At 49.8% G+C, this 138,523-nt stretch overlaps 3 protein-coding genes across 4 annotated transcripts; all 3 read right to left on the reverse strand.

The window, feature by feature from the left end:
- Window positions 1–7,467: 7,467 nt before the first annotated feature.
- Pxylp1 (2-phosphoxylose phosphatase 1) lies at window positions 7,468–32,698 on the reverse strand. Of its 2 annotated transcripts, none has more exons than XM_042665731.1 (6): window positions 32,646–32,698; window positions 19,950–20,082; window positions 14,222–14,380; window positions 13,004–13,130; window positions 9,513–9,652; window positions 7,468–8,568 (listed from the first exon to the last, which is right to left on the reverse strand). In XM_042665731.1, the coding sequence occupies exons 2-6, from the start codon at window positions 20,026–20,028 to the stop codon at window positions 7,631–7,633; spliced, it is 1,443 nt and encodes a 480-aa protein (XP_042521665.1). In that variant the 5' UTR covers window positions 20,029–20,082; window positions 32,646–32,698; the 3' UTR covers window positions 7,468–7,630. The 2 variants fall into 2 exon arrangements, with proteins under 2 accessions (XP_042521665.1, XP_042521666.1); XM_042665732.1 differs by lacking the exon at window positions 32,646–32,698 and adding an exon at window positions 28,706–28,832.
- An 11,666-nt stretch (window positions 32,699–44,364) lies between these two features.
- On the reverse strand, window positions 44,365–72,463 carry Spsb4 (splA/ryanodine receptor domain and SOCS box containing 4). The gene is made up of 2 exons (XM_042665768.1): window positions 71,731–72,463; window positions 44,365–44,505 (listed from the first exon to the last, which is right to left on the reverse strand). The coding sequence occupies exons 1-2, from the start codon at window positions 72,461–72,463 to the stop codon at window positions 44,378–44,380; spliced, it is 861 nt and encodes a 286-aa protein (XP_042521702.1). The 3' UTR covers window positions 44,365–44,377.
- A 19,957-nt stretch (window positions 72,464–92,420) lies between these two features.
- Window positions 92,421–113,810, reverse strand: Slc25a36 (solute carrier family 25 member 36). The gene is made up of 7 exons (XM_042665698.1): window positions 113,561–113,810; window positions 109,883–110,047; window positions 107,748–107,825; window positions 105,913–106,013; window positions 98,082–98,148; window positions 95,659–95,948; window positions 92,421–94,673 (listed from the first exon to the last, which is right to left on the reverse strand). Exons 1-7 carry the CDS (start codon window positions 113,599–113,601, stop codon window positions 94,480–94,482), a joined length of 936 nt encoding a protein of 311 aa, XP_042521632.1. The 5' UTR covers window positions 113,602–113,810; the 3' UTR covers window positions 92,421–94,479.
- Window positions 113,811–138,523: the final 24,713 nt, after the last annotated feature.

Raw genomic sequence — 138,523 nt, forward strand, 5'->3', positions numbered from 1 at the left:
CCCCTGCTCTCTGTTTTGGCAATATCGTCTGCCTCACTCACCTGGGGCAGTCTACAGGGCTCCATTCAATTGCCTAAGGTAGCCCCAGCAGAACTGGGCCCACCGTCTAGGTTGTGGTAGTTTGTCTAGTGGATCTAGAACAGAGTCCGTGGGCAGGGGTGAGGAGAGCTATAAGTGAGAAGGGTTAGACATCCTGAGCCAGGGCCAGGGGATACCGTGCAGAGATGCCATAACCTACAGGAAACACGTTGCTGATAGCTGACACTGCCAGAGAGCACGCACCTCGGATTCTGGCTTTGTGTGTGGTAAGGGTAAGGGGCCTCTTTGTAGATAAAATCAGACAAAACAGAGGCACACAGCATGGACGACTGCTTGTGAAGGGTGACTGTCCCCAAAGAGTCTGGAGGAGCCAAGGAGGAATACTGATTACAACTTCTGTTACTCAGCTTCCTGTTAGCCTGGGCTGGGGGGGGGGGGGGGGCCTGAGACAAGTAATTCAAAAGAGAATAAGTTGACTGATTGATTTGGGTTTTAAGTTCCAGTCCACATCTCTAGCAAGGCAGAGCCAAAGCCAGGCCCTCCATAAGGCACATTCCCAATGTGTTTTTACCACCAGACTCCAACCTTCAAAGGCTCAACCCCCTTCTAGCAGAAAGAGCAGCTGGGGCCCAGCCCCCGCCCCATGAGTCCTGGGGAGCCATTCAAGACCCACACCATAACACTGCCTCCAGCACTGGAAGGCTGGGGTAACTGACAGGTCTTCTGATCCATCTGGAAGGAATATCCCATATAAAAGTCACTAGAAGGAATCAATCATTTGTTCTCCTGGGACCTTTTCTTTTTTTAAAGCACCTACTGTGGCCTAGATACTATTTGAGACAAATTGGGGGTTCGGATGCCCGTTTCCTGGGGACCTCAGAGCAGAGTAAATCCAATATTCCATAAGAAACGGAGGGAAAGCGCTGAGTTCTACAGAACAGGTCTTGCTAGGTGTCAGTGGCTCACACACACCTGTAAGCTTAGCAACTAGGAGGCTGAGGTCCAGAGGATCACAGTCTGAAGCCAGCCCAGCCCAGGTAGAAAAATCCATCAGCGTTCATCTCCAATTAACCAGCAAAAAAATAAAAAAAAGCACTAGTGGAGGCATGGATCAAGTAATAGAGCACCAGCTCAGCAAGCAAGCTGAGCTGAGGCCCTGAGTTCAAGCCCTAGTATCAACAAATAAAACAAAAAACCAAAATGCCTTCCCAAGGTGGAATTGTCCTGGTTTCCACATGGCTCTTGAAAATTGTCTACAGCTACCATGAGTATTTGTCTTCCTGTTTTTGCTTTGTTCTGTTGGTTCTAGGGCTTGAACTCAGGGCCTGGGTCCTGTCCCTGAGCTTCTTTTTGCTCAAAGCTAATGTTCTACCACTTTTGAGCCACGGCTCCACTTCTAGACCTTTAGTAGCTGATTGGAGATAGAGTCTCATGGGCTTTCCTGCTCGAACTGGCTTTGAACTGTGATCCTCAGATCTCAGCCTCTAGAGTAGCCCCCCCAACTCCAGCACTTGTCTTGTCTTCTTGTTAACCAGTGAATTCATTACCTAGAAGCAGTATGAAAATGTCTAAATCTACAAAGCCCAGGACTAAATACCTGAGCAGTGTTACAAGATCTGGTAACTACTGGGCCACCTGACACTCCCACCTTCAAATCAATTTACTGAACCCTGCATCTTTCAGGATGGTGTAAGAGCAAATGGTGTCCCATCTCCTGAACAAAAAGTGAAAATGAGCAGGGGCACAGTTAAATGTTATACTGGATTAGGACCTGCCCTCACAGCCTCATTTCAGAACTTCAACATACAAGTTCTGGGGAGACTCAATTCATGGTCTGTAACATGCCCGCTCTGCAGACTCTTGCTCTCTGGCTGCGCTGTGATTCGCTGTGTGGGAAACTACGATGAACCGCAGGGAAAGCCAGCAAGCCCGGGGCCCTCTGCTTCCTGTGAAGGAATGCCCATTTGAAACCAAGAAGGAAAGAGGGGAGAGGCTCTGGCCCTGACCCCACTGTCCTCTCAGGAGTGGGGGAAGCTTCCTGGGCTTTAACAGAGGGAAAAAAAAAAGAAGTTCATTTCAACAGCAGCTGAACTGTCTACTCTGTATCTTAGGATCACAAGGAAAAGCGGGAAACCCTTGAGACCAGCAGGGGCTTCAGACTAAGGAGGCGCCAAAGAAGCAAAGGATAGTGTCCTAAGGGAGCTGAGATGAGAGGGAGGAGGAGGAGAACTTTGCCAGGCACAGTTAGCACTGGGAAAACTCAGTGCTTCCTGTTTGCTAACCAACTTCACTCAGGCCCAGGGGTCTTGCTCAATCTCACAGGTCCCTGTTGGGCCTTGGGCTGGGGCCTAGGTCACTACACTGCAAGCCAGTTGTTTGCATGTACCTTTGTAGTCTCAGTGGTGTGTGTGTTGGGGGGTGGCAACCTTTCCCTACCCCTCCCTCTCTCTAGCAAGCTTCTTTAGTCACTTCTAATGGACCTCATTTGTTATCATCTCCCCCTTCACACCAAGTCCCTCCAAGTTCTCCCTCACCCCTCCTCTTACTCCCTCTAACTATAGCTCAAGTGGTAGAGCACTAGCCTTGAGCTGAAGAGCTGAGGGACAGCGCTCAGGCCCAGAGTTCAAGTCCCATGACTCACAAAAAAAAAAAAACAAAAAACTTAGGGACAGTGCTCAGGCACTGAGTTCAAGCCCCAGGACCAGCACAACAAAACAAAACAAAATTCACTTATTGCGTGCCACTGCCGTGATTCACTCATTCGTGCCAAACCATCAACAGTATCAGTTTTTGGTTGTTTTTTTTTTTTTTTTTTTTTTTTGGTGTGTCCTGGGGCCTGAACTCTGGGCTTGGCACTGTCCCTCAGCTCTTCAGCTCAAGGCGAGCACTCTACCACTTGAGCCACAGTACCAGTTCTGGCTTTTTCTGCTTATGTTGTGCTGAGGAATCGAACCCAGGGCCTTATGCACTCTACCACTGGGCCATCTTCTCAGCCCCAACAATAACAATTTTACACCATTTTAAATGCAAATGTCAACACAGCTCTAAAAAAAAAAAGAAAAAAGAAAAGCAAATAGTATTTGCTGTGCAAAGTTCTGACCTTGTAGATTTCCTAAAAGAGTTTGCAGGGACTTCTACAGGTCCAGCTGGGGAGAAAGAAAAGGACAGGGAGAAACTCTGCAAAGTTTGTATTGTGCGCTTTTATCTGCCTGGTAGAAGTTACTGAAGGCTGTAGCTCTTTAAAGGAGGTGGGAGAGTGTAGTTAAATGTTTAGAACACCTGAGGAACGTGGTTCGAAGCTAGCCTGGGCAAAAAAGGCTATGAGACTCTTACCTCTAATTAACTACCAAAAAAAAAAAAAAGGAGTAGAGTTGAGCCTCAAGTGGCAGAGCACTAGCTCAGGGACCAGAGCGCAAGCCCTGAGTTCAAACACCAGGACTCACACCCAGATACAGGAGGTGTTTAGAAAACAACTACTTTACTACAGAGTGTGTGCGCGTGCAGAAACTCAATTCTGCCTGCTTGGGACCTTACGTATTTCTTTGTTCTGGGACCGCAGCAGTGACCTGAGGCCTCAGGCCCTCGCTCCTTCACCCCTGCACCCCACCCCTGGCAGGACCCAGGGGGCTCCCCGGCCCTCACAGGTCCTAAGCAACCTCTTTAGTTTACTTCGTCCTTTCCATTTCTTTTCTCTCCCTCTTCCTCCCAAAGCTCCAGAGCCCCCACCGCACCCAGCTGCTCCTGGTTGAGGGGTGGGGTGTGTGTGTGGGGTGTGTGGGGGGGGGGGGTGAGGGGGGACAGGGGGGGGCCTACTAGCTTTTTCTTCAAGGAAAAGGTGAAAATGGGGCCCGGGCCCCACAGAGGCCACTGTCAGGGGTGACGGGGAGTGGAGGCGGTTAGGAAGGGGATTGGTGACCCCCAGAATCCAGGCTTTGGGGGGAAGGGGGTGCTCAGCCGGACGGTCACCCCTGTGGGCTCCAGCCCCTACCTGTCCCCACGGCCCGCGCCTCGCCCCCTGCAGCCCCAGCTGTGCCCTCAGGCGCCACGCTGCGGTCAGTCCTCCTTCCAAACGCTGGGTTTTCTTTGACTCATGAACGACCCCTGGAGGCAGAAACTTCGAGAAGGAAGAAGAAGAAGAAAAAGTACCGTCTCCCGCGACCTTTCGCTTTCGAAAACCCAAGTAGTTCCACCCCCCGCGAGTGAGGCTTTCTGGGAAATGGAGTCCTAGCCAAGAGGCTCTTGGGAGTTGTAGTTCGCGCTTCCTCTCCACACCCTCCCCCCCCACACACACACATGCGCACTTCTATTCTGTGAGCCTGTGGCCTTGTGCAGGCCTGGAGGCCTTGCTGGGTTGAGAGATCTGCCATTAAGGCAGGCTGGGAGGTCCTTCAGGGAGTGGGGTGTGTCTCCCAGGCTATCCATCTTGGGGTGTTAGGATGAGGACAGACTGCAGGCCGGGGAGCGCTGAGATTCCAGATGAGCAAGGTCACATGAGGAGATGCACAGTGCACTCCAGCCAAAGGACCCCGGCCACCAACTTCACTGTCTCATTGTCACTGTCCTACCACCTGGACAGGAGTGTGCTACATCACTGGACACAGGTGGGGAGAAGAGCTGACCCCCTCCGGGGCCAGCAGAGGGGCCTTCAGTGTGCTGGAAAAGAACAGGGATCCGGTGGCGGTGGCTCTAGGGAATAATGTGGTACCCCCCTTCACATCCTCCTCCTGCCCGGTGGCCAAGGCCTCCACTTCAGGCGTGAGGGAGCCCCAGGTATGGCCAAGGTCCCCTGGAAGGGCTTCTTGTTCCAGAAAGAGCCTGCCCAAGACAGGTGTGGCTCCGCCTAGGGTGAGGCCTTAGTTGTGTTCTAGCTCTTTAGTGCTGAAGCTGGGCCCTCTCTCTGTGGGAGGAGCGTGCCATGTCCTAGGGCTGCTTTTCCAGGGGCAAGGCAGGACCAGATCAGCAGCTTAAAGCCTCTGGTAGAACCCTGTGGCCAGCAGCTTTTCAGAATGGACAATCCTAACTGTCACACAAAGACGTTACACAGCCCAGTAAGGGAAGATGGGTAAAAGGATGAGGGTCCTTGGGTAATACTTGGAATGTTTATAGTTGAATGCAAACAGCAGAACTCAGCCAGTTCGATCTTCACAACCCCCAAGGGAAAAATGTGCACCCACGGAGTTATATCTCCTAGTCACATCTAGAGTAGGACGAGTGCCCGCAGGTGGGTTCCAGTGGCCTGTTGTAATGACAAGAACAGTCACACAGGAGCAGTAATGGCTCTGTAGCACATGGAGACGCCCATGTGCTACAGTGGATACAGTCATGGCAGCCACTGTCCCAGTGTTCAGATGAGGATCCCATGGAAATTCTAGGTGTTCTGCAGAAGGTCTCCCGCCTGGGAAAGTGGTGGAGACCTGGATCTGAACCTAGTCTGGGTGATTCTCAGGCTGTCTCCTTTTGTGGGAATATCACACACTCCAAGACCACTGGTAGGGAAGAGCAGATGGAGAGTGAGGGTCGAGACGCTGATAGAGATCCTGAAAATCTGGCCGCCTATACGGGGACACTGACAGTATCTTCCTCTCTCCTGAGCATGCAGGAGACTACAGTCTACCTACAACTCCTCCATCTTTGTACTTATTGCAAGTACCATTGGTCACCTTAGGGTGATTGCTGCTTCCTTCCCCCTCTTCCCCCTGTGGTACTGGGGACTGAACTCAGGCCTCTTACCTTCTGGCAAGCACTCTACCAGTTGAGCTACCCCTTCCTCCCCCACTACTTTTGCTCTTTCCAATTTGCTTTTTAGATAGGGTCTCACACTTTTGCCTCAGCTGGCCACAGACCTCGATCCTCCTACCTCTGCCTCTAGGATGGTCTTCATGGTTGTAACCTGGAAAGGCTCGAGTGAGAGAATTCAATCTTCAATTTTAATCGATCTTGAAGATCAATTAAAAAAAAAATGTTTTCACTTGAGAAGAACTTGCATGTCTCACAGGTGCACACCATGAGCTGTACAGGGTAAGTATTTCTTCAAAACTTTATTTATAGAAACACGTGTTCAAATGTCACACTTGGACAACAATGAAGAGGTTGGAATGCCAACGTTTTGGAAAATCGCACTCAAACATTACATTTCTTCTGATGGAACTAGCACCATTATTTAGACCACAGATTCGATTACAACTGTTCTAGTATATAAAATACCTTAGAAAGATTATTTAACTCTCTAGTAACAAAGTTCTTCTAAAAACATGTCTAAAAATCAATCGGAATTTGCCATTTACAACTGGTGAAAATGGTTTAAAAATTGATTCAATTCTAGGGCTTGTCAAAAGGAATAAGCCATTATTATTATTGATTTTGGGGGGAAAAAGTGCTTGAATTCAGCTTCTGGCCTCCTTTTACCCACCGAACAGTAAATTAAATATTACCATAGGTATAAGAACACATCTAAAACTGGCCCCTGAAAATATTTTCCTAGACTATAAAAATACTACATGGAATACAAAAATCTCAGCCTATACAGCAGATAGACTACAGCAGACAAATACCTGAAACGTACGTGAAACGATCCTGTACCATGATCACGATGGACGTCAAGTATTTCATTAGTCATCATCTAGGGTTCACGCTGATTCCGTGTGTGATCAAACTCTTTCTAGCAGATGGACCATTAACCCATTCTTGGTAGTCGACTGGTTTACAAAGTGCTGCTCGTGCAACTGGTAGTAGATACTGGTTTCAAAACCAGGTCAGCAAATCTCAGCCTTTCAGGGCCAACACTGGCCTTACTAGTCTTTTGGTTCAACCTGTGAACACAAACACGTTAAAGCTTTTACTCTCATCCTGGGCTGCTAGGTTACTGCCGCAGAGCTGGGTGGTTAACGACAGAGATTGTCTGTGATCTTTTTGGTCTGCAGGTTAAAATCTTTGCTACCTGATCCTTTAAGGAAAAAAGTGTGCCAATCCTTGTTTTAGACAAAATTTTCATTGAAAGGTAAAAGCATCCGAGATTAAGAAAATTGTGGCTGAGGTTTGCTGGTTCTCCGGTTTGGCAGGCTAAAAGAATACAAACTTGGATTGGCAACTTTGGGTACTAGAGATTATTCTGGCATTCTGAGAAATGTGTGGCTGGGATCGAGTACCTTCTCTTCTGCTCTGTGAACTAGCCATTTCATACCAAATAGCTCACGTACCAAATAGCTCACGTACCAAATTACAGCCTTTTAAAACCAAGACTCAGAGCCAGTGGCTCACATCTGTCATCCTAGCTACTCAGGAGGCTGAGATCTGAGGATCATGGTTCAAAGCTAGTCAAGGCAGGAAATCCATGAGACTCTTTATCGCCAATTAACCACTCAAAAAAAAAAGAAAGAAAAAAGAAAGCTGGAAGTGGAGTTTTGGTTCAAGTGGTAGAACACTGGTCTTGAGCAAAAAGAAGGAGAGTTCAAGCCCCACAACTGGCACATGTGTACAGAAAAGAAAAAAAAAAAAATCAAGACTTTGAAACCTTTCAAAACCAAACTACAAGCAGACCCTTTTCCTGCCTGGCATGTGAGCACCGGCCCCCAGTGCTGTTGCTGAGTACTCTTCACGCTCCTTCCCTGTGGCACGCCTCAAAATAATTCGTACTGCTGCTATCCAGGGCCACAAACATGTCCCTTTTGACAAAGCGGACCAAATTCTCTAGAGGACACAGGGGCTTGGGGGAGCGCCTGTGGTGGTCCCTACAGAAGGAGGTGTGGAATGTGACGTCGACGCCGTTGTAGAGGACGCGGACCGAGTGTTCGCTGGGCTTCTCTCTGTCCTGCCAGAGCTCGAAGATCAGCCTGGCTGCAAACCTCGGGAACCTGGCTTCCGACAGGCCCAGGGCACTGAGGAGTGGGGACAGGGTGACGTCGTGGGCGGAGTAGAGGGTGAAGAGCTCCTCTTTCCCGCCCTCAGTGGCTCGCTGCATCCGGTCGACGGTTTGGTTGAGGATGGGGTGGGCGCCGAGGAGCGAGTACCCCAGGTACAGCTTCTTCTCCCGCCTCTCCCTCTCGTCTTCGATCTGGTGAGTCTTGATCACCTTGAAGTGCTCCATGTCGATGCAGCCGCTCCGGGTGCAGGGGAAGCTGACGTTGTGGCAGAAGTGGCAGAGCATGGAGTCTATGGGGTTGGCGGCGCGCAGCTGCTTGGTGGGGACATCCACGATCCTGGCCATCTCGCCGTAGGTCCGCTCCAGCAGGCCGTTCTTCAGCCGTAGGAGGTACTGACGGCGCTGCTCCTTCTCCAGGTACTGGTTTCTCACCGGGCAGTAGCAGCTTCCGGAGCAGAACAGGGTGCTGGGCTGGTGCCTGAAGTAAATCTTCTTCCAGTCAAAGTCCGGGAGGAAGCCGTAGAGCAGGGCCAGCGCGCTCTGCAGGGTGCGGCTCTTGCCGGTGGTCTCTAAGTAAAGGTGAGCGGTAGACCAGTTGTTGGGCAGGAGGTGGTGTTTCTTCAGGTAGACGTCCCGCAGCAGCTGGCCGTTCTGCAAGTGCTGCACGACTCCTAGAAGACAGGGCAACAGGGGCTGGCTGGAGGGCAAGCCCAAGGCACACGGTGTCCGGACGCCTCCATCCGCGGACATGAGTTACAGAGAGGGACATTCACCACATAACTCATGTGACAAGTGGATGACAAAAGATTGCATGAGCTACTACTGTGTGTGTGTGTGCGCGCGTGTGTGTCCACGTGCACAAGTAAACATGCACATAGGTAGAAAAACTACTAGTCGGGGTCTGATTCTTGGATGGGATGGCAGGTGCTTTCTTTTACTTTATTGTCTTTTGGAATTTATCTTCAGGAATGTTTCTTGTTTTTTTAAAAAAATCCTTTTTTAAAAAATGATTGTCTTTTGGTGGAACTGGAGGTTGAACTTAGAGCCACACCTGCTAAGCAGGTGCTCCTATCTGAGCCACACTTTAAGTATTTATCTGTCTATCTATCCAACGATCTTTGCTTCAGTTAACTTTCCAGATAGGGTTTTATTTTTGCCTCATTTTAGACCTCAGTTCCCTTATCTCTCATGCTTCCGTAGCTAGGATTACAGGTATGCACCACTGCACTCAAACCTGAAAGTATTTTTTTCCTCCAGTCACAGGGCTTGAACTCAGGGCCTAGGCAGTGTCCCTGAACTCTTCTGACCAAGGCTAGTACTCTACCATTTTGAGCCACACAGCCACTTCTGGTTTTCTGGTGGTTGTTTGGAGATAAGAGTCTTAGAGACTTTCCTATCCAAGCTGGCTTTGAACTACGATCCTCAGATCTCAACCTCCTAAGTAGCAAGGAGTGTACAGGCGTGAGCCACCAGCACCTGGCTCTGAAAGGTTGTTTTTAACCTGCAGAAAGCAGATGTTCAATTAGACACCTTGGGGTCTCTGGGCTCCATCCCCGGGGAACTGGCTCCGAGCGGACATGAACAGAAGGTTGGGGGGGGAAGTGGTCACACATACCTGTCTGCGTGAGTTCCCCCATCTCACACAGAGGATGGTTAGGGTAGAGAGGCAGCGAATTTAAGGGGCTTTCAAAAGAGGCTCCAGATCCCTTCGACATATGACTAACGAAGGCTTCCAGTTTGGGGTGATAGGGTTTCCTGAGGAGACACCGGAGGACTAGTCATCACAGGGTTTCAGAACATTCCTGGCCTCACCAAGCAAACCCCATATGCGTCATGGCCTTTCTTGCCCACCAGAACAGGTTTTATTTTAGCTCCATCAATTTGCTTTTTAAAATTTTTATTGTAAAGGCGATGTGCAGACGGGGCAGTGACAGGCACCAGGGCTGGGAGTTACCCTGTGCCCGCTTCGCCTGCCCCCACCCACTCAGCCTGCAAATCCTTCCACCTCCTGCTTCTCACATCACTTCCTGGGCCAGGGCCTTCAACTGGTCTTCCTGCCCCTCCCGTCTGTCTCCTCCAGAGCCACAAGGCCAGCGCTTCAAAGGCAATTCCAAAAGCATGTCTACCGTTGTACCTGGCTGCATTCAGAGGGCCTGCGCACCTGTCACTGTGGTCTGGCCCTGCCTCTTCCCTCCCCTACCTCAGTCACTCTGATCTCCATTTCTTCCCCCACACCTCCTTCTTTCTTGTCCCTCCCTCCCTCCCTCCCTTCCTTTCTTCCTTCTTTCCTTCCTTTTTTCCCAGTCCTGAGGCTTGAACTCAGGGCCTGGGCACTGGCCTGAGCTTCTTTTGCTCAAGGCTAGTGCTCTACCACTTGAGCCACAGCACCATGTCTGGCTTTTTCTGTGTATGTGGTACCAAGGAATCAAACCCAGGGCCTCATGCATGCTAGGCAAGCACTCTACCACTGAGCCACCTTCCCAGCCCTGTCCAACCCCTTTCTACATATTATTTTTTCCGCCTGCATGAAGCAGTCAGCTGCCCTGAAAATCTGGCAGGTCTCGGCCAGCACCTTCGGGGATGAGTCTTCCTTGAGGAAAACCGTTAATTGAATAAGATACTCAAGGTCTGTCTTCTAGCTACTCTGCACTTGGCACATACAATATCTCATTTCATGGGGGGTGGGGTAAGGAACAGCTAAAAGAACGTTTATGGAGTCAGATTATGATGTTTCTACTGTGAGGCACTATGACAAGTCAAGATATAATTGACCTCTCTAGTCACGCATACACCATTTCCCCCGATAATGAAGGTGACCTACGAGTACACACACATTTCCTCAAAGTAACGCAACGGCCCGTGAATATGTCTGTATTATCCAGCAGAACTTAAGTTCACATCCAAATTGCATGTGACACCGCATGAGAAAGAAGCAAAAAGGCAAATTGTTCTAATGGCCGATCCTGATGTCTGAAAACCTAATCAATTTCAGTAATCCTTTAAAAACAGCAGCTAAGCTGGGCACCGGTGGCTCCTGAGGATTTCAGGAGATCTCAAGAGGCTGAGATCTGAGGATCAAGGGCAGGAAAGTTTGTGAAACCTTTTTTTTGGGGGGGGTCTGGTCGTGGGGCCTGAACTCTGGGCCTGGGTGCTGTCCCTCAGCTCTTCAGCTCAAGGCTAGCACTCTACCACTTGAGCCACAGCGCCACTTCCGACTTTTTTCTTTTTGCTTATGTGGTGCTGAGGAATCGAACCCAGGGCCTCATGCATGCAAGGCAAGCGCTCTACCACTGAGCCACCTTCCCAGCCCTCGTGAAACCTTTATTTCCAATGAACCACCAAAAAACCAGCTGTGGAGCTGTGGCTCAAGCGGTAGAGTGCTAGCCTTGAGCAAAAAAAGCTCAGAGACAGCACCCAAGTCCTGAGTTCAAGCCCCAGGACTGGCATGCACACACGCGCGCGCGCGCGCACACACACACACACACTGCCCAAGATGAGTTTATTATCTTTCAAAAACATAAAGCTGAAAAAAAAAATCCATCTTAAAAAAAAATTGCATCAGAGGATGCTAATCCTGGCAGGCAGCAGAGATTAATAACTCACCCTGAATGGCCTCGGGGAATTGTCTCTCTCCATAAAAACAGAATTATTTTATTTTGCCCGAGGCTGAAGCACATAAATGTTTATAAACTCAGAAATAAAATGTCCAGACCGACAGTGAGGCTTGCCAATACAAATTCCCATCAGCCAGGGCTAGCCATCCACGCCGCTCACATACTCTGTTCCAGACCCTTATTTCAGGTTGGCGACTGGTGAGGATCTGAGGAAATTATGCGGCCGGCTTTAGAAATGGAGCTCACCCCTGAACGTGCTTGGCGGGGCCTGCAGGTTCTCAGGGCAGCTGACTGCTTAATGATGCCGCGACATCTAAAGCGTGCTCATTACAGCTTTTATGGGCGAGATGAAGATTTGTGGAAGAAAAAAAATACAGAATAGATAACAAATAGCTGTGTCTTTGTGTGTGTGTGGGGGGGGGGGGGGTAACTAGGGTTTGAACTCAGGATCTTATGCTTGCTAGATAGCCATGCTACCACTAAGTCACCCCGCCCCCTTTTAAATTATTTTTGAGACAGGCTATCTCCTCCTGCCCAGGTGCACACATGGGCGTCGATCCACCTGCTTTTGGCTTCCTATCATAGCTAGGCTGATGGACATACATCACTGTGCCCAGCTATGGATTGAGCGGGGGGGGGGGGGTGCAAAGAGGGGGAGTCTTATGAATTTTTCTGACCCAGCTGGTCTCAAACCACGATCCTCCCATTCCCAGCCTTCCAAGTAAGCTAGGATTACAGATGCAAGCCACCAGCACATGGTGGTGCTCTCGCTCTCTTATTTAAATGAGAGAGGAAGACTGAGAGTTCGCCTGAGTCCTGGAATGAATGGTCAGGGCCCTGCCTGCCTCTTCCCCAGCTCCTGCCTGGCTGGCACCATGCAGGCGGCTGGCCCCTGGCAGCATTCCATCAGAGTAACATCTTCCCCACTGGGCTCTTTCTCCATCTCCTGCCCTTGTCTACTGACATCAGGTAGGGACACCTGGCCCTTTATCGCTGACAGAGCTTCTCACCACAGGGCCGGGCCTTTTCCATACTCTGCTACATCCGGGAGACCAGGCTGTCTCTACTCCCCAACAGATTAATGGCGAGCCTTTAGCTCGGCTTTGGATCTGTGCACACCCCCTTCTCTGAAGTCTCTTTCTCCTCACCCCACCTCTGTGTAACCACCCCCATTTCACAAATGGAGGGGCTCCCTGAGATCCAGGGACATGCCTGCTATTCCCTGAACTTGGATTAAAGCCATGCTGCCCCCCCCCCCCCCCCCGCAACTTGGATGGGGGAGAAGCACTCCGGATAGGCCCGGGCTGGAGGTGAGCCTGCCTGGTGTCCTCATCTCTGAGCCTCGGGTCTTGCAGGTGGACGGGGCGTTCCACACAGGCTGCGGGTGACCCCCAGGAGGCCTCCAGCAGCCGGAGGCAGCCTCGAAGGCCCCTTCCCCACCTGGGCCTGGCAGAGGGCTGAGGACGGAGGTTTCAGGACGCGTGCGATTTACCTGTCAGCCACCAGGGTGCAGTCGATCTCGGGCCGCTTGGTTTTGGGAATGGAGTAGAGAGGATAGCGGTCCCCATGGCGGATGAACGCGTGCACGGAGACCAGCTTAAAGTGATGGGGAGCGTGGCCTGGGGACGAAGCAGAGGGGCCGCCAGTGGCGCAGCAGGCTAGGGACTCGTGCAGGGAGTGGGAGCAGGCTGAGAAGGGGGAGGGGGGAGACGGGAAGGGGAAGAGCAGGAGGGGGGTAAGGGGGGGAGGAAGGGAAGAAAGGGGGGGTGGAGAAGAAGAGGGAGGAGGAGGAGGGGGAAGAGGCTTATAGCTTGGAGGAAGAGGAAGAGGGGAAGGAGGGAAGGGGAAGAAGGAAGGGGAGGAGGAGGGTGGGGTGGAGAGGAGGAGGGGGGAGAGGGGGAAGAGGTTCCTCGCTTGGAGGAGGAGGAGGAAGAGGTCACAGTGTCCCTGTCCAGGGGTCTGAGCTGTGGGCAGAGCCGCTAGGCTGGCTGGGATGGGATGACTGAAGAACCCCTGAACCAGGCGCCGGTGGCTCCCGCCTGTCATCCCAGCTACTCAGGAGGCTGAGGTCTGAGGATCGCGGTTCAAAGCCAGCCCGGGCAGGAAAGTCCGTGAGACCCTTATCTCCAAGAAACTACTCAGAAAAGGCCAGAAGTGGTGCTGTGGCTCAAGTGGTAGAGCACTAGCTTTGTGCAGAAGAAGCTCAGGGACAGAGCCCAGGCCCTGAGTTCAAGCCACAGGACCAAAAAATAAAATAAAATAAAATGCAAAGATGCCCCCTGGTTTAAACCCTTCCAGAAACACAGCTGGGCACAAACAATGGACGTGATCACACCAAGGAAAGCACAACCAGAGAAATGGCATTTCCCCACACCCCCAAGGCCATGGGCAGACCCTACAACGACCCCGGAATGTGGAGTGGCTGGGGTGAGCCCCAGGAACCTGGCTAGGACCCCCCCTCCCCACCTTGTTGCCCAAGTCTCAGGGGCGGGCTCTTCAGAGCAGTTCCTTAATCCCTCACGCCCCACATCCTCACTCACAGGGAGCTGGAGAGCCAGCCGCTACAACCCCAGAACCCCATGTGAAGGCGCGGCCTTAGTGGCCGCTGCAGCATCTTAGCCCAAGCCGTTCAGCTTTTCACCCCAGCGCCCAAAGGGCGTCCTGGGCGCAGGCAGCAGCCACGCGGGGGGCTTGGGGCCACCGTCCCTACCTTCCATGCTGCGCTCGGCCACGCTGGGGATGTTGCAGTAGAGGAGAGCTTCGTACACGGGGTCCGCCCCGGGGGGCTCGGTCAAGGGGTCTGCCATGATCCTCTTGCGACTCTTGCCATTGATTCCATTCTTAGCCGAGGACACAGGGGTCAAGTGGACTGCAAGGAAAGCAGGCGGGTGATGACCACACACACACACACACACACACACACACACACACACACACACACACACACGTGTGCACGCATACCCTGGCCAAGTGCTCTCCAATGTCAGCCATCTTTTCTGACTTTCCCTTCGATAAATTCCCATTGACCCGGGATAGCACTTCCTCATGGGCTAAACCATCTCCCAGGCCCGGCCACCTCGTCTCTCTTCTTCCCTCCTCCCAGTCATCTGATCAGAGGGCCCTGGAGAAATGGATGGGCCCAGAACTGAGCATGTGAAGTGAGGTAAGCCAAGCCCGAGAGACCATCGGCGCTGGATTGAACGTATACAGATCCAGGACTCTAGGCATTCACACACAGTGAGACCAAAGGAGGACACTCTTAGGGGAGGAACACAAAGGCTCAACGCCTACGAGCATCTGATCACACAGCATAATCTGTATCAAAATGAACTCCAGGAAATGGAAACAATGAGATTTTTTTGTTTTTGTTGGTGTTTTTTTCTTTTTGTCTTGTTTATCTGTTTTTGGGAGAAGGGGGTCACAGAAACAGAGGGACAAATGTCAAACAAATGAAGCAGTGGTCCTCACTAGAGATTATGTGGAAAATGAACTATACCACTTGTGGGTGGGGATGGGAGGAGAAACCGGAAGAACACGAGGGAAGGGGTGACACTGTCCCAAAAGAAATGCACTCGTTACCTGACGCATGTAACTGTAACCCCGCTGTACAGCCCCGTAACTTTATATAATAAACTGATAAACATAGACAGCATTTGTATATATTATATAAGATACGGGCTGGGAAGGTGGCTCAGTGGTAGAGCGCTTGCCTTGCATGCATGAGGCCCTGGGTTCGATTCCTCAGCACCACATAAGCAGAAAAAGCTGGAAATGGCGCTATAGCTCAAGTAGTAGAGTGCTACCTTGAGCTGAAGAGCTGAGGGACAGCACCCAGGCCCAGAGTTTAGGCCCCACAACTGGCAAAAAAAAAAAAAAAAAAAGATAGTATGTGTTATTTTTTCATAGTAACAATACTTTTTTTAACGGCTCTGGAATTCTTTCTCCTTCATTGGTGTGCTAAGGAATCATGGTTTGCTCTGGCGTTGGTGGAGGGGGGGGCACTCTAGAACTTGCAGAACCCCAAACTCCCACTTTGCCTCAGGATGGCCTCGACTGGTGGGAAGTTCTGCTGCGTGCGTGATAAAATGTTTCCACGACCACCTTGAGACGCGGAAGCCCAGTGTGGCTCTCACTGACCCCCCGGCCCTCTGGTCAGCGGGGTGCTGCCCAACAGGGAAACCCCCAGGTACGGGTGCCGTGCGCGCTGTATAGGTGAACGCTCATCACCGTCAGTGAGCTCCTGTGAGAAACAAGGGAACGGATGCTGCCTATCTCAAAAGCTTCTGCTGCCAACGCTGACGGCCTCCTGGACTCTGTCCAGTTTGCAGGTCTTGAAAGGCTTCTGTGAGGAGCTGCGCGCCGGAGGCTCACGCCTGTCATCCTAGCTTCTCAGGAGGCTCAAATCTGAGGATCGTGGTTCAAAGCCAACCCAGGCAAGAAAGTCCATGAGATTCTTATCTCCATTAAGTACCAAAAAGCCAGAAGTGGAGCTATGGCTCACGTGGTTGCATGCTAGCCTTGAGTTAAAAAAAAAAAAAAAGCTCAGGGACAGTGCTCAGGCCCCAAGTTCAAGCCTAGTACCGGCAAATAAAAAATGAGTAAAATTAAAATTAAAAAAATAAATTTATGTGAGCTATGCGTCCATATGGATCAAGAGGTTTCCTGAAACTTTCCGCCCTTACACCAATGTTGCACAACACCACCAACCGACCCTTTTACAGAAGAAGAGACAGAGGCTTCCATGAGCCAAGAGTTTGCCCAGAAGCCTCTTTCTGTATAGTGGAACAACAATCATTTTATGGAAGAAAAGTTTCCCTGAGCCCAGGGCTTCCCTAAAGGTCTCGAACCACGGTGACCATCAAGTCTGTGTCAGGAAGCAGCAGCAAACCCCCAGGCTCTTGGGTGGGGAGGGCCACCTTCTCACAGCCTACATGCCCAATGCCCCCATGTGGGCCATGCCAGCAGAACATAGAGAGACCAGCACAGAACAAGCATTGAAGAAATGCCAGGGGCCGGGCGCCGGCGGCTCACGCCTGTCATCCCAGCTACTCAGGGAGCTGAGATCTGAGGATCGCAGTTCAAAGCCAGCCCGGGCAGGAAAGTCCGTGAGACTCTGATCTCCAATAAACCACTCAGAAAACTGGAAGTGGCGCTGTGATGGCTCAAGTGGTAGAGTGCCAGTCTTGAGCTGAAGAGCTGCGGGATAGCACCCAGGCCCAGAGTTCAAGACCCAAGACCAACAAAAAAAGAAAAAAAAGAAAAAGAAATGCCGGCAGGGGGCCAGCAGGGAAGTCGTGATTGCAAAAGAGCCCAAAAAGCAGAAACCTCAAATAACGATACAGCATCCATCTGTCTTTCCCCACCGCCCTGGCTCTCTCCTCTGGCCTGGGCAGCCGCCTTTCACTTGTACATTCTTCAACGACAACAACACGCAGGGCTTGGATGCACGAAACAGACGATCGTTCATTAGATGCAATTAGCCCACGGTAAGCCACGGTAAGCACAGATAACGGCACTTAATAAAGCTGCGTGGGTTCACCGCACGCATTTCTCTGCCCAGAAGAAGAAATGTGCTAATTTCAAAGACTTGATTACTGAATCATAACCCTGGTCATAGCCTTTGTGTATTCAAATAGCAACAGAAAAAAAGAAATAAAAAAAAACAAAAACAACTACCAATCAGATGAAATAAAATCCACATTCATCCCAGAAAAACAAAACCATACTGTTGACTGAGCACATGAGAAAAGCAAGTTGTATTCGATACTGCTCAGATACTCCTTACTATCAGTGCCAGTTGGCATTGAACACTGTCAAGAGAAATGAAGAAGTCCATATCTTTCAGCACAAAGAAGAAAAAAGATGTTACATTATGAATGAGTGGTTTTAAAAAATCATAATAAGCGTAATGAATAGAGCAATGAAAGGAAGCAACTGAACTCGAAATTTCTACAGGAATGGGAAGAAAAAAAGAGGAAGTTACACTTTACCTAGAAGCAGGAGAGCAGATAGAACATGCATTTCTTGGTCTCTCGCCGTCCTAACCTATCGGGACAAGAATGACCAGCTCAGCTCCCGCCAGCCTCACCTAACCCTGCAAATTCTTTCCTAAAAAAAAAAGCTCTCCTCAGACAGAGGTACTTTCAGAGGCGTTATATAAGCAAAGACACACAAGGCCATTCAGTGGCACGGCGCGAGCTTCTACAACAGCAACGCTGCGGACACATCCACTTATGTCCCTCGGAGCGGCCGGGGTCTCAGGGGAAAACTTAGGTGCCGGTGACTCCCTTAACCACCCGAAGCATGGAAAATGTCCAGTGAAAAGCTACACACAATTAAACTACTGAACGTCAAACCACATTTTTTCAGGGGAGGGGGGAAGGGTGTGGGATAAAAGATTCCTGTTGAACAGTTCATTAACCACCTGAAATATTTTTAAACCTCATATGTCTGCTTCTCTTGACCTCTTTTTCCAAATTCTGGAAGGATGAGATGAGGATTTTTTTTTTTGTGGAGCGGGGCGGGGGGGGGGGGGGATGTCACTTGTGGGACTTGAACTCAGGACCTGGGTGCTGAGCTCTTTTTTTTTTTTTTCTTAAGGCTAGCAATCTACCACTTTGAGCCCACAACTCCACTTCCGGTTTTCTTTTCTGGTGGTTCATTGGAAATAAGAGTCTCACCAGCTTTGCTGCCTGGGCTGGCTTTGAACTGTGATCCTCAGCACTCAGCCTCCTGAGTAGCTAGGATTATAGGCGTGAGCCACAGGCGCCCCACCTGAGATGAGGATTTTTAGTTCTCATCACCATTAGAACAGCCGGGCACGTGACTCTGGGTTGTGCCTGGAGTCAGGAAGCTTGGCTGTGAGCCGTCTGCATTTCACACCACCTCCTCCACTGCCCAGTGCCCATCCTCACACCTGAGCCTCACCGTCACTGACTCACAGGTCACCTGCATCTCTGTCTCTGTCACCCGACCTGACACAGAAAGGCTACCTCCCCACAGAGCTGTCCCGGGCAGTGATGGGTGCCAAGCCCTTGTCTCCTACCCATCTGGGTGAGACGGTGAAACAGGAGGCAGGTGACAGCAGAGACAAGAAGATTCCTAGCATCGCAGACACTTTCTCAGCCTCAAGTGCACAGCAACAGAGGAAGGGGAAGTAGGCTCAGCCTGCATTGAAGAACAGGTTGAGATGCATTCATTGAACCAACATCCAGGAGATGGCCGCCATGAGCTAGAGCAGCAAGGACTTCTTGGAAATAGAGGGAACCAGGACATGCTCAACAGCAGAATCGGGGGGTAGACTCTGTGGGGCTAGTGGAAGGGGGGCAGGGAGGCCCTGACGTACAGCACTGACGCACGGAACCTTTGGGAGCCATGATGTTCCTGGAGGAGAAGAGGCAAGGGCTGCAGGCATGGCCGGGAGGAAGGGGCAGCGCTCCAGGCGGGGGGGGGGGGGGGGGGGGGGGGCCCACAGGTCACAGGGTACCGTGGCCAGCCACGGGACCAGGAGGGATGTATGCATGGGGACAGCACAGATTTGAGAGGCAGCCCGAGCTCGGAGGTCTGGGTGAAGGAGGCTGGATGGGGAGAGGTCCACGGGGCTCCCTTCACCAGTGAACTTTGGCCTAAGGGAAGGTCAGTACTGGTGACCCATCTTCCTGACCCGGCGACTCAGTGACTGTAGCCCTGAAAGATTGAACATAAAACACATACCCGCAACCCTCAAGAAGCAGCCAGCCGGAGGCCCACCGTCTATGGGCTGTGGGTGGCTCAAGGTCCCTCTCTGCCTTAGAAGCTGGGTGTGGGTGGGTCAGTCTGTAATCTTAGCTACTCGGGAGGCTGAGAGAAGGAGGATTGCAAATCCAGGCCAGCTTGGGCAGGAAAAGTCTGTGAGACTCTTGTCACGGTGGAGGGAAGCTGAATGTGGGGCCTGTCCACTTGTCATCCCAGCTCTAACTGAAAGCCGGTCACCAGCTCAAGCATGTACCCAGGCAGGAAGGGAGACTGAGGTCTCAAAAAAAAAAAAAAAAAAAAAGCAAAAAAAGCACAGCTGGAGGGAAGCACGGCTCAGCAGCAAAGCACCAGCCTAGCAAGTGTGAGGCCTTGAGTTCAAAAATCTCAGTACTAAAACAAGAAAACAGAAAGAGCCTGGCAATCACCAGGCCGTTTTCGGAATCTGTGCAGAGGTAGAATGCGTGGGGGGAGGCCTGGGCTTTATCCTCACAACCAGGAGGGCAGAGCGGACCAGAACTTCTTCGCTCTGTAGTTTAAGACTCCTGCTTGCAACCATCCTCCGTGAGCACCGATAACACAAAGACACCTCCCCCACCACCCGCCTTGGTGTTCAGATGTCTGTTCTTTCCAGAAGCGAAGGCTTGGGGGCCTCTGTTTCCCACGCCAGCGCCCGCGCCAGCGCCCGCGCCCCCCGCTGGACTCACAGAACTGCAGGCTGAGGCTCAGGAACGCGAGCAGGGCAGCCAGGGCCAGCAGCAGCAAGAAGCGACTGCGGAAAAGCATTATTGTTCTGTTCTACTTTCTCCTCATGGTTTCACCTCAAAGCGCGCGCCCGTCCTGCCAAAAGAGCAGAAGTGAAGAACAACAATGACAAAAGTATTCAGGGGGGAGAGAAAGCAATCCACCTTGTCAGCTCAACACCGTCCAGTTAGCCTATCTTCCTCCCGCCCCTGACAAGAGGCAGGGATCCCCAACCCTGAGGACAGTTAACGTGTTTTCTACCTTTGCCCTCTGCTGAGTCCAAGTGTCATGGCTCCCACAGGAAGAGAACAGTTCTCGAGTGCTGTGTTCACCTGTGATCATCACCAACGACTCATAGACATGCCATTTCCACAGAAAAGTCGGAGGCGTGTTTATTGAGCATTTACAATGTGCCTGACAATGAAGTCTTCGCAGGGATTGGCTCACAAGGACAGGGCGTCTTGCCGCCTTTACACCTTCAGTCCCCTGACCCTAACTATGATCCTTCAGATCCACAGGTTCCAGACCTCCCCTCTCCGCTTAGGCGGTGATGATCGCCACTGACATTTTTACGTAGCCGGTGCCACTGCGTCCACCTTGCTGATCCCTTTACAGTGAGCCAGCTGATGGGGAGAAGATTCTGCAACAGTAAGACTTACACGCATGCTTGTCTTCTTGTTTGTTTGTTTGTTTTTCTGTTGGTTAGCCATGGGGCTTGAACTCTGGGCCTGGGCGCTGTCCCTCAGCTTTTCAGCTCAAGGCAAGCGCTCTGCCACTTTGATCCACCCACCACTTCCAGTTCTTGGGTGGTTCACTAGAGATAAGAGTTTCAGGGACTTTCCTGTCCTGGCTGGCTTTGAACCTCCATCCTCAGACCTCAGCCTCCTGAGTACCTAGGATGACAGCTGTGAGCCATCAGCGCCCAGCTGTGGGGCTCATTTTGTGTTGCTACTCCTAGACCACTGAGGCTGCATGAGAGGGGGGGCGGGCTGGTGTGCTGGAACCCAGCAAGCAGCCCCAGAGGGGGCTCTTCAAACAACCAGCTGGCTGGACAGCCAGCCAGGCGAATGAAGCTGCCCAGAGCATGCAGCTCCAGCCCAGCGCCCAGCAGATGGCTCCTAGTGAAGTCTTCTTCCCCTACCATGAGGAACCGGCCAGCACTCCACAGGCCCATGGCAAGCAAGGACACCAGCTGCTGTGTCTCAGCCAGCTTCAGTGCTGGGAGCTTCGTGGGAGAAGCACAAGGTGAACTGACTGAAACCCGGGAGCTGCTGGCCCTCCTCGCTGGGAAGTTCTATGGGATCGAGTCTCTCCCGTCAGCGGGCGGCATGTGCCGGTCTCTGCTCAGTGTCCACGGTTCTTCAATCCGCCTCATACTTTTTTGGGGGAAAGTGTCTATATTTAGGTCTAGATGTAAAAAACAAGGAGGGTGGAGCCGGGGAGCCAGATGGCTGGGCTGGTGTTAATGCTGCTTAAACCACTGCCGATATTTGGACTCCTGTCATTTCTGCCTGACTGTAATTTTTCATTTGATGAATTACAGACATTCGATGCCCTCTCTCCCTCTCCTGGGTTTCTGGGTGGTCCTCTTTTAGACTCTTTCTGTATGTCGGTCCTGGGACTTGAACTCAGGACCTGGGCATCATCCCTCAGCTCTTTTGCTCAAGGCGAGCGCTCTACCACTTTGAGCCACAGCGCCACTTTTCCAGTTTTCTGGTGGTTCACTGGACATAAGAGTCTCATGGACTTTCCTACCCGGGTTGGTTTGAACTGCGATCCTCAGAACTCAGCCTCCTGAGTAGCTGGGATGACAGGCGTGAGCCGCCGGCGCCATCCTCCGCAGGCCCTTCACCCCCAGACATCTGTTTGCCCCAAACACTCGTGGGAACACCACTTTCCCAACTCCAGGCTGGACCTGGAGGGGTTCTCTGTCCTCAGATGCCAGCCAGGCATGGTGCTACTGGTCCCTTGTGCCAAACCCACACAGTTAAGACCTCAAACTCGTGACTCTGACAAGCGCTTTGAGTTCCTGCTGACACACAGACCAACAGAAAACCCAGCTAACTCCAGTGAGCCCCACGGTAAAGCTGAGCAGCTCAAGGAAACATTTTAGAGCCCAATCTTGAAAAGAGTCCAAGTGAATGCACAGTTCCCACTACACTGTGGTAGACACTGCTTCTGAATGGAAAAGGAACATGCCAATGCCATGGGTTTTTTTGTTTTGTTTTTAATGCAAGTGACTAGAAGTTTCCAAAGTCTGAGCCGTTGGTGTGTGTGTGTGTGTTGGTTCTGGGGCTTGAACTTGGACTTGGGCACTCTCCCTAAGCTTTTGAGCTCAGGGCTGGTGTTCTACCACTTGAATCACAGCGCCACTTCTGGTGGTTAATTGGAAATGAGGGTCTCACGGACTTTCCTGCCTGGGGCAGTAGCTAGGATTACAGGCATGAGCACCAGAGCCCAGCTCCCATCCTGACCGCTCTTCCCCTATCCTCTGAAGCACTGAGCTGATGATGAGGGTCAGGAACGCTGGATGACACCCATTTCCTGTCGGCCCACTGGCTCCGATTGCTTTGGAAGACAACCAACTCTGCAACCTTCCTGAAGCGTCATTCTTTTGCTTCTGTTAAGGCAGCCAGACCAGCTCGGCCACTGGACACGATCATTCTCATAGAGCGCGCGCTCATGGGGTGGTTACAGGCACACTCTGAGCTGCCCAGGCAGCCCTGGCGGGGCCTTGACTTACCAGACTGGACGTCACACTTAGATAAGACAAGAACGAGAACTCCATCACAGGAGCCTTTGTGAACTCCAGTGTTTGCTCTTATATATTATTCACATGTCTGGGAAGATGATGGGGCAGGAGGTGACAGAAAAACCCCGGTTAACCCAGAGACCCCTGACATTCTCCTGAACAAGCCACGCAGCTTAGAAGCACGCCTCCAAGTGGGGTCATTCAGGGACTCAAAGACTTCGCTGGAGGCTGGGCGCTGGTGACTCAAGACTGTAATCCCAGCTACTGGGAAGGCTGAGATCTAAGGATCAAAGTTCTAAGCCAACCTGGGCAGAAAAGTCCATGAGACTCTTAATCTCCAATTAACTCCTAAACACACACACACACACAGACACACACACCACTGGGAAGCCAAGATTCTTCCATTGCCTGCACTCTCCACAACCTGTCCTACCCCAGGTTGCTTGTCTCAGGGCCCCCCGATGGCGGCCCCCCCCCCCCCCGTCCTTGCCACACGTGGTGGGAGGTGGAGGTGGAAGGGCCAATCCCCTTCTCCCACGGGCTCTCCGGCCCGGGTACCCAGGCCCAAGTCAATCACAGACCAGGCCTGGAGCAGCAGCAGCACCACCACCGAGTGAACCCTATCAAGACTGCTTTTACCTCCTGGCAGAGGCCCAGGTGGGAAGGATGAACGAAGAAGGCCTGAATAGAACTGAGGTTCTGTTAGGAGCTGCACAGAGGGCCTGCCTGTGTCCACCGAACCATTATCCTAGAGCCTTGTCCTCCAGCTCCGGTGTGGAGATGCAGCGATCAAAGCGCGTCGAGTCACAATGACAGGGTTAAGACTCAGCAGTGGGTGGCTCGCTCAGAAGCTAACCAGCCTTCGATTCCACATCTGACATGGTTTGCAAACTACGCAGCATGGACGGCTTCCCTATCGCTTCCTTCCAAAAAGAATTTCAGGCTAATAACCTGCAGAGTTGTGATTTTTGTTTTTGGCAATACAGGGCAGGGGATGAGGGGGGTGTGGGGGAGGGGGTTGGACTCAGGGTCTTGGTACTTGCTAGACAGCAGATGCTCTACCTCTTGAGCCAGGCCCTTAAACTTATTTATTTTGTGCCACCCCTGGGGCTTGAACTCAGGGCCTAGGTGTTGTCCCGGAGCTTTATTTGCTCAAGGTTAGCGCTCCACCACTTGAGCCACAATTCCACTTCTGGCTTTTTTCTGAGTAGTTTATTAGAGATAAGAGTCTCGTTGACTTTCCTGGCTTCGAACTCAGCCTCACTTTTTTTTTTTTTTTTTGCCGGTCATGAGGCTTGAACTCTGGGCTTGGGCGCTATCCCTGTGCTCTTCAGCTCAAGGCAAGCGCTCTACTGCTTGAGCCACAGCACCACTCCGGTTTTCTAATGGTTTTATTGGAGATAAAAGAGTGTCTCTTTCTTCCCGGGCTGGCTTTGAACCGTGATCCTCAGATCTCAGCCTCCTGAGTACCTAGGATGACAGGCGTGAGCCACCAGCGCCCGGCTTCAGCCTCACTTCTGAGTAACTAGGATTACAGAAGTGAGCCACTGATGCCTGGCTTAACTTAGTTTTATTTTTTTCTTTAGGTTTTGTTTTGTTTTTAGTAATTGTGTTACTTGTTTTTAAGATAAAGTTGAAGGCCAACCTCAGAATGAGATCCTCCTTCCTCTGACTCCTATGTACAGTACTGCAGGCATATACTACCATACAAGCTTATTGAGATGGGGTTGTTTTGCTTTTTCCTTAAGCTAGCCTTGAACTTCAACCCCTTCAATCTCAATCTGCAGCACAGCTGGGTGTGAGTTAACACCCAGCCTAGCTTCTGTAATTTTTAAACCCATGAAATAGCTTTACATTTTTTATTTGTCAAGTACAAGTTCCAACCACCGTCCTCCTTTGAGGGTTTCTCTCTCTCTCTCTCTCTCTCTCTCTCTCTCTCAATTCCAGGCTAAACTTGTGAAGGCAGCTGATGATTTCTTGGGGCCAAGAGAGTCGGCAACAACGAAGCCATGGAGCCAAGATCTTCACTTTTGCGGGCTCTTCGGTTACTTTCTCTGGCATTATGCAAGAAGTGTGTGTTCCATCTGACTTTCTGAAGTTTTAGCAGCAGCCACATCTGAAACCGGTGTCCTGATTTTAGAATAGCTAGAGCAGCAGTAAGAATGCCCACAGAGCGGGGAACACACACTTGGCATAGATTTCCTCCCACAAGACTACTTAAAAAAAAAAAACCCACAAAAACCCTTACTATTTTCTTTTCAGATTTTTATTGTGCAAGCAAACTATATCAAACTAACAGTTTCTTAAACGTCAAGGAGAGCGGATGAGATTTAAATTGGCAGCTGTAGAACTAGAAAGGCAAATGGCATAGAAAAAGGGTCTGAGGCCGGGCGCTGGTGGCTCACGCCTGTAATCCTAGCTACTCAGGAGGCTGAGATCTGAGGATCGCGGTTCAAAGCCAGCCCGGGCAGGAGAGACCGTGAGACTCCTATCTCCAATAAACCACCAGAAAACCGGAAGTGGCGCTGTGGCTCAAGTGGTAGAGCACTCGCCTTGAGCTGAAGAGCTGAGGGACAGCGCCCAGGCCGAGTTCAAGCCCCACGACCGACCAAAAAAAAGAAAAAGGGTCTGAAAAAAACAGGCACTAGTGGCTCATGCCTGACTGAGATCTGAGGATCGTGGTTCAAAGCCAGCCCAGGGAAGGAAAGTCTGTGAGACTCTTCTCTCCAATGAACCATTGGAAAACCAGAAGTGGCGCTGTGGGTCAAGTGTAGAGTACTAGCCCTGAGCACATAAGCTTAGGGGCAGCAAGCAACCAGGTCCTGAGTTCAAGCCCTAGCACTCACGCATATACACATGTGTACACGCACGCCAGTACATTTCCTGTACTGGGCACAGAAGCAGGGTTTTGCACGGATGGGAGCTGTAGCTACACATGTGGCATTCTGTCTAAAGAAGCCCTCTACAGGGGGGCCCTGGGTACCCTGTGCTCCCTGTCGGGCCTCCAGGACCAGGAGCCAGACACTCGAGGGACCTCTACCGCTGCCCATGGGCAGGAACACCATGCCTTCGAAACACGGTTCAGTTAACAGCTCTCACTCCTGAAGGGGGGCGGGGGCGGGGAGGCCGGTGTCAGGATGGAACAAGCCATCCTGCCACGGAGCTGCCCAGATGTGGGCACCCAACAGTTTTCTGATTCAGATCCCAGAATACACTCTCAAAACAATTTTGTATGTATGTACTTTGGCTAGATTCAAAGATTCATACCTATCATTCTAGCTACTTGGGAGGCATAGTTAGGAAGAACATCCCCCCCACACACACACTAAAAAAAAAACATAAACATTAACAAGACCTCATCCCAACAAGTGATGCTGGATGTTGTAGCATACACCTGTAATCCCAGCTACGAATCAGGCAAAGGTAGGAGAGTATTAATCCAAGGCTACCCCTGGAAAAAAGTGTCAGACTTTCCCTACTCCCTGCTCTGCCCCCCGCAAAGAAAACCCCTAAATCAGAAGGCTAGGGGCATAGATCAACTGCACACAAAGCGATGGAAAGGAAGAAGAGCACAGGGCGCACTGCTCTAGATATTAACTTGGGGAAGAACCTGAATTGTGACGCAGTCCCAGGCCCCGGCTAAGGAAGCAGGGCCAAACTCCACATCTTATTTCCACAAAGCGGGGTTCAGAGCTACACCCCAGGGCTCTAGGCCCGGGTTCCATCAGAAGTCTCGCTGCCAAATCTTTGAACAGGGATGACAGCTCCAGCTCTCCACGCCAACCACACGCCGCTCTGCCAAAGTGCCAGACTCTATTCTTACAGCCTGAGTAATTCCTGGGCAAAGGACCAGACAACAACGGTGGGGGGGTGGGGGGGGATCTCAAAGGGCGTGAGAGGTGAGGGCCCTCGCCACAGCCCTGTCCTGCTAGACCAGCCGCGGCAGAGCTCCACACTGCAGCCAAGCCTCCGTGAGACCCTGCCCAAACCATCCCGCGGGCTCTGCGGGGCCCAGCTCCTGGGGTGACCTGCGTGGGAGCTGAGAACAGCTCCGGCTCTCGGGACACCAGCACCTCTGCTGCTAACTCAGCATCTGTGCACACACAACCCCCTTTCCTGGCTTGGGGCTCAACTCTCCTGCCCGACCTTCAACTCAGCTCAGCTGCCACCTGCCTCAGGGGGCGATATCCTCCAAAATCGGCACCAGGACACACATCCCCAGCGACACCACAGACCCAATGTGTCTCTTGGACCACTTCCCCAGCCTTGGGGCATGGGGGCAGACACAAGAAAGGAAGGAGGCGGGCACCAGTATGGACGCACACATGGAGAAGCACGTGCCCCAGCACCTGCCCAAGGCATCTCCACGCCTCTTTTCTTTTCTTTCCTGGGTCTGGGCGCTGCCCCTCAGCTCTTCAGCTCAAGACTAGTGCTCTAGTGCTTGAGTCACAGCACTACTTGCGGCTTTTTCTGCTTATGGGGTGCTGAGGAATTGAACCCAGGGCCTCATGCATGCAAGGCAGGCACTCTACACCTGAGCCACCTTCCCAGCCCTCCATGCCTCTTTTCTTGCTAAGGTAAACCTGCTTTGGGAGGGGAATGCACCTGTCTTCTTCCTAGACATGCCACTGGACTACATTTCCCAGCTTGCCTCTGGCAGAGATGTGATCACGTGCCTGAGCCCTGGCCAATGGAATGGCCAGAGCAGCAATCCAACACCTCTGAGCCTGGGCCTGTAAAATCCCCCCCTGCCAGCCCCACTCCAACAACCTACTCCTGGTCCCTTCCTTTCAGCCTGGCAGCCCAAGTTCCCTACTCACTTCTTAGAGGACGGCCACCCCACCAGTGATGCCGTCAGGAACAGGCCCTTTTGGCCTTGTGGAAGCAAAACGTAAATGCCTACCGTATTTCAGCCAAGAAACGTTCTTTGGTTTGTTTGATCAGCAGTGAGCAGCCCTGCTAAATAAAGCTCCCCGGGGCTCCTGGAACTGGGGGAGGAATCCTTAGGCTAAAAACTGAACCTTCCGGAATGAGCTGGGTGTTCTCTGGGGGGCCTGCCAGACAAGCTAGGGGGACACCGGGCCCCTGGGTGAGCAGTGACAATGCTGCAGGAATGGGAGCTGTGTGTGCTGTGGTGAGGGGCGGGGGGGGGGGGGGGGGGGAACAAACCCTGTGGGCATCAGGTAGGAGGTCCGGCATCCAGCTGAGAAGCCCAACGCCCCTTCTTAAATTGGCAACCCCAGTAAAAAAGCCAGTGAAAAGAACAGCGCTCTGCAATTACTCACTGTAAGCAGAATCGTTAAAAAACAGCACCCGCAAGGCAGCTGCTAGCTCGCTGGCTAGACCATCGGCAGACACCAGGGGAAGAGGCACAAAAGAAATCCGAAAATCATACGCTGTGAACTTAGGAGGCGCCAGAGACTCGGGAATGAGGATGAGTCGGCCTTGCTTAGATCTGCCTGCCTGCTGACGTCAGCCACCGCCTAAAATACACTTTCTTTCTCAAGAAGACAGCACTTTTTTTTTAACCTTGGAAATGGAGCCAAAAAGAATAAGGAAACAAGAAAACGACCAAGTCCATGCCAAGGCCTTCTACCACAAATGCCCCAAGCTTTGATTTTTTGGGTATGTGTTTCCAGTAGAAACCGGGATGGAGCTAGATTGTAACAAAAAGAGTCCCCTCCACACTCCACACACCCCACAATAGCTTACATCTATAATCCCTGCTACTCAGGAGGTAGAGATTGGTAATTCAAGGCCAACCTGGACAAAAAGTTAGGGAGACCTCATCTCACCTGATTAGCTGGGTGTGGTGGGGTGCCTGTGGCCCCAGCCGTGTAGGAAGCATAGGTAGAGGAAGATCACGATCAGATGCAGGCCTTGGGCAAAAAAAATGACAGTTCCCATCTGAACAGTAACTAAAGCCCCAAAGGGGTGGATATGTGGCTCCAGGGGAAAAACACCTACCCAGCAAGAGCTCCAGGGCTTGAGTCTCAGTTCCACTTGTGGGTTTTTGGTGATCATTTGGAGATAAGCATCTCCCCGACTTTCTTGCCAGGCTTCAAAGGACAGTCCTCAGATTTCAGCCTCCAGAGGAGCTAGAATTACTGGCCTGACAGCTCCGGGCCACAGTGTTGTTTTAAATCATTAACTTCTTCCTGGTCCCAGTGACCCCTCCCATCTTCGCTGGCGAATCTTTTGGCCAAAAGGAAAATAAATGGCTTTCTCCCAACAACTGCCTTGTCCTGAGCAGGTGCTGAGGCTGAAATCTCCCCACTACGATTGGCAGGATCTGAAATAAACTCCCATCTTTTCCCCTGCAACCTGCACCACCCAGTGGCATCCTTCCTCCCCCCACTCCACCTCCCCCCCCAAAAAAAAACCTAGTAGGCATTAATTAACCTCTTCTAGAAAACACTCTCTGGGTAAGAGCCGTCCAGAGGACAGTCTGTGCAGGAAAGATAAAACTCTGGGAGCCCAGGAGCAAGACAGGTCCCCCTCACCCACAGGGAATTACAGCCCTCCCTGGATTCTGCGCAAACGGGGAGGGGGGAGGGGGGAGAGGGGAAGCGCCCTAGCCTCACCCTCCCTCAGGCTGCCATTCTTGGGACAGCCTTTTAGAGAGCAGAAGCATGTCCCCAAACACAGCTCCCCTCCCCAAACGACAAAGCCAGAAATATGAGAGACAGAAAGGGGAACTCCCAGCCTGCCAGCAGAGGCCACGGGGGGGGGGGGGGGGGGCGCACGGTGACACCCACTGCTGTGGGGAAAAGTGGCACCGGAAGTGGCCAAAGGGGTTCTGTGACCCTGTCTCTCCTCCTCACCCACCTCTCCGCAAAGCAGCCTTAGCAGCTCCCCAGGGGTTCAGTCCCTCCTCTGACCCATAAGCCAGGTCCTTCATGGAAATCCTGGGGTCCCCCACAACAGGCAGACCTCTGGTTGTCAGAGCCCCGCAGTGGACTGACCTCTTTCTCCCCCTCCCACCCTGCCCATTCTGTTCCTGCTACCAATATGCACATGTATATTTAACTCTGAAAATGTTTATTTAAACTGAAAAGATAAGCGTTTGCAAGCTAAGGAAGCAGACTGGAAAAATATGGCTACAGGACAGACACGGATCTACTCTACTCAACCAACACTGAGTCACTCAGCAGGTGGGTAGTACCAGGCTGGGCTGAAGATCCCAGAGATGGCTTCATCCCCATCTGTGATTCAGGAGGGTGGACTCCTAGCAGTCAGACACTTCGCACAGAAAGGAACAAGGCCTTGCCACGGAATCTGTGGATATTAGGAGAGATCCCGGCACATCTAGTCGGCAATAAAGGAATATTCAACTCATCCTGGGGGGGGGGGGGGACCGTCCATGTGAGAAAGTCTCTGGGACTATCTCCAATGAAACACACACACACACACACACACACATACACACGCCAGAAGTTGGAACTCTGGCTAGAAGTAGTGGAGTGCCAGCCTGGAGCAGAAAAAGCTAAGGGACAGCAGCACCCAGACCCTGAGTTCAAGCCCCAGGAGCGGCAAGTGTGCATGCACAAGCAGCGCACAGGTGCGGACGCAGTTCCGCAGTTCCACAGTCCGGAGTTCCAACCTTGTGCCCAGATAGCCACCTCCACCCTCCTCCTGAGGACCAGGGAGGGAGGGAGGGAGGGAGCAGGACTGGAAAGAGCAAGGCCACCGTGGACGGTCCCTGCAAACAGCCTCCGACTGGACCCCAGGCCTAGTCCATTTCTGGAAAGGAGGGGGTGATTGTCTGCACTGGCTCTGGGTGGTCTCGGTGCGTCCTCACCCCTCCCTGGGGATGAAGAGAGGGGTGCCGGCAGCCCCCCAGCAACCCCCCCAGATGTCTGCCCTGGGCACCCACAGCTCTTGAGCAGAAGCCAGGGGCATTCAACGTGACGGACAGACAAGACAGACAGACTGCCACTGCCAGCGCGAGGGCGACCTGCTCCGCAGAAATGCACTTCTTTCTTCCCAGCAGAAGGAGAAAGCCCCGGGGTCTACACGGCCGCGCGGGGAGCCCCCTGCCCGAGGCCGGGGCGCCGCCCTCCCGGGAGCCGCCAGCTCCGGATCACCGCGGGCGGAGAGGGGGGGGGGGTCCGGAGCCTCGGTTCCCGCCGCGGCGGGCGGAGAGGAGGGGCGGAGGGGCGGGGACCAGGCGGGGTGAGAGGGAGGTCCCGGCGAGGGCGGTTTGCAAACAGGGGCGGCAGAGGCAGGGACACCAGCGCGCGTGGGGGCGCAGGGGGAGGAGGGGGCGCAGGGGGAGGAGGGGGAGGAGGGGGCGCAGGGGGAGGAGGGGGCGCAGGGGGAGGAGGAGCAGGGGGAGGAGGGGGCGCAGAGGGAAGGAGGGGGCGCAGGGGGAGGAGGAGCAGGGGGAGGGAGGGGGCGCAGGGGGAGGAGGGGGCGCAGGGGGAGGAGGAGCAGGGGGAGGAGGGGGCGCAGAGGGAAGGAGGGGGCGCAGGGGGAGGAGGGGACGCAGGGGGAGGAGGGGGCGCAGAGGGAAGGAGGGGGCGCAGGGGGAGGAGGAGCAGGGGGAGGGAGGGGGCGCAGGGGGAGGAGGGGGCGCAGGGGGAGGAGGGGGCGCAGGGGGAGGAGGAGCAGGGGGAGGGAGGGGGAGCAGGGGGAGGAGGGGGCGCAGGGGGAGGAGGGGACGCAGGGGGAGGAGGGGGAGGAGGGGGCGCAGGGGGAGGAGGGGCGCAGGGGGAGGAGGAGCAGGGGGAGGAGGGGGCGCAGGGGGAGGAGGGCGCGCAGGGGGAGGGGCGCAGGGGGAGGAGGGGGCGCAGGGGGAGGAGGGCGCGCAGGGGGAGGAGGGGGCGCAGGGGGAGGGGGAGCAGGGGGAGGAGGGCGCGCAGGGGGAGGAGGGGGCGCAGGGGGAGGGGGAGCAGGGGGAGGAGGGGGCGCAGGGGGAGGAGGGCGCGCAGGGGGAGGAGGGCGCGCAGGGGGAGGAGGGCGCGCAGGGGGAGGGGGAGCAGGGGGAGGAGGGGGCGCAGGGGGAGGAGGGCGCGCAGGGGGAGGAGGGGGCGCAGGGGGAGGGGGAGGAGGGGGCGCAGGGGGAGGGGGAGGAGGGGGCGCAGGGGGAGGGGGAGCAGGGGGAGGAGGGCGCGCAGGGGGAGGAGGGGGCGCAGGGGGAGGGGGAGCAGGGGGAGGAGGGGGCGCAGGGGGAGGAGGGCGCGCAGGGGGAGGAGGGGGCGCAGGGGGAGGAGGGCGCGCAGGGGGAGGAGGGCGCGCAGGGGGAGGGGGAGCAGGGGGAGGAGGGCGCGCAGGGGGAGGAGGGCGCGCAGGGGGAGGAGGGCGCGCAGGGGGAGGAGGGCGCGCAGGGGGAGGGGGAGGAGGGGGCGCAGGGGGAGGAGGGCGCGCAGGGGGAGGGGGAGGAGGGGGCGCAGGGGGAGGGGGAAGAGGAGAGCGCCTAGTGGTTGGGTTCAGTCAGACCCGACTCAAGGGAGCAGGCTCCGTCCCGGCCCCGACCCCGACCCCGGCCCCGGCCCCGACCCCGGCCCCGGCCCCCTGCCCCTGGTCCCCCGCCCCGGTCCCGGCCCGCCCCCGCGGTCCCGCCTCTCACTGGGGGCCTCGCGCCAGTCCCCCCCTCACCCCCGCGCACCTCCACCCCGGACGCCCGCCTGGTGCCGCCACGCAGCGCCAACCGCAACCGACCCCGCCAGGCCGCCGCGCGCGCTCACCGCCCTGGGCCCCGCCGCCCCGCCTCCCCGCGCTCACCGCCCAGGGCCCCGGCCCCGCCGCCCCGCTTCCCCGCCGCCCCGCCGCTCACCGCCCAGGGCCCCGGCCCCGCCGCGCGCTCACCGCCCGGGGCCTCCCCGGCCCCCGGAGCCCGCGCTCACCGCCCGAGGCCTCCCCGGCCCCGGCGCCCCGCGCTCATCCCGCTCCGCCCCGCACTCACCCTGGAGGACTCCCCGGCCGGCCCGGGCTCCGCCTCCACCGCAAGCCGGGCTGGGGCTCGGCCCCGCGCGCTCGGGCCTCGCGCCGCACCGGGTGCGCAGCGCCCCCTGCCGTGCGCCCCCGGCCCCGCCCCCAGCGCGCGGGGCTCCCGGAGCTCCTCCCCCGAGGCGCGGCTGGACCCAGCAGAGCCGCCCGGCCCAGGCCGCTGAGTGCGCGGCGGGATCTCCAGAGACCCCCGAGTGAGGGGCGTGGCGTACACGAGGGGGCGTTTGGTGGGCGTGGTATCCGCGAGGGGCGGGGCCTACGGGAGGCATGGGGTGCACGAGGGGGCATGTGGATGTGGAGGACGTGGCGTCCTCGAGGGGGCGGGGCCTCGAGGGGGCGGGGCAGCCGATAGGGCAGGGCCTGCCGGTGGGCGTGGTATCCGCGAGGGCGGGGCCTTGGGTAGGCGGAGCCTTAATGGGACCGGGCTCGCCAAAGGGCCAGTCCACTAGGGACCCGGGATGCATGGAGCGTGCGGATAGATGCCAAAGCCGATCCGCGGGCTCCGGGCTCAGTATCAGGCCTAGAGCACTGCCAAGGTGGGGGGGGGGGGCGTGGACTCCACCATCCCCTGTCTCCCCTATTCCCAGCCTTCCTGGGACCCCATTGGCCTGAGTCAGGCCCCAGCCTCCCTGCAGCTGGGTCCCAATGACCTGGGGGCGCCCAGCAAAGCGGCCCTCCCTCCCCACCACCCCGGATCGAGGGGATCCCCTTCCCACGTGCTCATCTCTGTGGATCTCAGTGGGCATCTGTGGGATATTTCTTGGAAATCCAGCCAGGATTCCTTCTACAAAGACAGCTCAGCCCGCTCCGGGCTAGTCGGGAAGCTGAGAGCTTAAGTTCTTGGTTCCAAGCTCGCTTGGGTCAGAAAGTCCATGAGACGGGGCTGGGAAGATGGCTCAGTGGTAGAGTGCTTGCCTTGCATGCATGAGGCCCTGGGTTCGATTCCTCAGCACCATATAAGCAAAAAGCAAAAAAAGCCAGAAGTGGTGCTGTGGCTCAAGTGGTAGAGCGCTAGCCTTGAGCTGAAGAGCTGAGGGACAGCGCCCAGGCCCAGAGTTCAGGCCCCACAACCGGACCAAAAAAAAAAAAAAAAAAAAGTCATGAGACTGTCACCTCTGAAGACCCACCCAAAAGACCCAGGAGTGGAGCCGTGGCTCAAGTGGCAGGGCTCTAGCCTTGAGTACAAAAGCTTAGGGACAGTGTGCAGGCCAAAGCTGAGGCTATGAACAACAACAAAAAACTCAAGGGTTCCAAAACTTCTACCTAGCTGTCTAGAGCCTAGAATCCAGACATCCCACCCAACACTCTCTCTTCGTCCCTCTACACTCCTGATTTCTCCGCATCCGGCCTAGGACAAATATCAGGCCCCCCAATCTGAAGTTCAGTTCAACATCTCCCTCTTCTACATCATCCAAATACCCTCTCTCATGAAAAAAGGCCCAGGCTTATTCATCCAAGCCTGCTACTCAGAAAATATTTTGGTGTGGGTAGTAGGGCTTAAATTAAGGGCCTAGGCACAGTCCCTGAGCATTTTTTTGCCCAAGGCTGGTGCTCTACTACTTTTTGAACCACAGCTCCACTTCCAGCTTTTTTGGAGTCTCACAAGCTTTCCTGCCTGGACTGGCTTTGAACCACACTCCTCAGATCTCAGCCTTCTGAGTCGCTGGGATAACAGGTGTGAAGTACCGGCGCCTGTTGCATTTGCCATTTTACACTGACAATCAGTCAGGAGCAGGTGGCTACCTTCCACCCAGGGAACTGGGCACATATTTGCACAGCTTCCTTTGCCCTGCCCAGCTACCTTAGAGAGTCAACTTTGCCATGGGGAGGAGGGGAAGGAGGAAGAGAAGGAAGAGGAGGAAGAGGAGGGCAGGGCACAGACAGAAGGAATCGGTGGCAATACTGGGTTGTCCTCTGGAAGTGGGGCTGGAACCATTTTCTAAGTTCTAAAGGCCTAGACCACTATATATACCCACACATGACATATTTCTATGGTGTCCTCTCCCCAAAATGTCCAGATTATAAACACATTATAAATTATAAAATTCCACTTACCATGGCCTTCTGTTAAGGAGCGCCCATTCATTGTAGATACTTAGAAAAAGACAAAGAACACAAAAAAATAAAGATTAAAAACAATCACCTATGACAGATTTGTGTCAAGTCCTATAGCAAAGGACACACCCAGAAGATGGAACAGTGCGGGGGGGGGGGGGGGGGATAGAGGAAGGGGGACGGTGGAGACAGTGGCTCACATCTGTCATCCTAACTACTCAGGAGGTTGAGATCTGAGGATCATGGTTCAAAGCCAGCCTGGGGCAGGAAAGTGTATGAGACTCATCTCTCCAATGAACCACCAAAAAGCTGGAAATGGTGCTGTGACTCAAAGTGGTAGAGCACTAGCCTTGAACACAAAAGCTAGGGACAGCACCTGGGCCCTGAGTTTGAGCTCCCCAAGGCTGGCACAAAGAGAGAGAGAGAGTGAGAGAGAGAGAGAGAGCAGGAGGGAGGATGGTTGTGTTTCCAATCCTCTTCTGGCAGCCACAGCTCACAAAGAACCAAAAGACTAAAGGTCATTTCTCAGGGTTTACTTTTCGGAGATGCTGTACTCTTCTGAACACAGGCATATTTTAAAGACTCCACAGTCTCCCCCTCCCAGTTCCAGGGTGGTCTACTGTCTATTATTTATGTGTACACGATTCATTATAGCGGCCACCAGCTGTGGTCCCCTGACCCCCCCCCCCAGCAGGCTGATTGTGTGGCCCCCACTCCCCAGAACACGCAGGAGGCCTGCTCTCCTCCCGTCTAGCTGGGTGAAATTTAATTAGAAAGGCAAATCTGGAAGAAAAGAACACAAAATAACCACATTAAATAAAAATAAGAGATGGCTCTGAACTCGACCTTGAGCCAAAAAGAAAAGACAAAAAAAAAAATCTGCAGTCATTCGATGAATCATAGAGTTAAATAATTATTGGTGTCCTCTAAACTCTTAACTCAGCTAAAAGATGTTTCTTGGGGCAGTGGAGAGGGGAGGAAGAAAGAAACAAGAATTAGATGAACACACACATCACTTTTAGAAAGCATAAAAGGGAGGTTTGGGGCAAGTGGCTCACACCTGTCATCCTAGCTGCTCAGGAGGCTGAGATCTGAGGATTGTGGTTCAAAGCCAGCCAGAAGCAAGGTAGTTTGTGAGACTCTTATCTCTAAATTCACACACCACACACACACACACACACACACACACACACACACACACACACACACACACACAGAGAAAGAAGCCAGGGGCTGGGAAGGTGGCTCAGTGGTAGAGTGCTTGCCTTGCATGCATGAGGCCCTGGGTTCTATTCCTCAGCACCACAGAAGCAGAAAAAGCCAGAAGAGGCGCTGTGACTCAAGTGATAGAGCAGTAGTCTTGAGCAAGAAAGCTCAGGGACAGTGCCCAGGCCTTGGGTTCAAACTTGGGACTGGTATAAAAGAAAAGAAAGAACTCCTAAGAGGACAGCAAAGGCTGACAGCTGTTTATCTAAAACAATACCTGGAGCAGACAGCCTAAGTGCTCTACAAAACTTGGATGAATAGAAAGATAAATTCCAGATACTACCACACATTTCTACTTTGGACCCAAGGAAGAAGAGATGGGTGCTAGAAGACAGCCTTGAATTCAGGCCTGTCCTCTTAGCTACTCAAAATGCTAAGATCGGGAAGATCACAGTTCCTAGCCACCTTGGGTATAGATTGGGTGAGATCCCCTCCCATTCCCGCCCCCCCCTCCCTCTCCCCCCCCGCCCTCCCCCGGCCCAAACTCAACAGAAAACACTGGGCATGGTAATACAGGCCTGTTATCCCAGGAGAAGAGCCAAGGCTAGAACCCAGGCCTCCTGGAAATTCCAGGACCCTTTTCGCTGAGCAAGAGGATTTTTTGGCTGCAGAGAAACAACACCCAAGAGAGGAACAAACCATTTTACCTTTTGGTTACTTTGCAGTTTTCAAAACTTGTGTTCCCAAAGCCATGTGGAGTGGCCATTTGTCTCACCTGGAGTCGTGAACATTGGATGAGTTGGGTTCTGGTTTCGTTTGTGTCCAGCCTCAGTTTCCCTGTGGAGCCACAGACCAAAACCTGCAACTCTCCACATCCCCCACCTCCTCCCCAGCCTCTTACAGCTCCTGCATGGTGTGCAGAGCTAAATAATTGCTTTATTTATTTTTGTTTATGTGGTAGAAGGAATCGAACCCAGGGCCTAAGAGAACTAGACAAGCACTCGATTCACTAAGTCACATTCCCATCCCTTTCCCCTTCTTTTTTACCTGCTAACATAATGAAGTAGTTATTATTATTATTTTTCTCTGTGTGTGTGTGTGTGTGTGTGTGTGTGTGTGGTTTGCGTGCTAGTTCCTGGGGCTTGAACTCAGGGCCTGGGAGCTGTCCTTGAGCTTTTTCACTCAAGGCTTGTAGTGCTTGAACCATAGTCCCACTTCCAGCTTTTTGGTGGTTCATTGGAGATCAGAGTCTCACCGGGACTTTTCTGTGCGGGCTGGCTTTGAACCACAATCCTCAGATCTTAGCCTCCTGAGTAGCTGGGATGACAGGCATGAGCCACTGGAACCTAGCTTTTTGAGACTCTTAATCTCAGATGCTGAGTGACAGCATCTGGATGGTTGACTTTGCATAACATTTAGGCCCTTGGGTGGATTTGCTCAGCTCTGCCCTAGGCCTCCGGTCAGATGGAAGCTATGCTTCTTTACTGGGGGCCTTGGTAACGGGGTCACCTGTGCAGGCAGGTCAACCCCCTCATGTCTCCCGCTGCTGGGACAACGAATGCCACCCCCCCCCCCCCGGACCTCAGAATGCCGCGCACATACCTGACAATCAATAAACGTCTGCCGACGGAGTTCCTGTTAATGAATGGCGACGACTCATCAGCGAGTATTGATGGAGCAGGGCTCCTGCTTAGTCTGGACAGGAAGCCGGGGCTTTTGCCAAAGGGAAACAAGAGGAAGAATTCCCAATCTGCTGCATGCATTCTAATCCTCTGTGTAGACAGATTGGTCATTGATCCCACCCAGGAGACTGGTCTCTCTCTCTCTCTCTCTCTCTCTTTCTGTTGTCATGGTGATGCTTCAAGAAAGAAAGAAAGAAAAAAAAAGATTGTTCTTTAACAGCATCTCAGACATCAGGACTCTGAAGTAATAGCCCTTTAAAAATGGAATCATTTTAAGAGCTATCTGAATGCACAGGGTTATTTTTTTATTCTCTTCAGATGCATTATTAATGTGGTGATAAGACCTCATAAATGCTAAGTCCCCGTTCAATGGCCCCCCATCCCCGCCTCTCAGAAGGAGCAAGGAGGGAGGCTCTCCAAGCTCAGCACATCCTGGTACATGGGGGGAAAACTCCATGGGGACTTTTAGCTTAGAGCTTTTTAGTATTTTTGGAGATGAGGTCTTGCTATGGATAGCCCAGGATGGCCTGGCTGTCCCCCCTGCCATGAGTTGTAGATTCTTTTTCTCTTTTTTCTTTCTTTCTTTCTTTTGTGCCAGTCCTGGTGCTTGAACTCAGGGTCTTGGTGCCACCCCCCACTGAGCTTTTGTGCTTAAGGCTAGCGCTCTACCACTTGAGCCACAGCTCCACTTTAGGCTTTTGGTGGTTAATTGGAGATAAGGATCTCATGGACTTTGCTGCCTGAGTTGTCTTTGGACCTCGATTCTCAACTTTTATTTTTATTCATCATAAAAAAAATCTCTTCGATAAGTGTAGTGCTCGTTTTAATATTAAAAAAACAAACAAACAAACAGCCCACTGACATTAAGGGAAAAAGTGACCAAGCCTTTTTCCAGTCTTTTTCCTAGTGGTTTTTGCTCCCCTGCAGAAATGCTGACAGACACCAGATGGCAGTGTTGAGTCGGCTCTGAGCCCAGGCTTCCCTGCATGGAAGGCGGGCAGGATGCTCAGCCTGGGGTACCCACGTTCACCACCAGGGGGAAGGAGGGGGACGCACCATGGGGCCAGAGGCTCACTGATGAGTTAATTCCTACAATGTATTGAAATGTTCCTTCTGCGTGTTGAAGCTCCAAATCCAACACAGAACTTCAAGTGTTCCTGCTAATGAATGATTGGCAGAAGGAGAAGAGTCCAATCTCTGAAACTTCCTAGCTTAGGGAACCGAGAGCCACCATTCGTTCATCACCTCCCTATTGTCAGGCCTTCCACACGGTTTCATCTACTCCTCGGGTCTATGCGTGGTTCAGACAGCTGAGTTTCTCCCCAAGTTTACACGGCCGAGCCAGGGTTTTGATTCTGGTCTGTTCAGCTTCAAACTGGGTTAGCCCGGCTTGGCTCCATAGCCCGCCACGGGGAGGGGATCTAGAACACCTGTTCTAGAAGTGGGAATGCCGGTTCTGGGATCTGTCACGCAGTGGGACGGCCCCTCAACCCATTCTCCCTGCTCGGCCACACTGGGGTCTCCATCTTCATGACAGGTGTTTTCACGTCTGATTTACACCGGGGGAGAACTGAGGCCTGGAGATCTGACTGAGCTCTGGGAGCTGCCTGGTGCCTGCTGGTTCTCTTTTTGATGCGTATGGTCAACAAACACTTTTGAATGCTGACTGTGTAGCAGATCTGCGCCGGGCACTGGAATGCAGATCTGGTCTCGACCTCCAGGTACTTGCAGGTTAGGGAAAGTGATTGTCCCCATCAGGATGGTGCCTCATTCCCCTTGCCTTCTGATGTCACCTCTGCTCCATCTAACTAATCATTTGTCCATCCAGCCAGCCAGCCATCTAGCCAGTCGCCTCTTTGTCCCTTCAACTATCCATCATCTAGCCCCCTCTGTCCATAGCCACTCTTCCACTCACCTACCTCGCCAGCATGAGATCCTGAGTTCAAACTCCAGTATGGTCAGCGATTTTTTTTTTTAAGTTAAAGGCAGGACAGACTGGGTGAGGGTGGCTCACGTCTGTCATCCTAGCTACTCAGGAGGCTGAGATCTAAGGATTGTGGTTCAAAGCCAGCCTGAGCAGAAAACTGTGTGAGACTCTAATCTCCAATCAACCCATAGAAAACCGGACGTGGTGCTATGGTGAGTATTAGAGTATTAGTTAGCCTTGAGTAAAAGTGCTCAGGGACTGTGCCCAGGCTCTGAATTCAAGCCCTACGGCCAACAAGGAAAACAAAACAAAATAAACCTTTGGCATTATCTTAGTTCTAGGAGCTAGCTGCACTCAAATTTCCCAACACCCCTGGTTTTGCAGTACTGGGGGTTGAACTCAGGACTGTGCTTGCCGGACAGTTGCTCTACTGCTGAGCTAGGCCTCCAGCCCTTTTTCTTGCACTGGTCACTTCTGATATAGGGTCAGTCTTGCTTCCGGCCTAGGTGAGCACAAATGAACTGCAAGCCTCTCCCTCCCCCCGCCCTCTTGTTCTTTGTCAGTCGTGGGGCTTGAACTCTGGGCCTGGGCGCTGTCCCTCAACTCTTCAGCTCAAGGCTAGCGCTCTACCACTTGAGCCACAGCACCACTTCCGGTTTTCTGGTGGTTCATTGGAGATAAGAGTTTCACCGGCTTTCCTGCCCAGGCTGGCTTTGAACCACGATCCTCAGATCTCAGCCTCCTGCGTAGCTAGGCTTCTCATCTTTCTCTCGTCACCTTTCTGACCTCTTAAGTAGCTAGGATTACAAGTGTGAGCCATTAGCACAACAGAAACTTTTTTTTTTTTTTTTGGTATTGGATGGTACTGGAGTTTGAACTCAGGTTCTCTCCGGCTAAGCAGATGCTCTACCGCTTGAGCCACACTTCAGCCCTTGACTTTAGTTTTTCTTTTCTTTTTTTTTTGTTCACATAAGGTTTCACCTAACTTCCTGGGCCAGCCCTCAGTCTGCAATCCCCCTGCTTTCTTAGTAGTAGTAGAGATTACCGTCACCACCACCACCGTCCTGGTCCCCGGAACCTGATAGTTTAAGTGGTTTTGATGCATAGCCAGGCTTGGGAACAGTCAAATTTTTAACAGCCATTTAAAGAAAAAGAAAAAAGTCCAACAGGAATTTATTGAGATCCTACTGTGCCTCAGTGGTACTTCTCTGTGACAATGGCCTCTTTGTGGGGCGGAGGCAGCGACCTCTGGCCGCATGCTGGGCTTTCTGTAAAATCCCAATGCTCTGAGAAAAAAAAAAAAAAAACCAACAAAACCCACAAATGCTGCTAGCAGCACATTTCCCGGCCCTTCCCCCACCCTTTCAAGTGCACCATAAATGGCATTTAAAACTTTATTGATGAAGAAGCTATTCGCCAGCTAGTTAGTTCGCTTAAAAACAGCGAGTAAATGAACCTAGGCCTCTATGGTGGCAGCCACACTGATGTCTTATTTAAAAACCTCAGCGAGAACACACCAGGGTGACCGGAACTCCCACAGCAGCTAGAATTCAAATGGCTTATGATCAAGACAAACACTGATGATATTAAGGTAGGCGACATTAGCGGTTCACGTTTCAAACCCGGTTCCTTGTAGCATGAACGTTCAGCTGGGGGCCAACACCCCACAGAATGACGGAAAGCCAGGCCTCCCTGGGGTGTTAAGAAGTTCAGTAAAATCATGGATGAGTGTATACAAGGTGAAGGCAGCCTTGGCACTGCAGTGTGCGCATGTGCACCAGCTTTTTGGCCCTCAGAAAAAGACCAAGCCAAAGACTCAGACCTCCAAACAGATGGTGTCTTCGAGAGGGGCCTGGTGTGTGTGTGTGTGTGTGTGTGTGTGTGTGTGTGTGTGTGTGTGTGTGTGTGTGTGTGTGTGTGTGTGTGTGTGTGTGTGTGTGTGTGTGTGTGTGTGTGTGTGTGTTTCCTAGTGCATGGTTTTTCAGTCATGAAATATGTGGGCATCCTAAAGCTCAGGAGTCCCCTTCTAGCTGCCCACAGCCTCTGTCATGGGTCAGTAGGCATTGCTGGACAGTGTCCACTCACACTAAGGTTGGACCAGGCAACCTTCATCTTGAAGATCAAGACGAAGCAAGTAAGGCTGGAGACAGTAGATCCAAGCCTGTAATCTCAGGAGCATCTCAGGAGGCTGAGATCTGAGGATTGCAGCTGGAAGCCAGCCTGAGCAAGAAAGTCTCGGGGACTCTTATTTCCAATGAACCAGCGAAGTGGCAGAGGTAGAGAGGTATGGCTCATGCAGTAAAGTGCACGCTTCATGCGGAAAAAGCTAAAGGACAGTGCTCAGGCTCCAAGTTCAAGTGCCAGCACCACAAAAGTTTAAACAAAGAAAGAAAGCAGCAAGTTAGTGACCCAGACACAGCACGCAACTTGGGCTCAAAGCCAGCCCGGGCAAGGAAGTTCATGGTTCATGAGATTCTTATCTCCAGTTAGCCACGAAAAGTAGATCTGTGGCTCAAGTGGTAAAGCACTAGCCTTGGGCAAAAGAGGTCAGGGATAGCACTCAGACTTTGAGTTCAAGCCCCAGTTCAGTACAGGCACAAAACACGCATACACACACACACAGACACACACACACACACATACACACCCCTACCACAAAACACCAGAACTAATATTCAGGTGCACCATTGTTAACTGGAAACAAAGCTGAGATATGAAAAAAATAGTTTAATGCTGTAGAGTAAGTAAACACTGATTCAAAATGAAAACTATGTAAAAAGTTCATAATAGCATCCACCAAGTAAACCCTTATTGCTGAATCTCACTGTCTGTGAAAGATTTGCCCACAAAAACTATCAGACACTTCTGAGAGAAATTACAGAGGAGTTAAGTAAACAGAGGCACATGGCTTTTACACAAATTAAAAGACTCACTATTGTTATGAAGTTGGTTCTTTTTAGCCTATCGATTTTGTGAAATCCCTACTGAAATCAAAGTGACTTTTCTCTTCAGGAGAAATTGACTATCTGCTTAGTCAGGTTAAAGGGAAAGCCAGCTGGGCAGAATTCTTTTAAGCCTTTGTTCTAAAAAGCAAAGATGAAGAAGCAATACCATGCGATGGGAAGCTACAGGGGCCAGGATGTTACATTAGTGAACACAGGAAAATCAAATAGATCAGTGGAACAAAATAAAGAACGGAACAGCAGAGCAGTCACAGAGAGTCTTACGTTTTGAGCCTGAGCAGTCCTCAGACCTCGATCCTCCTACCTCTGCCTCCCAGGAAGTTGTAATGACAGGTATGAGCAAGGCACCCTGCTTAAACTTGGTTTTCCTTCACCATGGCCAGCATCGCAGGACACAGGCACACCTCTCCTCTGGGCCCAGCCTCTGCAGACTCACTGGGGGCAGGGGTGAAGGATCCAGGCTTCAGGCTGGGACCCCCAGACAGAAGCACAAAGATGGAAGTGGAAATCTGGGCCCCTTTTTCTTCCCAAGAACACCTCGTAAACAGCAGAGAGGTTGGATGACACACTTTATTAGAAACGCACCTCGCTCTTGAGTCAAATTCACAGTGAAGTGGGCAGAGGCAGCCATGGGGGGAGGGGGAAGGACACGGAGGGGGGCCCTCTGGCACCCCAATGCTGCGATCATTTCCAGTTGAAAGGGAGGGGGGCGGGGCCTCGGAACCACACAGCGCTGTTAGGATGGTGGTGGGAGGGTAGCAGCAGCAGCACTGACCTGTGAGAGGCCCACGTCCCCACCCCTCCAGTGGCCAGCTGCCTCCCAGCTGATAAATAAAACACGTCACACGTAACAATAAAAATTATAGTTGGCTCACAGAAAGCTTTGTGACACCCTAAGATTATGCCCTGACTGGATGCGGTCAGAGGCTACCCCGTTCTCCAGCACCCCTGGGCTTGCGGTCACAAGGCCTCCCCTGGACTCTGGACTCAGGACTGTCCTCACTACACTTTTTTTTTTTTTTTTTGGTTGGTCATGGGTCTTGAACTCAGGGCCTGGGCGCTGTCCCTCAGCTCTTCAGCTCAAGGCGAGTGCTCTACCACTTGAGCCACAGCGTCACTTCCGGTTTTCTGATGGTTCAATGGAGATAAGAGTCTCAGGGACTTTCCTGCCCCAGGCTGGCTTTGAACCGTGATCCTCAGATCTCAGCCTCCTGAGTAGTTTGGATGACAGGCGTGAGCCACTGGCACCTGGCTCCTTTTTTTAATTTTTAAAAATATTTTTGAAGATTCCAATGCTACTTAAAATGATCAGAAGCAAGGGCTACACTGTGCCCTCCGTGAGTCAGACCCCCCTTTCCTGGATGGAGGAGAATGGGGGTGATCACAGGGTTCTGCCGATGGCCGGGAAGGGTAGGGATGGGGGGTAAAGAAGACACCGTTCAAAGAGGTTCACATGTTCAGAGTCAAAGGCGGCCCCAAAGCCCTTCTGTCCACTGTCTGGGGGTGGTCTTGAAGTGGCCCCAGCTCCTCCTGGTCAGGGCGGTCTGCTGTCCTGGTCACTTTTCCTGAGGGGTTTCTCTTAGGTCCAGGAGGCTGAGCCGGTCCAGGAGGATCCCCACACACACACCCCCACCCCCCGCAGCAGGAAAAGTCCAGGCCCTTCGGGAAGTGTGGGCCTGCTAGGCTGTTTTCTGGGCAGTCCGTACTTGGCAGAGGGGGCGGGGCGGCTATCAGACAGTTCCTGCCCAGGCCTGCAGGTATCCTGGGGGCATCGAACGTCCCGGGCCCTGGGGTCCACGCGGTGGGGGATGTGAGGCACCCAGCCCCGCAGGCTGCCCACCGCCCTGAGCACCGGTCACTGGTACTGCAGGTAGTTCTTGAGGGCCTCGGGCAGGGGCAGGGCGCCGATGTCCTGCAGGCGATGGCGGCCCAGGGCCGAGCGGATGGCTCTCCGGCACAGGTCCATGAGAGGGAGGGGTTCGGCTGTAGAGAGAGGGGAAGTGAGTGTTAGGGGCTCCTGGGCCTGGTGGGCTGTGGTAACCAGGGCAAAGAAAGCCCTCCTGAAAGCTGTCTGCCGCACAGGCGTTCCTGTGTGTCTGCCATGTAAATAGAACCCCTCTCCACTTCTCTCTGCAAGTCAGCCTCAAAAAATGTTCCCACATGGGCGCTATGGTGGCTCACGCCTGTCATCCTAGCTACTCAGGAGGAAGCTGAGGTCTGAGAATCACAGGTCGAAGCTAGCCCCGGACAGGAAAGTCCATGAGACTCTTTTGTCTCCGGTTAACCACCAAAAAGCCAGAAGTGGAGCTGTGGATCAAAGTGGAAGAGCGCTAGCCTTGAGTGGAGAAAGCTCAGGGACAGCGCCCAGGCCCTGAGCCCAAGCCCCATGACCGACCAAAAAAAAAAAAGGTTCTGATTTGCTTACTGTGCTTCTAAAAAGATCTCTCAGCACACCATCCTAATTGACAACAATGTCAGCTGGATGAAGAATTGGTGGAGCCAAAGCTTCACGTCTAGATCGATGCTAAAAACAGCACAAGGGAACCCTGCGGGCAGCCCTCCACTTCATCCTCCTCCTTCTCCATCTCTAAGCTCCTGCATGGACTGGCAGAGCCCCGGGGCTTCCAGGGTCTCAGTTGCCATCCTTAACATAGGGGGACTTAGCCAGGTTCTCACACCTGTCACCCTAGCTACTCAGCAGGCTGAGATCTGAGGATCTAAGTTCAAAGTCAGCCCAGGGAGGAGAGTCTGAGGGACTCTTATCTCCAATGAACCACTCAAAAACCAGAAGTAGAGCTGTGGTTCAAGTGGTAGAGGGCTGGCCTAGAGCACAAAAGCTTAGGGACAGCGTATAGGCTTTGCATTCAAGCCCCAGGACTGACACAGAAATAAACAAATGAATATAAAGTGGGGAAGGGGAGTGGAGAGATTTAGCTCACCATGGTCCTGTCTGAGAAAGAAGAGGGTGGGGTCTTGGCACGGCGATCTGTGGCTCCAGCTGTTCCCCTGGGCCTCTGGTCTCATCCCACCCAGCAGAAAGGACTGGCCAAGACATGGCGCACCACCCTCTCCTCATTCCTCAGCTCACCGTTTGAAAAAAAAGATCAACCATTCAAAGCCACAAGGTAAAAATTCCTCTGTGGTAATTTCAGACCCGTGTGTCTGATGACAGCGTGGAATTCTGAACTTGGTAGATCTGCCCTGCGCGCTGTTTGTTTTCAGGAAAAGAAAGGAGGATGGCATGTGACGGGTGTGATTGCATGTGTCCATGATCCCAGCTACTCAGGAAGAGGAGGCAGGAAGATCCTGCACTGGAGGCTGTGGTCTAGGGAGTGAAAACACTCAACCAACGGAAGAACTGGAGGTGTGACCCAAGCGGCAAAGCCTGTACTTAGCAAGCGTGAGGCCTTGGGTTCAGTCCTGGGTACTGTCAGGACTGAAATCTGGCGTCACCTCTCTGACCTATGTCTCCTCCCGCTCTGCCGGTCAGCTGCGGGTCCACGTCATCGTTTACGCCAAATGGACAGGTGTATGCGATGCCAGCAGCCACGCTGCGTCTGACAATACAGAACTAGATGTGGACAGGATCTCAGCCCGCCAAGAGGCCCGGGCTCATATCTAGAAAGCACCTGGAATGTGCCCGGGCTTTAGTGCTTTCCCCAGCCAAAGGCTGTGACAAGGATAGGGTCACATGACCTGGTCAGCGAGCGTCCCCAGAGCCCCTGTGGGGCCCCCATTTTTTCCCCAGGAGTGAGAGAGCTCCAGTTACTTCACTTACACAGGGGGTATCACCAAGGACAGGGGCTGGGTAGGGGGGGTTGGGAAGAGGAGCGGGGGAGAAGCCGCCGGAAGGGAAGGATGCAAATGCCATCGCCATCGATGCAGGAGGACTGAGGAGTCCGCTTGGCATCTCTCTCAAGATGCAGATGAAGATGTGCAAAGAACTCCAGGGGAGCCTTGAGCACCATGGAACCATGCTCGGGATAGTCCTTAAAACACTGCCATCCTAGCCGGGAGCCCGTGGCTCACTCCTGTCATCCTAGCTACTCAGGAGGCTGAGACCTGAGGATTGAGGTTCAAAGCCCGGGGAAGGAATGTCTGTGAGACTCATATCTCAGATTAACCAACTAAAAAGCCAGAAATGGAGGTGTGGCTCAAGTGGTAAGAATGCCAATCTCGGGCTGGGAAGATGGCTCAGTGGTAGAGCGCTTGCCTTGCATGCCTGAGGCCCTGGGTTCGATTCCTTAGCACCACATAAGCAAAATAAAAAAAGCCGGAAGTGGTGCTGTGGCTCAAGTGGTAGAGCGTTAGCCTTGAGCTGAAGAGCTGAAGGACAGTGCCCAGGCCGAGTTTAGGCCCCACAACCGAACCCCCCCCCCCCCTCAAAAAAAAGAATGCCAATCTCCAGTGAAAAACCCAAGTGAGGATGTAGGGCCCTGGGTTCAAGTCCCAGTCCCAGCATCAAAACCAAAGAAAAAAGGAGCCAGGAGCAGGCGGCTCACACCTGTCATCCTAGCTACTCAGGACACTGAGCTCTGAGGATCATGGTTCAAAGCCAGCCCAGGGAAGGAAAGTCTGTGTGAGACTCTTGATCTCCAAGGAACCACCAAAAAAAAAAAAAAAACTGGAAGTGGTGCTGTGGCTCAAAGTGGTAGAGTGCTAGCCTTGATCCAAAGAGATCAGGGACAGAACCCAGGCCTTGAACTCAAGCCCCACAACAGGAAGGAAGGAAGGAAGGAACGGGGAGAGGGAGAGAAGGGGAGAGGGGGAGAGGGAGAGAGAGAGGGAGAGAGAAAGAAAGAGAGAAAGAAAGAAAGAAAGAAAGAAAGAAAGAAAGAAAGAAAGAAAGAAAGAAAGAAAGAAAGAAAGAAAGAAAGAGAACCCAGAAAAGTAAATAGAGGAGCTAGACGCATAGCTCAGTTGATTAAGCACTAGCCAATAAGCAAAAAGCATCAAGTACTGAGTTTGAGTCCCAGTCTTGGACCAAAACGGAAAAAGAAAAAAAAGAAAAGTAAACAGTCAGCTGGGGCAAGCACCTGGCAGCCACGCAGACAACTGGCACCGCTGTCCTGTTCCTCAGCTGGATGCCAAGGACCAACACACACCATCCTGCTGGGAAGACCCTGGGAGTTAGCCCTGGGGCTCACTCCTGCCAGTGCACTGATTGTGTGTTTTAGACCTTTCCAAGTATGAGCTCAGAAGTGGGTCCAGAGGAGATGGTAGAGAGCTTGTTTTCCTTCAGTTCAGCGAAACTACTGAGTATGCTTAATCCTTGCATGGTTTTATTCCCTAGCTCCCTCCTTCCTTCACTCAAAAGATTCAGTAAACCGGGTGCTGGTGGCTCACACCTGTCATCCGAGCTGCTCAGGAGGCTGAGATTTGTGGATCACGGTTCAAAGTCAGCCTGGGCAGGAAAGTCCGTGAGACTCTTTTTTTTTTTTTTTTTTTTTTTGGGTCCGGTTGTGGGGCCTGAACTCTGGGCCTGGGCGCTGTCCCTCAGCTCTTCAGCTCAAGGCTAGCACTCTACCACTTGAGCCACAGCGCCACTTCCAGCTTTTTTCTTTTTGCTTATGTGGTGCTGAGGAATCGAACCCAGGGCTTCGAGCATGCAAGGCAAGTACTCTACCACTGAGCCACCTTCCCAGCCCTCCGTGAGAAATGAACCGCCAGAAAACTGGAAGTGGAGCTGTGGCTCAAGTGGTAGAGCGCTCGCCTTGAGCTGAAGAGCTGAGGGACAGTGCCCAGCCGTCTGAAGCCGGGTGGCATCTCTGCCAAAGGAGTTGATCCTACTTAGTGTCTTCATTTCATGGCTACCTGATTATGGCTCAGTGCTCGGCAAAGCTGACCCATGGCTGGTGAATCATCAGAGATGGGATTGCCCAACCAGAAGTCTGATCTGAGAAGGCCAGCCAACAGCTGAGAGTTCAAATCCCTGCCCGGTCCCTTCGGATCCATGGGTCTGAGCGAGTTCATGTTTCTTCTGAGACTCTGCTTCTGTAGACAGCCTGGGCTCCCATGGCCTAGCCTCGGGCCTCCAGCCAGCTGCTCACCTGGATTTAGGTGTGGCCACCAGACTTGGCACACCAGAGAGGGGACTGCCACCCTGCCAGCTGGCCAGCTGGGAACTTGAAGATCAGCGTGGCTTTCTTTTCTTTCCACAGCTGGCCATTAGGGCCAGCTCTTCCTAGCCTGGACCTGAAATGAGGACCCGATGAGCACCTCATACAGGCCAAACCAAACATTTTGTTGTTTGAAGCCAGTGAGCTGTGGCTTTGTGCGTTACTGCAGCAAGACCTGGCCGGTCCTGACGGCTGCAACTCGTCTCGGTGGCAGAACAGGCATGACAGAGACCCGCATCGCAGAGACAACGCCCGTCTGTGGGTGTCTGCGCCCGCCATCACTCTGGCCTTTCTTCCTCTGTCAGATATGGGGTGATGGCTAACTCACTGCTTGATTATCGTTTCTTTATTTACTGTCTGTTTGCTCTTTTTTTTTTTTTTTTTGGTTGGTTGTGGGGTTCGAACTCTGGGCCTGGGCGCTGTCCCTCAGCTCTTTAGCTCAAGGCTAGTTCTCTACCACTTGAGCCACAGCACCACTTCTGGTTTCCTGGTGGTTTATTAGAGATAAGAGTCTCACAGACGTTCCTGCCTGGGCTGGCTTTGAACCATGATCCTCAGATCTCAGCCTCCTGAGCAGCTAGGATGACAGGCATGAGCCACCAGCACCCGGCTGTTTGTTCATTTGTTGAGACAAGGTCTCGATTGATTGTGCAGCCCAGGCAGGCCTGAAACACGTTAGGTAGCCCAGACTGACCTTGAACCCAAGATCCTCCTAGATCCTCCTGCCTTGGCCTCCTGACTCACCGAGATGTCAGGCATGGACCACTGCACACAGCTAACCCTGCTGTGTTAGTGAGGGAGGCTGTGTTTACCCCTGAGATACTGAAGAAATGTGTGTTTACACAGGTGTTGCTCATAGTCTGGCTTTGGTGGCAGGGCAGGGGAGAAGGTGGTGAAGGGTGGAGGGCAGACCCCAGTTCTAGGCAGAATAACTGCAGGACCCATATTCCCAAAGGCCGGTCTGCCAAGGCCTGCAGGTGAAGGTCTGGAGGCGGGGTGAAGGACCAGGCAGCCTGCAGGGCGGCTGTCCAGCACACAGGAGGCCCTGCCCCCCCCAGGGGGAGGGGGGGAGGTAAGAGGGAGGAGGGAAGCCCAGGAAGATGCTCATCCGTAAGGAAAATGTGCGCCTGCTCAGGACTTGCATTAAGACTCATTTAGCAACAGCGATTAGGGAGCTATAAATAGCCCCAGCACTCTCTCAGGGGCCATAAAACACACTTTCCCCACGCCGCCCTCCCCCCTTCCTCTCCCCTACCCAATCTGCCAGCTGGTCTTGCTTAATTGGGGCTCCAAATAAAATACCTGGAAGGCTACGCTTTGATGGAAGACCCCGGTTCCCATAGTGACCATTCACTAGGACCCGGATGCTGGGGCCCAGGAAAGGAGGGGTTAGAGGAGGAAGAAGAAGGAGGAAGATGGGGAGGGGAGGGACCTGTGGTACAGAGTGGATGGAAGAGGCAGAGACTTGAGTTCAGATCCTGGCTTGGTTCCTGAATAGCGGGGTGACCCCCCTGGTCTGCTTCCCAACTTCTCTGGGGCCTCCTGACCCCTAGGCAAGAAGGCAGAAGCCCGCCACTAACTCCTTCACCTCGCTCGAGGCCAGCCTGCATTTCTGATTCCAGGAGAGCACACCCAGAACCCGGCCAGGCCCACTACCCCATCTCCGCGTCTCTGAGCTCAGTGTGTGTCTATTCCAGAAGATTCCCCTGGGCTCCTCCCCGTGTCTCTGCTCTCCCCACCGTGGTCCCCTTCGGCCTCATTTGAATGCTACAGGAGTTGATTTTTTAGCACGAGTGGAGTGCAGCGAGGAAGGGGTGTCCCGTCGGGAAACCGCCAGGCACGCTGCGGCCGCTGCGCTCTCCCAGCGTGGCTAATGGGCTTAGCGGATTCTGCGCACTGTGTGGGGCAAGGCAGCCTGTCTCCTCCGGTCTCTGCCCTGCCACTGGCAAGCCTGGGAAGGGGCTGTCAAGGAGAGGGTCTTTGAGGGATTTTCTCTTTTCAGTACTGGGTTTCCAACTCAGGGTCTTCTCGCTCTTGTTAGGCCGGCGCTCTACCACTTGAGCACTCTTTTTTGCTTTATTTTCTTAGGATGTTGGTCTTAGGACGTGAACTCAGGGCCTGGGCGCTGTCCTGGAGCTCTTCAACTCAAGGCTGGTGCTCTACCATGTGAGCCACAGCTCCACTTTCAGCTTTTTGTTGGTTGACTGCATATGAGAAAAAGTCTCGGGGTTGGGAAGGTGGCTCAGTGGTAGAGCGCCTGCCTTGCATGCATGAGGCCCTGGGTTCCATTCCTCAGCGCCCAGGCCCAGAGTTCAGACCCCCCAACTGGACCCAAAAAAAAAGAAAAAGAAAAGAAAAAGTCTCATGGCCGCTGAGTGCTGGTGCCTCATGCCTGGAATCCTAGCTACTCAGGAGGCTGAAATCTGAGGATCGCAGTTCAAAGCCAGCCCGGGCAAGAAAGTCCGTGAAACTCTTATCTCCAATAAATCACCAGAAAAACGGAAGTGGCGCTGTAGCTCAAGTGGTAGAGCACTAGCCTTCGGCTGAAGAGCTGAGAGATAGTGCTCAGGCCCAGAGTTCAAGTCCCATGACCTACAAAAAAAAGAGAGAGAGAGAGAGAAAGTCTCATGGCCTTTTCTACCCAGGCTGGCTTTGAACCACAATCCTCAGATCTCAGCCTCCTGAGTAGCTCTTATTACAGGCATGAGCCACCAGTGCCTAGCCCGCTACAGCTGGTTTTTAATTAAGAGTTCCATGTCTTTTTTTTTTCTTTTTCCTTTTGCAACTTGGGTTGGCCTCAGACCATGATCCTCCTATCTTTGCCTTCTGCATTCCTGGGAATACAGACATAGAGCTACACCATGCTAAGCCTATTCTATGAAATAGGCTTTCGCTTGTTTTTTTGTTGGTCGTGGGGCCTGAACTCTGGGCCTGGGCGCTGTCCCTCAGCTCTTCAGCTCAAGGCTAGCACTCTACCACTTGAGCCACAGCACCACTTCTGGCTTTTTCTGTTTAGGTGGTGCTGAGGAATCGAACCCAGGGCCTCATGCATGCAAGGCAAGTGCTCTACCACTGAGCCACCTTCCCAGCCCTGGCTTTCGCTTTTTAGTGTTCATTTATTTCTGCCTAGGTTGGCCTTGAATCTCAATCCTCTTAAGAACTGCATGCTGAGTAGCTGGGATTGCATGCATCTGCCATCGTGTCCTGTCGAGGCTCTGCTGTTTTAGCTGGCTCTGTGACCTAGGCTCTGCTGTTTTAGCTGGCTCTGTGACCTAACTAAGAAAGACTTTGCCCCTTGCTAGCTGCCATGGAGGACCAAGCCTTTGCCTGGTGTGTTACATCCCTGTTACGCCAACGCTATGCCACCAGGTGGTGACAGAGAGTCACCACAGGCAGCATTGAATTCACTCTTAGGAAAATGGGTGATTCATGGCAAACGATCATTAGCGTATAAAACCAGGATCGTCCATTTGATGATCACTTCAAAGGCAAACCACTGAATGTAACATAGTGGCTAGAGGGTTACATGCCAATTACCAATCTTTTGCCAATTCCATGACTTCCAACCCCACCCATGAGTCCAGACCGTCAGCCAGATAGGCCTGGCTAAAAAACGCCCAACACTGCCAGTTATTAACTGCATGTAGTCCCTTCTCCTTCCGGAGCCCAAATGGCCCCTCTGTGACAGCGGACTGAGAACCACTCTGTGTGGAGGAGAAATCACTGGAAAGGAGAAACCACTGCTTTATCTTCAGCTCTAGTAAGTGTTCAATAAACACCGGCCATAAATAACAATAGATGCCCTGTAACCCTCCCTGCTCAGTGGAATGACTGTGTGTGGGTCACTGGGGGGAAATGCTTGGCATAATGTTCTGTAACTATCTAGCCGTGATACTACAGGCAGAAAGGAAGCAGATCCGGCTACAGACCCTGGGGAGTGAGAGGGGAAAAAGAGGGGGGCTGGGGAACTCCCAGAAAAATGCCATGTGTATGGCTGCCCACTAAATTCGCTGCTGGATTAGCATGCCATTTCCTTCCAACTTCAGTGGCTGCCCTGCGTCTGGGCTGTGAAACCCTTTGGGAACCCTCTCAGCCTTGAGGCCATTCTTTCTGGAAAGCTGCCATCTACCCCTTTCTCCAGGGCCTTTGGGGAATACAGCTTGTTCCGCCACGCGGTGCTGGAGTCTCCAGGATCTCTGTCTCTGTGTGTGTGACACGATCCATCCCACGGGCAGGCTGGCCGGGCTCAGGCCTCCGTCTCTGGATCTCCACACCTGCCACTGGTTTATAGTGTCCCTGTCTCTTTCTAGAACTGAGATGCACTGCCCTCCCCTCCCCTCCCCTACTTTGGCAGACAGGCCTGTTAGGGGGTTGGGGAGAGGAGGGAGTATAAAGAATTCTCTTTAAAAAAAAAAAAAAAGTTGTGTGGTTTCCGTTCAAACCTCCTCAAAACTCCACCAGCCCAAACCCTGTGACACTTCATTCCCCCAGCTTGAATGGGCCAAGCTGCACCTCATAAAGCGACAGGGGAAATATTTTGGCTGTGTTTTCCGTAACGCCAGGGCCCACAAAGACTCACTTGTGATAGGCCGGCCATGCAGCCACACCTTGCAGACTCCCAGGATGCACAAGTCTGGGAAGTAAAGTCCGCAGACACGGCTGCCTGCGTCACGCCGGCCACCTGTGTGTGGGCCACAGGGCCGGGGGGGGGGGGGCGGGGGGCAGCCTCTCAACCCTGCCTTGCCAGGGGATCTGTTCACAGACTGCTAGAACCAAACTGCCAAAAACAACACTCACCATGGGCCAGGCGGAGGGGGCGCTGAGAGTGCGCACAACAGACTCAAAGAAGTTTCTGTGGACTGACCAATGGCAGCCACCCAGAGGGCTGTCCCACGTGTTGGGGTCACAGTCTGGCCTCATAGCGCTCCCCCTTTCAAGGAATCCATCCACAAACTCCCCTCCTGCCAAATTCTGTGTGTTCGCTCCCCTCCCCCAAGAGGGAAGGGATGTCCAGCCCCAGTGCCTTTGCTCTGGCTGTGGCCCCCCTGGGGGGGCCTGGTGGTACGGTGGGGTACCCCTTTCCTCCATCTAATCCTGCCACAGAGCCATCCCTGCTCACTCCTGCGTGCCAGCTCCCTGGCATGAGCTGAGGACAAGCAGATGATCACAGTCTTCTTGGGGAGTTTTGTTATTTAACGCTCGGATGATCAGTCTCATGGCCACTTCATTTATTTGAGATGATTGGAGAAAGAGCCTTTTCAACATTTAGTGATTTGATGAACTCAGGGCCTAGGTATTGTCCCTGAGATTTTTATGCTAAAGGCTAGCGCTGTTCTACCACTTGAGCCACAGCCCCACTCCTGACTTTTTGGTCTTTAATCGGCAAAAAGTGCCTTACCAACTTTCCTCTCAGGTTGGCTTTGAACTGTGAACCTCTGATCACAGCTTCCTAAGTAGCTAGGCATGAGCCATGGGTACCTGGCTGATTTTAGTTCATTTTTCTTTCTTTTTTCTTTTGGTCCCACATGAGGCTTGAACTCTGGGCTTGGGTGCTGTCCCTGTGCTCTTCAGCCCAAGGCAAGCGCTCTACTGCTTGAGCCACAGTGCCACTTCTGGTTTTCTAGTGGTTTATTGGAGATAAGAGTCTCACGGACTTTCCTGCCTAGGCTGGCTTTGAACCATGATCCTCAGATTTCAGCCTGAGTAGCTGGAATTATAGGCGTGAGCCATCTGCACTGGGCTTAGTTCATTTTTTAGATAGGGAGGGACTCACTTTTGTCCAGGCCAGTCTCTAATCAAGATTCTTCCACCTCTACCTCCTGAGAAGCTGAGATTGCAGGAACACTTTCCGACTTCTCTTGGCAAACAGGAAATGCCTTGTTTTGAACAGCATCCCTCCTCTTGCATTTTGGGGCCATTAGCCAGTAACAGAAAAGCTACTTGAACCCAGGTACTGGGATACCATGACAGTTGATCAGATGAGCAAGACAGCTCCCAAGGAAACACTGAACGAAGTGACAACTCCATTCCAAATTTCCTCACACTGCTCAGCACAGCGCACGATTTAAACTGAAATCACTTAACCCTTCAATTTTGCATTTCGTAGTTTAATATTTTGGGGCCGTGGTTGCTGACACATAACTGGAATAGGTAAAACCCCGCAATAGGAACGCTACTGGATTGGTTATAGTGTTTCTTTCACCTCTGCCATTACCTTAATTACTGGATCTCTACATTAGGGGCTCGCTGACCTGCTCTGTGGTACCAGCTCACCATCCCGTGCTCCCTCCCAAATACAATGACCTGTGGATCCCAGAGCCCAGCCGTCCTCCCATCACAGGAGGCTGGGAGCTGAGCCCTGGGAACTCCTTCCATTCCCAGGCTGTGGGAACACAAGATGGTGGGAGCAGAGGCGCCTGCCGGGCAGGAGCCAGGGCCACTGACAGTGATGGCGAGTGAGCACAGAGGAACAGTGTGCCTGCCACACGGGGTCCAGACGAAGCGAGGAGAAAATCCTGCCGTAGCAGGGGGGTAGCGAGCCCCACTTGTGACCTTAGTCATGCCAGCCTGTAGTTCCGGCTGGCCCCGCCAAGGGAAAGGTCTGAGAGGCTCTGGTTGGGGTCCCGGTGCTTCTGTTTTGGAAGTTAGTCAGTCTGCCACCGCTGCCTCATCTCCCTCATGTTGTAAGATTAACTCTGCCAATACCGCGCCAGCCCACGCCCACGCCACTAGCTCCGCCCACGGTGCCAGCTCTGCCCAATGTTAGTCTTGCCCAGACAGCCACGCCCACACCACTAGCTCCGCCCACGGTGCCAGCTCTGCCCAATGTTAGTCTTGCCCAGACAGCCACGCCCACGCCACTAGCTCCGCCCACGGTGCCAGCTCTGCCCAATGTTAGTCTTGCCCAGACAGCCACGCCCACACCACTAGCTCCGCCCATGGTGCCAGCTCTGCTCAACGTTAGTCTTGCCCAGAGATAGCCATACCCACCACACCAGCCACGCCCACACCACTAGCTCCGCCCAGAGACAGCTCTGCCCTCAGCCAAGCCCCGCCCGCCAGTGCCAGGGCTGTCCGGCGGCCCCGCCCACACTCAGCCCCGCCCTGGCTCTGCCCAGCGTCCAGGCAGGGAGTCCTGGGTGCAATGCCCAGAAAGGCCCAGGGCACGGAGCACAGGGGCGCGGTGTCCCAGGTCCTGGCCGCTTCCGGGAGGTCGCCAGCCCTGGCATCCAAAGGTCCCTGGCAGAGACGCTGGCCGGGCCCTACCCCCGCCCGCCCAGGCCCTGGGCGGCGAAGCCAGCGGGTCTGCTTGAGCTGTGAGGACAGGTAGCCGTGCCGGCCTCCGGGAGCGCCCCCCCCCCCCCCCCGCGCTCGGCGGGACAGGAAGCCCCTCCAGCCCGAGATGCACTGGCATTCACTGTCACCACGGGGCTGCGGGCAGCCGCCCAAACAGCACGGAAGACACAGCTGCAGGGAAGCTTCTGCCTCACTCTCCCGCCTCCCGCAGCCGGGAAGTCCCTTCCAGAACACGCCCTGGGCACAGCCGCGCGGGCGGGGCTCCCTCCCGGGACACCGGGCAATGCAGACACCGCCAGGGGCTCCACCCGGGCCGTGCCTCCAAAGGCCGGGGTATGCACACCCCACCCCGCGGACTGATGGACTGGGGGCGGGGCTGTTCCTAGGGTACCATGGAAAGACGAAGAAGCATCAGGCCAAGAAGTGTGTGCAGGAGCTGTGAGATGGGCACTGGAACTGTCTAAGAGTGAGCGGTCCCAACAGCAGTGTGTCAGCCTGGAAGGAGGGGGGGAAGGGAGGGAAGGGAGGGAGGGAGGGAAGGAAGGAAGGAAGGAAGGAAGGAAGGAAGGAAGGAAGGAAGGAAGGAAGGAAGGAAGGAGGAGGGAGGGAAGGAAGGAAGGAAGGAAGGAAGGAAGGAAGGAAGGAAGGAGGAAAGGAGGGAAGGGAGGAAGGAGGGAGGGAAGGAAGGAAGGAGGGAAGGAAGGAGGGAGGGAAGGAAGAAAGGAAGGAGGAAAGGAGGGAAGGGAGGAAGGAAGGGAGGAAGGAGGGAAGGAAGGAAGGAAGGAAGGAGGGAGGAAGGGAGGGAGGGAAGGAGGGAAGGAGGGAGGGAGGGAGGGATTCTCTCACCATGGCTACAATGATCTGATCTGCAGCTGTCTATGGGAGCCCCTGCCAGCTTGGGCCCTGTCCAGAAAGCATACACCCCAAGGCCTCCAGAGATGTTTATGGGCTGTCTCCATCCAAGGGGCTCACAGACCCAGACCAGAGAGGTCTCAGCCCCGAGGCTGCTAGTCCCACCCCCTCCTTGCCCGAGGAGTGATTGACAGGGCAGCTGCCTGCGGGAGTCAGTGGGGGAAGGGCCAAGCACAGTTGGCAGCTGATTTGCTGGGAGCTGGCGGTTGCAGGGCAGCCATCTGGTTTGGGTCAAAGGTCTCCAGGGAACAGTTTGATTTATGGACCAGTGCAGCCACCCAGGCTGCCAGGAGGGCACAATAAGGTGGGATGTGGGGTTGGGATTTGGGGGAGGGGAGAGAGGCCCAGTGTGTGTGTGTTGGTGGTGGGGTAGGGGGGGAGTAATGAATGGAAGGAGGAGAGCTCAGGGCTGAGCCAGCCGCTTCCAGCCTTCTGGAGCCTCAGGTTGCCTGTAACAGAGGAAAAAAGGGCAACAGAAAACAGAAAAGGACAATATTGAGGACTGGGGCGGAGGGGGGGAGGGGGAGGAATTCTGTCTCAAATAGTAGAGTACCTGCCTAGAAATGCATGAGTCCTGGGTTCAAACTCAGCACTAAAGAAAAGACAGTACTGAAAAAGTCAACAAGGGTTTGTTGTGCTTGCTGCTGCCTGGGTCGATCCTGGACACTGCTGTTCTGCTTGACCAAAAAGCTTCTTCTGGCTCGCCAGGAGGCCTGCAGAGGTTGTGGTATTGAGGGAGGACAAGGAGCCGGTGGCACTGGGCCCCTCCCGGTGTCCCGGGCTGGGACAGGGAGGAGCACCACGCAGGAGTCCTGGGGTGGAAGGGTGTGAGCTCTGTGGAGATGACGGAGGACATCTCCTCTCAGACACAGCAGTGCACGGTGCCCACAGGAGGAAGCCACGCACCCAGCACCTGGCATGCCATCTTTCTCTCCTTGGCTATGAAACAAGCCAACCAGGTGCCCCAGAGACCTCAGGGAGTCCATGAAGGCTCTGGTCACTCAGGTTGGCCAAATCTCGTCTGAAAACCAAATCTAAAGAAGACCAGGCAAAGAAAACAGAGGTCCTGTGGGGAGCATTGCTCATGTGTCAGAGACGGCTGCTGCTCACAAACACAAGAGGGCCCTGGAGCTGGGTGCTAGTGACTCAATCAAGCCTGTCATCCTAGCTAACTCAGGAGGCTGAGATCTGAGGATCTCGGTTCGAAACCAGCCCAAGCAGGAAAGTCCTCCAATAAACTACTCAGAAAAAGCCAGAAGTGACTATGTAGCGCAAGTGGTAGAGTGCCAGCCTTGAGCACAAAGAGGATCGGGGATAGTGCATAGAGCCCAAGTTCAAGTACCAGGACCAAAATAAAGAAAAGAAGAAGGCACTGGGGAAAGCAAAGGGCTGTCAGCACATCCTGAAAGGGAGATTCAGAACCTGATGGTCCGACCAGCTGGAGTCTGAGATGGGCTAGCCTGTCACAGCCTGCACTTCCTCCTCACGGAAAGAGGGTGTGAGGACCCTACGTGTGGAGCTTCTAACGTGTGAGACACTCGGCAGGGCGGATGAACGCTTTATCCACGGATGGCCTTCATCCCCTGGCAGCCTGAAGCTTCTCCTGGCCAGTTCTGTTGGGCAGCAGGGGTTCCCTGGCAGAAAAAGCTTCTATGGGAAGACTCGAGCCCCCTCTCAGTGCTCTGCTCAGTTATGGTGGAGACTCTATCCAAAATCAGAATCCTGACCTGAGCCATGAACCCATCTGGGGCTGGAGTGCAGCAGGGGATTCATCAACCAAACCTGCCAAAAACATTGCCTGCATTCTGTGAGGAGTACAAATGAAAAAGCCTATCAGGGACCAAGAGCGGGGGAGGGCGGGGGCTGTGCTAAACCTGACAGCAGGCCACTTCCTGCCAGGTCACCCCAAGGGACATCCAGCTAAAGCCCAGCTCTGGCCTTTGACCTCTGCCCTGGGTTTGTTTATACATGGGGAGGGGGAGGGGAGGCTGTAGCCGGGGCTGAGTTGGAGCTGACAGCCAGACAGATCCATGTGTGAGGAACAAGGAAAGCCTTCCAGGGGTCTCAGAGTGTATGTCCTGCTGAGGAGCAGCCACCAGGCAGGGGAGAAAAGGGAGGGTGCCACCGGCTCTGAGGCAGGGGCGGCTTGGAGTTCCAGGGCTAGACAGACAGACAGGACAGAAGTCACAGGTGAGAGACTGAGTGGGTGAAGTTATCCCTAAACCGCCCAAGCCTTGTGTTTGCCAAGGGCTTTCCTTGGTTTTATCTCCATAATCTCTCTCCTTCTATGGGAGGCTAGGGGGGCTGAGGGGGGGGGGAGGGTTGGCTCTGGCTCAAGACCATTAGGCCCTGCTGCTCATTCAACCTGCAGTTCTGGGCTGTCACAGCCATCTCAAAGGTGCCCCCACACACACACACAGGGGCCCCAGGCTCTTCCCCCTCTGGATTCCTGGCATACCTCCTATCAGCCCTCCTCCCCACCTAGGCCCTCTGCCATTCTCTGAGGTCTCCAGGTCCTGACCGCACCTCCCTGGACTGCCCCCCCCCACCCATGTGGACTGGCGCCCCTGTTCTCTCCATCCATCCATCTCCCCAAAGCAGCTCCAAAGCAGCGCTGCCCAGATCTCTCATGCCCTGGAAGGTTCCTTACACGGCCGCACCATCTAACACGGCAGCGGCCAGTGTGCCTAGAAAAGGAATTTTTTTGTCTACAGCCAGTGCCACTGAAGCAAGGATGTTTTCAGCTTAATCAACGCGATTTCATCTTAATTAAGCAGCTACCACATGGCTGGTGGCTATCCTATTGGATGCTAAGAGTGTCTGTCATCCAACAAACCAGAGACCACAGAAGTACGGAGAGCCGTGAGGCCACTGTCTGAGGGGGAAACCAAGGCACAGACAGAGGAGGTAGCATGCCTTGGAGTTGCACGGCCTGTGGCTGACCAGTTTCCTGGCCCCCTGTCTGGTGTCCTGCTAGGACCTGCTTTCTTTCCTCCCTTCTTGACACCCAACACTAGACTGGGGAAGTCAAGTTCGTTCAAGAGTGTTTTCCTGCAGGTGGCTCCCTAGTGTCACCCTGGCTATTCAGGAGGCTGAGATCTGAGGACTGTAATTCAAAGCCAGCCCAAGCAGGAAAGTCAGGGAGATTCTGATCTCCAATGAACCCCCAGAAAACCTAAGTAGCACTGTGGCTCCTGTAAAGTCCGCTCCTGGATGGCGAGCAGACTCCACCCTCCTCGTAGCAAAGTCTCTACCCAGTACCTGCGTTACCTAGGCCACTGGCACACCTAGAAGAGGTCACATCTGCATCCGCTGAAGTCACATCTGAATTTGATGTGGCCACACCTTTCTCCACCCATACCCTAGATAAGGCCTAGCCCAGGCTCAGACACTCTTTCTCAGCTCTTCCCTTCTCAGCTCTTTTCTCTCTTTTTCCCAGCTCTCTCTCTTTCCCAGCCCTCTTTCCCATCTCTCTCTTCTCTTTCCCAGCTCTCGCTTCTCATTCCCAGCTCTCTCTTCTCTTTCCCAGCTCTTTCCCAGGCCTTTCCAGCCGCGTGGAGGGCCAACCTGGCCTGATCCCAGCAGGTCTACTGAATAAACCTAACCTCTTACCTGAATACCATGTGGGTGGTGCTGTTCTTACTGGGCTACCTCTTTTTAAAAACCTAACAGCTCCAAGTGATAGAGTGCTAGCTTTGAGCAAAAAGAGCTCAGAGCCGGGCGCCGGTGGCTCACGCCTGTCATCCTAGCTACTCAGGAAGTGAGATCTGAGGATCGCGGTTCAAAGCCAGCCAGGGCAGGAAACTCCATGGAAACTTTTTTTTTTTTTTTGGGGGGGGAGTTCTGGTCGTGGGCCTGAACTCTGGGCCTGGGCACTGTCCCTCAGCTCTTCAGCTCAAGGCTAGCACTCTACCACTTGAGCCACAGTGCCACTTCTGGCTTTTTTTTTTCTGCTTATGTGGTGCTGAGGAATCGAACCCAGGGCCTCATATATGCAAGGCAAGCGCTCTACCACTGAGCCACCTTCCCAGTTCTCCGTGAAACTCTTATCTCCAATAAACCACTAGAAAACCGGAAGTGGTGCTGTGGCTCAAGTGGTAGAGCACTAGCCTTGAGCTGAAGAGCTGAGGGACAGCGCCTAGGCCCAGAGTTCAAGCTACATGACCAAAACCAAAAACAAACAAACAAAAAAAAGAGCTCAGAGATGGTGCCCAGGCTCTGAGTTCAAGCTCCTCGACTGGGGGAAAAAAAAGTGTCCTCCAGTTTCACACAGCTGAACAATCCATTCGGAAAAAGAACCTTCCGTAGCCAACAGAGGTGGCCGTGTCAGATCCAGAAGAAATGAAAGCCCCGAAGCACCACTCCCAACCCTCGCACCTCCCAGGTCTGCAGGTGCACACTGGTGGACCGGCCTGCCAGCCCTGCCATCCCAGGAGACTCCTCTGAGCCGAACCAGGTTTTGGTGCCACCTTCCAGGAAGCAGCCACAGAGGTGGAAAAGACGCAGCAAGGGGGGAAGGGGGGCCCATGCCTGGGCTATAGGAAGGACTCCAAGTCCCCAGACAAGGAGAGCTTGTCAACAAACAGACCTGACACTTTCCAAATAGCTAGGATGATACATGTACACCACCATGCCTGGGATTTTACTACTTGAGATTGGGGGACAGGGAGAAGGGGGTGTCTTATGATTTTTGAGGTGGGGGGTCTGGGCTGGCTTTGAACCGTAACCCTTCTTATCGCCACCTTACAAATAGCTGGGATTACACGTGTGAGCCCCTGGGCCTGGCTTCATTCTGTCCTCTTAAAAACAATATTGGATTTGATCATAACCATTTGTCTTTAAATTATTATTCTTCCTGTCTATCTCCTTCAAATTGTCATCATACTGTCCCTAGTGCTAGACATGCAGGAAGTGTTCAAAACTTAGTCACTGAGGGGCTGGGAAGGTGGCTCAGTGGTAGAGTGCTCGCCTAGCATGTATGAAGCCCTGGGTTCAATTCCTCAGTACTACATACACAGAAAAATCCAGAAGTGGCGCTGTGGCTCAAGTGGTAGAGTGCCAGCCTTGAGTTGAAGAGCTGAGGGACAGTGCGCAGGCCCAGAGTTCAAGCCCCACGACCAACAAAATAAAAACAAAAACAAAAAACCAAACTTAGTCACTGAGTGACTGGCTGATGGATAATAACCTTGCTTATTTGTCTGTGGCTCCAATCAGACTCTGAGCTCCAGGTCCTGACAAATTGGGGGCCATTACTAAACTCTCCAATCCAGAGGTGGGGCCACAGGAACCAAGCCCTTCAAGTCAAGGGGAACCGCACACTGTGTGAGAGGATGGGAAAGATGCAGGAGGGGCTGGGAAGGGAGAAGAGTGGAGCAGACAGGCCTTCACAAATTGTAAGCGTCTTCTGAGTTCTGGACTTCTGCAAGAGTTCCCACCAAACACCCCAAGCCCCCTCCAAGCATGCACCCCAGCCAGCTGGCCCTGTCCCCTCATTCCACTGCCAGCCACTGTTCCCGCCCTTCCCTGCAAGGCCCAGGCCCCCCCCCCCCCCCCCCCCCCGTCCCTACAGCCCAGGGCAAACCTGCTCTGGCTCTGGGACAGTCGGGCATTGTGAAAGAAACATCACAGAGGGAAAGCTCTAGAACTCGGCTGTGCTTCGGCAGTGAGCCACTAAGAAGCACAGCCTATCATGGGGTGCTGGAGCCTCACACCTGTCATCCCAGCTACTCATGAGGCTGAGATTGGAGGATCGCGGCTCAAAGCCGGCTGGGGCCAGGAAAAGTTATCTCCAGTGATCCATCAAATGAGATATGGCCCAGTTGGTAGAGCATTAGCCTTGGGTTAAAAAGCAAAAGGACAGCGACACAGGGACACAGAGTTCAAGCCCCCGGACTAACACATACACCTGGCCACACACGCGTGTGCCACAGCCGCGTCTCCATACGTTACTGAGACAAAAGCAGGGCTCTGCAGGACTGCGGGGGGTCCCCTGGGTGCAGGGGAACCAGCAGAAGGGAGGGGGCCAGATTGGGTAGGGCTGTCCCAGGAGCCCAGGGGCAGCCCTGGCAAATCAGGGTTCCCAGCATGGAGCCCGGGTTCTCACAGAGCTCTATTTATAGAACGCAGTCTCCCAGAAGGCTGGAGAAGCTGGGAGAGCCAGCCGGGCCCTGTCTTTTCCAAGCTCCTGCTGCCAGGGCTTAATTTCATCCCCCAGCAAATAAATCATTAAAGGAGCCCACCCCCACCCCCCAGTCTTGGAAGAGCTGACCAGGAAGAGCCATTAAAACAGCTCGGCCCGCCTGTGAATTATGGAAGGCCTCCGACAGCAGCTGTATTAGTGTCGGACCAGACCCTAACTCACGGCTAAGCACCCCCTCTCCTTAACCAAGACAAGTGAGCCAGCAGCCTGATGTCAGCAAATACATGTCACAGGCCATTGGTTCTCCTCATTGTCTTCCAGCACCTCCCCCACCCCCACTGAGTCCTAAGCCAAGCCCATCAGGGGGGTTGGGGAAGCAGCAGAGGACTGACTTCAGCACACAGAAGCCCAAAACCTGTGACCATGGGAGGGGTGGGCACAATGCTGGGAGGGTAAGCGGTGTAGACCCTGGGGAGAGGCCTGGATTGGTCCTGACAGCCAAGTCCCTCCCTAGCAGGTGTCATGGGCTGGCCCTTTCTTTTCCCTTCCCAGTCTCTATCTTCCCATGCAGGCCAATGGGCTGAGGGCTCCTTAGCCTGGGGTGGGGAAACGCTGGGAGCAGAGTCAGGCCTTTCCCAAGGGGTCACCCAGAGCAGCTTCCATTTGCGGGAATCCCTCCAAACAGAAGCCTTTCCCCACCGCGCCCCCAGGACAATAGAGAAACTGAGTCACACCATGGCTGGGGAGGATGAGGACAAGCGGGGATGGGGTGGGAAGGGAGAACCTGCAGATGCCACGGTGTTCTGGCCTCAGCAGCTGGAGGCATGGCTGGCAGAGCCAGGCAGGCCCCTGCCAGGATTTGCTGGGTGGTTGGCGTAAGCGGGTCATGTCCAACGGAGGCCGTGGACACAGACCAAGGTATGGAGGGGGCCCCGGGTAGCTTGGCTGCAGGGCCATCAAAAGATGCAGGGTCGGAGGGAAGGCTTGCTAGAAACACACTCTGGGGCCGGGCACTGAAGGCTCACGCCTGTAATCCCAACTACTCAAGATGCTGAGATCTGAGAACCAAGGTTCAAAGTCAGCCGGGGCAGGAAAATCCACAAGACTCTTATCTCCAATTAACTACCAGAAAACCGGAAGTGGAGCTATGGCTCAAGTGGTGGAGAGCTAGCCTTGCACACAGATGTTCAGGGACCACCCAGGCCCTGAGTGCAAGCCCCAGTATTGGTGCACATGTGCACATATGTGCACACACACAATAATAATAATTATTATTATTATTATTATACTCTCCAAAGCCTGAGGTTTGGATTCCTCGGTCAAAAAAAAAAATCTCTCACCGGGCGCCGGTGGTTCACGGCTATCATCCTAGGAGGCTGAGATCTGAGGAGCGTGGTTCAAATCCAGCCCGGGCAGGAAAGTCCGTGAGACTCTTATCTCCAATAAATCACTAGAAAACAGAAGTGGCGCTGTGGCTCAAGTGGTAAAGCGCTTGCCTTGAGCTGAAGAGCTCAGGAAGAGCACCCAGCCCAGAGTTCAAGCCCCACGATCGACAAAAAATAAAATAATATAAAAAAATCTCTCACTGTAATTTAACAACTGTCATTTCCAGCCTTAGTAACAGTGATTTTCTTAGTCTGTGGGAAGCAGAGTCAGAGCCAACAAAATGGTCTATACATTGTCTTACCAGGTACTGCGGCAATTTCTGTATATTGTCCATATATTATTCATGATCCTGGCACCTCAGTGAGTGTATATCTATCTATAAATGTGTATATATGTATTTTTTAATATTTTTTTTTTTGCCAGGCCTGGGGTTTGAACTGAGGGCTAGCACTCTACTGCTTGAGTCACAGCTCTACTTCTGGCTTTTGAGTGATTCATTGGAGATTAAGAGTCTCCTGGACTTTCCTAACCAGACTGGCTTTGAATCATGATCTTCAGATCTCAGCTTTCTGAGTAGCTAGGTATGAGCCACTGGTCCTGGCCATTTCTTTCTTTCTTTTAGACCAGCAAACTAAGGAAGGTCCAGGGTGAAATGACTTGCTGAGATCCCAGCTAATCAATCAGAAGTGAGTCTGGGTGGCCATGCAAGAGGCCAGAGCAGGGCTGGGAAGGTAGCTCAGTGGTAGAGCGCTTGCCTTGCATATATGAGGCCCTGGGTTTGATTCCTCGGCACCACATAAGCAGAAAAAAAAAAGCCAGAAGTGGCGCTGTGGCTCAAGTGGTAGAGCGCTAGCCTTGAGCTGAAGAGCCAAGGGACAGCGCCCAGGCCCAGAGTTCAGGCCCCACGACCGACCTAACCAAAAAAAGAAAAAGGCCAGAGCAACAGTCCTCCTTCCAGATGCTGTCATCTGCATTTCAAAGGCCGCAGCTGCAGGCAGGACTTGGGTTCAATGTGGGAGCTTCCCCACCAGGCCCCCAAAGCCAAGGGAGCAGAGCAGAGCAGCTCCCACTCCTGTTGGAGGAGCAACAAGAAAGGAGCAGCTTCTGAATGTTGGGGTCCTGAATTGCTATGTCTGCCTCATCACAGGGCCTCCAGCTGGCCTGTGGGTGGGGACAGAGGAGAGGTAGAACTTCAAGCAGGACAGGCCAGACTTCAAGCAGGAGAGGCAGTACCCTTTGTGCCAGCCAACTGTGATGCCCTGCCTGCCCCGCCTGCCCCGGTAGAGGAAGGAAAAGCTATTCAGGAGATAAGACACCAAACAATAAACAGGCATTTAATGAGTACTTTCTGTATACTTTGTTCCACAGAGGGTGGGAGGGGGGAGATATAACATGGGATACCAGGAAGACTAAGGTGCAATGCTCTGGGAACCAGCGGCTCACACCTGTAATCCTAGCTACTCAAGAGGCTGAGATCCAAGGATCGTGGTTGGAAGCCAGCTTGGGCACAACAGTCCATGAGTCTCTCATCCCCAGTTAACCATCAAAAAGCTGGTAGAATAGGTGTGGCTCAAATGACATAGCACTCACCTTGAGCGGAAAAAGCCAAGAGAAAGAAGGAGGCCCCAATACTGACACCAACACACACACACACATACACACACACACACACACACACACACATTTTTAAAAGAATTCCAAGGGCTGGGAAGGTGGCTCAGTGGTAGAGCACTTGCCTTGCATGCTCGAGGCCCTGGGTTCGATTCCTCAGCACCACATAAGAAAAAAGCCGGAAGTGGCGCTGTGGCTCAAGTGGTAGAGTGCTAGCCTTGAGCTGAAGAGCTGAGGGACAGCGCCCAGGCCCAGAGTTCAGGCCCCACAACCGGACCCAAAAAAAAAAAAAAAAGAATTCCAAAAATAGTAATCTGAAAAATTAAATTACAATATGCCCATATCATAAATACACACCATTGTTAATTAGCATATGAGGGTACGCCGCATTAACTGGTATTTAGACAGCTGCCAAGATGCAGAGCGATGTCTATAATACAATCTAATAATTCCCTGTCCAGATAGCCGGGGGCCATGGCTCCCACTTTAGATTTCAGCTACTGGGGAGACAGAGGCCAGATGATGGAGAAGTCAAATCCAGACCTCACGGAGGCTGGAAGGACATGCGGGGCTAGTGGAGCCACTGGGCAGCGTGGGAGGAGGGCTGGGACAAGGAGAGGGTGTCCTTGGAGCCGTGCTGGTGGAGTGTTCTCTCTGGCCTTCGTCCACACCGGAAGCCTTGGGCGGCTGCCAGGCTGCTCTGCTTGGCTGGGGAACCAATAAATACTTGTTGGCAGATCGATTAAACCATCTAGGAACGATGTGTGGAAATAGAGCTTCTCTGGTGTGGTACAGGTGGACAAGCCGGAACAGACAAGAAATCTCAGAATACCTGGGCATCCTGTCCCTACCCCGAAGTCAGCCCTAAGCCCTGACAAAAAAAGCTGGTCATTCAGCCTGTGGCTCATGCCTGTAATCCTCACTGAGATCTGAGGATCATGGTTGGAAGCCAACCTGAGCAGGGAAGTCCATGGTATCTCCAATGAACCCACCAGAAAACCAGAAGTGGTGCTGTGGCTCAAAGTGGTAGAGTCTTAAGCCCTAGAGCAAACAGAGCTCAGGAACAGTGCCCAGGCCCTGAGCTCAAGCCCCACGACCACCACCAACAACAAAAGAGTCTGATCATTCTTAACGGGGGTCGAAGGTCGTGCGGGCCAGAGAGTAGGAGGCCCGGATGAACAAATGGCAAGGACCAGGGCTTAGGCACAGCTGCCCCACGTGCCATCCAAAGTACTTCACCTTGCCAAGACTCAGAAAACGGAAGCAAGAGTCACAGTGCCTCAAAAGCTTACTGTGGCTAAAATCGGAAGGAGAGAAAAAAAAAGAAAGCTGGGCTGGGCGCCAGTGGCTCACGCCTGTCATCCTAGCTACTCAGGAGGCTGAGATCTGAGAATCGCGGCTCAAAGCCAGCCCCGGCAGGAAAAGTCCGTGAGACTCTTCTCTCCAATAAACCACTAGAAAACCGGAAGTGGTGCTGTGGCTCAAGTGGTAGAGCGCTCGCCTTGAGCTAAAGAGCGCAGGGACAGCGCCCAGGCCCAGAGTTCAAGCCCCACAACCAATAAAAAAATAAAATAAAATAAAAATAAAGAGAAGAAAGCTGGGTGCCAAGTGACTACTTAGGAAGCTGAGATCTGACAATGCAGATTTAAGCCAGTCCAAGCAGGAGAATCCTTGAGACTCTTATCTCCAAGGAACCAGCAAAAAGCCAGAGATGGAGCTGTGGCTCAAGTGGTAGAGTGCCAGCATTGAGTGAAAAAGCCAAGGGACAGTGGTTAGGCAATGAGTTCAAGTACTGGTGTACACATACACACACACACACACACACACACACACACACACAGAGCTGTTTGGGGTCTCTGGCTGTTCTGTGTCTCCTCTCTTCTTCCTGCGCCCCTCATCCACTAGCCAGAGACCATGAGACACAGCCCGTCTTCTGTCAGTCTCCGGGCCGAGGAGCCCCACGGGGCTGGGGGTACAGGGTGGGGGTAACGGAGTCCCCAACCCCCAGCCAGTCACTTTTCCAGTCCTAATTCCACAAGACACAGAATGCTCATTGCTTATTTTCACCGTGGGATTTATCTGATCACCATGCTTGCTTGCTTTTTTTCTTTTTCTTTTGGTGGAACTGGGGTTTGAACTCAGAGCCTTACCCTTTTTGCTGGGCAGGCACTCTGCCACCTTGTTACAAGCCAGCTCTGCCTAGCCAGCGACTGAGGTGATTCTTAAGACATTTCCCACAAGGCCACGGGTTAACTAAACCAGCCCTTCTCAGGACCTACCCAACCTTGCCAAGATTCAAGCAGCTACAAGGAGGCTCAACTGTTTCAACATAGTCCAACAACCCGGAGCGTGCCAGAGAGCCCCGCCTGCCACTCACATTTCTGTTGACTTGTGATCTGCCCACTCTTCGCTCAAGCAAATGCAAGATCCTGGCAGGGCTCACACTGTGCCCTCGATTGCTTTCTGCAGTCTGACTTTCCATCCCTCAACTAAGGAAGGGAGCATGGGAAAAGAGTGGGTCTCAGAGGTAACAGATCTGGGGGTGGGGGAAACCCCATGTCGGGCTCTCTGAAGGGTTGCTCTTCTGTTTTCTTATCTCTCTAAAGAAAAGGAGTCTGCAATTGGCCTCATTTGGCTGGCAGTTGCAAATAAATAAACAAACTGGCCAAGTATGTGGCTCACACCTGTAATTCCAGCTTACTTGGGGAGGCAGAGACTGACAGGATAAGATTTTTTTTTTTTTGGGGGGGGGGTTGGTTATGAGGCTCAAATTCAGTATCTGGGCGCTGTCCCTGAGCCTCTCTGTGCTCAAGGCCAGAGCTCTACCACTTGAGCCACTGTACCACTTCTGGTGTTTTTGAGTGGTTTATTGGTGATAAGAGTCTCACGGGAACTTTTTTACCCAGGATGGCTTCGAACTTCGATCCTCAGATCTGAGCCTCCTGAGTAGATAGGATCACACTGGCCACTCGGCAGGATAAAAATTTAAAGCCAGCTGAAGCCGGGCGCTGGTGGCTCACTCCTGTAATCCTAGCTACTCAGGAGGCTGAGATCTGAGGATCGCGGTTCAAAGCCAGCCCGGGCAAGAAAGACCATGAGACTCCTATCTCCAATAAACCACCAGAAAACCGGAAGTGGCGCTGTAGCTCAAGTGGTAGAGCACTCACCTTGAGCTGAAGAGCTGAGGGACAGCGCCCAGGCCCAGAGTTCAAGCCCCACGACCGACAAAAAAAAAAAAAAAATTTAAAGCCAGCTGAGGCAAAACTTGGCAAGACTTGGGGTTGGGAAGGTGGCTCAGTGGTAGAGGGCTTGCCTTGCATACATGAGGCCCTGGGTTTGATTCCTCAGCACCACATAAGCAAAAAGAAAAAAAAGCCGGAAGTGGCATTGTGGCTCAACTGGTAGAGCACTAGCCTTGAGCTGAAGAGCTGAGGGACAGTGCCCAGGCCCAGAGTTCAGGCCCACGACCGGACCACCCAAAAAAAAAAAAAAAAAATCTTGGCAAGACTTTATCTCAACAAACAAAGTTGTAACACATCTGTAACACCAGCTATGCAGGAGGTGTAAGTAGGAGGATTGAGGTCCAAAGGTAGCCCCTACAAAAAATGCTACACCCTATCTGAAAACTGCAGCAAAAAAGGGCTGGAGGTGTGGTTCAAGTGGTAGAACACTAGGGCCTAGTGTGTACAAGGCTCTAAATTCAATCTCCAGGTGCCCCCAAAAATGCACAACTGGAATGCCTGCTATGAGGCACTGCCCCATTTCCAGCAGGGTTGCGGAAGGAAGTCTTTGAAGTCTGCAAATGCCTGAGCCCCACCCCTGCACAGCTGATCCCACTGGGGTCTTGTAGCCACCTGGGCCTCTACCCAGAAGCCTCCTCACCTCCCAACCATCCCTTCCAAGGACCTGGGCTCTGTCCCGATTGCTCAATTGCACCCGTGTAATCAGAGTAGCCCTCAGAGCTGTCGGCATTCAGCCTGCAGCCATCGGGGCTTGTCCGCAGCCTGCCCAGTGTTCAGCCACCGCTGAGATTTCTAGGTTGTCTTGGAAGAGGCTGGAAGATGGCACAGCCCCCGCCTCGCACCTCCTCCCTCAGTTCATCCCTAACAGCTCACAGGCAGAAGCCGCACGCGGTAGGTTGACAGCGATCATAGTTGTCATTGCTTATAGTTTATCAATGAGGGGAGGGTGCGTGACCTTGACAAGCCAGGGCCCAGGGACTGTCTTCCTGCATCTCCTGCTGTGGTGAGCCTGTGTCATGCTGTACCACCCTGGAGCACCTACGAAGATTTGCCCAAGGCCACTGGGTTCTAAGCACACCTATTATCACGCGCGTGTGTGTGTGTGTGTGTGTGTGTGTGTGTGTGTGTGTGTGTGTATACCAGTACTAGGGCTTGAGTGTGCTCCCTTAGCTCTTTCTGCTCAAGGCTGGTGCTCTACCACTTGAGCCACACCTCAACAGTCACTTTTTGGTGGTTAATTGGTTATTAAAGTCTCATGGACTTTCCTTCCCTTGGGCTGGCTTGGAACCGCCATCCTCAGATCTCAGTCCCCTGAGTAGCTAGGATGACAGGTGTGAGCCACTGGCACCTGGCTGTCTGCCTGTGGCAACGCTGAGTTGGATGCCCAGAAACTGCCATTTGCAGATGAGGAAACGGAGGCCCAGCTCGGAATCATCCCTCAGACCACCACGAAGTCAGGACTGCAGATGGGGAAACTGAGGCCCAGCTCTGAATTCCCCAGCCCACAACGAAGTTGGGATTCCAGCTCCCAAGCCCACCACCAAATCAGGATTGCAGACGGGGAAACTGAGGCCCAGCTCTGAATCCCTCAGCCCACTCTGAAGTCAGGGCTGCAAATGAGGAAACTGAGGCCCAGCTCTGAATCCCTCAGCCCACTGTGAAGTCAGGGCTGCAAATGGGGAAACTGAGGCCCAGCTCTGCATTTTCCCCCCCTCCGCCCACACCATCACATTAGAATTGCAGATGGGGAAACTGAGGCCCAGCTTCCAGTCCCCCAGGGCCCCCCCCACACCAGATGGGGAAACTGAGGCCTAGCTTCCAATCCCCCAGCACCCCACCACCACAAAATCAGGCTTGCAGATGGGGAAACTGAGGCCCTGTTCTGAATCCCTCAGCCCACTGTAAAGTCAGGGCTGCAAATGGGGAAACTGAGGTCCAGCTCTGAATCCCTCAGCCCACTGTGAAGTCAGGGCTGCAAATGGGGGAAACCGAGGCCCAGCTCTGCATTTTTCCCCTCTCCCCCAACACCATCACATTAGGATTGCAGATGGGGAAACTGAGGCCCTGCTCTGAATCCCTCAGCCCACTGTGAAGTCAGGGCTGCAAATGGGGAAACCGAGGCCCAGCTCTGCATTTTCCCCCACTCCGCCCGCACCATCACATTACGATTGCAGATGGGGAAACTGAGGCCCAGCTTCCAGTCCCCCAGGGGCCCCTCCCCACACCAGATGGGGAAACTGAGGCCTAGCTTCCAATCCCCCAGCACCCCACCACCACAAAATCAGGCTTGCAGATGGGGAAACTGAGGCCCAGCTCTGCATTTCCCCCTCTCCCCCCACACCATCACATTAGGATTGCAGATGGGGGAAACTGAGGCCCAGCTTCCAGTCCCCCAGCCCCCCCCACACACACACCAGATGGGGAAACTGAGGCCCAGCTCCCCACCTCCTTCCCCCCCCCCCCCCACAGCGCAGCCCGGCCGCACAGGCCTGCCCCGACTTACGGTCCAGGCCGTTGATGTAGCGCATGGTGACCTCGCAGTGGCCCCAGACGGCGCTCACCACCGGGTACAGCTTCCGGCCCCGCAGGCCGCGGAAGGCCACGCCCAGGTAGCGGCCGTCCGCCACGAAGCTGAGCGTGCCCGCGTCCATGTCCAGCAGCACCAGCAGCGAGTCGGGCGTGGCGAAGGCCTCGCCGGGGGCCAGGCCGGCCGGGTAGGCGGCGCCGGGCCGGTGGTCGCCGTCGTGGTAGAGGCGGCCGCGGCCCAGGTCCCAGCCCCAGGACTCGGCGTCGCTGCCCACCAGCGCCGTGTAGCCCACGGCGTGCAGCGGCGCGCGCGCCGTGGCCACGCCCACCACGGCGTGCGTGCCGCGCTGCCGCGCCGGCCAGTGGATCTGCCAGGCGTGCAGGCCGCGCGCGTGCCCCACCTTGCCGCGGATGCCGTCGGTGCTCTGCGCCACCGGGTGCCGGTGGAACGTCAGCCGGTCGTCGTCCTTGACGAACACGTTCAGCGACCGGTCCTCGGGGTTCCAGGCGTGCCGCAGCTGCACGGCCGGGCCGGCGGCCGGCATGTCCAGCAGCTGGTCCAGCCGCGCGGGCCTCCCGGCCTCGGGGCCTCGCGCCGCCGCCGCGGCCTCCGCCCGCTTCGCCGGGGAGGAGGAGGAGGGGCAGCGCCGCTGCCCCGCCGGGTCTCGAACCTCCGCCGCCTTGAGGCTCCCTGACAGTTTCTGGCCCATGGCCGGGCCGTCCCCGCTCCGGGCAGCCCCACGGGGTGGGGACCCCCACAGCCTCTACCGGGCTGCGGCCGGGGCCCAAGCTCCTGCAAGGAGAGCAGAGGCCTGGGTTAGAGCCGCCAGCGACCCCCGCCGTCCGTCCGTCCACTCCCATGGGACAGTAATAATAAGGGGTGCGGGGGGGGGGGGGAGGGGGGGGAGAGGCTGGTGGCTCCTCCATCTGTCATCCTAGCCAAGCTTAGTTTCTGAGCCAATACTCCCCCCACCACCACCCAAGAAACTAGTCACAGAATTAATGGAATCATAAACCACTACCAACTGGACAATCCAGGAAAAACCTCTTTTCACTGGGGCGGTCAGCGGCCTCACACCTGTCATCCTCTAGCTACTCAGGGGTCTGAAGATCACGGTTCAAAGCCAGCCCGGACAGGATAGTCTGTGGGACTCTTTTCTCCCATAATCTACCCCTCACCCCCCCCCAAAAAAGGCCAGAAGTAGTGCAGTGGGTCAAGCGGTAGAGCGCTAGCCTCTGGCACAAAAGCTCACCGACAGCGTCCAGGCCCCGAGTTCAAAGGCTCAGGATGGGAAAACACTACCAATTGGCTATGGAAGAAAAACTCTTTAAACAACTTTGATTTTGGGGCTGGGAAGGTGGCTCAGTGGTAGAGCGCTTGCCTTGCATGCCTGAGGCCCCGGGTTTGATTCCTCAGCACCACATAAGCAAAAAGAAAAAAGCCGGAAGTGGCGCTGTGGCTCAAGTGGTAGAGTGTTAGCCTTGAGCTGAAGAGCTGAGGGACAGCACCCAGGCCCAGAGTTCAGGCCCCACAACCAGACCCCCCCCCAAAAAAAAAAACAACTTTGATTTTAAAAACCCACATAAGGGGCTGGGAAGGTGGCTCAGTGGTAGAGCATTTGCCTTGCATGCATGAGGCCCTGGGTTCGATTCCCCAGCACCACATAAGCAGAAAAAGCCCGAAGTGCTGCTGTGGCTCAAGTGGTAGAGCATTAGCCTTGAGCTAAAGAGCTGAGGGACAGCACCCAGGCCCAGAGTTCAGGCTCCACAACCGGCAAAAAAAAAAAAAGAATACTTAGAAATTAAAAAACAAACAAAAAATGCTTGGGTGTGGTGGTGCCCACCTGTAATCCCTGTATTTGGGAAACTGACAAAGGATGATCTGAAGGTTAAGTAGTCAGCCTGAGCCACAGAGTAAAATCCTGGCTCAAAAGAAATATTTTTAACTGAAGTTCATTCTACATAGTTATAGAGATAACTCCTATAAATAAAAATAAAACACAAACCTGCTCAGAAGGCCCTCAGCGCTGAGTAAAAACATCACATACTGAAAGCTGTTGTTTTAAGAAGCAATTGAAGTCAAAAAAAAGGACATAAACACTTAAAAGTGGCAGTAAAACTAAGACCACAGTAGTAACCACGTGGGTGAATGGCTGTAATAAAGAACTAGACAGAAAACTCTGAAACCAACGGAGACAGACTAGGATCCATGCAAGAAACACCTCTAAATGCTAAGGGGTATACTGGTGATAGAAATAAAGGAAAGAGGCTTTGAGCCGGTGACTTACACCTGTCACCCTAGCTCCTCAAGAGACGGAGATCTGAGGCTCACAGTTGAAAGCTGGTTATGGGGGGCGGGGGGCGGGAATCCTTGAGACTCTTATCTCCAGTTAACCAGCAAAAAGCTGGAAGAGGAGATGTGAGTCAAGTGGTCTGGAGTGGGCTGTTTAATGAAAAGATGCTCTGGGTGCAGAACGAACTCACCAACAGTGAATGGATTCGGAAGCCCTAAACAAAGGGTTTATGCACAGATGTGGGTCACTTTCGCCTACAATAGAGACCAGGGGACCTCCTGCATCTGCCCGTCCAAAGGCGGCCATCTGTACAGTTCTAAGTGGGAATGCCTGGGGCCAAAGAGGCTTCCCCAGGCCTCTGCTCCCTCTGTTGCCATGGGAACCCTCCCACGCCTGACTGAGCCACCCCCCCCCACCAAAAAAAAAAAAAAAAAAGCTTAACTGTCAGCCAGCAAGGGAGCAAGGAGGTGCCATGCGAGGGGTTTGCTGGGCAGGGACCAAGCCAGAAAGCTCTGCAAGGTCATTTGAAAGAGACAGGAGTCCTGAAGCCAGAAAGCAAGTGAGGCCATTGCAGGCCTGCAGCTGCCTCTGGGCGGAGGGCTGCCCTCTGGCCTCCTCTAGGCCAGGGCTGAGCCGGTCCCGGGAGTCAGACCTAGCCACCGGGCTGGGGAGGCCTCTGGGGACCCTCTGGGGACATTTTTCTATTATTAAGATCACAATTATCTTCCTATCCAACCTCATTTGAGATCTCCTTGGATGAACTTTGCCCACTAGATGTTACTCTGGTCATCAGAAAACAATACCTGAAAGAAAAGCAAAACTTCCACACCTCTGGGGTCAAGCTGGGGCATGAGAAGAACCAGATGGGAGGTGTGTGTGTGTGTGTGTGTGTGTGTGGTGTGTGTGCATGTGTGCACTTGTGTCAGACTAGGCTTGAACTAAGGGCACTGTCCATTAGCTTTTCCACCTCAAGGCTGGCACTCTACCACTTGAGCTACAGCTCCTTGTCTGGCTTTTTGCTGGCTAACTGGATATAAGATTCTCTCAGAGCCGAGAGCTGGTGGCTCATAACTGTCATCCTAACTACTCAGGAGGGTGAGATCTGAGGATCCTGGTTTGAAGCCAACCCAGGCAGGAAAGTCCCTGAGACTCTTATCTCTAATAAACTACTCAGAAAAAGCCAGAAGTGGTACTGTGGCTCAAGTGGTAGAGCACTAGCCTTGAGAGAAAAAGCTCAGGGACAGCACCTAGGCCCTGAGTTCAAGCCCCAGGACTAACCAAAAAACAAACAAAAAAAAAAGTCAGGCTTTTGTCAGGCTCCCAAGATCCTCAGATCTCAGCCTCCTGAGTAGCTAGTATGACAGGCGTGAGCCACTGGCACCTGGCCATATTTACATTTTTAAAAGATTCTGCTAATAAACAGTTATTATTGCTTGATAATTTGAGGTCTGAAAAATGCAATCTTCTAAGTTTAGCATGCAATTTTCTTATTGAATAAAATGAGGCACCTTGGCATAGGTGTTAATATTAATTGTGTGTGTGTGTGTGTGTGTGTTGGTCCCGGGCCTTGAACTCAGGGCCTGGGCTCTGTCCCTGAGCTTTTTGCTCAAGGCTACTCCTTTACCACTTCAGCTACAGTCCATTTCTGGCTTTTTTGGTAACTAGGAATAAGAGTCACAGGGACTTTTTCTCCCCAGAGTGGCTTCGAACCATGATCTTCGGATCTCAGTATCCTGAGTGGCTGGAATTACAGGGGGAGGGGGGGTCCAGACTGGAGAAGGGATGTTGAGGAAGGAGGGGGGGAAGGGGGTGTCCTCCCCCTTCAGTGACAGAAACTGCAGGATTTAGTTGCAGGTTATGGGGGGGGAACCTGGGAGAGATGGGGTGCGGCTGGTGTGAGGGTCTCCTGTGAGGGTCTCCTCTTCCGGGGAGAAAGGAGGGACGGACTCCAAATTCTCCTTCTAATAGCATTTCCTGGGGCCATCCCAACGCCTCCAAATTTAGGTCTCTCAAATTGCAGAGGGGGGGGGCGGTGAGCAGGGATGGAAGATGGAGGGCTCAGGTTTCTAAGAGGAGACCTCTTCTAGGTTCACACCCCAAATCGAGGAGGAAGAGGAAGAGGAGGAGGAGGAGGAAGAGGAAGGAGGAAGAGGAAGGGGGTCAAGGAGGAGGATGGGGGTGAAGGAGGAGGAAGAGGAGGAGGAAGGAGAAGGGGAAGAGGAAGAGGGGAAAGAGGAGGAGAAAGAAGGAGGAGGAATGGGGCAGAGAAAGAGGAGGAGGAGAAAGAGGAAGAAGGAGAGGGAAGAAGAGGAGGAAGAGGAGGAAGAGGGGGAAAAGGAGGAAGGAGGAGGAGGGGGAGGAAGAGGAAGGAAGAGGAGGAGGCGGAGGTGCAGCACAGCTGGGGAAACGCGACAGAACTGGCTCCAGGGCTGCTGGTGGAAGTCGAATTCGAACCCGTGCCCAGGCCTCAGGCCGCCCATGCCCACCTCCACTGGGCGCGCTCTTCTGCCTTCCGGTCTCTGGCAGGCCCGACCCCTGCCCGGGCTTCCCCGGCCAGTCCGGAGGCCCGGCGGGAGGTGGGGTGGGGTGCGGGGGGGGGGGGTCCTGGGCTGGAGCCCCGTGAAGCCTCCCCCCCCCCCCGCCAGGCCCCGAGCCCGGACCATCCCCGAGTCCCCGTCCTGGCCCGGCCAGGAAGCGAACCCCAGGGGCAGCGCCTGCGGGTGACCCGCATCACCCAACCCCGCCAAAACGATGCCCCGCACCCCCCACCGCGTCCACGGCGCAGGGCGCGAACTTGCCCGGCGAGCGTGCGCGTGTGTGCGCGTGCGCGCGCGGCGGGCTGAGCCCGGCGTGCGGGGCTGGGGATCCCGCACGCCCTCCCCGTGCTGCGCGCGGGGGACACGCGGGATCACCGGGGTGCGGGGAGCCGGGTTGGCTCGGCCCAAGGTCACCCGGCGGCCGGCGTGGGACCCAAACCCCAGGCCGGGGGTGGGGTGGGGGGGTGACTCCGTGCGCGCGCGCGCGGTGTGCGCGGGGTGAGCGCGCGCGTCTGCACCGCACTGAGAAGCAGCCGCTGGCCTCGAACCCATGATCCCAGAAGCCGCCCTCCCCACCCCCCCTCCACCCCCCCATCCCGCACCCCGGCGTCTCCCAGGGCCGCGCGCACCGCACACGTACCGCACACCTACACCATCCGCACCCACACCCGCCGGCCGCCGGCCGCCGGAGGGGACCAAGTCCTCCCCGGGAGCCCCCGGGGGGGGGGGGTACTCACCATACACGGCCCGGGAGGAGGAGGAGGAGGAGGGCGAGCGCCGGCCCCGGGTCGCGGTGCCCGGCAGGGCGGCCCGGAGTTGGGAAGCGTCCCCGGCCAAGTTGGCGCTCGGGCGGGGCGGGGCGAGCGGCACCGCGCGGAGGTCCGGCCGGGTGCGGGGTGGGGCGGGGCGGGGTCGGGAGGGCGCGGAGCCCGACCCCCCGGGGCCGCCCGGGTCCCCGAGCTCAGGGCGCGCGGGCCGCACCTCGGCCGCCGGCCCCCGGCGTCGTCTCCCCCCGCGCCCCGGGCGCACGCGGCGGCGGCGGCCCGACCCCGGGCTGCGGGGCGCTCATCGCCTTCCTCCCCCCCTCTCCCCCCCTAACCCCGGGGGAGGGGGGCGGGGAGACCCCGAGGGGGGGAGGGGACCTTTGTGCGCCGGGCTCGCGGGGCGCCCGCGGCTCGGCCCTGGATGCTGCAGCCGCCGCCGCCTCCCCTGCGCCGCCCGCCCGCCCGCCCCGCCGGCCCGCAGGCTGCGGCTGAAAGCCGATCCCGCTGAGCTCATCCCGGAGGCCACGGGTCCAATAGCCGCGGAAGGGGCGGCCGCGGGAACGCCCCTCCCCCCAGCCCGCACCCCCCGCCCGGCCCGCGCGCCCCCCGGACCCCCCCGCCCGGCCCGCGCGCCCCCGCCCGGCCCGCGCGCCCCCGGACCCCCCGCCCGGCCCGCGCGCCCCCGGACCCCCCCCGCCCGGCCCGCGCGCCCCCGGACCCCCCCGCCCGGCCCGCGCGCCCCCCGCCCGGCCCGCGCGCCCCCGGACCCCCCGCCCGGCCCGCGCGCCCCCGGACCCCCCGCCCGGCCCGCGCGCCCCCGGACCCCCCCCCCCGCCCGGCCCGCGCGCCCCCGGACCCCCCGCCCGGCCCGCGCAACCCCGGACCCCCCCCCCCCGCCCGGCCCGCACGCCCCGGCCCCCCCGCCCGGCCCGCGCACCCCCCGGACCCCCCCGGCCCGCACACCCCCGGACTCCCCCCCCGGCCCGCACACCCCCGGACCCCCCCGCCTGGCCCGCACGCCCCGGTCACCCCCCCGGCCCGCGCACCCCCGGACCCCCCCAGCCTGACCCGCGCGCCCCCGGACCCCCCCGCCCGGCCCGCGCACACCCGACCCCCCCCCCCCGGCCCGCGCACCCCCCGGTCACCCCCCGGGCCCGCGCACCCCGGACCCCCCCAGCCTGACCCGCGTGTCCCCGGACCCCCCCGCCCGGCCCGCGCACCCCGGACCCCCCCAGCCTGACCCGCGCGCCCCCGGACCCCCCCGCCCGGCCCGCGCGCCCCCGGACCCCCCCCGCCCGGCCCGCGCAACCCCGGACCCCCCCGCCCGGCCCGCGCAACCCCGGACCTCCCCCCCACCTGGCCCACGCCCCCCCCCCCCGCCCGGCCCGCGCACTCCTCCGCCCGGCCCAAGGCCCCCCCTGCCCGGCGCGCGCGCCCCCGGACCCCCTCCTGTCCCACGCGGCCCCGGACCCCCTCCTGTCCCACGCGGCCCCGGCCCGTTCCCCCCCCTCGCCTGTCCTGCGCCCCGGGCCGTCCCAGCCCCACCACCTCGCGGGAGCCGGCCTCCTCCTCAGCGCCCCAGCGCCGCCACCACCGCCGCGCACCGCACCTTTGCTCCCTGCTGGCTCGTTCATTCATGCGCTCCGGGGCTTCCCCCATTCATTCATTCATTTCTGTTTCTTTATTCATTCATCCATCCATTCCAGAGCTTCTGGAGCACCAGGCCGGAGGAGAGGGAGGGGGACACTGGACAGCTCCCTCTCCTGGCTATACCCCCGTACCCCCCACTACCCCTCCCACAACCCCCCCCCCCCCCTTTCTCGGTTAAGTCAGTTCTCCCAGGCCAGGGAGGGAGTGAGGGAAGGTGGATGCCCCCTCCCCACCCCCTCACCCCCCCCCACCCCCGCACTGACCCTGGCCCTGAGTTCTGTCCAGCTGAGAGGTCAGGGGCGCACGGGATAGGGAGCTGGGGCCACCTCTTGGGCCACAGCTCTGCTCCCCAGCTTTTTTCTTTTCTTTTTTCCTGTGGCTCCATGAGATTAAAGAGTCTCACTGGTTTCCTTCCCCCTCCCCCCCCTGCCCCGGGCTGGCTTTGAACCCTGATCCTCCAATCTCAGCGTCCTGAGAAGCTGGGATGACAGGCCGGGCCACTGGCTTCTGGTCTGAGAGTGCATTTCTAGCACCTTCAGCTGGCCAGTGACCTTTTCCTTAAAAAAAACACAAATGTTTAATGATGCGCACTGTCTGTCCATCATCTGTCCAAGTCCAGGGCCTGGGCCTGGGGCCTGGTGCAGAGCATGGAGGCTAGAAAGCTTATGAGGTAAGAGATGGAAGACAAAGCAAGAGGAACAGACAAAGGCCAGTGGGAGGGAAGGCTGGCTCCCTGTGCCCCCCCCCTTCTCTATCTTTCTCCCGCCCTTTCTTTCACTTAAAGCATTGAGTGATCAGAATTGGATTAATCAGGCCCTTAGTCCACCGGCTTATTTACTTATTCATAGCATAATGAAGGCAACAGAAGCCTAGAGCACTCTATGTACTTCTTTCTCTCCCCAACCCCCACAAAAAACTATCACATTATTTAATTTCACTTAAAAAAAAAAAACTTTCTGGAAAGGTAGTAAACTTCTTTCTAGGGTTCACGATTTGGAATCAACAAGAGTCACTCATGCTCATACACACAACCGTACCTTGTAGCATTTGTGCGACTCTGAAAGTTCTCTGGGACTGAGCCAGTGGCTCATGCCTGCAATCCTAGCCACTCGGAGACTAAAAGGTTAGGATTGTGGTTTGAGGCTAGCGCCAAACTTGACAAGACTCTCAATCTCAACCAGTAAAAGCGCTGAGTAGGGCGGAACACATCTGTCCTTGCAGGTACATGCGAAGTGTAAATAGGAGGGTTGTGGTGCAGAAATCGGCACTATTGGAAAACCAACTAAAAGCAAAAAAGATTGTGTGTGTGTGTGTGTGTGTGTTCCAAGTGGTAAAGTTAACTACCTAGGAAGGCCCTGAATTCAAAACCCAGTACCATAAAACAGAAGTTTGCTAGGGAAAATACACAATTTATCTTCCCTTGTGGCTAGCTATGTGGATCGACTGTAGTTTGGGGCCGCAGTGGGCATGCTTGAACAGGGCCGTTGGCACTTCAGTGCAGGTGCTTTCCTAGATCCACTCTTGGGAGTGGAATTACTGAGTCTTGGTGTCCTCTTTCTCAGTGCGTCAGCATATGGTTTCAATCCAGACACAATACAAGGTGGGTTGTGCACCAAAAGTAATTTGTATCATTCTTGGAGGTGGGGTTTTTTTTGGGGGGGAAGATCACCCAGGGATCCTCAACTGCATTTATTCTGAACCAGAATCATTTGCATGCAAATGAATGGTGGGGTGAAGAAAGAAGTCAGAGATGAGATTGAGAGACGAATTCATCAATCAGCATTGAGCTCGGTGTTGGGCAATATACTAAGCACACACACACACACACACACACACACACACACACAGAGGCCTAGAGAGCTGGGTTATAAAATACCTTAACACACTGGCATGATGTCATAGAAAAGGTATTGGCAGGGTTGTAGTTACCACAGGATTGTGTGTGCGTATGTGAGCTGGTGCTTGTTCTGGGGCTTGAACTCAGGGCCTGGGCGCTGTCTCTGAGCTTTTGTGCTCAAGGTGAGTGCTCTACCACTTTGAGCCACAGTACCACTTCCGGTTTTCTGGGGGTTCATTGAAGATAAGTCTCACGGCCTCTTCTGCCCGGGCTGGCTTTGAACCTGGATCCTCAGATCTCAGCCTTCTGAATAGCTAGAATTACAGGCGTGAGCCACCAGCGCCCAGCTCCCCCAAATCTCCTTAAAACTCTCTTCCTATTTCATTTTTGGTACAGTCATATGCACGCATCCCCTTCATTTCCTAGGCTCCCTTCCTGCTGGGTGCAGATGTGATCTGAATTTTGCTGAATAGACTCTGATTCGGATCTGATTCAGAAGTGTGGTGAGAATGCAGTCCGCCTCACGGGCCTGTGAATGATGATCAAGTGCACAATGTAACCTTCCTCTAGAACCCATCGATTCCACTTCTCTCTCCATGAAAGACAAATTGGCTTACTTGTGATTTTTGTGTGTGTCTTTTTTCATCCATCTTGAAACATTAAAACAGACACCCGCGGCTCATGCATGTCATCTCAGCCTCTCAGGAAGCTGAGATCTGATGATTGTGGTTCTAAGACAGCCAGGGCAGGAAAGCTGGTGAGCCTCATCTCCGATGAGCACCAGGAGAGCCACAAGTGGAGCTGTGGCTCAGTGGTAGAGTGCTAGTGTTGGGCAAAGAAAGCTCAGGGACAATGCCCAAGCCCTGAGTTCAAGCCCCAGGATTGGCACACACACACACACAAACAAAACCCCCCCACAATCCAACAACAACAAAAAGGTGTAAAGACTCACATTATATATGCAGATTAGCATGGAACTTCACCCCCTTTTATTTGAAACTTTTTTTTTGGCCAGTCCTGGGCCTTGAACTCAAGGCCTGGGCAGCGTCCCTGAGCTTCTTTTGAAGTTCAAGGCTAGCACTCTACCACTTGAACCACAGCGCCACTTTCAGCTTTTTCTGTGTATGTGGTACTGAGGAATCAGGGCTTCATGCATGCATGCTAGACAAGCACTACCCCTGAGCCACCTTCCCAGCCTTGAAACTATGTTTCCTACTTTCTCGTGCATCAGACCACGGTTCTCCTTGTGGAGAAAATTCAGGAAAAAGAAAAAAAATCCCAGGCTCTGAACTTCTGAATGAATTCTTCCCAAAGTTTTGCATCGATGACCCAAAGTAAGGATGTTGGGGCAGAGGTGACAGGGACAGAAGGAAGTGTGGAAAGTCCTCACGGTGACACACACTGGCTCAGCCTGGACAGCCCCACGGCCACAGCGAGAACTGTCCCCACAGAGACTCTGCTGGACACGAACAGAGACAAGGAGAGGCGGGACTGCTTCCCCAGGGCCATTCCCGCCCACCCTGGTGTCCCCACAGCCCTTCCCGCAAAGGCCCCTGGGCCCTGTGTCCGTCTGGGCTGGGCTGGGAGAGAGAGAGAAAAGACCCTGCAGGCTCATACAGAGCCCAGCCCTGACCTGAGCCCCACAAGGTGCCCTGGCCATTGTTGCCAAGGAGGCCCTGTCCCGCCCTCCATGGGGGGAGGGGAGGCAGGCTGGGCTCAGATGGCAGGCTGCACCTCCAGCTGGACAGATGGTCACAAAGGGGACACACAAAGGAGGCAGCTTCCCCACACACACACACCAGGGGCCCCAACAGCGCATCTCAGAACAGCAGCTAGGCGGAGGGAAGAACCTGAAATCTGTGGCCAGCTGGCACTAAACCCAGTGTCCTTTATTTGATCTTCACAGCCCAAAGCCAAGGCCCATTGCACAGATGAGGAAAGGGTTCTCAGGACTCGTCAGGCAGTCTGCTTCCAAAATCAGATTCTACATCTGCTATCCCACAGATTCTCTCTCTCACTCTTCCCCCGGCCCTGCCCTCTGGTGCCAGTCCTGGGGCTTCAACTGAGCCCCTAGGAGCTGGCCCTGAGCTCTTTTGCTCAAGGCGAGTGCTCTACCATTTTGAGCCACAGCTCCACTTTTGGTTTTCTGGTGGTTTATTGGAGATAAGAGTCTCACAGACTTAAGTATCCAAGTTGGCTTTGAATCACAATCCTCCGATCTCAGCCTCCTGAATAGCTAGGATGTCAGGCATGAGCCGCCAGTGCCCGGCATTAGCTGTGATTTTATCTATAGCAGTAAAACTTTGTCTGCTCTCTCTGTGACTATGTGGAAATGAAGTCTATCCAATAAAGACACAGTAGACATGGGACTTCTATTCAATTTCTTCTTTTTTTCCCCTTCAGAATACTTATTCTCTATTAACCATAAGCAAACAGGGAAATGAAAATAAGCTTTCAGTATCCTTTAAAGCCGACTTAAAACCATCCATATGTTTTAATCATTTATTTTTGAGGCTTAAGTAGTGTGGTTCTTTGGCTACCGAGCCATTCTCTGGGTTGGCTTCTGGGTCTTTTCAACATGGTAGCCCCCTGGCCGCTATGTGGCTCAAGAATGACATATTTGGGTCTATCCCACCCCCAGCCCTGTTTCCAACAAGGCTCAGCCCCTTTGGTGGTAAACAGTGCCGGAGGGGTCTGGAAGCGAGGCCTAGTCGCTGGTTGCATCTTTCCTGGCATGGACAAGTGGCAGGGCTTTGCCACAGAGCAACCTCACAGTGCCCAAGGTTTTGGCCCTGCTGGAAAGGATCGTGGAGAAACGCCCAGAAAAAATGAAACCCAGCTGTATTTGCATCCTTCCCACAGAGCAACCGGCCAAGGGACAGGTGTGAGGCGGTGTTCCTTCGGACAAGGCCGCATCTGTCCTTAAGGGGAAGGTGGGCTGAGGGGGAGAAGGACAGATGGATGGCTACCCAGAAGGCACGGCATGGCCTCAGCACACAGTTTCTTATTTAAACCTCACGACAGCCCTGGAGTTGGGTTCTCATTCTCTTCCCCATTGTCCAGATGAGGAAGAGAAGTTCAAGGGTTAAGTCACTTTGGCTAAAGCCATCTCCTCACAAGCCAAGCACAGGGGGTTGCAGTTAGATGCACTTCCTGGGACTCTGAACATCGTGTTCTTTCAACGATCGGGGCTTGCTAAGTGACAAACTGTGAAATGCCACTCCAATATCCTCCTCTCTTCCTTTTCTGCCAGTCCTGAGGCTTGACTCAGCCTGGAGGCACTGTCCCTGAGCTTCTTTTGCTCAAGGCTAGCGCTCTATCACTTGAGCCACAGCCTTTTCTGTGTATGTGGTACCGAGGAATTGAACCCAGGGCTTCATGCGTGCTAGGTGAGCATTCTACCACTGAGCCACATACCTAGCCCTGTTCCTTTCTTATGATCAATTATTTTGTTCCAGGGAATGATGCTCAGCTCCAAGACTATATAATTTCCCAGCCTCCCTTGTGGCTGGGTGCAGAGATGAAGGGATACGAGGAGCATTTGTTGGACGGGACTTTTGGGGTTAAGCTCTTCGGAAGGGGACAGACAGCGGCTGGGCCCTCCATCACTTTCTTCCCTCTCTGAGGCTCCTGTTTAGACTGTGGCCAAGAGGATGCCTAGGGCTTCAACCATCCTGGGAAGGGAACAGAGCAGGGCAGGGGGCTGGGTCCCTGGTGACCACAGGGGGAAATTGTCATGCCAGCTCTGATCGCCTTTGTTTGGATTCCATTCCTGGAAGAGAGATAGGGAAATGGACGCTTGTTTGTGGATTTAGCTCCAGGCAGATGATGATCAAAGGCACAAGAACCCCAGTAAAATGTCTCCCTACCATGACAAATACTTTATTAGCACCCTTCCCACCCCTCATCACCCTGAAATAAAATTCACATGCCATATACTCAAATCACTGTAGCCCTCCACCATCTTTAAGTGCAGTCAAATGGTCTTTCACTACATGCAATGAAGAAGTGTGGAAGGAAATTCTCAATTCTGGCAGTCTCTGCCAGAATGTCTCTATGACCTAGCCAGCACTTGCTAAAGATGAATGAGCACTAATGAAGAAGGCTGATGTCTGAATTTTCTGTGCTTCTGTGCACCTCCTCCTCCTCCTCCTCCTCCGTGGAACAAAAGCGGAAATTGCACCCATAAACACAGTGTCACTTTAGATCCTTGATTTCCTGTAGGATATGACAAGGCCTTGGTGCTAATAATCACTGAAGCTAGCATGAAATCCCTTCCCCCCCCCAAATAAAACCAAATCAGAGGGGCACAGAAAGAGCAGGTACTTGTCACCACAGCAATTAGAGTAAGAACTGAATTGTTTTCAAAGACGCAGTGTCCATATTTCTTCACAGACTCTTCTGCGGAGGGAAATCTGGGAGTACTCAACCTCTTGCTTTCAATTTCATGATCTCATTCTAGCTAAATTAGGCCACTCAATCCTAAAGTGACTAACACACAACCCGAATTTGGATCTACTCGACAATACTACGTCGTATGTTAAAGGGCAAGTGCCTGATGGTAAAAACAGTTATTTAGATTTAATTTGTTTTCGAATGAAGAAGAATATAATTCTTTATCTCTCCTCATGGTTCCCCCCCTCCCCTTTTTTGGGGCTTGAACTCAGGGACAGCAGCTGGGCTATTTTGGGAGCTGCCAAAAGGAGAAGTCTCCGTCTAAGAAAGCGAGGATGGGATTCATCAAAACCTAGGAAGAATGCAAAAGTCTCAGTCCAACAGCTCGGGGAGAACTGAGGCCTGCCAACTGCCATCTGCAAGGCTCTGAAATCAAGGCTTCAAGCTGATTTTAGCTAGCACCTGGTAGCCTCTGAGTCCCCGGAGAGGAAGGGCACACATTCCCAAAGCATAGGAACCTGAAACAATAAATACCTGCGGTAAAGTGATTACATCAACGTGGTGATAGACCAGGAGACAAAGATTTCCCCTTGCTGAACGTAATTATCAACCAGATTGTGTGTGTGTCCTTACCTTGGCTTTCACATCTATTAACATTTTATTTAACACATTATTATTATTATTAGCATTGCCTAATAATGAGTTTTGCAGGTTTTGAACTTTCTATGTCTGCTTTCCGTTTCCCATTTCAGTCTCAGAGAGTGAGCCTCGTTGATTTCATAGTTCATGATTCTCCCTCATGAGAATGTCTCCATTCACACGTGTTCTTGGATGAGCAGAGTGTTTTGGGGGCTTTGCTATGGAAATCAGGCTGTGGCCGGCGTTTCTCCTGTGGTTCGCGGAGCAAGCATGTGAGCCATGGTGGCTTCCTCTGGGGTCTGTGTCTAGGAATGGAAGGGCTGGTGTGTATGTTCTTAATGCCTACAGCTGTGTACTACAGTACACATCTTCTCCCAAAGTGTCGGCGTGGGTTTGTGCCCTGCATCACAGCGCATAAACATCCGTTGCTCTGCATTCATTGATACCATCTGATTAACTTTTGCTCTTTTTCTGAAATGTATAACACGACAGGTCACGGCAGTTTAATTTACGACTCCCTCAGGACTGAGACAAACTCCCCCCCTCCCACACACACTTACCATGGATTAGATTTTATTCTCCTGGGAAATGCTTATTTACAACTTTTGTCCAGCGAGTTATTGGATTGTCTTTAACCAATATTCTTTGTAGATCCTGATTCTATCCCTTGACAGTCCATAGGTACTGAAAAGATATTCTCCCCCCCCCCACCCCCCTGTTTTTGGATGAGCTTTTCCAGTCTTTGTGAAGTATTTTGAGGAAAAGCAGTTCAAAGGTTGAATGTAGGCTTACTGATCACATTTTGGCCTGTGTGCTGTGCACTTTTTTTTTCTTCTTTTGGTGCTAGTACAGGTGCTTGAACTCAGGGCCTGGGCACCATGCCTTAATTTTTAAAATTTTCTCCCAAAGATAAGTCCTCTACCACCTGAACCACAGCTCTACTTCCAGCTTTTTGCTGGTTAGTAGGAGATAAAGAGTCTAAAGAGTCTGTGGACTTGACTGACAGGGCTAGCTTCCAATGATCTTCAGATCTCAGCCTCCTGATTAGCTAAGGCATGAACCACCAGGGCTGGCTCCCACATTTCTTCTAGCATCAGTTGTACACAGCAGTTTCATTTTGACATGTCATAAATATCCATTTATCTTCCCCCCTACTCTGCCAAATAGTACTGAAAACCTGTACTGGACCTGTTTTATGTTCCTATATGTTAATTGTTCAAAGGTGTTTCACCACAGCACTTCATACGGGCAAACAATATTTCAATGAACTTGACTCACTTGTTAACTCAATCCCCCCCCACTCCCTCCCACCCCCGCCACGATTCAACGGCTTCCAGTGCATTTGCTTTTGTCACCCATTCACCGCAGTGCTATTCACAATAACCAAATTGTGGGAACAGCCCAGGTATCCTACAAACAACCAATGGATCACAATACGGTATACAGACTGGAGTACAGATAAGGGAGTATTATTTGACCCTAAAGAAGAAAATGATGTTCTTCCATAGACCAGTTTTCAAAAAAAAAAAAAAAAAAAGATTTGATTCCTCACCAAGACGGATCTGCTCTTTCTGGGGGCCCCAGCAAAGCCACACGGTGGTCTGGGTGGATGACATCCCTGACATTGCTAACATGCCTGCTGTAGGTGCGGTGACAAAGCAACCACAGGAGTAGGTAAGAGATGGGGACTGTGCCCAGCAGCAGGATGCCCGCCCAGCCAGCCTGATCTAAGCTACTGCCGCCACCTAGTGGCCACACTCCCTTCCAGCAGCAGAGTGGGATGCTGAGTGATGACAAGGGTGGTACCCACCTTACGCTGAAGTGGACCAAATGTGGCCTGTTTCACTTGACAAGGGCCAGTCAGACACTTGGGTTTCAGTGTGGGTCTGGCTCTTCCTATCTGCAGAACCTCACCAGCACCAGCATCTGAGAACTTCATCGTTAGATCCGTGTGTCAGACTCTGCAGCAGGAGGGAGGTGGGGGGGGGGGTGGTCACTTTTGCAGGGAAGGCTTGTGATTGGCCGGCAACTAATAGATTCACAGGGGATGTCACCCAAAGCATGTTTCAGTGTGCATGGCCTATTTCACCAGACTCCTGGATACGAGGAAATCTGTTCTTTCCCTTTTCTGCTGCCCAAGTTCCTTTGCTACTGGCCCATGAGGACATCAGCCACCAGTGCTTACTAATGATGCCCGCAATAGGCACACATTGGATTTTGTTTGATAAAGCCTCTGGCTTTTTCCTGGAGTGTACTAAGCACGCTCGTTTTATAAACACTGCTGTAAGTCTTTACAGGTTTTATCCTGTACTTCTTAGCCCTGTTTAAGCTTTCCTGTTTTTGCTTAAAACGCATGTTTAAAACTAATTTCGAGAACACACCTAATGAACTTTTATTACATTCTCCAGGTTAAATTGATGTAAAAAATTAGGGAATCTTGAAAGCCGATTAAGGAGTGGCTGAAAAAAAAATGAGCTTTTCATCCTCGCTAAGGAAATGATTGAGGGTATGAGGTAATTCGGAAAAGGGGACCAGGAAACAGAACAGATGTCTAGGATTAAATTCTGCCAGGCCGCATACGACAAGCTCTTGGGGTACCGTCAAGTTTGGAATTCTGGATCTCCTCCTAATCTGAGATTTTTAAGGAAGTTACCTGTGTCAATTTGAGAGAAATAAAATTCTCTTTAAGTAGCCTACTAAGACATTGATCCAATTTGCTTCAATGCCCCTTGTTATCAGCCTGTATTTTTTAATTTTTTTAATTTTTTGGTGGTGGGGCTTGAACTCTGGGCCTGGGCGTTGTCCCTCAGCTCTTCAGCTCAAGGCAAGCGCTCTACCACTTGAGCTACAGCGCTACTTTTGGTTTTCTAGTGGTTTACTGGAGATAAGTTTCACGGACTTTCATGCCCGGGGTTGGCTTTGAACTGCGATCCTCAGCCTCCTGAGTAGCTAGGATTACAGGTGTGAGCCACCGGCACCTAGCACTTCTGCCTTTTTTTATGTGGTGCTGAGGAATTGAACCCAGAGCCTCATGCACGCAAGGCAAGCACTCTACCACTGAGCCACCTTCCCAGCCCCCAGCCTGTAGAATTTCTATCCATCTCAAAGTATAGTAAAATGTTATTTCCTCCAAGCAACCTCTCTAGATCTTTCAAAAGAATTAATCTCTAGCTGGGCGCCGGTGGCTCACGCCTGAAATCCTGGCTACTCAGGAAGCTGAGATCTAAGGATCTTAGTTCAAAGCCAGCTCGGGCAGGAAAGTCCGTGAGACTCTTATTTCCAATAAACCACTAGAAAACCAGAAGTGGCACTGTGACTCAAGTGGTAGAGCACTCACCTTGAGCTGAAGAGTGCAGGGACAGCGCCCAAGCCCAGAGTTCAAGCTCCACCACTGACAAAAAAAAAAAAAAAAAGAAAAAGAATTAATCTCTAGAAGTCCACCATCAGTCATTTCTGAGGCTCAGATAATACAATTAAGAGCGCTCGGGTAGAACAGAGCATGATGTGTTAAGTCTGACTTAAAGGAAGAGCCTGGTGGATTCCTAGTAGCCTCAGGTTGAAGCAGGCTAGCTTTAACAGTTCATTTTGTTCCCATTTCCATATTCAGCTTCTTCAGTCTCCAAAGTAGGTATTACAGAGCCAGTTCCTACAGATCTTCCCTTGACCTAGTTATGACTAAACTCCCTATATATCCATCTCTAGGCTGTTGGGACATCTCACAGAACTGCTGTATAAACAGACCTCTATGGACGTAAATTGAAAGCAGGCACTATGGAGAAATGGAAGCCATTCGATACGCTTCGCTTGCTCCTGACACTTGAAGCTAGAGACACTGGAAATAAACAAACTATAACAAGCAAGGTCAAGTTTGTTGTTAGCTACAATTCTGAGACACTTAACAAAAACAAAAATCAACATAAGGCCAAATTCGGATTTCCACCAACAACACTGGACTTATAGGATCGGTGAGCATGTGCAATACACACAGGAACCAGAATTTCTGATCAACCCATATGGGAGGCATTGTATGACCTAGGGATTACTAGACAGATTAGATGATTGGCAGATACAAAGTGCCCCCCCCCCCCAATCAAACCAGTCAGGCACCTGTAATCCTAACTGCTTGGAAGGCTTCAATCTGAGAATTGTGGTTCAAAGCCAGCCAGAAGTCTGTGAGACTCTTTCCGCAACCCCCCCCCCCCCCCCCGCCCCGGGTCTTGTCGTGGGGCCTGAACTCTGGGCCTGAGCGCTGTCCCTCAGCTCTTCAGCTCAAGGCTAGCACTCTACCACTTGAGCCACAGCGCCACTTCTAGCTTTTTTCTTTTTGCTTATGTGGTGCTGAGGAATCAAACTCAGGGCCTCATGCATGTAAGGCAAGTGCTCTACCACTGAGCCACCTTCCCAGCCCCGTCCATGAGACTCTTATCTCCAATGAACCACCAGAAAACCAGAAGTAGAGCTGTGGCTCAAGTGGTAGAGCACTGAAGACCTCAGGGACAGCACCCAGGACTAGAGTTCAAGCCCCACAAGCAGGGTGGGGGAAAGAAAAGCATCAAACCAAAAAAATATCCGCCCAACCTCTCTTGCTGGATGGATCAATAAATTAACCTAACATTTAACTTAGCACAATGCTACTATGCTGCCAAAGTATCAAGAGACATTATTGGGGAAAAAAAAAAAAATCACTGTGTTTTCATAAGCATACTTTAATTTTCTGCATTTTAACAATTCAAGTAAAAGTTTGCCAGTTAACATAAAAACAGAACAAATGCACATAATTTACAGCCATGTACATAAACATGAGAATTGCGAACCTCACATGAATGGGCAAAAATGAGCAACTCTTTCCAAGTTAACCGTCATCCGTGACGCATGACCGATGGGTCCTAACTGTCTCGTTCACATACACTGGGGTAACACAGTCAACAGGGTTGTCAACAGAGAAGGGAGAAGCTGCAGTTTTCAGTTCCTAAAGGGGCAGCACAAAAATCGTACAGATGAACGGGAGTTTTACACAAAGGAAAGAGAGAGGTGAATGGATAGAAAGATAGTTGCGTTTTCTATCTTCAAAGTCCCTTTCAATTGGAATCCCTGGGAGATACTGACACCCTTTGGAATGTTAAAGTCCTGATCAGTCTTAAGAGGGAACTGGGCTGACCATGGCCAGCACAAGGGGCCCTTACGGTACTAAAGGTCTGGGCAGAAGAACAAAGACAACAAGGAACAGGAATGGACAGATCTCTAGCACTTCTTACACCCTTCAGACTCAAACTGGATTTTTTTTGGGGGGGGGGGGGGGTATTGGTCGTGGGGCTTGAACTCTGGACCTGGACACTGTCCCTCAGCCCTTCAGCTCAAGGCGGGCACTCTACCACTTCAGCCACAGCACTACTTCTGGTTTTCTGGTGTCACTGGAGGTAAGAGTCTCAGGGACTTTCCTGCCTGGGCTGGCTTTGAACTGTGATCCTCAGATCTCAGCCTCCTTAGTAGGATGACAGGCATGAGCCACTGGTGCCTGGCTAAACTGGTATTTTTCATCAGTGAAATTGCCTAAAACCCAGAAGGGTAAACGTTCATTTTTCTGGAAGACCCTGTGCTGTTGGCACTGGCCCCGTGGACATGTGGTTTCAGGAGACCCCAGGCTGGGCAGCTAACCAAACATTCTAGCATGGATCCAAACCTGCCACCTGGGTCCCATTGGGCAAGGCGGCTTCCATCAAGTTACCCAGTGAGGATCACTAAGGACGTCCAGGGGCTGTTGGGCATTTAGGGAATCAAAAGCACTGCGAGGTATCTGTCAAGTTTAGGAAATGGGTTCAGAGTCACAGGTGGCTCTATGGGTCATGCTCTTACAAATGGCCGGCCGGACTGGCGTAAGTTCAATCCAATCCGAGAACAGAATCCAGTCTGTAACAGAAATGCAATCCCATCGGGAGTGCCAACTCCCACTAAAAAGCCCCCTCATTACCCAAGAGCAAACAGATAAGGAGAATACACAGTGCCAGATAAGCACAATGCTTCCAGAATGCCTTTTTTTTTTTGTTAAAATCTTAGAACCCATTAAAAAATAAGTCTTCAAAAGAAGTCTTTTAGAGAGACAAACTTCATGTGTAACATCTGTATGTCACGTTCTTCTTCCACTATGGCACGAGGCAGATCATGTCGGGGGGAAGCACGATGAAGGCAGCTTGACTACTCCTTTGAGGTTTTGGTACAAACGGACCTCACTCCAGAATGTCTGTTCCTTCCCGCCCATTCACGTAACTGGCTTTCAGAGGCTGAATGTCCTGCACTGCATTCTCGTTAAATACACAGATGAGGACACGTGTTCGCCCTTGAAGGACACTCAGCATGCATCTGCTACAGTGACCTCATCACTAAGTCAGTGCCTAGGTACCAGTACTCTACATTCAACCCAGATGGTACATGGGGTCCTCACAAGAGCATGTGGCACTGTAGAAGGCGGTGACAATGGCACCTGCAAAGGCAAATGTCCTCGGTAGATTGAAGTTAAAAATACCTGGCTGGGGGCGGGGGGGAGGGGAGGGGGATTCGTATGCTCTTCACAATAAATGTCAAAACAGCCACTGTCTGTGTTTCATGCCTATAATGCTAGCTACTCAGGAGGCTGAGATGTGAGAGCCGTGGTTTGAGGCCAGCCTGGCCAGTAAAGGGTGTGAGACTTAGCTCCACTCAACCAACAAAAAGCTGGAAGTAGAGCTGTGTGGCTCAAGTGGTAAGAGCACCAGCCTTGAGCAAAAAAGCTAAGGGATGGGACAGGGCCCAGGGCCTGAGTTCAAGCCACAGCACTGGCATAAAAAAAAATATCAAAGTGGATCTTTGCCACAAAAGGTATCAATAATCGCAAAGGTAACAAAACTGAATTTGCCTTTGGTCTCCAAATACATTGGAATATTCTAATTCCAAGCAAGCACCTGAAAAAAACCTCCAGTTATTTATTGATCACAAGGAAGTCTGGGTAGGATGTTTGGGGGCCTGAGTCCTCTCTAGTGACAGCAGAGAATCTTCCATGACACAGGCTGCCTTTTTGTGGTGGCACTTCGGGGTACATGGAATATTTCAAGCAGCAGATGATGTCAAACAGACCTAAGACTCAAAGATTTTATGATGAAGTATTAAAAAAAAAAAAAGCACAACAAAAACACAACAAAAAAACCCTTAACATGATTCTTCTCAAAAAAAAAAAAAAAAAAAAAAGGCCCAAGTGCATTCAGAGTCATTTTTCAAATAGTCATTGCACAAAATGTATCACTAAAGGTACACTGAAATGAGGAGCAAAGCGGAATCACAGTTTCATACACCAGTAAAGGAACATCATAGGAAAAGTCTATCGGCACATTTTTGTAAGGTCATACATAAAACAGGCAATAGAGTTAAAGGTGCAGTTGACCCAATGGCAAAAACTTGAAAAACTTTTATCTTGTTAGTGCATTTAGCCAAACCACTTAAATCTTTGTTATAGGCCGTCGAGGCCAGAAATTAGGACAAAATAAATCTCTCGTCATTTACAGACAAGTAAGTGCATCATCTGTCGAGTCACAGCAACAGAGGGCTGCTCTTCTTTACTCTGTCCTCAGACATTATGACTATCTTATAAAGGCAGAACCAAAAATTACCTCTTTCCCTACAAGGTCAGTATAATTTATACAGACCTGGACAGAATTCAAATTAGTGTGTGAGCAAGTAGAAAGATATTGAAGCAGTAAAAATTTCTACTTTATGTAAATTTTACCAAGGTATGATAGATACATGACAATTCAAGTTTATGACTAGGAAATTAATGAAAAGACACTTCATTCATTCATGTACCAAAGGAAAAAAAAAAAAAACAATCAGAAGATATCAGGACACATTCGAGTCACTGAAATGGCCGAGAAGCAGTACTTTACTGGTTTATTCAACAGTCCCAAACTATGAGCATGCGCGTTTGGTATGTCAACAACCCGAGTCCACAGTATGCCAGACGTTGAGCACCTGTTAGCTTGGAAACCAAAACACTTTAAAGCTAAAAATACACAAGGTATTGGGACACTATCTCATTGGTTGTCAAGAACAGCGACTACCTGATGTCAAACGACTGAATTTAAAATACTGTGTCCGGTTCTCTCAAGAAAATGAGAAATACTGAGGCTCTATTGTTGTTACTTTAAAGCGTCAGAGAAATTAAAAGCCCGAAGTTAGACATTTATGACTGTCAACACTATCTTTGGATAGTTACAGTACAGTATGTCATCAGGGATGGCTTGGTTGAGGAGTGGAGAGATGCTCGTGGACTAAACAATACTATATTCCAAATGCCATAAACCAACAAAATACAACCGTATCTGGTGAACATGGCAGAGAAAATGGCAATTTGCGAAAGGAGTGCTTCAAAAGGCATTTCCTGGAGGCAGCTGCGGGTCGTCTCCACATTACCGAGAGACGGAGTGATGTGGCGTGGTTACCTTGATTCCTACAACCAAACTTCCACTTAGGCAAAGCTACGTGTTCCCGAACCACTTCTCTTCCGTCCACCTCACTGGCCTCGAGATCCCGTGGTCCGCTGTGCCGTTCCGGTCTTCCCTCTTCACGGTGCGGCAGCCGGTGCCGCTATCCGTCGAGCAGGTAGACCACCAGTTCGTAGGTGGCCATCATGATGGCTGTGTTTGGAATCTGTCTGACAAGGTGAGTCGTCAGGCCACGGTACAGAGACCCATAGCCTTCTTCCTGAACGATCAAAGACAGTGTCTGAAAAAACGATCTGTATTTTGTTCCTTCTTCTCGTAGTCTTGTTCTTACAACTTCTGTGTAGGAAAGAAGTAAAACCATTTTACTTTGCAGACTCCCTAATCACACAGAGTACATCTCATCTGTCAACCTACCTGCACCAATTTAACATATACCAATGTAAAACACCATGTGGACAAAGCTAAAAACCTGTTAATACATCAGCTGCCAGCTATGAGGCCCGGTCTGGGGGTCAAGTAGGCAAAAATCCTAACATCTCAGTATCAGCCCAATCTTTCTTTCATTTTACACGGTGAGAAACTAAAATGATTGGGATACTTTAGCCAATTTGGGGCGCTGGGTAAGAATGTGGAGATTCCTATAGAAGAATGGAGGGGGTGGAGGCCCGGCTCACGTTAAGTGGAGTTCAACTGCCTAGCAAGTTTGAGGCAGAATTCGATGCCCACTCTTTCATGGTAGGAGGCGGGCAAAATAAAATTTTCCTTTTGCATGTTATGATAACAACAAAACCTCCAAACACCCTCCTCCCACCACCATTGACTGGGTCTGGGGAAAAAGTCTAGGGCAAAGCAGCCTAGGGTTTATCTCCAATAAACCACTAGAAAACCAGAAGTGGCGCTGTGGCTCATGTGGTAGAGGGTTAGCCTTGAGCTGAAGAGCTCAGGGACAGCGCCCAGGCCCAGAGTTCAAGCCCCATGACCGACAAAAAAAAAAAAAGACGACGACAGAAATGGAAGGCTACAGTATATAAAGCAAACCAAAATGCTTCAAAACCCAACCTGTCACAGATAAATTCCTGATTTGTTTAGCTATTAGCAAAATAGGTTAATAGTTTCAAATCTAAAGACAGAAACTACTATGTATGTGTATTTGTCAACATTAAGCAGTGTAAAATAGCTTCCAGTTTCAGCTTCACACTGATCGGACCTTGCGCAAGTCACCTCTTCCTACATGGAAACTAATGTTATTCTGGCACGCTGGGGTCACAAGATCACACGCGCTCTGGAAGCGGAATCCACTCCCGAACGCGGCCGTTCTCACCATGTGGGTATGCGATGGTTGTGGCACAAGTTTTGGAGGTGGCGGCAGCCAGCATCATTCTCACAAAGTCTGAAGCTTCTTTCACAGACTCTTCATCGCTCTCCATCATGGACGCGGTCTTACATTCCAGTAGCTTCTGCTTTATACTTTCATAAATAACAAAGTGGATAACAGTCTCTGATATGCCCGCGTACGAGGCAGACATGCCCCTGTAAAATCCTTTGAGTCCATCTGTCTGATATACTTTACGAACACATTCGAAAGCACCCATTCGCTTTTCCCCTCGGTTCCTGAAAGACCACAAGAGGAAAAATGTTCGTGACGTTGTATACTACAGGTTCTTTAATAGATGAAATTTGCAGAAAGAATATGTCTCGTGAGTGAGTTACCTTTTAACTCATGAAGTGAAATCAGTTTTGTAAGTCATCTTTTAGATTTCCTCTTTTTGTCCCCAGTTTGTGAAATTAGATGGTTATCAGGTGAATAGCTTAAAACACACTAGTATTGATCTCCTGGATTGGGGTTCAGGTAAGATGAATAACCAATAAATTCCGTTCTGGACTCTACTTTGAGTGCAATTCAAGATACAATGCAAACAAGTTCAAAGACAATCCCTTACACTGCTATCACTTCCAGTTCTTATTAGGTGGAATTTCCTTTGCATTTAATAAAAACAATGGTGGAAATGCTATAATACTCTTCAGACAAGAAGAGTAATTAACTTCTGTGCACTTTATGGTTTTTCTCCCCAACTCCATCAGGTCCTCCTCAAAAACTAATGGGGGGAGTAACGTCACAGGATCACTCACAGGCAGTGACAAATGAGAAGCCTCACAGAGTGAATGAGCCCAGGCGGTTCTGTTATCTGTCAATGCTCTCACTGCCTGCCTGCCTGCCCCCTCGGTGAGCAGCCACTCTCATAGATACAAAGTCTATGATATGCACTTATTTTAGTGGACTGACCAGCTGTAATAAGATTCTGTCACTAGAGATCCTTTCTCACTAGAAAGCTAAACCTTTTTTTTTTAGTCAGTCGTGGGCTTGAACTCTGGGCCTGGGCGCTGTCCCTCAGCTCTTCAGCTCAAGGCCAGCACTCTACCTCTTGAGCCACAGCACCACTTCCACTTTTCTAGTGGTTTATTGGAGATCAGAGTCTTAGACTTTTCTGCCCGGGCTGGCTTTGAACAATGATCCTCAGCTCTCAGCCTCCTGAATAGCTAGGTTTACAGGTGTGAGCCACGTGCCCGGCCATACTAAACAATTTTAAGTCACATATTTCCTGGATTCACTGTACAGCAATCCTGTAGGATCCTGAAACATCATTTTGGTCATTTTATGATACTGTAACATGGCTGGCACATGATACTTTGAACCCGCAGGTTAAGTCTTGGTCTCATTCCAAAGGTCCTTCAGTTCAGATTCTCAGGTTCTCTTGTTTACATTGGATGCTTTCTCTGATTAAAATGGGCTCAGTATTGGCTCACGCCTGTAATCCTAGATACTCAGGAGGCTGAGATTTGAGGATCACGTCTCATCTCCAATAAACCACCAGAAAACTGGAAATGGTGCTGTAGCTCAAGCGGTAGAGCGCTCACCTTAAGCTGAACAACTGAGGGACAGCGCTCAGGCTCCCGGCCCCCCTCCCCAAAAAAGGGCTCAGTAACCACTCCATCTACACTCCATTAAGGTTGGCCCCAAAGACTCCTAATTTATCTCTAGTACACAGTAGTATGTGCTCACTACAGCCTTGTGGAATGAATGAATGAACACTACTATTTATAACTGAGATTGGTAGGGACAGATGAGGTCTACACATATTTGAGTGTTTTCTTGCAGACCGGGGCTCTCTCTACACATAAGATCACTGAATTTTTTTTTTTGGTCGGCCGTGGGGCTTGAACTCTGGGCCTGGGCGCTGTCCCTCAGCTCTTCAGCTCAAGGCGAGCGCTCTATCACTCGAGCTACAGCGCCATTTCTGGTTTTCTGGTGGTTTATTGGAGATAGGAGTCTCACGGTCTCTCCTGCCTGGGCTGGCTTTGAACCGTGATCCTCAGATCTCAGCCTCCTGAGTAGCTAGGATTACAGGCGTGAGCCACCAGCGCCCGGCTAAGATCACTGAATTTGAACAATCATCCTCAAAGATTTCACTCTATACTAGCTGACAATGTGGCTTAGTCAGCTGCTCAGAGATCAATGGTAAGCACCTGTACAGGCAAAGTGTCACTTTCTGGGCAAAAGATAAAACTAAACAAAAAAATACATATACATAGTATATTCTTCTCTTCTGATGGCAGACCCAAGTTTCAAAATAAAGTAAAACAAGGGTGAAAAAAAAATTCAGCAGCAAATAAAGGGAAGAATATGAGATGCTTGTGTTGGAGTTACGGGAAAGATGATCCAATCAACTTTAAGATTTAACATACCTTGCATCGAGCTGTAACCGAGTTTTTACTAGCCAGATGGGGTTGGTTGCAGTGATCGCAGTAAAACCTAAACAAACACGTTTAAAAATGAATTCCAGAAAACATGAAGAACACGCTACTAAGGTTCTTTAAATCATATTAGTTTCTATATTAAAGAAAATGTATACATTTAAACTATTATATTTTACTTTTATTTACAAAATGCATGTATCCATGAACATCTATCTTTACCTCCAATCTAAATAACTTTCAATTTCTAACCTTAACCAAGTGATTCTTTTAAGAGCAAAAATCTCATGGTACATAAAGTACAATTCTATGTACAAAATATCCCTGTAGGGTGTTCTTGACTCGCTACACTGAATTTAGAACCCACTTCTCTAGACAACATGCAGAAAATCCGTGGGTTCTAGGCTAAAAAAAAGCATGTGTCTCTGACGGCTCTTTGGGGGTGCATCACCCATCACTGCATTCAAAAGGAGTTCTACAGAAACAGCAGTGTTAACTAATGTCTTCATCTGTGAAATGGAGCAGATTGTGTGCGGCCTCGGGGATGTTTTCTCTTGTAAACATAATGGCGTCATAGAAGTAAGGCTTCTATTAGGGTTCCAGAGGAGACATCTACTCTTTGTCCACGTGAAGAACACACAGGACGATTCAAAAGTTCAAAACGTTACTCTCGGGAACTTCCTTTGCTCTTCTACAGGCATGAAAGAAAGTCGGGGCAGGAGGCAGCTCTAATTTCTCTAACATCACCGCTGCCAAGGGTGGTCCCTCAAGATAGCTCAATTCAGGTAGTCAATTAAGGTCTTGGAGTAGATGTTTCTGGGTTCATGCCTATCTTACTTGCCATTTTCCTAGTTTTGGGGAAAAGGGCAGCACACAATGTGTGGTCTTAGCGGTGGGAACTTGAAAGTGCTTCATCTACACAAAGCAGGGTTTTCATACTTTGCTTTTACATTTAGATCTGCCACACAAACCACAGAGTACTTACATCAAAGCTACTTTTTTTTTCAACTGACCTTTAAATTCAGTGAAAACATAGAGCTAAACGTCTAAGGATCTTAACTTTTACTACTTTCTATCGAATACTAATAGGTCAATCACATTATTTTTTTGAAAGGTAAACTGTAGCCAGCACACTTAAAAGTATTTTCAGATCAAAATAGCTGTGATGTACTTGGAAATAATTTGCTTTTAAAATCCGTACATAACGTGAAACCAATCGTAAAACTTTCTTGGCTTCAAAATGGCTTACATCTACATAGGCAAAATGTTTTTTTTTTTTTTGTCAGTCATGGGGCTTGAACTCTGGGCCTGGGCGCTGTCCCGCAGCTCTTCAGCTCAAGGCTAGCACTCTACCACTTGAGCCACAGCTCCACTTCTAGTTTTCTAGTGGTTTATTGGAGATAAGAGTTTCACGGACTTTTCTGCCCAGGCTGGCTTTGAACTGTGATCCTCAGATCTCAGCCTCCTGAGTAGCTAGGATGACAGGTGTGAGCCACCGGCGCCTGGCAGGCAAAATTATTTTAATAAAATTGTTTTCAAAGCCAAATCTGATCTTACAAGGTTTGTGTCCCTTGTATGATATCTGATAATTAGCTAAGCCTAATTTTACTCCCTTTTGATAGAGAAATTGCCTTGGGTTACAGAAAGGGATACACTAATAAAACCTATTTAGAGAGCAAGATAAATGGGAAATTTTAGTTTAATAACTCCTATAATAAATTTGTAAAGATTATAAAACTTCCATTTCTCAAGTGTTTTTAATACTACATACATAAGCATAAGCTAGAATGGGATTGATAATTTTGGAAGTATGAACTAATACTAAAATAACAAAGTTTGGATGTTTAACAGAATTGTCAGGGAACAGTTTTTTTTTTTTCTTCTTCAGTAAGAGGTTCTTTTCAAGAACAGTCTTGGTCAAAGGAAAGAAAAGCAAAATCGAAACAATGACTAGTTTAAATATCTGTCTTACGTGGCCTAGATTATTGAAAACAAAGTTGTACTTTTTTTCCCCTAAATACTCAAATTTTATCTTAAGGAAACAGATATAGTCAATTCCCAATTTAATGATTTTTCATTTGGTGCTGAGTACCAAACACAGGGCATTACAAATGCCACGGAAGTGCTGGACCACTTATTTAGCTAAATGTGTCTATGGTAAGACAGCCGGGGGACAAAAAAAGACAAAAACAAAAAAAAACCCTAAGTGGCATAAAGCCAATAAAACAATTCTGCATTTTCTCAATGATTCTTATCATTCTGTATAAATTTTAAATTAAGAAAATTAATTTGCTTCTTACTAAGCCTTAGAAAACAAAGCAACCTTATATCCAACTTAAAAAAAAAGCTTATCTAAGGAAAAACTCTTATTTTACTTCATTTGAAAAGATCAAGATGAAAAATTTTTTTTGAAAATTATTTTTTAAAATAAAATCTCTTCTATAAAATACTTAGTATCCAAGTTTCTGCCCATGATACTCTTCAAAGTCATAAAATCCCTCTATCTTAGGCAGAGAGAAACCAAACAAATATTATTACTAGGAACAAATAATTTAAATTAGTATCTGTGCTATTAATAAATATTGTGATGTAAACAACAGGTATTCTCACTTCACTAAAATTCATTTCCAGGGACAACATGCCACAGATTGCATTAAAATTTAGCTAAGTGAGAGCTGGGAAGGTGGCTTAGTGGTAGAGTGCTTGCCTAGCACACATGAAGCCCTGGGCTCTATTCCTCAGTACCACATAGACAGAAAAAGCCAAAGTGGCGCTGTGGCTCACGTGGTAAGAGCACTAGCTTTGAGCCTGGGGCACAAAGAGGTGCAGGGACAGTGCCCAGGCTCTGAGTTCAAGCTCCAGGACTGGCAAAAATGAATAAATAAAATAGCAAAGTGAGAAAATGTTATTATGTTTATTATTAGTAATTTGTGCTTACTCTGCTTTGGCTTAACTCTCCCCCAAATTAGAATGACTTAATACAGACACTAGTGTATCAGTGTATTAGGGCAGCTAAAGAATCTATTCTTAATCTATGGCTTTTTTAGCTATCAATCCTTCATGAGTTAGAATTCTGCTCAGTTCTATGGTATCACTTTCTCTTATACTTTAATAAACTAAGCAGACATTCTAGGCTAAACCTAGAAAAACACAACTTATTTATTCTGGAAATGAAATGGAACACTCCTCCCCCAAATCTACCTAAACCTGGAATTACTATGTCTAAGACACATTGAGATACTGACAATGATGCTCCTGAAGTTTGGAAATCGCTTATTACTTCTTGCTTTGCCTTTTAGCTTTATGATGTATTTTGTTAATATTCTAACTTATATTAATATTTAGAACACTTAAAATGTTAAGACAAGTTGAAAACTACACAAGGGATAATTTCTAAGTTAAGAGGGACTAGCATTCCAAAGTGAGTTAAAGCAAAGTGCCCTTACAGCCATACTGTTAGAAGTTATTGTTAGTGTGTCAGAGAGCTTAAATTTTTATTTTAAATGTAGTTTTTCTTCATACAAAACTCCACTTAATAGTATAAACCATTTAAGAACCAGATAAATGTCACCCACAGGACTTGCCGAAAATGTCTATCTTATTAAGGGAATGATACCTGTAGTACTGCACTTTCGGCATTTTATTTCAATTAGCTTCTGTAAGAACAAAACCCTCCTTCCTGAGAGGTAAGTATTGAACTGTTTCCAAAGTAATTAAAACTACAACAGCTACCAAAACTACAATAGCTACTAAGACTCTGTAGGTTATATCCTGTATTTATTTAGAAAGGAGTGATATTAAGATTGGTATTTTCTACAAAGAGTAGAAAGCTATGTATCAACTGACAAGAATGGAAAGCTGTATTAGACTTTTAGATGTTACGCTGAGCAACAGAGCTATTGTAAAAATCGGAGGATGCTGTGATACCATTTACAACTATGCAAATGTACTGCTTATCAGATTCTTTGGAGGTCAAGGCTGTTATGGCCAAACTGAAGACCCCAGGCTCACAGGATGACTGAAAAGCACCCCATTCTTCCTTCTAGAAGGATCATAAAGGGATCAGAATTAAAACACTCAATAACGCACATTACAAATTCAGGAAATAAATTCATTTCCCGCCTTCTACTCATGCCACAGTTTATAAAATCCCAGGGTGTGTTTCTTATACTAGAGGCTGCAAGAGATGCTCAGATCAGTACTCACGAGGTTTAAGTTAGTCCATATTTCTACAGGAAGTGACCTGCGGATGGGGAGCATGAGATGACACGATCTCACTCTTTTCTCGGGAGAAATGTACAGTAAATGCCTAAAATAGACACAGGCTTTTCTGTATCATAACAACAAGCAGTGACCTCATCAGAAACATGTGTACAAATTGAATCCCATTGGAAGGATCTGAGAAATATCTGTGAGATCTAACTTTATTTTATTTTTTTTGAAATTTTCAAGTTAAAAAGAAAAAGAAAGGAATATCAGAATGGGCCATTAAAAATTATTTTTAATGCGCCAAGAATCGAAAATCTCACCATCTGCTGCAGTTTCAGAGTCCGAATACTTACCTGAAAGGAGACCAGTTTTGTCTTACAAGAAAAAAAATGCTAACCTTGTCAAGGGGGCTCTAAAATAATTTATGGAATTACCATATCCCATTTTCCTGTCATAATTATCTACTATGTTTAAAGAGCTAAAAGCACATTGTACTCTATCAGGAAAAACACATTTTCTTTTTAACCGTCAGTCTGTTTGGTACAAATTTTAAAAGCCCCCAAAAATATCCGAGTCTGGAAGTATTCATGTTTAAATAAAAGATAGTAAGCATGTGTTGCTACAAAAGTACCTTTAACTTTTTGCATTCTAGTCAGTAATATTGCACATCCATACTTAGGGTCTATTTAGGATTATTTTGAACTTAATTTCTTGTGTTCTACAAAACAGAAAACAGGAAGAATGTTTACAAATAAACACACAAAGAAGCTGCCCAACCACCCATCTGGCTGAATAGACTGCCAGGACAGATAAAATATTGTTAAAAAGTTTTAAATAGGCAAGATAAAAATTTGTATTTGAGTAAACACTTAGCCCTTAATAATGAACTAAAAGTCAAATACAAAAATCTTGAAACATGTATGCTATAAAATAAAATGCACTAAGTTATTTATGAGAACATAAAAGCTTACATTATTTATAAATTAAAAAATGGATCACTAACTTCACAAATACATATTAAAAAAATCCAAATCCACTTCCCTCCCTTACTTCTATACCACTACATATAAAAACGTTTGCACATGCCAGAGAAAAACTTAAAACTGGAAATTACCTTATAAAAACACAATACAACTTCTGGCATATACATATGTATATATGCACACATCTGTGCCTAAGTGTACATAAAGGGATACTCAATTCATTTAAATGAAACAGACACAAAATAAGGCATCCTCAACAATAGTCAGCTGGACGGGAACATCCATTGTAAGGGAAAAAAAGGCAGGTAAAATACCGAAGACCTACTTAAACTGTCCTTATTGATCTGAGAGGTCCTTGCGATAAACATTATGCACACACTACCCTTATCTAACCCTTATAAGAGTGTGCTGGTTGGTACAGCAAAAATGCTGAAGCAATATTGACAGCTGCTTAAGTTAAATATACTTTTTTATAATAAAGCGACAAGGTTAGCATTTTTTCCCCTTGAATAACCAGTTAAAAATGATTTTTCATAGGATCATCTCAAAGCACCTAATTACCCCCCCCCCCCCCACGCCATTCATATTTAGTCCCGTGGTCATGTATAACTGCCATGCTAAGTGTTAATGCTCATGAATAGTGCAAGGAAGCTGTGAAAGCACAATTCTCAGAACAATGCGACTGCAAACAAACCAAGGAAACATCTCCAAGTTACAGTTAAGTGTACAGCGCAATCATCTGTGAACAAACGTAAGAACAATTCAAGATGCATGGAACCATGTTGTGAAACAGTATCGATGCACACATAAAAACTGAGCTGACATTTGTATACATTTGGGCAAAGAAGTAAAAAGTGACAATTTACTGAATTCCTTTGCAGTGTGATACAAATAAGAGTAATATAGTCTTATTCTAAAGAAATAAGATGGGGCTGGGAAGATGGCTCAGTGGTAGAGCGCTTGCCTTGCATGCCTGAGGCCCTGGGTTCGATTCCTGAGCACCACATAAGCAAAATGAAAAAAAAAGCCGCAAGTGGCGCTGTGGCTCAAGTGGTAGATCGCTAGCCTTGAGCTGAAGAGCTGAGGGACAGCGCCCAGGCCCAGAGTTCAGGCCCCATGACCGGACCCAAAAAAAAAAAAAAAAAAAGAAATAAGATGTTCCAAAAAGAATTAAAGTATTCTGAAACTCTAATATACAGTAATTTTTTTAACGTAAAAAGACCAGTAATATGCTTTCTTAATGTTGGTTCTTTCAAAGGAAGCAACATCAGTATTTCTTTATAATTTTCTGGGATCAACAACCAAAATGTAGTAAGACCTAGTGCTGTGGTTATGTGGTTATTGGTCTGTTCCCTGTCCACTTTCCCAGTTTCCCCATTTCACTCTCTGGGGATCGTCTATAGTAAACTTCTGTTTTGACAGATGGTCTCTACCTCTAAATGAATCAATTTTCAAAATCCAAATAACTCCACAGAAAAGGTAACATAAATTACCTAACTTGCTCAAGAGTTCCTTATTGGAAAGTGAGAATTCTCACCATCTTGACTTTAAATGTTGTTCCTTCCGGCTTTAAAACTTCAGACGGTCAGTCAACAATCGCTAAATATAAAAAGCCTTGAAAACAACGTAGAAGATATATGCTAGACGTGTATGTTTATGTGAAGGTTGTCACCGCTCAGAAATGAGTATTTCCAACTTATACTTAGTTGGGGTAAATATGTGGTTCCAACAAACCCAATTTACCTCTAAACAGAAAATGGCTAACAGTTTAAGGCACTCATTACCAAACGCCTAACTGATATTCAGTTTACTGATAAGTAGCCAATAAAAATGGCTCTAATTTTTCTCAGTATAACTTCAAATCTCAGAAAATGGGAATTTCCTACTGAGAACCCAAGTGCATGTTTTTTTGAGTATGCATGGCAGCAAATGATTCCAGAACCAGACCTGTCAAACAGATCTCAAGTTTAGTGTAAAGTGGTGCAGAAGCATTAATTCAATGATACTGACTCATCGATGATGACAGAAGAGATCCTGGAAGCATTTTTATCTGTGTGTGTGTGTGTGTAGCCAGGGTTGACATTTCAGATACCATCTAGTCCGATTTATGTGGAATGATGTACGTATTCTTGAAAGTACACACATTATGGTTTTAGTTATCGATAATGTATCACTTACAAAAGTTTCAGCATTGGAGCACAAAATGAATACTTTACCAAGAAATAACAGCACATTTCAGACAGAAGCCAAAATATGCAGCTAAAAGGGAAAAGGCACTAACAGAAATTGAGGAGAGAAAAGTAAATTACAGTTCCATTACAGTACGATTATGGCTGTATTCTTAATACTTAAATCACTAAGTATTCACTGCATGATACAAGGCAACAGAAATATATTATCTGTATCCTATCACGTAAATTCTTAATTACAAAACTGCAGATCAACAAAAGATTTTACATACACCTAATCAAATCTGTTCTATTCCAATAAATATAAATTAACCATTAAAGATGCCAACCAATAAAATGTACATCAATCACTTTAACTTTTCATTATAAACTCAACATGTTTCAGCATTAAGTATCTAGGTTTTAGAAAGTTCCTTGTTTTTTAGTATCATACATTCATACCTGCCATTGCGGCTGATATCATGTGTACTTGGGTAGAGTCGGGATCAAACACACCATTCAACTTTTCCTTGCAGTTTGAATAAGCAGCAAAGTATATTGCTCTAAAATAAAGATTTAAATTGACTTTAGTAAGTACGTTTGCTCAACTTATAAAATGTAAATTCATCTTCACAATTAAAAAAAGACCAACTGGTCATAGGGCTTGAATTCAGAGCCTGGGTACTGTCCATGGGCTCTTTTTGCTCCAGGTTAGCATTATAGCACTTGGAGCCATAGCTCTCCTTCCAGTTTTTGAGTGGTTAATTAGAGGTAAGAGTCTCAAGGGGAGTTTTCTGCCTGGGCTGGCTTTGAACTGCAATCCTTCGATCTCAGCATCCTGAGTAGCTAGCATTACAAGTGTGAGCCACCAGCACCAGCAATCTTTATAATTTTAGAATGAACTTAACAACAAGGTCTTAGCCCTTTCCATGTAATGATTTAAAAAGACATATTCAAATATGAAATTTCTAGCATCTACTTTCAAACAGTATTTTTTTCTTTCTTGTAGATTGTGGGGCTTGAACTCAGGGCTTGGGCATTGTCCCTGAGCTCTTTCACCCAAGGTTAACACTTTAAGCCACAAGTCTACTTCTGGTTATCTGACAAGTCTCACAGAGCCAGGTGCTAGAGGCTCAGGCCTGTAATCCTAGCTACTTTGGAGGCTGAGATCTGAGGATCATGATTTAAAGCCAGCCCTGGCAGAAGTCTGTGAGACTCTTACCTCTAATAAACTACTCAGAAAAAGTCTGGAAATGGTATTGTGGCTAAGTGGTAGATGCTAGCCTTGAGCCAAAGAAGTTTAAGGACAGCCCCAGACCCCAAGTTCAGGACAGAAAGATTGTACAGATATTGATGACTGGAAAATCCCATTAGTGAGTAAGGCTGTTGAAATCTATGCAATGCTAAAGTACATCTAAGCTAACTAAATAAATGCCCTATGAGAACATGTGAATCTCTAATTTGGGAAAGAAGGAGGTAGAGCTGATGGATTGAATCCAAGTACAAGCTAAACAATCAAGATGGTGTGGTATATTCTAATCTGTACTGCACTGAGGAGTTCGGTGTTCTTTTTTTTTTTTTTGGGGGGGGGGGGGGGAGGTCCAAATCATGGGGCCTGAACTCTGGGCCTGGGCGCTGTCCCTTGGCTCTTCAGCTCAAGGCTAGCGCTCTACCACTTGAGCCACAGTGCCACTTCCGGCTTTTTTCTTTTTTGCTTATGTGGTCTGAGGAATTGAACCCAGGGCCTCATGCATGCAAGGCAAGTGCTCCACCACTGAGCCACTTTCCCAGCCCGAGTTCAGTGTTCTTTTCCGTTCTTTTCCTTGCTTTTCTTTGTGTGTGTGTGTGTGTGTGTGTGTGTGTGTGTGTGTGTGTGTGTGTGTGTGTGTGTGTGTGTGTGTGAGAGAGAGAGAGAGAGAGAGAGAATGTGTGTGTGTGTGTTAGGGACTGAATCTAGGGCTTCATGCAGGTAAGGCAAGCACATTCCCAGCCCCAATACAGTGTTTCTTAAATTATTAGCTATATCATTCTACACTTCTTTATTTTTCGCCAGTCCAAGACTGTCAAATATTTAATGAAAATATTATACCTCCTTCTTATAATTATGGAACAACTGTTAGTTTCTGATGCTACTTTCAAAACATCTGATGCCACTTCCTACCAACAAGCATTCCTTGTAAATATCTTCTGGATAGCACCTAAAACCTTAAATTTCACGGTACATAAATGAGTAAGTGCCGGTGTTTTGAAGTAAGATGAGAGTGCCATCATTTTACTTAATCTATTTTTGTTTTTACCTGGAAGGGGCCACCCCCACTAAATTGGGGCCTAATCCTCTAAACAAGGAACGAGGCCCTTCTTTTTCCAAGATCACCCTGAAAGATAAAAAAAATAACATTAGATTATACAGACTTCAACCAAGACATTTGTCTGATTACCCCACTCCAATCTCTAATTCCTGCAATTTTATTGTCTTTATCGGACAATTTAGTTTCTCAACTCCTTAGTTACAAACATTAGTTCTGTTCTAGTATTAAGGTCTCCATTTTCTGGCAGAGTTGCGAATCATGAGGGACTCAGGTCATAGAAAGCAAACACTCTACCACTAAGTCACTAGGTTTTACTCCGTACTGCAGAACAGTCTGGGCACTGTAGTTATGACATCTAACCATGGTAAGGGAATGGTTCAGCAAAAAGGAGGCACCTCACCAATTGTTAGGTGAGGTTTGCTCATCATTTCTCTCTACACTTAGTTTACCTAGAACTTATTGTACGAAGAGATCTTTATAGCTAGGCAAAGGAAAGAGACAGGAAAGGCTCCAGCCATTGAGAAATTCCCTGTTCAATTATGGGGAACCCTCTTTTCCCCAACAAACAAACCAGAATTATATTGAAACAAGCAATTCACCAGAGCATATTAACAAGTAAATGCATCTTTGGCAGAAAAAAGGACAGAGGTATGTGAAAGGCATAAAAGACTGCCTGAGAGCTAGTAATTCAATTAAGTTCTATAGGCAAAAACTCCAAATCAGGTAGGTCAAATGATTCTCAAGCATCTATATACTTTAAAAAGATCATGGGGCTGGGAAGGTGGCTCAGTGGTAGAGTGCTTGCCTTGCATGCATGAGGCCCTGGGTTCGATTCCTCAGCACCACATAAGCAGGAAAAAAAAAAAAAGCGCTGGAAGTGGTGCTATGGTTCAAGTGGTAGCGCACTAGCCTTGAGCTGAAGAGCCGAGGGACAGCGCCCAGGCCCACAGTTCAGGCCCCACAACCGGACCCCCCACCCTCCCCCCCAAAAAAAGATCATAAAAGTAATTAAACATAGTAGTCAATTAAAAGCCAGAGTTAGGGCTAAATTTTTCACTATGAAGCTGGTCACTTCATAGTTCAATGAACTCTGCTGATAATGGTGAGCTCACTAAGCAACTTTCAGCTGTGCTGCTTTCTTATTGGGTATCATAAGGGTTAATTAAATAAATCAGTATGTATGGAGCTTTAAATAGGGCCTGAAGAACTGAGGAATATGGAACTGAGATGAACAAACTTGTGAAAAACATGCAAAGGGAAAGCAAAACTATTGAAAAAGAAAGCAAAAAAATGTATCAACAGACCTTGTTTGGTGGTAATCAATATCAAAATCAGGCTATTAAATTACATTTCCTATTATTAACTAGATAGAAGTATTTACAACTATGATATTTGAATTCACAATTGTTAACAATTTGTTTCATCTATTCCTTTACTTAGGTAGTAACCAGTTTGAAAAGGCAACATGTGATGAAATCCTGTGGTGTGAGAGTAAACACACTGCAAGAGCTTATTTGCTACAAAATAAATACTATTGAACTAAGTTCAAATAGATCCAGTCCCAAGTAAGCTGATAAAACAGATACAAGTCTGAACTTGTAAACTGGTAAAACTAATAATAAAAAGTGAATCTAATAGCTTTGAAATTACAACACAAATATAAAATATAAAAGCGTATCTTTTCAAGCCATCAAAAAATGTCAAACACAGACACGTGTTGGTGGCTCCTACCTGTAATCCTAGCTACTCAGGAAGCTGAGATCTGAGGATCATAGCTCAAAGCCAGCTTAGGCAGGAAAGTCTATGAGACTCTTACCCCCAAATAATCACTAGGACACCAGAAGTTGGGCTGTGGCTCAAAGCACTAGCCTTGAGCAAAAGAGCTCAGGGATAGTGCCCAACCCGAGTCCAAGCCCCAAAACAACAACAAACACACACATACTGGATAATATTTAAAAATTGGGAGAATTTTTGTTTAGATTAGATAAAAATCACGGTCTATCATTAGGTGCATAATACTTGTGTGAGTACTTGCAAAGAACCTTTTAAAAGGTGGCTGGCATAAACAAGCATGTGGACATCATGGAGGTAACTTCGCGAAACCAAGGAGTGCTCTGCCTTACTTCAGGCAATGGAGAGGTCCGGGAGACACCACTCGGTTGACACTGGCTCCAGCCATGGTGTTCAGCTGGACTTCAGAGATATAGAGTGTCACGGCGGATGACTGCAGTCGTGTCTTCACAACTTCCAGTGGACATGTCAGGATGGCTCCCACGGTACCCCCACATCTGCAGCAGATTGGCAGTCAGTACCTATGCCTAGTGTCCTCACCTGCGCAGGCTCTTACTCAAATTCAAAACTAGTAATGATTTTAGACTTTTTTTAGATATTTTTAAGTTTCCCTGATGTACCATATAAATTGCTAAAGGGAATTGAAGCTTCATATCTACCCAGTAATAAAAATCAGTTCGAGATTTCAAATAGTATCTGCTGGTAAGAAAATTACTGGCAAAGCTATGGTAAGACTCCCATGCCTATGGATGACTTGTGTCACTAGATTATTTGACATATACACTACCTTTCAAACTCTGATCCTTTTAAAACCCAGCCAATGTTTTTCTAAAACACTAAGACTGAAATAAATTTGCTGATGGATATAAGCATACATATTACTCCTTAGTGACTCATAGTCACTATTACCGTTGCATGTAGAACTCTATGCAAGGCAGGTAGAAAGTGAACAGTTCTGTCCTGTAAAGTCCCCAAGATGCCTAATGATTAAGGGCACCAAGTGCTCAATCTGGAGCCCCTGTGTGACATGACGATGGTGAGAAGGTTCAATTTGAGCAAATAGGTCCTTACTAACCTCTGCACCTGCCAGCATCTTCATACTGAACTATGGAGGTTCCAGAAAATACTGAATTGTCTATGAACCACTTGACTTACTGCATATTGTGTAGCAGCTCAAGTGGTCTAAGACATGGGAAAGTAAAAATCAAGGAGATAAGGTTGAAAAAAATATACTTTCAGCTGGGTGCTGGTGACCTCACGCCTATAAATCCTAGTTACTCAGAAGGCTGAGATTTGAGGACCATGGTGCAAAGCCAGCTGGGGCAGGAAAGTCCATGAGACTCTTATCTCCAATAAAGCACCAGAAAACCAGAAGTGGCACTGTGGCTAAAGTGGTAGAATGTTAGCCTTGAGCTGAAGAGACAGCACCCAGGCCAAGAGTTCAAGCCCCACAACCGATAAAACAAAACAAAAAATACATACATATATATATATATATACACACACACTTTCAAGTATTCTATTTTTGCTCTTTTCTGACAAGGAAGCAAGCAAGCTAATGATCAAAGAAAATAAAAATTAGTCTTAACTATGTGGAAGTTTCTTAATAAATTAATTACTACACACTGTTTTCTTATTATTAAAAGACTTAAAGACAAAAATTCATCTAGTTAAAAATCTGCAATTTGTGGCTCCCATTTGAGATCATCTCTCCCTCAAATAGGGAAAACAAAAAGGAATAGCTTCATGGTAGACAAAGATAGCCCACAGAACCACACTACACAATGTATAATTCTCTCAAAATATTAAAAACATTTCATAGGGCTGGGAAGTTGGCTTAGTGGTAGAGCGCTTGCCTTGCATGCACTGAGGCCCTGGGTTGGATTCCTCAGCACCACATAAGTAGAAAAAAGCCGGAAGTAGGCATTGTGCCTCAAGTGGTAGGGCGCTAGCCTTGAGCAGAAGAGCTGAGGGACAGCAGCTGGGCACAGTTCAGCCCCCACAACCGACCAAAAACAAAAAACATTTCATGTTCTTTCTATCTGTATGTTCAAACATGTCATACCATTAAGAGATTCAGCTAAAACTAAACTCTATTTGCATTCTCTTTTACTGTCTGCCACGCTCTATAACTCAGCCTAACCAACAGCTTTACAAACAAGGCCCTATTAACTCTGGCAAAAGCATAATGGGATCAAAGGGTGCCTTAAAGCAAGCACGAGTTATGCATGTGAGTGTGTTGCCCAGACTCAAGGTCCAGTACAAGTGGTTTTCAAATGTTCCGATTTAACAACAGAGCCTCCAGGCTACTAAGAAAAGCTTCCCAAGATTTTGATAAGTATATCCTTAAATAAATGAAAGTAATTTTTATCATCAGAAAAACAACTCAGGCTCTATGTTCAGAAAATTCTTGCCTAAGATTACATGCTTTCATGAAAGGGTACTCTTCGTTCTTCTAAAACAGCCCTAGGTTAACCCTCAGGACACCTGTACATGTAGTAGTGGTCCAGGAAAACAAGAATATCAATCAAGTCAGCTCTCCTTTTCCTTTTTACTAAAGTAAAAAATAGATTTCTCAACTTCCAGCCTTCCCAATTGTACCAAGGAATAAATTTAGTACCTTGTGAAGAACATTCTAAAGATTACTGTCTATAAACTTTGACATACATATAAAGAAGTATCTTCAACTAGTAATGTAGACAATGTAATTGCCTGTGCATTTCTGCAATGCTTAGACCACAGCAGAATGTTAAAACAGTCTGCAGAAATGAATTTAAATATTACGTTAAAATAGAACTGGCAGGACTTTTCAAGATTACTCACTCCTCATTTTACATGTAGAACAAGCTGCTTATCTTAAGCGAATTCTCTTATTTTGAAGGACCCAGATGGCTACTGTCTGTCTTTTTCTAATGTTTTCTCTTAAAGTTAAAAGCGAAGCTGGGTGCTGGTGGCTCACACCTGTAATGCTACCTACTCAGGAAACTGAGATCTGAGGATCAAGTCAGCTGAGAGCAGAAAAAAAAAAAAAAAAGAAAAAGACTCTTTATCTCCAGTGAACCAACTTTTAAGCTGGAAAAAATGGCTCAAGTGGTAGAGTGTCAAAACCTTCAGCAAAAGAAAAGAAAAAAAAGCTAAGGGACAACGCCCAGACCCTGAGTTCAAGCTCCAGTTCGGACACGTGCATGGAAAAAAAGCATTCCCCCCGCCCCTCCAATTTGCTGTCATTTTCCAAATTAACTGGGAAGGAAGGTCATCTAACGGGGCTGTGGTTCAGCAAAATGGCTGTAGCCAAGTCTAGCTTGGTAACCGAGGCACCGTCAAAACTTCAGACCCCTCGGTCCTATGCTATGCACACGGAGCCGCTGATTCCCATCAGGGTGAGTGACGGAGGAGGTCACCCCGCTTTCTACCTGACAGCAGCGAGGGTACAAAAAGAGCCTGGATGGTTTTCCTGGAGTCAACACCGCCTGCCCGCCCTGAACAGCAACCCCAAACCCCTGTCCTCAAAGACCCGGCCGCAAAGAAACCCCATAGCTGGGCTAAGGTGGTTTCCGATCGCCCCTCCACCCATCCCAGGGATCACCCCAGCCTTGCAAGGTGGGGGTGGGGTGCTCGGCCCCTCCGAACCCCTCGAGTTCCCGCCCCGCCTCCCCCAAGCAGTGCAGGACCGGAAACGGCCGCCGGCGGGGCGTGTGAGCGACGTGAGGCGGCCCGGCGCCCATTTTGTCCTCGGCCTCCACAAGTTCCCACCCTATCCTCTCTCTCCCCGTCACCCCCCATTCCCCATCCCCATCCTCCTCCCTCGGCCAGGCCACCTACGCGAGGCCCGGGGTCGCGCTCACTCTCCCGGGTCCCGCTAGGCCGCGACGTGCGGCCTGCTCCCGCCGGCCCGGGGCCCGCCTCGGTCCCCCCGCCGACCTCGGCCGCCGCCCCGCCCTGGGGCGCCGTCCCAGCTGGGTCGCCCTCGTCTTCCCCGCCTAAGCTCCCCCTTCCCCGCCCGTACGCACCCCCCGGCAAACAGATGCACCAGCGTGTCCCTCTGGTTCATTCTCTCTCCAGCATGTCCTCCGGGCGCTGAGGCGGGACGCGGATCCAGCTGCCCGCAAAGGCCGGCGTCTTCGGTACCGGAAGGAGACGCAGGACGCCCCGAAAAACGGCCTCGGGGAGCTCGGCGGAGACGCGGCTGCAGAAAGCAACCGACGTACCCTCTTCCCCCCGCGGCGCCGCAGCCGCGCCGCCGCCCGCTCCGCCTCAGCGTTCTGCGCCGCCGAGGGAGGGGGCGTGGCCAGCCTGAGCTTTTCCTCCCTCCTCCTCTGCCATAAACAGAGACTCCCATTGGTTCCGAGGGAAGTGGCGTCACGAGGCCTCGCACGCCTCTCTCACGTGATCGTCCAGGGAGGGGTTTTGTTTTTTTTTTTTTCAATGAAAGGCCGGCGGGCCCAGCGCGTGCCGGCGCGAGGGGAGGGGGCGGGGACCGGAAGTTCGTCGTCGCGTCCTCGCACCTAGCTCCGCGGAACCGGAAGTGCGTGCCTGTGGCGGTTTGTTTTTGGGGCCTGTTGAGTCGGTGCGCGTCCTCGCGTCTTCCTCCCGCGCAGAGTGCGCTTTCTAGAAAAGTCTTGTGCAAGTGCTCACGCGCGGGGTGGAAAGAACAAGAGGAAAGGGCCGCTTTGACGAACGGGTAAGTAGGAGTTGTGGAATCTCTTCCTCCGAGGGAAGACTGCGCGGTCGCCGCGGGCCGTGAGGTGAATTCGTCAGAAAAGAGACATTATTCCCCTTCCCCCCAAAGTGTAAGTAAAAAGCAGATTTAAACATCATGAGCCGGTCACCCGTGGCCCAGGCTGCTCAGGCGACGCTGAGAATGGAAGTTCAGGGGCCTGGGAAGGTGGCTCCGGGGTAGAGCGCTTGCCTCACCTGCATGAGGCCCTGAGTTCGAGTCCTCAGCCCCCCACAAGCAGGAAAAAGCCAGAAGTGGCGCTGTGGTTCGAGTGGTGGAGCGCTCGCCTGGAGCCGAAGAGCTGAGGGTCAGCGCCCAGGCCCGGAGTTCAGGCCCCACGACCAAAAAACAACACAAAAAAAAAACAAAAGAATTGAGGTTGGAAGCCAACTCCGGCAGAAAAATCACTGAGACTCTTTACACTGAGACTCTTTACACTGAGACTCTTTACACTGAGACTCTTTATCCCTCTCTATTAACCGTAATATAATAATAATAATAATAATAATCACCACACTATATCTCTATTAGCCGAAAATGGAGCTGTGGCTCGTGTTAGACCGCCAGCCTGGAGCTAAAAAAAAGCTCAGGGACGAAGGTGAGGCCTTGAGTTCAAGCCCCAGTTACAGACACTCTTCCCCCACTCCCCACCCCCCAAAAAAAGTGGTATTTTTCTTTTTCTTAATTTATTTATTTTTTAATTTTTGGGTCTGTCGTGGGGCTTGAACTCTGGGCCTGAGTGCTGTCTCTGTGCTCTTCAACTCAAGGCAAGCACTCTACCACTTGAGCCACAGCACCACCTCCTGTTTTCTGAGTGGGTTATTGGAGATGAGTGTCTCAAGGAGTTTCTTGCCTGGGCTGGCTTTGAACCATGATCCTCAGATCTCAGCCTCCTGAGTAGCTGGGATGACGGGCGTGAGCCACCAGTACCCAGGGTGTGAGCCACCGGTACCCACCCAGCATGGTATTTTTCTTAGGCTCCGCTCCAGGTTCTGCCCTGAACTGCAAGATTTTCTCATTTAACTCTGAACACTATTCTGTGTGGGTAACAATACACCCTCCTCTCCCCCTCATAATTTCATAGGAAGAAACAGGTTTAGGATAATTAAGTACCTTGCCTAAGATTGCCCAGCTCAGTTTGGATTTGAATCCAGTGAAGAATCCATTCCCAAGGCTTTGATTTGCTCATTGGAGAGAGAAAATTAGCATAATGAGAAGTAGAAAACAACAATAAAAAAAAGAAAACCTTGACCATTGCCAGAACCTGTTGCCTTAATATTTCTAGGGTCGGGGGTTGGGAAGGTGGCTCAGTGATAGGGTGCTTGCCTTGCATGCAAGAGGCCCTGGGTTCAATTCCTCAGCACCACATAAGCAGAAAAAGCTAGAAGTGGCACTGTGGCTCAAGTGGTAGAGCACTAGCCTTGAGCTGAAGAACTCAGGGACAGTTCCCAGGCCCATAGTTCAGGCCTCACAATTGACAAAAAAAAATTTCGAGGGTAGTCTCTCTCACATATAATGGCTTGACTGAGTTCTAATTCCCCATGAACATTTTAACGTATTTTAGTATAGTTTCATGATTGTGGAACCATCACCACTAATAATCCCTCCTCCCCCCCAGATTTCTGCACCCCAAAAGCAAATGTGGTCCTGTGACCACAGTTTTTCACTCACTGCCCACTTCCTCCTGTAAAGTACTAATCGATTTCCAGTCTCTGGTTTCACCTAGTTTAGACATTATATATATATCATCCAATATGTGGCATTTGCCTGGCTTTTCAATTACCAATGTCTTCCAGGTTCATTCACATGGCAGCATATATCAGGACTTCACTCCCTTTCTTGAATAATATTGCAATATATTGTATTTTTATCTATTCCCAGTCAATGGCCATTTGGGTTGTTCTCTCTCTAGGGCCATTACAAATAATGGTTTTTAGTCGGGTGCCAGTGGCTCATGCCTGTAATCCTACTCAGGAGGCTAAGATCTGAGAATCACGGTTCAAAGCCAGCCCAGGCAGGAAAGTCTGTGAGACTCTTATCTCCAATAAACCACCAGAAAACTGGAAGTGGTGCTATGGCTCAAGCAGTAGAGTGCTCACCTTGAGCTGAAGAACATAGGGACAGTGCCCAAGCCCAGAGTTCAAGCCCCATGACCGACCAAAAAAAAAATGCTTTTATTAACAATTCATGTGCAAGTTTCACAGTGACCATATATTTTCAGTTCTCTTGAATATATACTTCGAAGTGGATTTCCTGGGTAAGATGAAAAAAACTATGTTGAACCTTTGGAGGAGTTGTCAAGCTTTTCCAAATGGCTGCACCATTTTAAGTGCATTTCAAAGATAATAATGTTGCCAAGATTTTCCCCATAAAGTCTGCCCCAGTAATTCTGTCTCAGGAGGGAAGAAGTCTTTTTATGTTTTTAAAATTGAGATTAAATGATTACATAGATTTCACAAAATTCACAGTATTGTGGCATAGTGATAGTTAAAAGTCACAAACACTTTTTCACCCTCACGAGGCGCATTGTCATTACAGCTATTTTTTCCAAATGGGGTGATTTCTTTCCTTTTGCTGAGTGTCAGCTGTTCCCCCGTTCTCTCTCATTCCCTCCCTCCCATCGCTGCCCTTGAGTTGCTTACTTCACTTTCGTGAATGTTCAGCGCAGCTGATGGGCCTCTCTGCTGTAGTTTTCCTGTTTCCTTCTGATTCCGTACCCTTTTCCTATCTTCAGGAGGGAAGAACTCTTAAGGTTCAGTTGCGGTTATTCAGGTGCATTGCCGAGCTGACTGTCCGGCACTTTCACGCCACGCCCAAATGGGCGTGGCTATCGAGCCTCCCTCTTCTTCGCCCATTGGAGGAATGAGTCTGTCACACCTGCTGTAGCACACAGCACTGCACGTGCCCGCTGACCGATAACCTTCCTTACTCACACGTCTTGGCTGGTGTACGTTTTCAAGCGACTCCCCCTGTCCTTTGCACAAGTTTTTCCATGTGGTGGGCATTTGGGCAGGGCAGGGAGGGTCTAAAGTCAGGCCGCCTAACAGATGCACCGTTTCCCCTCTCCCGCCTGCCGAAGGGTCTTCCGGGAGTTGTAGTTTCTTCGTGTATATGGAAAGATGTTGATCACCCTTGACAGGCAGGTGGCTATCTGATTTGTGCCTAAACCGAACCAAACCAAAACACTCAACCAAATAAAACGTGCTCGATGGGAAGCGAAGAGGACTAGACTTCCCAATTGGCCCCTGTTCTAATTTTAATTGCTGAAGGGCTGGGTAAAAATTCTTCATTGCCATAGGAGAGATGGGCGTAGTGGAACACAGATGGTCTGACATCACAGGCCTCCAGTACGGAAACCATTAACCTCTAATAGTTTTCCTGACCTAGAAATCTTTTTGTAGGCTGGAAGGGTTGGGTTGGCAACACCGTTTTGTATATGTGAGTGTTATGTCCCATCTCTGTCTTCTTAGTCATTTTTTTTGTGAGATTGGAAAGTTGGAAAGTATTCTGTCTGTCGGCCTGTGAGTCCATCTGTCAGTGGTGGGGCTTGAGCTCTTGTCCCTGTGCTCTACCACTTGAGCCACAGCGCCACTTCCTGTTTTCTGATGGTTAGTTGTAGAGGGGAGTCTCCTGGACTTTCCTGCCTGGGCTGGCTTTGAACCTTGATCCTCAAAGCTCAGCTTTCTCAACAGCTAGGATTACAGGCATGAGCCACTGGTCCCCGGCTTGGAAAGTATTCTCGTAGCTAGATGCCATTTTATTTAATTTTTTCCTCCATTTAAAAAAAATTTTTTTATTGTAAAGATACTACAGAGGGTTACAGTTACATGAACAAGGTAATGAGTATACTTCCTATTAAGTATTGTTACCCCCTCCATTGTTTTCCCCCTACCATCCCTTCCCTCCCTACCTTCCCCGAGGTTCTTTTTTTTTTTTTTTAATTGTGGTTAAGTGATTACATAATGTCCCAAATTTCACAGTATTGTGGAATAATGATGCTCATTTAAAGTCACAAGTTCATTCTAACTTTCCTGGAGCAAATTGTCTATCACAGTCTATAACATATAACGGTGTACACTATACACCATACATGTGATCAGCAGCATGGGGATATTTAGTAGTGGTTTGACCAGATGAGTGGGAGTTCTTTGTTTCTTAAGTCCTGTTAATTTTGTCATATCACCTAACATTTTGGATTTAGCATCCACTTATCAGGGAGACCATGTACTGTTTGTCTCTTTGCTCTTGGCTTACCTCGCTCAACATGATTCCTTCTAGCTCCATCCATTTCCCTGCAACTGCCATTATTTTGTCATTTCTATCCATTTTACTTTTTAATTCTTTCAGTCTTTTTTTTTTTTTTTTTTTTGCCAGTCCTGGGGCTTGAACTCAGGGCTTGGGCACTGTCCCTGAGCTTCTTTTGTTCAAGGTTAGCACTCTACCACTTGAGCCATGGCATCACTTCTGACTTTCTCTGTTTTTGTGGTACTAAGGAATTGAACCCAGGCTTCATGCATGCTAGGCAAGCACTCTACCACTAAGCTACATTACCAGCCCCTCCATTTTACTTTTTAATAATACATTCAAATACACAGGGACATAAGGAAAAGATTAAAATCCTCCTTTGCCAGCCTCCTTTCTAAGTCCTGTTATCCGTGGGTTGAAGTTCCCATATATTCTACCATCATGGCTGTAAACTCAAAACATTTCAGATTTATGCAGCATTGTTTATGTCCAGGCATGAATTCTTTTTCTTTTAAAATTAAAAGACATTTACTGAGTTATGATTAATATATAATCATTTACTGCATACACTTAAAATGAAATTTGATACAATTTGATATATCTGTACACCATCAAGATAGTCAACATATCTACCCGTCCCCTTCCTGTAAGAAAAAATTTTCCTTCCCTGTGATAATTTTTACAGTTTCCTTCCACACAGGAAGCCAGTATCTGTTCTGCTATTCTAGATTCACTTTCACTTTTTTAGAATTTTGCTGGTAAAGAACCAAAGTACATAGCCTTGCTTTTGTGTGTGTGTGTGTGTCTCTCTCTCTCTTTTTTGCTTTCATTTCCTTTATTGACCATAGTTATTAGTTATTGTGGGATCCATTTAGGTAGCAGAGTAGCCTCAATCAAGAGTTCATTCCTTTTTATGAGATGTATATTTAGGTTATGTACAGCATTGAACATTTCAAAGAAAGCAGCTATGAACATTGCTCTGTGTGTGTGTGTGTTTGTATAGACGTGTCTTCCCTCCTCTTAAGTGCCAAGCATTATTGCCAACAGTCAGCAAATATTGAAACAAATCCTTGTGTATAGCCATTGTAAGGAAGTACCACTTTGCAGATGAGGAAAGTGACATACAGAGATTGCTAGCAAGTAACTGAGCTGGGATGAAAATCTTAACTAGTCTGGCTCCAAAGTCTGTGCACTAATCCTCTCTTCTACACTATATTAATATTTTCTTTGAGGGAAGGGATGATTGAAATTACAAACTCTAGTTCCTACAAAAAAGGCAGATCAAGTTTGGAGAGACTTTAGAAGGTAAGATGCTGGAGAAGACCAGTGTCCACTTACATTTGAGCCCTGTATGGAAAACTACAGGGCATTTCTTCCTTAATGCAATTGAATTGAACTGCCATGCCACTCTCACCATCCAGTCTCTGACATTTGTTTTTTATTTTATTTTTTTCCCTTTGGTCAGCCTTGAGACTTGAACTTAGGGCCTTGGTGCTGAGCTTTTTCCGCCCAAGGGGATCACTCTACCACTTTGAGTCACAGCTCCACTTCTAGTTTTCTGGTGGTTAATTGGAAATAAAAGTTTCACAGACTTTCTCACCTAGGCTGGCTTCAAACAGCAATCCTCAGATCTTAGCCTCTTGAGAAGCTAGGATTACAGGTGTGAGTCACCAGTGCCTGGCTTTTTTGTGTGTGTGTGTTTGAGACAGGATCTTCCCTTGCAGCTATGGTTGGCCTGGAACTTGCCCTAAGGCTGGTCTTTTTTTTTTTTTTTTTTTGGGGGGGGTCTGGTCGTGGGGCCTGAACTCTGGGCCAGGGCTCTGTCCCTCAGCTCTTCAGCTCAAGGCTAGTGCTCTACCACTTGAGCCACAGTGCCAATTCCGGCTTTTTTTTCTTTTTTCTTATGTGGTGCTGAGGAATCAAACCCAGGGCCTCAGGCATGCAAGGCAAGCGCTCTACCACTGAGCCACCTTCCCAGCCCAAGGCTGGTCTTTAATCCTCTTGCTTTAGCCTCCTCAGGGCTGGGGATCCAGGCATGCAACATCATAATTATATATTTCATTACCCTTGTCTGAGTAAGTGATAGAACAAGTAGATAGTCAGCAAGTGTTTGTTAGGTTTGAATAACACTGTCAACCAACTTGTCTTCATTAAAAGATGTCTCTCAACAGCAGCAAAATATGTATACTTTATTGATAAGCATGGAATATTCACCAGTTATTCCTAATTTGAGATAGTTCAAATTTGGGAACCCATCTAAATTTTTTCAAAAAATTCTGTCATACTAATTATGTTCTCTAGGCACAATGGAGTTATATTATAAGCTACAACTTTAAACTGTAGCATTGCTTCAAGCTTGAATATACTCCTTGATTATGTAATTTTATTCCTAAAAATTGTGTGTAAAATTCCACTTGTATATGGGCAAAGATAGATTTGGGTCAATAGTACAAATAATTTGCTGGTTATATATAGGAAAAGGGGTAGGAGATTGAGCAAGTGGCAAATTGGTTAAAATTGTGAGTGTGAAAAAGAAATAGTGCACTGTGCACAGGGATCGGTGCGTGAAACCAAACGTGTGTAGACAGTTAAACAACTAACTTTTATTCAACTCATTAAGTATGGCTTGGGCCCACTGGTGGATGTTTTCAAATATATTATCTCTTTATGTGTTCACAACATGTCCATGAGATTGAATTTTATTTATTTTGTTCTCACATCTAAGGCAGAAGAGTGGGTAGGGAGAGTCAGAGAGAGAAGAAAGTTCAAGCTTGGTGCTCAGCCTTTCATGGTGAAGTCTCTGCCTACCTCTCCACTGTCTGCTCTTCCTGCAAAGGTTACTCTAGGTCATTGGAACTGCTGGCGCTTCCCACACTCACATGGTTCTTTCACTCATCTGGCCTTTCAGAAGTGCTGTTCCCTCTGGAGCACCTCCCTCCCCTGTGTGCTGGCATAATACTGTGCTGTTTTCTCCTGAACACATCTGTCTATAGCCTGGGCTCTGGCAATCCCTGTGTGCCAGGATTCATGGCACACAAGAGGCAGTGTACTTCTTTGGGATGACTGCATCTCATGTTTATCTGTGTGGCTTCTTGGTCACTGGGCAAGATGTGATATTCCATACACATTTTCCAGACGCCTTTCCTGTGCTAGGCACCATTACAGCAGCACTATGGTAAGCACCTCTCACTGAAGTTTCTATTCTAATAACAAACAGATATTAAAGGTGAATTTAAAGCTGGGTGCTGATTCCTGTAATCCTAGGTATTTAGGAGGCTGAGAGCTGAGGATCGAGGTTCCAAGTCAGCCCAGGCAGGAAAGACTGTGATACTCTTGAAAGCAAGAAGTAGAGCTGTGGCTCAAAGTGGTAGAGTGCTAGACTTGAACGAAAAAGCTCAGGGACAGTGCCCAGGCTCTGAGTTCAAGTCCAAGGACAGTCATACACACAAAAAGATGATTTCATATTGTGCCAGAAAGTCAAGGAAAGGAGGGTTTCTGTTAGCTTGAGTGGTGAGAGAGAAGCTTTCTGAGGATGTGACATTTCTGTTGAAAGCTCAGAAAGCCCTGTATGAAGACACCACTGTATTAGTTCCTTAGACTTGTCATAACAAAGAATCACATAATTTCCTTGGTTTCCAGGGACCAGAGCCTAAAAGGTCAAGGTGTCAGCAGAATTAGTTTCTTCTGCAGCCTGTGTCCTTGGCACATAGATAGCTGCCTTCTCTTGGTGATTTTATAGGGATGAGCATTTTCTATTAGCATGGGAGGGCTGGGGTGAGGAAAGAGAGCATAAAAATGTAATTTTCAACCAAAGTTCATCTTCACAGTAGGAGATACGAATGGCTGAAAGCTTTTGGTGGAAAGCGCAAGGCCATTCAAATAGTAACTTGTAGGCACTGAATCTTTACCTGCCATAAGGGGATTTTACTTCCTCTTTACAACAGACAGGCCAGGAGTGACCACCATTGCTTTAACGACTAGATCTTTCAGGCACTGGTGAGCAGCAGAGACAGCCAGACACCTCTGCCTTTGATCTCTGTCTGACACCCTCGGTGCCCTGGAACTCTGTCTGGCCCCCAGTGTTCTACCCAAGGCTGCAGACCTTAAGAAGATGGGATGGCTGAAAGGGAACATTTCAGTGCATGTTACATTAGTTTGCTCTCTGAAATTGTTGCTCATGCTGAGTTTGGTTAGCAATGAGTATAACCTTGTATGTCATTCCTTTCTTTTTGTACCAGTACTGGGGTTTGAACTTAGGGCCTGAATGCTGTCCCTTACCCTCTTCATTCAAGGCTGGCACTCTACCATTTAAGCCTCAACTACACTTCTGTTTTTTTTTTTTGGGTCCGGTTGTGGGGCCTGAACTCTGGGCCTGGGAACTGTCCCTCAGCTCTTCAGCTCAAGGCTAGCGCTCTACCACTTGAGCCACAGCGCCACTTCTGACTTTTTCTTTTTGTTTATATGGTGCTGAGGAATCAAACTCAGGGCCTTGTTCATGCAAGGCAAGCGCTCTACCACTGAGCCACCTTTCCAGCCCTTCTGTTTTTTTTTTTTTTTTTGGTGGTTAATTGAACATGCTATGGGCTGGGTGCTGGTGGCTCATGCCTGTAATCCTAGCTACTCAGGAGGCTGAGATCTGAGGATCGCGGTTCAAAGCCAGGCCGGGCAGGAGAGACCGTGAGACTCCTATCTCCAATAAACCACCACAAAACCGGAAGTGGCGCTGTAGCTCAAGTGGTAGAGCGCTCGCCTTGAGCTGAAGAGCTGAGGGACAGCGCCCAGGCCCAGAGTTCAAGCCCCACGACCGACCAAAAAAAAAAAAAAAAAGTGAGGGAACTCCCTTAATCCTGCGTTCTGAGCTGGATTTGATCTCATGATCCCTTTCTCTGTCCTACCAGAGACACCCACCACCCCAGTGGACTGGTTTGTTCTACTCAGTCCTTTGTCCACTTGGTAAAGGCTGCAAACTTATATTTTTAAGTTTTTATTTTTAACTTACTTTTTAAACAAGGAAAATATGTTCAAATGAAAAGAAAGGAAGGGAGAAACCCAGGGTGGGAATGGCAACTGCTAACAGTGGGAAAACAAGGTAGCCCAGAGCAAAGTGAGGTATGGGGCAGGCAAAGGTCAAGTTGAAGTTTTTTTTTTTTTTTCCTCCATCAGACATCTCAAGATTTGAACTTGACCTCTAGGAGGGGCAGGGATGGGAAAGAAGCCTTCCCTTGCCACTCTTCCCGTGCCTCCCCCAAATTGGCTTTCTGCAGGCCAGGAGGAAAGTTAGTGCTAGATCAGAATACAAGTGGTCTTTATTCTCACTTGGCCCACAGCACACACTTGCCTCTGTCTTCAGAGTTTGAAGGAATAGTTGGTCAGTCAGGGGGAGGGAGTGGCAGTCTTGTAGGCAGGTATCGAGTGGCTGGTGCAAGGGGTCATCTCTGTCTCAGGGCACTGCCATCTGCAGGGAGGAAAGGAGCGCTTTTGTCAGATGTAGAAAGAATCTGGTTTTGGGAGAAAGCCTTCCAACAGATGTGACAGTGTTACTGCTCTTAGGGAGGGTCCACTTTGAGAAAGAGAAATTTAAGGAGGTGTCAGGTCACAGGTCAATGGTCTTTGTTCTCAGAGAGTTCCTAACATATCCTTGGGAAAAATCCAGGCCAGTGTGGTTACACAGTGTTTATAATGAACTCCAGGATACAAGGAACTCAAACATGAGAATGACTGGGACCTCTCTGAAGAAGTATTGGGTTGATATTCAGGCACCCTTTCGTTCAACCAGCTGTAAGACAGAGACTTTGGAAAGCATTCTTATTTTCAGATCCCAACGCATATGAGAATTTGTCATAAAAGTGATTTTTTACAAGTCAGTGTGAAAGAAAGATTTAAATTATTCAAAAAATCAGTTCGCGATAGATTACCTCACCTGTAAAAAAAAGACAAAACAATATAGTCTACATGAGAGATGCAACTGTCTTAAACTCAACATCACATTTTCCCCTCTCCCTCTCCTTTTTTTCCCTTCTTACCCTCAATTTAATTTTTTTTTTTGAGGCACAGTCTCGTGGTGAGCTTCCTGCCTCTACCACCTGAGTAGGAATACATAACTAGCTCTCAAACATTGGTTTCAGTCCACTGGTATGATGACACTGCTACTGTTGGAAGCAGTCTCATATGCCTGGCTTTAAGGGATTTGTGCAGATAAAGGATAAATATGGAGACTCTGGAATCCAAGAGGGTTTTATTACTTCCTACCCCTTCCCTGTGTGACTTGATCCTTCCCTCTGAGTTTGAACAGAGTTATCCCAAATCAGGTATTGAGAAAGAAAACAAATGGAAAATTTAGGCTGAGCATCTTCTGGAAACCTAGTTTCTGATTAACCAGAAGCCTAACCCCGGATTAGACTCAGTAACTTTCAGATCCCATGCCTGGGCAGGTTCCCCTTTCCTCCTGGCAGTTCTGTGAGGTACCTAAATAAAGATGGCTTGGCTTCTGGGTCAAGGTCAACTAAGCTGGGGTGATAGCTAGGCTTGGTTGGCTGCTGAGTGCTGTCCAATAAGCTGTGGGCTCAGCTCAAACCTGTTTAGCCTACTTGGAATGATATTTCTGTCCTTGGTACATTGGCCTGGTGGCCTGGATCCTGGCTTCCCTTAGGGGAAGTCCCTTGTCTGTGTCCCATGCTGGTTACCATGTTGTAGCTACTTTGCTTCCCCAGAGCCTTCTGTAGTTCTGAGTGTCTAGAAATTCTTTGTTACCTTTCTAGGTACCTACTCTGTAACAAATGCTTAATTAGCTGTTGGAATCAGTCCTGAACTCAAAGTACTCACAGTTTTTGTTTTGTTGTTGTTGGTCATGGGACTTGAGCTCTGGGCCTGGGCGCTGTCCCTCAGCTCTTCAGCTCAAGGCGAGTGCTCTACCACTTGTGCTACAGCACCACTTCCGGTTTTCTGGTGGTTTTTTAGAGATAAAGAGTTTCATGGCTTTTTGCCTGGGTTGGCTTTGAACTGGGATCCTCAGATCTCAGCCTCCTGAGTAGCTAGGATGACAGGCGTGAACCACTGGTGCCCAGCTTGAAGTGTGCATTGTCCACCCCTTGAGGAGTAGTAGTAGTAGTATATACATGATGGATGTGTATTTAGGTTGCAGAAAACAAGAATCCATAATTTCCCAGGGTCCTGAACTTCTCTGAAGTTTGATTTCCTCATCTGTGAAATGGAGTTTTCTGAAGATTGAAATAATTCATGCAGAGCACTGACTGGCCTGTAGTAGGTTATAAAAAAAAATGGTATTTTGCCTGGCACTGGTGGCTTACGCCTGTAATCCTAGCTACTCAGGAAGCTGAGATCTGAGGATCACGGTTCAAAGCCAGCTCGGTCAGGAAAGTCCGTGAGACTCTTATCTCCAATAAACCACTCAAAAACCGGAAGTAGTGCTGTGGCTCAAGCGGTAGAGCACTCGCCTTGAGCTGAAGAGTGCAGGGACAGCGCCCAACCCCAGAGTTCAAGCCCCACGACCAACCAAAAAAAAAAAAAAAAGGTATTTTGTCGATTTTCTCTACTGATTGTGTTGGCTTTGGAATGATCAATACCATTTTCTTTCAAGATCTAACATGATATTTCTATTTCAAATCTGAGAAGGAAAACCATCTCTGTTTTCTAGACTCAAATAGCAGTATGAGTTAATGCCTCCCAATTCAGTATTTAATTACCTGTCATCTTACATTGCTTTCTATTTATTTCATGTATGTCCTGCCTGTTTCCATAATTTGATTTTCAATTCTTTGGAGATAAGTGTTGTCTTTTTCTGTAGGGTATCTTAAAGCAATATGGCCACGGCATCCGGTTCACTTAATCATTACTTGATTTTCCACCCTCCCTCTCCCCGCCCCCCCAAGATATCTAGCATTCTTTGGAAACTAGTTACAGCACATCCCTTGCTCTGAGGAAAGAGGGACAGAGAGAGAGAGAGAGAGAGGGGTGGGCATACAAGCACAGGCTAGCTAAGCTAAGTAATAAAGTGGAGTTAACATCACAAATTTCTCTCTGCATCTAAAGTACCACATGTTATTTTACTTGCTATGATTTTCCTGGGATTCCAAATTAGCTGGTAAAAATGCTCAGTGCTAGCAATCAGCAGGACAGCCATGAAACCAGATTGGATTTATTTCTTTAAAACAGTGTGAATTAATCTTACATTGAGAGAGGAAGAGCAGGCTCTCACTTTTCACAATTCTGCTTAAAAATGTACCTATCTAATATGAATCTGAAAATAAAATGTAAATAGCTTTCCCAGCAAGACAGGAGTATTACTATAAAAATCTGCACCTACATTTCTTTGCCACAGTTGACAACATGTTGATCAGTGTGGAGAGTGTTTTACCAGAAGGGAAGAATAGGTCCATGAAGTTACCCACTGTATGGAGTCTAGTGGCTTGCTCTGAGGGCTATTTTTGGGCCTTTGTGACATGAGAAAATATTTTTTTTTAATTTAATTTTATTTGAGAACATACTGTACAGAGGGGTTACAATTACATGGGCAGGATAATGCATACATTTCTTACCAAGGACATGAGAAAATATTTGTATTGACAGTTCTAGTGTCTTGTTACCAAATGTGAATAAAAGTAGCCTGCATTTAATAATGAACATCTTATAAATTTGAACTCCAGGCTTGGTTGGTTTGCGCAACTATTCCTTACAAGGGTACAAATTTGAAGGGTTTTCCATCTACAGAAATGTTGTGTGTGGTCAGGAGCTCTTGGAGAAGAATAACATTGTCACATTGCTGTGGTAGTGACCTCAGCAGTGGGTCATTTTGTGGGTAATTAATGAGGGCAAGGAAGGAGCTACTTTCCAGAAAAATTCTTAGTCATAAATAAAATTGTGCAAGGTTTCCACTGATTGCTTCCAAGAGCAATCAGTAAAGAAATCTCAAGCCATGATCAAGTTGCCCAGAGAACTTGAAGAGAATAAGGCTGGTGTTCACTATGGACTTGGAGTTGGAAGCCAGGTGCTGGTGGCTCATGCCTGTAATCCTAGCTACTCAGGAGACTGAGATCTGTAGACCACGATTGCCTCTTTATTCCATACTAATGAATGGAGTAAGGGGAAATGTTCCCCACTTTCCCCTTATATTTATTAGGGGACTTGCTTGATGAGCCCCAAATCTGTAGGGCATGATGTCTGGATGGCCAGCTTTCAAGAATGTGGTGAATCTGCTGGCCATAAATTTCTTCTTTGTTAAGGAAGCTTTGCCTCTGCCCTCAAGGTCTTGCAACTGATTGAATCAGACCCACCCAAATTACCTAGAAGAATCTTCTTAGTTAAGTTGAACTGATATGAACTTTAGACACAACTATACTGAAGTTCACTGCAATATCTAGATAAATACTTATTTGAATAACAGTGGACTCTAGACTAGGAAAGATAACCCATAAAATGGGTGAGCTTTGGATCTGAGTATCCAGCTGACTTGCTGATGGAAGCATGTATTGCCTCAATTCTGACCCCTTCTCAACTAAACTTGAGATGCTTTCTGACCCTCACCTGTCTTCCTCATCTGTGGCACAGATGATAAATACTCAGAGTTGTGCCTGGTCCTCTCACTTCCATATATCCACTTAGTAGTAGCTTTTTTACTTCCCAAATGGATTTCAAATGTCTACAGCTCACTATCTTCAGCCTCCACCACACCCAGGTTTCCTCTCTTTGACCTGCCAATCTCTCCACTTAAGCCCTTGCCTCACTCTGTTTACTTCCCTGGCTCACCGGAAATGGTAGGAACTCTAGGATTCTGCTTCGTGACAAAACCTGCTTATAATTTTATCCAAGTCTGAAACTTAATTCTGTTTAATATGTAAACACCAAAGTGTTTTGTCTTGGCCAGATTTTAACAAACACTGAATTTTCCAGGAGTGCCACTGTTGTGTAAAATCAGAGAATGTGCTTTGTTTGTTTTGTTTGGAACTTTGCCTAGAGCTGTTCAACGTGTTGGAAGTCTTGTCACCCTAAGTACCCAATTCACCTTCCTTTATCAGTCTGCTTAGACTACGGTTGCAGCGTGTTTATATTATTCTTACTTGGAAATGGCAAACATAAAGATAAAGTGTGAAGGCAGAGGGAGGCGCAGGGCTTTGAGAAAGGAAGCTCTCTTAGACAGGTGATCTGGGAGGCTTTCATGAGGTATGGAGGTGAGAGCACAAAGGCCACACAGCCCCAACCCCTCCCTCGGGAAAGGAAAAGGGGCTGAAGTCTTAATTGATCTTGACAGGAAAGGGCAAAGATTCAATTAGCCAAAGAAAGCTTGAAAGCTCAGTTCCATTCTCTGCCCTCCGTACCTTGCTCTGTACCTCCTTTTCTCTGGCTGATCCTGAATTGTGCCTTAAAGACTATGCCTATGTTTCTGGGCACAATCCTAGCTTCTCAGGAGGCTGAGATCTGAGGATTGTGGTTTGAAACCAGCTAGGGCAGAGAAGTCCATGAGACTCTCTTCTCCAATTAACCAACAAAAAAGGTGGAAGTGGAGTTGTGGCTCAAGTGGTAGATCTCTAGTCTTGAGCAGAAAAAGCTTAAGGACAGTGCCCAGGCCGAGTTCAAGCCCTCGGGCCAACGCACGTGCACGCACACCCACACCCACACCCACACACCCACCCCTACCCCCCCCCACACCCACACTAAGGGTGGGAGTTGGTGGTGGCTCCTGCCTGTAATCCTAGTTACTCAGACACACACACACACACACACACACACACACACACACCCCTCCTAAAGGTGGGAGTTGGGGCCAACACACACACACACACACACACACACACACACACACACACTAAGGGGTGGGAGTTGGTGGTGGCTCCTGCCTGTAATCCTAGTTACTCAGACACACACACACACACACACACACACACACACACACACACACACACACACACACACACACACACACACACACACACACACACACCCTAAGAGTGGGAGTTGGTGGTGGCTCCTGCCTGTAATCCTAGCTACTCAGACACACACACACACACACACACACACACACCTCCTAAAGGTGGGAGTTGGGGCCAACACACACACACACACACACACACACTAAGGGGTGGGAGTTGGTGGTGGCTCCTGCCTGTAATCCTAGTTACTCAGACACACACACACACACACACACACACACACACACACACACACACACACACACACTAAGAGTGGGAGTTGGTGGTGGCTCCTGCCTGTAATCCTAGTTACTCAGACACACACACACACACACACACATACACACACACACACACACACACACACACACACACACCTACCTCCTAAGGGTGGGAGTTGGTGGTGGCTCCTGCCTGTAATCCTAGCTACTCAGACTGAGATCTGAAGATTGTGGTTCAAAGCCAGCCTATGTAGGATAAATCATGGCTTGTGTGGCTAATCCTTGAGTTCCTTGTCAGTACCAGTACCACAGAACCTTTTATTCTTTTAGTCTCCTTTTATTCTCTATGCCTTCCCTCTGGTGGTGACTTGAGAGAAGTACAGGTAGATTTCTATCAGCATCATAGGCTCTTGCAAGAGGGCTTCACACCCCATCTCCAGTGCCAGGCAGGAAACATAGAAGTGAGAAGGATGAGCAGATGTGGGCTGTCCTAGAGAACTCATGGTCTCTCCAAAAAGGAATGACACAATTGATAGTGTAAATATTTTGGTTATCCTGAGTTCATACTAGTATTTGGCAACAATCCTAGTGATATTGATGACCTTTCACAGAACTTAAAAAAAGACGAGTGAAGCTGGGTGCTGGTGGCTCACACCTGTCATCCTAGCTACTCAGGAGGCTGAGATCTGAGGATTGCGGTTCAAAGCCAGCCTGGGCAGGAAAGTCCGTGAAACTCTTATCTCCAATAAACTACCAGAAAACTGGAAGTGGCGCTGTGGCTCAGGTGGTAGAGCTCTAGCCTTGAGCTGAAGAGCTAAGGACAGCGCCCAGGCCCAGAGTTCACTGACCAAAACAAAACAAAACAAAACAAACAAACAAAAAAAACAAGTTTTTAAGAACAAGTTTTTACACTTTATCTAGGGAAAGGAAGAATTATCTCTACAATGTCACCCACAGACATAGTTGTGTGTTATGCTTTATAAATTCTGGAAATGGGTGGGACATAGATTTGTGGTACAGTGCTTGTCCTGTATGCTGGCAGCAGTGGTTTTGATCCCTGACACTGCAAATGAAACAAAAAAGAAAGAAAACAACAGCAAATTCCCAAACAGCAGGCGATACACAACAATGTCAGGCATGGTGCCATACATCTGTAGTCCTAACTACTATAGTCCTAGCTACTAAAGAGGCTGAAGCAGGAGGATATCTTGGACCATGAGTTTAAGAAAGTATACAAGTCAAATACAGTGGCTCATAGCAGTAAACCTAGCTAGTCAGGAGGCTGAAATCTGCAGGATTGAGGTTTGAGGCTAGCTTGAGTCTTGTAACCAGCAAAAAACAAGACTAGAAATGTGGCTCAAATGGTAGAGCCAGCATAGCAATTTCAGGGCTCAGAGTTCAAACTCCAGTACCATAAAACAAACTAAGGAAAGATTATAGAAATGAACCACTTATTTATAGTTGCTTTTGGTTTTGTTATGTAATATTTTGTAAAGTCACACCTAAATAACAAGATACATGGAGTAATAAAGAAAACAACCTTCTTTCTCCCCTTTACCTATGCCCTACTCTGATTGAATCACACCTTCTCACTGAGGGTAAATACATTCTAATTTCTTTATCATTTTCTTACTGAATGCTGTGAGTTTAATAGTTTGTTTACAATTACTTTAGGTTTTCTAAGTCAACCACTTTATCTGTGACAATTTATCTGCTTTTTCTTTCTAATTCTTTCAGCATTTTTTCTTGTGATATTAACCAATACCTCTGAGTGAACATTCCGGAGAAATGGGAAGAGCAGGAACATCTTTCTTTCGTTCCTGATTGAGATAAAAGCTCCTGTTTCATTATTAAACTACAGTGTTTGCGGTAGACTTTGATAGGTCTACTTCATTAGGTTAAGTAAATTCTATTCCTCCTTTGCAGGGAATAGCAATTATAGATGAATTATGAATGAAGGCTGAATGTGATCAAATGATGCTTTCTGCATCTATTAAGATGATCTTATATTTATCTTAAGCTTTTTATTATAGAGGCTTTTCAAATGTACACTAGACAGACCAGTCACTTCAACCACCACTGATTTCCTGTCTGTGTCACACATAGCTGGTCTGCAGCAGCACTTGGGAGCTTTGCTGGTGATTTCTCAGGGGGGAGAATTGGGAGGAAGAGTGAGATTCCAGTACTTTTGTGTGGCTCTTCCTCAGGGGCTCCTGGGCTTTCTCTTTATCGATAAGCTCTGGGTTTGAGAAGTGTCTCCTGTTGGGGAACTAGGCAAAGGCTGTGATTTTTCCAGTTGATTCCAGCGCTGAACACATACTATCTTGGGATAATTTTTGGCTGCGCCAGTGAAGTACAGATCCCTGTTGCTATCAGTGGTGTCCTTTGATACCTAATAAAAGAATATCTCACCTCTCCTAAACTTTAACTGACTCAAACATCACGAAACTTCTTTCATTCAGTCTCTATTTTTGTCTAGTTTTCCCAATCGATGTTATTCTTAAACCTATCAATTGCATATTGATTATTATTCTTATTATTGAGATTTACCATGTGTTCCCCAATTTCTCTGCTTGCCATTTCTCCCACTTGGGCCACACCTTCCTTCTGGGATGGCTTCCTTTTCCTGTGAAGTGCATCCTTTGTGGTTCTTTCTGTGAAGAACTGCTGGCAGTGAGTCATCACTGTTTTTATTTACCTGAAGATATCTCCACCATCATTCTTTTTCCTTTCTCTCTGTGATTCAGTATACAAGTTGTAGTGAATTACAGCACACGTGTTTGTAAAGTGCCCACACTGAAGGGCTCAGCTTGATGGATTAGGGAGTGTACACTCCATCTGCTCAGCAGCTGCCTGCTCTGCCTCTCTCCTGTTTTCCACCCTCGCCCATTCCTCTCACTTGTATCACTAGAGAGAGTCCTGGTTCATTCTTATTTTTATGTATTTATTTTGAAGTAGTGGGGAATCAAACCCGGAGCCTTGCCCGTACTTGCCAAGCACTCTCCTACTGAACTACATCTCTAGCCATAGTTTTATTTTTGGTGGTTTTTTTTTTTTGTGGTCAGTTGTGGGGCCTGAACTCTGGGCACTGTCCCTCAGCTCTTCAGCTCAAGGCTAGCACTCTACTACTTGAGCCATAGTGCTACTTCTGGCTTTTTCTGCTTATGTGGGGCTGAGGAATCGAACCCAGGGCCTCATGCATGCAAGGCAAGCACTCTACCGCTGAGACACCTTCCGAGCCCTAGCCATAGTTTTTATCCACTTCATTTCATTTCATTTTTGTGCTGGTTCTGGAGCTTGAACTCAGGGCCTGGGTGTTTTCCCATAGCTTTTTCCTCTCAAGTCTAGCACTCTGCTGTTTGAGCCACAGCTCCACTTCCAGTTTTTTGGTGGTTGATTGGAGATAAGAGTATCATGGACTTTCCTGCCTGGGCTGGCTTTGAACCAGGATCCACAGGACTCAGTCTCCTGAGTAACTAGGATTACAGGCATAAGCCCAGGACTTTCACTGTTTTGAAAAGCATTTCTCTAGAAATGTTTGCAGACTGCATTTAATAAATCTTGCCAGCAGGTGGCGACATAAAACCAGTAACTCAGGATCCCAATCCCAGCTTTCAATCCACTGGCTCAAGCAGGTAGGATGTCTGGCTTTATCTTGTCATCTGTGGGTTACCAAGTCCTCCACCTCTGCCACCGGAGGACTCACCCTGCTGTCCTAAGGTCCTCATAACAAACTCTTTATGGCTTAGCTTTTTTATTTTTGTGCCTGTATATGGACTTGAACTCAGAGCCTTGAGTTTCCACTTACTTTTTCACTTAAGGATGGCCCTCTACCATTTCAGCCACACTTTCACTTCTGCTTTTTGCTGGTTAATCGGAAATAAGGGCCTCACAAACTTTACTGGCCAGGCTGCCTCCAAACTGTGATCTGGCTTTTGTCCCTTCCAGTCCCTTCACCAGGAGGACCCCTGCTGTCTACCCTGGCCTGGTTAACTTCTTTTCTTTTCTCTTTCTTTCTTTCTTTCTTTTTTCTTTCTTTCTTTCTTTTCTTTCTTTCCCAGGCCTGGGTCTTGAACTCAGGGCTTGAGCACTGTCTCTGAACTTCTTTTGCTCAAGGCTAGCACTCTCCCACTTGAACCACAGTACCACTTTCAGCTTTTTCTGTGTATGTGGTACTGAGGAAGCGAACCCAGGGCTTTATCCATGCTAGGCAAGCACTCTACCACTGAGCCACATTCCCAGCCCAGTTCATTTATTGTCCTTGGGGACTCATGGATCTTCTGCAGGGGGAATCACCTGCTACCCAGGGTGGCCCCCTTTTCATTGCCTTTCTGTCACAGCTCTGGTGGATTGGGTTCTACTCTTTCTCACTTGATTGGACAGTCCCTTTGAGGGCCAGAACTGTGTGTCCTGCCTATCTTGGTAATCTCCCTCCTGTCCAGCACAGAAAAGCATTGGGAGGGGAGTGAATGAAGAGTGCTTATATATGGAGAGGGCCAGCGGCCTGTCCTCAAACATTCTGTCCAGCAGCTGTCAGGAGGCTACAAAGTGCAGACCTGAGCAGGCAGGGTGAAGGGTGGCTCTTCCTGCTCCACAGGGTGCAGTACTTGTATTTTCTGTTCGGGCCGTTTCTGGCTTCATCTCACCATCCTCTTTGAATCTTCTTAAATACCTCCAAGGAAGGATACATTTTTCTTAAGATGTAAAAAAGGAGTAATTTAAATAAGTGGAAGGCAAAATGCATTTTAATTGCATTATTATACTAATTTATGTCTCCTGCCCTTCTTGAGAGAGTGCTTTCTCACAGTGCTGGCACACATTAAGGTTGAGAAGTGAGACTAATTGTTTCAGAGGGCTGCTGAGAGACAGTGGGCTTTGTTTTTACAGCTCTTGGAGCAGGTGGGTAAACAGGACTGTTTTATCTCCCCTGCAAGGCCAGGCTGGATTTCACCAGCCCTGGGACTACAGCTGCCTGTTCTAACTTAGTGCCTGGCAAGGAAGGCACCATGGCACTCACTCAGGAAGGGTTTGCTCAGTAGATAGAAGGAGTGGTGGTAGAGAGGCAGGGCCAGGTGTGAAACTGACATGGATTGAAGGTAGGTGGGTCTTCTCCACAGTTAGGTGGCGGGAGGTGTGTTTGTGGCGAGAGGAGGAAGTAAATGGATTTTGCTGAGCTCTTGGTCCCTGCACTGCAGTCCCTGGGCCTGACTGGGTTTTGCTTAGGCAAAAGCCTATGAGGTGAGCTCCGTTTCCAGAGCAGCAAGTGGAGGCTCAGAAGTTTTAAGTAACTTGCCCAAAGTCTCCATGTCTGAGTGAAGTGTATCAGTATATAGCTCCAGTCTGTCCAATTCCTTCTTCCTCCTGAGTTACACCTTTTTAAATAATAGCCACTTGGTAGTATATGTTCATACCTGGAATCCCAGCTACTTGGCAAAAGGCCTTTGAGAGTGGAATAAACCTTCCAGAGGTGTGGGACTTGGTTAACCAAATGCCATTTACACATTCTTTTCCCTTTGCTTTTCTCCATCATAAAAGGTGAAGGATGACCTTCTACTTCCCAGCATCCTTTGACATAGGAAAGTCATGAGATCTAGTTCTGGCCAGCGGAATGCAGGTAGAATTCCTATTTCAAATTAAAAGACACAATACCTATTAAAAGACAAAATACTTACACTTTTTGCTCTCCCATTTCCCTGTCTGGAGGTGCTGTGAGACTTTCTGTCTGAAAGAATGAAGCACACACTAAGGATGGTGAGCTAGGTGGATCCTTGCAGATGTCCCCGAGTAGCATGCTAGCCCTGCCTTGACTAATTCTGAAGTCTTGTTATGGGAAGGAAATACACTCTTTATTTGTGTAAGACACCGTTGGCTGGATTTTCCATTGCTTACAGTGGAACCTGTTCTTTAGGGGTGTGGGGATGAGTTCTGCTTAATAACAGGGACTTGTAGCTACTCAGGTAATTCATTGGAAAACTGAAAGGCACAGGTCCATGTATGTGATGTGGTTCGTGCTGCTTTTGGCATTCTCATTTATTCCCAAAATAACACATGAACATATATGCAAAGCAGGCGTGATCACACTCGATACCCTGGGAGGCAAAAGCCTAGAGATAGGGAAGAATTTTTTTTTATTATAAAAGTAATGCATACTCATTGTACAAATACTGGAAAATAGAAAAAAGTATAAAGAAGGAATCATTAGATGTGCTCTTCATGGAACATTTTGATGTATTTTTTTTGGTCCCAATCTTTTTCTCCTGTGCAAGCGCACATTTATATATGTGTACTTCACAAAATTTAGGTCATCTATGGGGTGATTGGACTGTGTTTTTCCTCAGTGACCTTCCAAAGGTCACACCCCTCTTCCATTCTTTCCCTATCCCCTTCCTTCCCATTGGGATGTCATATCTACTTTCCTTCAAAACTGCTCCTGGAAGTGTACTCATTACCTCACTCATGTAACTGTAACCCTCTGTATAGTAGCTTTACAATAAAAAAAAAAAAAAATTAAATCCCCCAACAACAACAACAAAAAAAACTGCTCCTGGCAGTTTCCAGTGTTCTCCATGCTGACAAATTCAGTCACTCTTCTGTTCTCATTATGTTTTTTTTTTTTGTCGGTCGTGGGGTTTGAACTCTGGGCTTGGGCGCTATCCCTCAGTTCTTCAGCTTAAGGGGAGCGCTCTACTGCTTGAGCCACAGCGCCACTTTCAGTTTCTAGTGGTTTATTGGAGATAAGAGTCTCATGGACTTTCCTGCCCGGGCTGGCTTTGAACCGCGATCTTCAGAGCTCAGCCTCCTGAGTAGCTAGGATGATAGGTGTGAGCTACCGACCAGCGCCCAGCTCTCATTATGTTTTGACTTCCCACTGGCGTTGTCACAAGGACTTATTTCTTGAAGTTGTCCCCTTTGCTCCCTCTGGGTCATTCTCTTTTTTTCCCCTTCTGGCTCTCAGATCATCCTCCATCTCTGGTTGGCTTTCTTATCTCTGCAGGTGGGTTTTTCCCAGGACTAAGTTTTTTTTTTTTTTTTTGCTGGTCCTGGGGCTTGACTCAGGGCTTGGGCACTGTCCCTGAGCCTCTTTGTGCTAAAGGCTAATGTTCTACTACTTGAGCCACAGCGTCGCTTTCTGGCCTTTTCTGTTTATATAACACTGAGGAATCAAACCCAGGGTTTCATGCATGCTAGGCAAGCACTCTGCCAGTAAGCCACCTTCCCAGCCCCTGGCTTTTTAAAGTAGTTAATTGGAGATAAGAATCTCACACGGACTTTTCGTCCTAGGCTGACTTCAAACAGTGATCCTCAGATCTCAGCCTCCTGAGTAACTAGGATTACAGGTATGAGCCACTGGTGAGTTTTTCTGGTGGTTCATTGGAGATCATAGTCTCAGGACTTTCCTGCTCTGGCTGGCTTTGAATCTCTTTCATCAGATTTCAGCCTTCTGAGTAGCTAGGATCATAGGTGTGAGCCACCAATGTCCAGCTCTGGGAATGGTCCTACCAGCTATCCAATTTTGTCACTTTACCCTGTGGTTCACCACTGAGTCACTTGTCACAATCAGAATTGTCTCTTTTATCTGTTTATCATCACCTCTGTCACCAGATTATGTGTGTGGATAAGGACAGGGACTAAGGCTGTTTTGCTTATTGTTAGGAGCCTAGTGTAATAAATATTTGCTGAATTAATAGTAGTGAATGAAGTCCAAGCTGGAAGGTCTATTTCTGGACTTGGTTTGTTGTGTCCTTTCAAACTGTGACTGTGGAGGCTAATTTTGGGAACATACCCAGGCGGGAGGGGATGGAAATTGCTGACTTGGGTGGGGCCTGCAGTGGTTGTCCAGCTGTGGCCACGTGCACAGACATAGCCAGGTATGGACAAGCTGAGAGCTTCTCTAAGCCCTGCTAATGGTAGCTGGTGGAAGACTTCATTTTCTTACTATTTGTGAGGCTGTAAAATAATAGTGTGAACTCCTGAAGTAGCTGGCCTGAGAGAGCAAAGTCAGAGCAGCAGAGAGACAGGGCAGAGAGATGGCCACAGTGATGGAGTCAGGTGCCTCTATGGCCCGTCTCCTCTGACCTTCCTGCTTGTGCAGGCCAATCCATTCCTCCTCTCTTGGGTTTGTCTTTCTTCCCTTATAGAGGAAGACTGGTGATTTTGAACCAGTCATTTAACTTTTCCATCTTTTAAATCTGACTAATGATGTTTAGCCAGTTTGATTTAAGGAGTTCTTGTGAAGGTCAAAAGAGAGAGTGGTGCCCACAGAATATTTATTTATTAGATTGGATTTCACTGTGTAGCCCAGGCTAGCCTTGAACGTCCAATCCTTTTGCTTTAGCCTCCTGGGTGCTGGAATTACAGTCATGTACCACCATGCCCAGTTCAGAACTTCTTTGAGATCTTTCTTCCTGATCAGAAAGCATGCACTTTTATCCTCCATCACAGGACACAGTTTACTTCTGTCTTCCCCATGGATTTAGGCTGAACAGCTGGACTGAGTACTTTAGGGGAATATTATCTCAGGTCTGAAGGCCACTGTCCCTGTGGCAAGCCAGTACATTGAGGATGCATTCTCTTACTACCCCTAAAGTCTCCTGTCCTTGACAACCTTGCTCAGAGAAGTGAAAAAATAAGGAGGAACAGTGGGGCATTATTAGCTCACGTCTGTAATTCTAGCTACTCAGGAGGCTGAGATCTGAGGATCAACGTTCAAAGCCAGCCCAGGCAGGAAAGTCCGAGCGACTCTTATCTCCAATTAAACACACACACACTTCTCCAATTAAACACACACACACACACACACACACACACACACACACACACACACACACACACACACACACACAGCACCCAGGCTCTGAGATAGCACCC

The sequence above is a fragment of the Dipodomys spectabilis genome, unplaced genomic scaffold (genome assembly GCF_019054845.1).
Source record: "Dipodomys spectabilis isolate Male_0828 unplaced genomic scaffold, ASM1905484v1 ptg000342l, whole genome shotgun sequence".
NCBI lineage: Eukaryota > Metazoa > Chordata > Mammalia > Rodentia > Heteromyidae > Dipodomys > Dipodomys spectabilis.

Coding starts and splice junctions, on each gene's coding strand:
- Pxylp1 (XM_042665731.1), bottom strand. CDS start 20,028: ATGCTTTTCCGCAGTCGCTTCTTGCTGCTGCTGGCCCTGGCTGCCCTG. Junction 13,131..14,221: donor GGCCGAGCGCAGCATGGAAG/GTAGGGACGGTG, acceptor CTTCGTCCCCAG/GCCACGCTCCCCATCACTTT. Junction 8,569..9,512: donor GGGGGAACTCACGCAGACAG/GTATGTGTGACC, acceptor CCTGTCTTCTAG/GAGTCGTGCAGCACTTGCAG.
- Spsb4 (XM_042665768.1), bottom strand. CDS start 72,463: ATGGGCCAGAAACTGTCAGGGAGCCTCAAGGCGGCGGAGGTTCGAGAC. Junction 44,506..71,730: donor CTACATCAACGGCCTGGACC/GTAAGTCGGGGC, acceptor CTCTCTCTACAG/CCGAACCCCTCCCTCTCATG.
- Slc25a36 (XM_042665698.1), bottom strand. CDS start 113,601: ATGAACCAGAGGGACACGCTGGTGCATCTGTTTGCCGGGGG. Junction 110,048..113,560: donor GTGCATCTGTTTGCCGGGGG/GTGCGTACGGGC, acceptor AATCTGCTGCAG/ATGTGGGGGTACCGTGGGAG. Junction 106,014..107,747: donor GTGGGGGTGGCCCCTTCCAG/GTAAAAACAAAA, acceptor TCTTTATTTTAG/AGCAATATACTTTGCTGCTT.